General features: G+C 37.6%; 1 protein-coding gene across 1 annotated transcript; it reads left to right on the forward strand.

Moving 5' to 3' along the window:
* Positions 1 to 59,421: 59,421 nt before the first annotated feature.
* On the forward strand, positions 59,422 to 121,637 carry LOC128647234 (protein FAM166B-like). The gene is made up of 5 exons (XM_053700022.1): positions 59,422 to 59,495; positions 79,126 to 79,233; positions 86,121 to 86,358; positions 106,511 to 106,694; positions 120,928 to 121,637. Exons 1-5 carry the CDS (start codon positions 59,428 to 59,430, stop codon positions 121,023 to 121,025), a joined length of 696 nt encoding a protein of 231 aa, XP_053555997.1. The 5' UTR covers positions 59,422 to 59,427; the 3' UTR covers positions 121,026 to 121,637.
* The last annotated feature ends 9,569 nt before the right edge of the window (positions 121,638 to 131,206 follow it).

Here is a 131,206-nt window from a genome sequence, read left to right on the forward strand (position 1 = left end):
CCATGTTTGTCCCACTGTGCTTATCAAGGGTTAACTGGTAAATCACTTACCCCAATCACACAACCTAAGGTGCTAAGACAGTTGATGATTTTAACCAATCACGCAGTTTTACATCCTATTTAGGATTGAAACAGATGTTTTAATTTTAGTCTATGATTACGGTCTTTTGACCGAAACCGGTCAGACTTTGTGCTGGCTTTGCATCTTTGCACTGTTATTCTATGCCTGTTTTTTAACTAATACCAAATAAAAAGGAACTTTTAATTAAATCCGGAGAATGGACTTCCTTGCTCTTTTCATATATTATTTATTGTGGATTGTCAGGAGTCCGCTACTATAGGATTACATTTTCCAGGATTTTGTTTTGGGGCAGTCCTGTCTATACACTTCCACTCTCGATACTAATACCAACACGGAGCTGCAAATAGGCACATATGGAGCCGCCTCCCACTTCCGGTCTGCTGACTTAGTGTTCCAACGTGTGAGAGAATCTGGCGCCAGCCAAGGAGCTGCTTCGAGACGCCGGACACGGGAAGGAACAGAAGAGTTGTGAGTAAATATCGCAGCTAGTTCCACAGAGGCTGGAAACTGAAGCCGGACTCTCTACAGGGGTGAGTGAAGCCATAAACTAACTGTTTGAAGTGAAATTTGATGTTTCTGAGACGCCATTTGGAAGGTGCTGCTGTTATCTTATCCACACTGGTCTGCGCAAGGTGCAGCAGTGTGTAGAAATAAAGAGTGTAATTGCTGCAGTATCTTTTCTCTAAGAGTTTTTCTTACTCTAAAGAGGGCGAATTATAAAACTACATAAGTCTCACCCTAGTAAAGTGAATCTGGCTGATAATTGATACGGAGAGCTGGGTGTTCCTGTTTGCCTTATACCAAGTTGAGAAGAATTGGTTTACCTCTTTGCTCTTACACTATTCTTAAAGGTTCATCTTTTATCTAAATTTACATAGTTGTATTTAATATGTTCAGCAAGCACTCTGTATTGTATATCTGCTCCGACAAGCAAGAATATTGATAATATAATATCCAAGAATATTAAGCATTTCATATAAATCATGTGTCATTGTCCTTAAAGGGACACTGTACCCAAATTTATTATTTTGAGAATCAGATGCAGCATGCAATTTTAAGCAACTTTCTAATTTACTACTATAATCAATTTCTCTTCGTTCTCTTGCTATCTTTATATGAAAAAGAAGGCATCTAAGCTTTTTTCTAAGTTCAGAACTCTGGTTTTTGATTGGTGGATGCATTTATCCACCAATCAGCAAGGACAACCTAGGTTGTTCACCAAAAATGGGCCACCATCTAAACTTACATTCTTGCATTTCAAATAAAGATACCAAGAGAATAAAGAACATTTGAAAATAGGAGTAAATCCGAAAGTTGATTAAAATTGCATGCTCTATCTGAAGCACAAAAGAAAATATTTGGGTACAGTGTCCCTTTAACAATGTTCCTTTAAGACACAGTCTATAAAGATTCCTCAGTTATGGTCATATATGCTTGGATTTTATCCCAAACACACTGTGTATGTGTGTGTGTGTGTGTGTGTGTATGTGTGTGTGTGTGTGTGTGTGTGTGTATGTGTGTGTATGTGTGTGTGTGTGTGTGTATGTGTGTGTGTGTGTGTGTGTGTGTGTGTGTATGTGTGTGTGTGTGTGTGTGTGTGTATGTGTGTGTGTGTGTGTATGTGTGTGTGTACATATATACACATAAATATGGAATATAATAGTCTGTATTGTTATGCTACAAAGTAATATATTCTATTAGATAGATAATGTAAACATACCGTATATTTATTTGTAGGTTCCGAACAGGAGGAGTATGAAGCTGCACCAACACCACAGCAGGATGTTCCTACATTCACTGAGGAGGATGAGGATATATATGGTGACACTACCTCCTATATCAGCCTCTTAGAAGATGATATGCAGCAGCCTAGGGCATATGAGGTGGAGGATGTATCATGCCCTTCTCCATCTACTTCAGAGACAACATTTCATGTTTTGGGTTCTGAACCACAGCAGACTCATCCTCCTCAACAATGGCAGTTCATGCATACTTCGCAGCAACAAATGTCACAGCCCCCACAGCTGCACCCACCGCAGCAGATGATGCACCCCCCACAACATCCTCCTCAGCAGCAGATGATGCACCCACCACAACATCCTCCTCAGCAGCAGATGATGCACCCACCACAACATCCTCCTCAGCAGCAGATGATGCACCCACCACAACATCCTCCTCAGCAGCAGATGATGCACCCACCACAACATCCTCCTCAGCAACAGATGATGCACCCACCACGACATCATTATCCTCAGCAGCAGATGATGCACCCACCACAGCAGCATACAGATCTGCATCATCTGTACTATATGCCTCCCACTCCTATGGCACAACAGCAATCCACACCACCACCCACTGCACCCACCAATGTATTGCCAACAGTGCCATCACAGACAACCTCACAGTCACCAATACGGAGAGACAGCCCTGGAACCAGCCAATTATTAGTTCCTGAGACACCAAATGTACAACAGGGTCCGGCACAGTCCCAGCAGGATGATCTACTGAGGCTCATACATAGAGAGCTTAGGCTGTCCAGGCTCCAGCAGCAGCAGGATTTGAGAAGGATACAGAGCCAAATGGACATCCATAATGCCTCACTCGTCCGCCTGGCAGAGGCAGTGGAGAGGCTCGCGGATAGGCCCCAAACTCCATCCTCCCTTGCATCCTCTGTCATCTCCCTGCAGGACCCTGAATCCCGGTTATTAGCCTCACATTCAGCTGGTGGGCGTCGCACAAGACGCCACACTGCCCCCCTAAGTACCTCTCCTCCAAAGTCTAAATCCCGCCGCAAGAATTAATTAATATTCTTTTTTTTCAACCCAAGATATATCATATCTAATTTTTGCACTAAAGCACTTTTTTAAGTGCGATTTTCATCTCATAAATATGCATCCATTTTTCTAATCCAAATTTGAACATATATCTTAATATTATTCTAATAGCTGTTTATCTGCTAAAAATTAACAGCTTTATTCATTTTTATTTCACATGATGTCAATTAATATGCAGGTGTACATTGTTGATAAATTTATGTGTCCTTTTATTGAGGATATCATATTATGCCGTTTAAGAATACTTGGGGATACGTGTCTGAAATTTATACAGTATATGCTATCTAACATTAGTCAACGTGACATGTGTAAATGTTATGATTTATATTCCACAAGCATATGTTGTTTGCTCCTTCAGATGAAGCTAATAAGGGTTATACAGTTATAGAAGAGTTGAAAAGTAAACACTCCTTCCTGTTGATATGGCCAAATACCTTGCATTCATTCTTATAGTCCTATGTGGAATGTAATATCTGAAATATATACCTATCATGACTAATGCACTCCTTTTTGTCAAGATTATTATTCAATATTTAGAATAATTAGATAAATGTATCTTTATGATATTTAAGCACTGGTGTATACACAACATATATGTGATTACCATGATATAGAGGTGATTAATACATTTTAATTGACATCATATGAACAGACACAGACTCTCCCTGGGACCAATGCACAATGCACTTTTAAATTGTTTCAATAACTCCATGTTAAAGACAATACTTCATATCTCTTGAAGTATGTAATATTAAGCACTTATGTATTTTGGTTAATAGTCTAAATATTGCAAATGTATTATCTGCTTTAGCAGACATGACATTACATATATTTTATAAATATTAGTACTATGACACATAACTTTAATGTGTCATCGTTTTGTATTGAATAAATATGATTTTCACATTGAAAATTACATTTGAATGAGGGTAAATCTGTAATAATAAAACTCATCTTCATGATAAACAACTTATTTCCTTTGAATTATTTTTCTATGTGTATTGAGATTATATATAGCATCCCTGGGCAAAGGTTTCATTTTGAATAGGTAGATATTTTATTTATTTTTATAATATTTTACCAGGAAAGATACATTGAGATTTCTATAGTTTTCAAGTATGTCCTGGGTCCACAAAACATTGCATTGATACAATGGGTACAATAAAATAAAAAACAATAATAATACACGATATATGCACAAAAATTTAACATAGAACCGGTAGGAAATATATAATCAACAATGACAGGTGCATTCTGTTTTGAGATATGTAGAGAGGGATCTCTTAAAGGATATTAGGCATGGGGAAGGTTTAAAAGTGTGCGGGAGGTCGTTCCATAATTGTGGTGCTTGCATATATTTTTATATGCACATACATATTGAAATTTCTATGACAACATGGGTGCAAATATTCCTATACATAGGACCAATAAATGTAGCATATATAATGTTATTTGTACATTGAAACACTCATAATTTTTTTGTGATTTGCAATTTCAATGAGAAACAGGCCTCAAAAAGCTCTTTTTTCCTCCTTTACACCTAGTTGAGCTGGGGGTAATATTTCTCAATGTATCGACAGCCTCCGACAGTGTATTAACGGTTAGCGCTTTCAATGGAAACCTGGTATAATTTATCGATTAACGGCTTCTATTACTTTCTATGGGACGCGAAAATCTTTTCGGCAGCCGAAGTCCGGCAGCCGATATTGAGGTATAAAGCGCCATTGGAAACAGTCGTTAAACGCTATTGCTTTCGACAGCATATTTAACGGTTTGCGAGTGCACGCAAACTGAATAACGACTCAATGGAAGCGAGGCCTAAGAGGGATATTTATCAAGCCGTCAACCGCAAATACGCTGGAATTCTGCAGCATAATTGTGGCGAGCCTGATTCGACCCATTTATCAAAGCCTACAGACCGGCAAAAGTTTAAATCTGTGACGTAACATACGATCCACCGGTCTCAATCCGGCACAGATCGATGCTTACGTCATTACAGATGTTCAGAATAGACATACGGCACTATCTGACAACTTTTGCAAGTTATCAAACTTCTAACAGGTACGCTCGCCACTATTCCAGCCCAGCATACCTGGTTTTTAATCCGCCACCCTGGAGGCCGCGGATGCCATAGGAATCAATGGGAGTCTGAAAGCAGCGAAAGCTTATGTTCGATGCTGCCAGATATCCCATTGATTTCTATGCTAGAATAAAAGTTACGTTTACACTTAACACCCTAACATAAGCCCCGAGTCTAAACACCCCTAATCTGCCGCCCCCAACATTGCTGCCACCTACATAATGTTATTAAACCCTATCCCACCACTCCCCGACACCGCAGCAACTAAATAAATGTATTAACCCCTATCCCGCCGCTCCTGGAGCCAGCCGCAACTAAATAAATGTATTAACCCCTAAACCCTTGGCCTCCCACATCACTACCACTTACTAAACCTATTAACCCCAAAACGCCAGACCCCACATCACCACAAACTAAATTAAGCTATTAACCCCTAAACCTAACAACCCACTACTTTTACATTAAATATTAACTCATCCCTATCTTATAATAAATTTAAACTTACCTTTAGAATTAAAATAAACTATATTAAACTACTAATTAACCTACCCTAACTATTATACTAAAATTACATTAAACTAACAATTAAATTAACTATATTACATATTTAAAAACCTAAACCTACTCAAGTTATTTAAATCTACTATAAAGAATTACTAAGTTACAAAAAAATAACAACTAAGTTACACAAAATATAAAACACTAAGTTACACAAAATAAAAAAACACTAAGTTACACAAAATAAAAAATAAATGATCAAATATTTAAACTAATCACATATTTAAACTAGTAGTTTAATATAGTTTATTTTAATTCTAAAGGTAAGTTTAAATTTTTTATAAGATAGGGATGAGTTAATATTTAATGTGGGTTACAGGGCCACCTTTTGAAGTCTTGTACTACAAGGCTGGGAAACGCTCACACCTAAGGTCCTGTCGGGGGCAGACCTTGGGTGGTTTGTCCTTGTCCACGGAACCGCTTAAGGAGAAACCTTTGGTCACGGTTGTCCTTTCCTAGGTGGACTCCTCCATAGTCACCCAGGCTCTTGTTGACTCCGGTGCTGCGGGCTATTTCATTGACAGTGCTTTTGCATCAAAGCACTCCATTCCTGTTTTGCCTCGGTCTGTTCCACTTGCTATTGAGGCCATTGATGGCAGGCCCCTTCAGCCCGCACTTGTTACTCACGAAAATGCTCCGTTATCCATGGCTGTTAGTGCTTTCCATTTTGAAACCCTCCAGTTCCAGGTGATAAACTCTCTGCATTTTCCGGTTGTTCTGGGTTATCCCCGGTTCCAAAAGCACAATCCCAGTCTCGACTGGCGCAGGTTCAAAATTTTGTCGTGGTCTCCGTAATGTATTTCCACTTGTCTTCGGAAAACAGTTAAAGTCTTGTGCACTTCTTCGGTATCTCAATTGCCAGAGGAGTACCGAGAGTTCCTAGACGTTTTTGACAAGGTGAGTGCCGGTATGTTGCTTCCTCACCGGTCTTACGATTGTGCCATAGACCTGCAACCCGGAGCCATTCCTCCTCGGGCCGGGTTTACCCTCTGTCTGTTGCGGATAATGGTGCTATGGAGGAGTATGTTGCCAATGCTCTGTTGTGGGGGATCATCCGCAAATCCTGCTCTCCTGCAGGGGCTGGCTTCTTCTTTGTGAAGAAAAAGGGTGGTGAGTTAAGACCATGCATCGATTATAGGGGTCTTAATCGTCTTACCATTAAGAATGCTTACCCTATTCCGCTCATTACGGAACTCTTTGACCGCCTCAAGGGAGCTATGGTCTTTGCTAAACTTGTTTTGAGAGGAGCGTACAATCTCGTTAGGATCAAGGAGGGCCACGAATGGAAAACAGCATTTAACACCAGGAGCGGGCATTATGAGTATCTTGTAATGCCCTTTGGCCTATGTAATGCTCCTGCTGTTTTCCAGGAAATTATTAATGATGTCCTACGAGATATGTTGCAACAGTGTGTTGTAGTGTACTTAGACGAAATCCTCATACACTCACCCACACTTATGGCTTATCATTCTGATGTTACATGGGTTCTTCAGAGACTACGTGAGAACGGCCTGTTTTGTAAATTAGAGAAATGTGAGTTCCATCAGACTCAAGTAACCTTCCTAGGTTATGTTATCTCCGTTGCAGGGTTCTCCATGGATACTGACAAGTTATCTGCAGTTCTGCAGTGGCCTCGCCCAGTTGGTCTTCGGTCTATTCAACGTTTTTTGGGGTTCGCCAATTACTATAGAAAGTTTATTAAAAACTTTTCTTCCTTGGTCAAACCTATCACTGACATGACCCGTAAAGAGAATGATCCACTCCATTGGTCACCTACTGCCATTAAGGCTTTGATAGTCTTAAGACTGCCTTTGCTGCTGCTCCAGTTCTGGCACATCCTAACCCTGTCCTGCCTTTTGTTCTTGAGGTCGATGCGTCTGGGACTGGAGTAGGTGCCCTCTTGTCTCAACGTCCTACTCCTGACGGTTCCTTGCATCCGTGTGGTTTCTTCTCTAAGAAATTGTCTCCAGCGGAGTGCAATTATGAAATTGGCGACAGGGAATTACTGGCCATAATTTTGGGACTCAAGGAATGGAGGCATCTTCTCGAGGGTACTAGCGTGCCAGTGCTCATTCTTACTGACCACAAGAATTTAACTTATCTATCTGAAGCAAAAAGTTTGTCGCCCTGACAGGCCAGATGGGCGCTATTTTTGTCTCGGTTTAATTTTGTGGTCTCCTACCTGCCTGGTAGTAAGAATGTTAGGGCTGATGCCCTCTCTCAACAATTTTCGCCTCTGTCCAAGGAGGAGTCTGTACCTACTCCAGTTATACCTCCTGACCATATTTTGGCTACCATACATACTAATTTGACTTCTCCCTTGGGGGAGGAGATCCTGACTGCACAAACCAATGCACCTTCTGAGAAACCTAGTGGTAAGTGTTTTTTTCTTGAGAATCTTCAAACTAAACTTTTGCACACTTACCACTATCCTAAAGCCGCAGGTCACCCAGGCAAGAACCAAATGTTTTGGTCTGTCACTCGACAATTCTGGTGGCCAGGTCTTCGTTCTGATGTTGCTGCGTATGTTGCCTCCTGCTCAGTTTGTGCACAGAATAAGACTCCTCGACGTCTTTCTGTGGGTCTTCTTCAACTTATTGCTAATGGTGAGCGTCCTTGGACACATCTTTCCATGGACTTCATTGTCGAGCTCCCTGTTTACAATGGCAATACTGTTATCCTTTTGGTGGTTGACCGTTTTTCTAAAATATCACATTGCATTCCCTTGATGAAGATGCCTACCGCTCAGGAGCTTGCTTCGATTTTTGCCCGGGAGGTCTTCCGTTTACATGGGTTACCCAAGGAGATAGTGTCGGACCGGGGTAGCCAGTTTGTCTCCAGATTTTGGCGTTCCTTTTTTTTCTCAAATGGGGATCCAGCTTTCCTTCTCCTTGGCATATCACCCTCAATCCAATGGGGCTGCGGAACGGTCTAATCAAGCTCTGGAACAGTTCCTCCGTTGCTATGTCTCAGATCACCACAATAATTGGTCTGAACTGTTACCTTGGGCAGAGTTTGCTCGTAATAGTGCTATTAATGCTTCCTCCAAGTTATCCCCGTTCATTGCGAATTATGGGTTTCAACCATCCTTGTTCCCCGATTCATTCATGTTTCAGGGTATTCCGGCTTTGGAGGAGCATCTCCGGCAACTCCGTTCCACGTGGGTGCAGATTCAGGATTGCCTTCATCGTTCTATGCAACGCCAAAAGTTCCAGGCTGATCGTAGGCGTCTGCCCGCGCCTTCCTACCAGGTTGGGGAGAGAGTTTGTCTGTCCTCCCACAACTTGAACCTTTGTGTGCCTTCCAATAAACTGGCTTCCCGTTATGTTGGTCCTTTTTGAATACTCCGACGGCTCAATCCTGTGGCCTACGCTCTTGACCTTCCTCCTGCAATGCGCATCTCCAATGTTTTTCATGTCTCCCTCTTGAAACCATTGGTTTATAATTGGTTTACCACTGTGTTGCCTTGTCCCCATCCTATCTTTGTTGACAACCATGAGGAGTATGAGGTCAGCAGCATTATTGACTCTCGTATGTCCAGGGGCCGCGTACAGTATTTGGTTCACTGGATTAGCTATGGTCCGGAGGAGCGTTCATGGGTTCCCTCCTCTGATGTTCATGCTCCAGCCCTCCTCTGTGCCTTCCATGCCCGTTTCCCCAATAAGCCTTTTGTCCTCCCACGGGGGAGGGGTCGTTGAGGGGAGGGAACTGTCAGGGTTTTTTCCCTGCTTTGTTTGCCATGTGCTGCTGGCAGCCATTTTACTCACCTCTCTTGCTGACTCTGGTGCATACTGTGTGATGCTGCTCATTTCTTGCACTTCCTTTTATGACCAGACTGGTGTACATCATCAGTGTGAGACAGGATGCAGTCTCAGAATTGTGATGTCATCACTTATTATTTAAAGGGCTCCTGACTCGGCTCGTCTGACTACCAGCTCTGGTTTTGATTCCTGGCTTGTTATTTGTCTTGTGGACTTTTTATAATTTTTTTGCTAATGATAAAGGTGTGATTATTTTTGCACTTCTCGTTTCAGTCTGATTCCTGGCACCCTGACACTGCTCTCATCTACCCTTCCTCTAGTCTGTTAGTTACGCAGCAATGCGGCCGCAGCAAATAGTGACGATCTCCTCATATCTTCACACCGAGGTTTCAGGAAGCGGCTAATGAAAATACCTTATTGGGATCACGGAGGTACATGTCTGCTGAACCATCTAAGAAGCTGTTGACCCCCTCTGAGAACACCCATTCCGCTAAGGAACTGCCGGCCACCTTTGAAAACTGGTGTGGGGTAATATCGGTTACGGAAAGTTATTTATCGCTCCATCCTACTCTGTTTGGTTATGATAGGAAGTGTCTAGCAAGAACATTATAACTTGACACATGCTGGACTTATATGCTAGGCTTAGCAGGAACATTAAATTTTTGTCCATGCTGGACTTCTTAGCTGTGCCCTAGGTCATTTATTGATATCTATGAAGGCAAAAAGCCAGATTCAGCTTAGTGGCTTTACAAGGGGCGAGTCATACAGCTTTGGAAAAAGCATTTTGCTATAAAAACCCATACCAATGGAGATACTGTCCCACAATGATTTTTAGGGAACACAAAGCAGTGTGAAATAATTATTAATGTCGGAGTAGGTTAGGTGTGGAAGCACTAATGATCCTATGCCTTAGGACTCCCAAACACCTCAGGCAAATCTGGAAACTTTGCTGAGCCCTAATTATAATAATACTGACTGATTTGAAGCTGGATGAGGGTCAAGACAGCATATTGGCAAATGTTTTTTTCAAGTTGTATTCTAATTTTTCTATTTATGCCACTGACAGAATGAATCTAACACTGCCTCAACATTACTGTTATTGTTCTATGTTAAGCATTGTCTGATTAGTTACACTGGTTTATTGAACAATTGTCTGCTATATATTCATGATCTTGTGCTCTTCTAGGACTATGTACATATAGAGCCTATTCTGTTTCACTTTTATTGGCCATATAAGATAAGTAATAGGTTGTTTGTTCTTTGCAAGAATACTTTTTAGGCTGAGGTATGGTATAGATTTATATACTCTATGATATATGATAGCTATGAGCTTGAGAGTTGTTTTAGAGCTTTTGTATATCTGCATATACATTGTCCACTTTATATTCAATAAGCACTCTCAATGCTTTAGAACATGACTAGTATTCCTGGAGCATTTTAAACTATTTTATATTATATGGTACATTGTTCATTCTACCCAGTTTTACTAGACTACACTTGCCATAGGAATTCCTACAAGGTATCTTGTGCTTAAATAGATTGCTCCCATTTCCATCATAAAGCAACTTATCTCTAAAGCTGGTATTTTATGGTAAATACCGTTACATACAATGTATAAATATCTAATGTACACTTAGCCTGATCCTATATTTAGACAACAGGGACCACTAAACCTTATTGGTCAACTACAATTTAATATGACAGCTATAGGTTAATTTTGGCTAAAGGTGAGAACTTTGTCTTTTGTCGGGGGGGTATAGGGCCCGTACCCATATGACAGAATTATAAGACACAAGATTACCTCAAGTATATACTATCATACATGAAACCCACATAGTTTTATTATTATTTAGTTGATTCTACATATGTGGGTTAGCACATGTTCATCTTGATAAATGGACATGTATTTAATTCCAACATATACCTATTTTAGAGGTCCAAATAATACAACACCCCTTTCCGAGTCCATTACATATAGACCCACATAGATATAGATATTACTATATTAAAAACAGACCCCCCCCCCCCCCCGAGTTTACTAAATAAAGGAAAATGCATCCTATGGTTCATATTCCCAAATTATTATTAGAAAAGAATTCTCAATTATAGAAGTATTGTCCAGATAGTTTATTATTACTAGCTACATTATATTCTAAATTACTTCTATTTAACTAAATATATCCCTTACACCCTTGATATTAATAATACTATTCCCAATTTTGTCTATTCTTAATGTTCATGGTCAAAGAGTGGCCCTATATTAAAATGGGAAATAGTCAGAAACAACAATAAAAGAGGTTTGTTATAGAGTGTCTAGGTTATTTATCACTAGCTGTACTTATGTCTAATAAAGCTATACCCTATAACTATATGTCACTAAACAAGAGGTATACTGTTGAAATTATGTACCATTATACTGATCAATTCTAAAAACAGTGTACCACACACTACAACTTTGGGATATGTGTTGGATTTTGTTTATGCTATTATGTAGACATATGTTTATGTTCATGACTATATTGTAACCTTACCTATGTTTATAAGTTTTGTAACCTCAATAAAAATATAAATAAAATAAAAAATAAATAATAAAATGATATAATATTATTACCAAGCTCTGCAATGCATGCTGTGGATGAAAAAAATATTTATGCCATAAAATCATTAGCTTTTAAGTTATATATATATTTGCACCCTGCAAATTAACTTAAAATATAAAAACACATAAACAAAAAGGCCTAGAGACCTACAAGAGGAGCACAAACATATTCAGCGCTAACACCTCACAAGCTAAATCAATAGCATTAATATTCTTGCACTCCTATTACAACTTGAAAGTAAAATGTTTGCACGCAAGTTAAAGTCTCAGGCACACTAACATCTGGAGGTCACACTAACTCCCTTTCCCCATAGATTTCTATTGGTCGTGCCCACTTCTAGCTTTCACCCGTGAGCTAACCTGAAGTGTGCGCTAGGCCAGCTATGCTAAAGCCAAAGCTGTGTTAAGAAATGCTTTAAATATTTTTGTTCTTCACTTATAAGAAAATTTTATTTTTAATTTAAAAAAAAAAAGAAATATATATATTTTAAAAGGTCATTATAGTCTAAAATTGACATGTTCTAATTTTAAGACTACCGACCCTGCAGTACAGTGTGTTTAACCCTCACAATGGTGTCATGGTGCAGTCTGTCTGTGCAACTGTGCACTCTTGGTAGATTGTCCTCCTGGTAATACTTCCCTTATTCTCCAAGTAGCAAGTGGTGTAGAAATCCATGGAACATTGCTTCTATTTACTATTACAGTTTAGTCTATATGGTTATATTGTAAGCCTCAGAGAAAATGTTCTTAGACTGTAAGGTGCAAAACAACATAAAAAAAAAATAATCCTGTAAAGTGTGGGGTGCTTGGAGAATGCTGTTAGTGAGTTCCCCACTGTTCATTGTTCTTCTAAGTTTTCATACCTAACATCAGTTGAGTGAGCAATGTGAATGTGCCCAAGGACAGCAGCAAATCAACCGTTACATGTATGCACTGCTTTAGACTGTGCAAAGTTTAATGATGTTCAGTTGGGCAAGGAATGAGTGGTTATAGTGTACGTCAGCATATTTCTATTTGTGATCTGGAGTATACCAGCCAAATGGATGTGTAGACTAGCAACCTTATCATATTATATTTTTCTTGCTCAACCCCCTCACATATTTCAAAAGATATTTACTAGCAATGAGTCTTATGGTTTCTAACTGTTGTCTTTAAGCTCACTGTTGCTATGCCCCTTCTAATCTTAAATCACTAAATTGCTCAAAAAGTTTGCCATTACATTTATTTTTTAAACAACTTTTTACACATAAATTTATTGTTTTGGCATTGAGCATTGTCCTGCTGGAAAAGCACAATCCTCAGAGTTGGTGAACATTGTCAGAGCAGAAGGAAGCAAGTTTTCTTAAAGGATAACCTTGTACGTGGCTTGATTTATCTGTCCTTCACAAAGATAAATCTTATCTGATGAGTTTAATTTTCAGCTTTGCCCAACCTCTGGTCATCTAATGGTTAGAAGGAGACCTGAAGAGACCTACAAGCCACAATGTCTTGCACCCAGAAATTTGGTGGAGGATCAGTGATTATCTGGGTGTGCTTTAGCAAGGCTAGAATTGGGCAGATTTATCTTAGTGAAGGAAACATGAATCAAGCCATGTACAAGGTTATCCTGGAAGAAAACAATGCTCCAAGCCACACAGCCAGGTCAATCAATGTGTTAAATGAGGACCACCATATCAAGACCCTGCTATGGCCAGCTTAATCTCCAGACCTGAACTCTATTGAAAACCTCTAAAATGTGATCAAGACTAAGATGGATGGTCACAAATATTTGCACATAAAGTCACCCAACAGCAATGGGAAAGACTGGTAGAGAGCATGCCAAGATGCATGAAAGCTGTGATTGATAATCAGTGTTATTCCACCAAATATTGATTTCTGAACTCTTGCTAAGTTAAACCATTAGTATTGTGTTGTTTAAAAATAAATATGAACTTGTTTTCTTTGCCTTATTCCAGGTCTGAAAACCCTGCATCTTTTTTGTAATTTTGACAAGTTGTCATTTTCTGCAAATATACAGCTAGATTACGAGTTTTGCGTTACGGTGTGGTACAGCTTTTAACGCTGAAAAGATGGCCATTACGCTGGAATGGCTAGGAACGCATATTACAAGTCGCGGCAGTATAGCTATACTGCAAGCATTTTAGCCTGTAATGCAACGTCCATTCCTCACTCAAAAAAAATTATGTTTGAGTGTGGGATTTCCATAGCGCCGGTATTAGAGGTATTAGATAACATAGTAGATAAGGTTGAAAAAAGACTGAAGTCCATCGAGTTCAACCTATACAAATCTAAAATACTTTCAAAAAGCTTCAGTTAAGCTTAAGTAACCCCATTAAAATGTGACCCATTTAATACTAGCAATCATAGCCATGAATTTTGTTTATATACAGAAATGTATCCAGACTATTTTTAAATGTATCTATGGTATTGGCATTCACTACCTCCTTTGGTAATGAGTTCCACAATTTTATTGCTCTTACAGTGAAAAAACGTTTCCGTTGCAGGAGATTAAATCTCCTTTCCTCCAACCTTAAATTATGACCTCTTGTCAGAAACAATTTTCTTGGAATAAACAGAGCTTCTGCCATCTCTGTATATGGGCCTTGAATATATTTATATAAAGTAATCATGTCACGTCTCAAGCACCTTTTTTCTAAAGAAAACAGACCCAGTTTGGCTAGCCTCTCCTCATAGGTTAATTTCTCCAATCCCCTTATTAGCTTTGTGGCCCTTCTCTATTAAATGCGTTATGCTCTATACCTACACAATCCATACCACCATCTGAGAGCAGTAGTTATGAATTTTGCGAAACAAAAATGTTTCACAAAACTCATAACTAAAATGTTACAAAGTACACTAACACCCATAAACTACCTATTAACCCCTAAACCGCCGGCCTCCCACAACACAAACACTATATTAAACATATTAAACCCTAATCTGCCGCCCACCCACATTGCGACTATTAAATACATTTATTAACCCCTAATCTGCCGCCCACCCACATCGCCAACACTATTTAAATATATTAACCCCTAAACCGCCACTCCCCGACATCGCTGCCACTATAATCAGGGCCGGCTCAACCATAGGACCAAGTGGGTCCAATTGACCCAGGCAGCACTTGATAAGGGGCAGAAAATCAGTGAATGAGTCAATCACTGTCAGATCAAGACCACTCCTGTCCTCTGTCTCCATGGGGGGAGTCACAGGCTCCCAGCAGCATAACCTCATCATGCACAAAGACACAGTACTGGTCAGAGGCAACATTTAAAGTGGGACAAGTGCATCCCTTACCTAACTTCCTGACCACTTTGTAATTTTGAATTTGTTGCATGCAGATAAACAGGCAGGCTTAGTAAAGTTAGCTTCCATGCCTAGTAGGTTGATTTGCTAATCAGTAATGTTACTACTGGGGAGGGGGCGTCATTACAGTCTCGGACCCAGGCAGCACAATATCTTGAGCCGGCCCTGACTATAATAAAGTTATTAAACCCTAAACTGCCGCTCCCCGACATCGCCGCCACTAAATAAATCTATTAACCCCTAAACCTCCGGCCTCTCACATTACCGCCACTAAATAAAACTATTAACCCCTAAACCTCCGGCCTCCCACATTGCAAAACACTAAATTAAACTATTAACCCCTAAGCCTAACACCCCCCTAACTTTAAATTAAAATTGCAATAAAACTGTATTTAAATAAATAAAACTTACCTGTGATTAGGCGATTTTGGGGCTGTGTGCAATACTGGCTTAGGACTGTCCTATGTATAGAGGTATCTTTCAATCTCCCCAATATATATCTATTTAACTGGACCACTATTAGTGCCAGAGTGAGGCCCTTTTTAACGCTCAGCACATTACTAGCAAGACACTGTATTCTGACCCTGTGGTGCTCAAACCGTGCCCCTACGGTGGCACAATTCAAGAAAACCCTTTTTAAGTACTTATTCATAGAACAACAAGATACATGCTGGGATACCAGACACAGACTGCCACATTTCCTGAGGAAATGGAAATGCCTTTTGGAAAAACTGCCTACAGGCCAGCAAATCCAAATCCTTAAACCCTTTGCACATCATGAGATAATGCAGGAAGCAACCCTTAGGGGGGAATGGACGGCCCTTTCGGGGGAAATCCAACCCCAAACCAGAGCCAGCGATTCGGAGATAATCCTTATTGAATCCTTTTTTTAGTTACCTTCCCTCCTCCCCCACCCCTTTTTTTTTTCTCCTTCTTCTTCTCTCTTCTCCCTGCTCCCCTCCCCCGTGCACTCACACAGGCCTATGTGGTTTCCCACCTTTGGGGTTTATAGGGACCTAATCAGGGCGTAGTCACCTGAATCTCTGGGTTCATTTAAGGTTGGTAAGGGTTTATTGTTAGAGTTAGAAATGTTGTTAGTTAAAAAAAGATAAAATATTGAGGGATACGTGCAAACTTTCAGAGCAAAGTCTTAGCTTCTAATAAATGTCTAACAAGTCTACGATGCATTTGTATAATAAGATAACTTTATCCTGATGTTTGTTTGCAAGATGTATACTGTATTATCGCATATACAACCGAACTGACTGTACTATCAATCTTTGTACCATTGTTTCTCACACGGATGTACCTGTGGATTATGTGTTATTTTGTTGTATCCTCAATAATAAAAACGAATTAAAAAAAAAATAAACTTACCTGTGAAAAAAAATAAACCTAACATTAAACTATAAATTAACCTAACTTTACTATTCTAATAAAATAAAAAAACGACCAATTAAAATCCTAAAGTACAAATTAAAAAAAAACTAAGCCTACGAAAAAATTAAAAAATTCTAACATTACAAAAAAATTACAAAAAAAAAATTAACACTAAGATAAAAAAATAAATAAACAAAATTATTAAAAATAAAAAACAATTACACCTAATCTAATAGCCCTAAAAGAAATAAAAAAGCCCCCCAAAATAAAAACACCCCCTAACCTACAATAAGCTACCAATAGCCCTTAAAAAGGCCTTTTGTATGGCATTGCCCTAAGTTAAACAGCTCTTTTACCTGTAAAAGAAAATAGATTTATTTAGTGGCGGCAATATGGGAGGCCGGAGGTTTAGGGGTTAAGTTTATTTAGTGGCGGCGATGTGGGAGGCCAGAGGTTTAGGGGTTAATAGGTTTATTTAGTGGCGGCGATGTCGGGAAGTGACGGTTTAGGGGTTATTAACTTTGTTACAGTGTCGGCGAGTGGCGGATTAGGGGTTAATGATTTTTATTAGTGTTGGCGATGTCGGGGAGCAGCGGATTAGGGGTTAATAACTTTTATTAGTGTTGGCGATGTCGGGGGCGGCAGATAAGGGGTCTTTAGACTTGGGGTTTATGTTAGGGTGTTAGGTTTAAACATATTTTTCCTTTCCCCAAAGACACCAATGGGGTTGTGTTATGGCTATCTCCATTCCGCTCTTCAGGTGTTAGTTTTTTTCTAACACTATTTCCCCATTGGTGTGTATGGGGGAAAGCGCACACGAGCACGTCAAATCAGCCCTTGGCTTTTGTGCGGTATGGAGCTTAATGCACCATAACGCACAGCAGAAGGAGGCTTTTCAGTAACTCGTAATGGCAGCACTATGGAGAGTGAAATAACGCAACTTTTTTGGCCGTTATTTTTGCATCCTGTTTAGCGCAAAACTCGTAATCTAGACAAATAGTTCTAAATGACAATATTTTAATTTGGAGTTTGAAAGAAATATTGTCAGTAGTTTGAGTAAAATAAACATTTTTGTTTTATTTTACAAACACATACGATCTTAGTTTATTTAGGCAATATTTGCATGTCATAACACAGCTTATTCATGCAACTTAAAGTCAGTTATATATCGTTTTTAATATTTTGATATATACAGTACCATGAGAAAGATAGTACACTACTATAATCATAAAGACAATATCCTGTAGTTATTTTAAATCAGTGGCCTCAAAGTACAGGTCCCAGGGCCAAATGCGGCCCTCAAGATAGTTTAATCTGGCCCTCCCTTGTTTAATAGGTAAACCATTACTTTGAGCAGTCAATTTTTTTTAGGGTTCTAAGAGGTGTAACTAGTTGATATTCTATATAGGCACTCACAAGACAAATATAAAGACAAAGCATCCAGTGTAGACTCCACACTGCGTTGGGTAAATGTCACTTTTTACTTTTCTATACAGTTCCAAGATGATCACTTTACTTGGTACTTACAAGATAAATATACAACTTTGTACGTCTATTATGGGCTACAATCACTATTCACTACTACTTGGATAAATGTCACTTCCATTTCCTAGTATATCCAGTTTCGGAGCACTTACTCAGTTCAAGCGGCCCCCATAGGAGAACACTTGGACAGTGGCCCCCAGATACTTTGCGTTTGATACTCCTGTTTTAAATAAATATAGAATAGCATTTGCATTATAGAACACAAAAAAAGACTCAGTCAGAGAACAATGTGACTTATTGGTGTGGAAAAATAATTTAATTAAAAAAATAAATATAATAATGAAAAAGATTGGATTTCAGAATAATTATGGATTTTGGAATTTGTACCTATATCTATCTATCTATCTATCTATCTATCTATCTATCTATCTATCTATCTATCTATCTATCTATATATCTATCTATATATACACAGTATATATATATATATATATATATATATATATATATATATATATATATATATATATATATATACAGTAAGTATATATATATATATATATATATATATATATTTACACATACACAGTAGTTTAATACTCTGTATTATAAGTGTTTCCTGTGCTCTTTCTTGGTTGTTTCCTGACGGTATATGGAATCTGGTTATTATCTATCTTATTACTATTTTACGGATAAGATTTGCTCATCTGTGCTGGAGTTAATTATATAACACCATGGGAACAATGTGCTAGAGATTATTATTATATCCATATTTCTCTGTGTGGCATTATTTGACTGAGTTGGGACTATTTTGATACAATTTATGAATGCGTACTCGTTCAGGAATAACATATATTAACTAGCATTGCTCTTGGTAAGACTTTATGATTGCAGAGCACTCCCACTAATTGAGTTGCATGGTTTATAGCATGAATATCCTTCATGATCTTGTGATAAATAATTTCACAAAGGAATAATAATTTAGCAGTAAAGTAAGTATTCTTTTAATTTAAGAGTCTCCAAAATAGCAGGACATTCCAATTCAATTTTCAGTCTTCGATGCACTTATGTTATTATTTAGCATATTAATAGCTGTGCTCATGATATAGTAGCAATTTAAACTATGAATCAGCAAGTTAGTTATTTTGGACTTCCTATGAGTAAGATAATTACAGTCATATATATTTTATAACCTCGTGTTCTCAGGTTGACTGTCTCAATAAGCTGAATTGTATATTTATGAAAACTTTTACTGGTTTAATTTACCTCCGGTATGCTAATTTGATGACATATCTACTGCATTACACCCAGCAGACTACATTCCACAAATCTGTATCATAGTCTATTTTATATGGTTCATATGCTGCAAGTTGTCATTTAATGCTAACATAGATATGATTTGATAGTTAATTAGGTTTTGGATTAGAATAAATATATTTGGTTGTCATAGCGCCCAGACTTGTATACAGATCTTTTCATTCTAAATAGGCAATAGATGAGCATGGCACTGTTGCAGATGGAACATACCTTGCTGGTTTGTTTGAAGAAAGGGATTCATCCCTAAGAGATAAACTAATATATAGTTGGTTAAAGGAGCAATAAATAAATAAAAGAAAAAGAAAAGGTTTTATAATAGATATGAAAGAGCAAAATTGGAACATGTTTAAAGGGATAGTATACAGTAAAATAGTTTTTCCCTTAATGTGTTTACATTTGCTTTTTTACCAACTACAGAGTAAAAAAATGTACGAACATTAGCTTTTTAAGGTTTATTTGTGTATATTAAAGCTCTGATTTTGTGTTTTGAAGCCACAACCTAATAAAATGGGTTGAGCTTGTAGGTATAATAAGATCTCATTACTTTATCACATTGTGTACAAAAACCTGCTTCTTTATCTTATATCTGTCTGTAAACCAATCGCAAATACTTGGAGAGAACAATGGAAAATCAACATTTTATTACCTTATCTCTGCTATATCCCACTGGGAGTGTAATTTCTTCTGCTGGTTGTGTTTACAAAGCTTATCTATAGCTTGGACCTGGCGGCCACAAACTTTCAGCATAGGTGGGGATACCACATGCTAAATCAACTATTTAAAATGCCAATATAAGGGTAAAGGAGCTACTTGTAAACACTTTAATACACTCCAGCAGGTAAAGTGGATCATTGGGAACAAATTAAAGGGGAGAACATTTTTGAGTAAACTGTCCCTTTAATTTTGTTTTATATAAAAAAAGATTTTACATTGATTTTAAAACAAATAGGAGGTATATGTTTTGTGCATAACTCATCCCATGGGATACATTTCTCAGTTAGGAGGTATATGTTTTGTGCATAACTCATCCCATGGGATACATTTCTCAGTAGCTAATAATGGTAAGGGCTCGATTTATCAAGCAGAGGTGGACAGGGGTGTACATATTAGCCCCTTTCCTCCCCAGCTCTTCGCTGCCGGAATTTAACATTGCACACACAGCCAATCATGTGTGTGCAGGAGCTGTCAATCTCGCTGGTCGGACGAGACCGGGGAGATTGAAATTTTCCAACTAAGAGGTGGAGAAGCGGGTAGGAAGCAGTGGTCTGATGAAGGCTGCTTGATAAATACGGACTGCAAGTTCTCTTGTGAGAACCTACTTTCATAGAGAGGCAAAGGGCTTGATAAATTGAGCCCTAATTATTGGTAGTCAAGCACAAACATAGCATAAAAATCAACAATTAGTAGATCATCTAACATATATATATATATATATATATATATATATATATATATATATATATATATATATATATATACTATAATTGCGTTTGTAATATCCGTCGCTGTCGGCAGTTGCGCACACATCCTCAATGGAATGTTGGCAGCGGGAGGACAACAGAATTCAAATTCCAAAAATGGCAGGGTGGTGAAAGAATCCACCGAAAGTGGATTCTTTCACCAACATGCTATTTTCGGAATCCACCGGGAACAGTGAAGGCAAACGAAGCATTACAAAAGCAAAACCTAATTGCCCACATTAAAGTATTTTTTTTAAAAACTAACCGCCCGCATCAAGTATTAAAAAAAAAAACACTGCCTGCAAGAAATATAACAAAAAAAATCCTACACAAAGTATTAACTCCTAAAACGCAAACCCCCCACATCGCAATAAACCTATTTACCTTATTAACCCCTAAACCGCAACCCCCCACATTGCAATAAACCTATTTACACTATTAACCCCTAATCCGCAAAACCCCTACATCACAACAAACCAATTTACCCTATTAACCCCTAAACCGCAAAACCCCTACATCGCAATAAACCTGTTTAACTTATTAACCATTTAAACCACCAAAACCCACAACGCAAATAAATATTTAAATAACTAAGTACAGTAGACTAACCTAACACCCCCTAACCTAACAACCCCTAACCTAACACCCCATTAAATAAACCCAAATTACCTAAACTAATATATTCTAAAGTTACAAAAAATAAAAAAGGCTAACATTACAGAAAATAAAAAATCTAATTACTAAATTTAACAAAATTAAACCTAATACCTATGAAAATAAAAAAGACCCCCCAAAATAAAACCTCCCCTACTCTAAGAATAAACTACCAGTAGCCCTTAAAAGGGCTTTTTGCAGGGTATTGCCCCCAGATAATCAGCTCTTTTTCAAGAAAATACACAAAGCCCCCTAACCGTAAACCCCCCCCACCCACCAACCCCCCCCAAATAAAAAAACCTAGCACTAAAAAAACCTAAACTACCCATTGCCCTGAAAAGGGTATTTGTTTCTGCATTGCCCTTAAAAGGGCATTTAGCTCTTTTTCTGCCCATCCCTAATCTAAATAAAACAAATCCCCCCCAAAAAAACGTAAAAAATCCTAAGTCTAACCCCCAGGTTGGTACTCTCGGTTCCTAAAGTCCGGTGGAAAAGGTCCTGTTCCAGGCGGTGAAGTCTTCTCCCAAGCGCAACCTCTTCTTCTTCCAGGAACATCCTCCGCGGAGCAGAGCTGAAGACCATGGAGCTGAAGACCGGCGACTCTGGAACTGAAGACCAACGACTGCGGAGCCATGGAGCATGGAGGATCCTCTTCGTACGATCTCCACCTTACACTGAATAGTGAATTGAAGGTAGACGATTAAGGATGGCGTCCCTTGAATTCCTATTGGCTGATTTGATTTTTCCAATTCAAATCAGCCAATAGGATGAAAGCTACTCAAATCCTATTGGCTATTTAAATTAGCTAAAAGCATGAGAACAAGTGAAATTCTATTGGCTGATTTGAATAGCCAATAAAATTTCACTTGCTCTCATCCTATTGGCTAATTTAAGCAGCCAATAGGATTTGAGTAGCTTTCATCCTATTGGCTGATTTGAATTGGAAGAATCAAATCCGCCAATAGGAATTCAAGGGACGCCATCTTTAATTGCGTATCTTGAATTCACTATTCAGTGTATGGCGGAGATCGTACAAAGAGGATCCTCCACGCTCTATGGCTCCACGGTCGCCGGTCTTCAGTTCCAGAGTCGCCAGTCTTCAGCTCCACGATATTCAGCTCCGCACCTGGAAGAAGAAGAGGTTGCGCTTGGAAGAAGACTTCACTGCCTGGAACAGGACCTTCTCCGCCGGACTTCAGGAACCGTGAGTACCAACCTGGGGGTTAGACTTAGGATTTTTTAAGGGTTTTTTGGGGGGATTTGTTTTATTTAGATTAGGGATGGGCAGAAAAAGAGCTAAATGCCCTTTTAAGGGCACTGCCCAAACAAATGCAATTTTCAGGTCAATGGGTAGTTTAGGTTTTTTAGTGTGAGGTTCTTTTATTTTGGGGGGTGGGGGGTTTAATGTTAGGTGGGACTTTGAATATTTTTTGTAAAAGAGCTGATTATCTTGGGGAAATGCCTTGCAAAAAACCCTTTAAAGGGCTACTGGTAGTTTATTATTAGAGTAGGGGGTGTTTTTATTTTGGGGGTCTTTTTATTTTCATTGGCCTAGATTTAGAGTTGGGCAGTAGCCGTCAAAACCAGCGTTAGAGGCTCCTAACGCTGGTTTTTACCGCCCTCTGGTATTTGGAGCCAGTCATTAAAGGGTCTAACGCTCACTTTTCAGCCGCAACTTTTCCATACCGCAGATCCCCTTACGTCAATTGCGTATCCTATATTTTCAATGGGATCTTTCTAACGACGGTATTTAGAGTCGTGGCTGAAGTGAGCGTTAGAAATCTAACGACAAAAATCCAGCCGCAGAAAAAAGTCAGTAGTTAAGAGCTTTCTGGGCTAACGCCGGTTTATAAAGCTCTTAACTACTGTGCTCTAAGGTACACTAACACCCATAAACTACCTATGTACCCCTAAACCGAGGTCTCCCCACATCGCCGCCACTGTATTAAAATTTTTTAACCCCTAATCTGCCGACCGCACGCCGCTGCCACCTACGTTATCCCTATGAACCCCTAATCTGCTGCCCCTAACACCGCCGACCCCTATATTAAATTTATTAACCCCTAATCTGCCCCCCTCACCGTCGCCTCCACCTGCTTACACTTATTAACCCCTAATCTGCCGAGCGGACCGCACCGCTACTATAATAAAGTTATTAACCCCTAATCCGCCTCACTTCCGCCTCAATAACCCTATAATAAATAGTATTAACCCCTAATCTGCCCTCCCTAACATCGCAGACACCTAACTTCAAGTATTAACCCCTAATCTGCCGATCGGAGCTCACCACTACTCTAATAAATTTTTTAACCCCTTAATGACCGAGGACGTGCAGGGTACGTCCTCAAAAAAAAGGCAGTTAACGCCTGAGGACGTACCCTGCACGTCCTCGTTGTGGAAAGCAGCTGGAAGCGATCCTGCTCGCTTCCAGCTGCTTTCCGGTTATTGCAGTGATGCCTCACGATAGGGAGGGGGCGGGCGCGTGCACGGGGAGGGAGCGGGTGGGAACGCTGCACTACAGAAAATATTATTGGTAATAGGATAGGTAATCAAGTTTATACCGCTGAAATTTTTTTTAAAAAAAAGCTAAATCAGGGGGTGTTGGGTTAGTATGTGGGAGGGAAGCTACACTACAGAAAAAAAACTGTGAAAAAAAACCCCAGAAAACATTTTTTCTGCAAACTGGGTACTGGCAGATAGCTGCCAGTACCCAAGATGGCCCCCAAAAAGTCAGAGGGGGACGTTTAGAGAGGTGTTTGGGGGGTATCAGGGAGGTTGGGGGATACTACACAGCAGCATATGTAAATATGCTATACAATTTAAAAAAAACAACAACAAAGATTCCCTTTATTTTTGTACTGGCAGACTTTCTGCCAGTACTTAAGATGGCGGGGACAATTGTGGGGTGGAGGAGGGAAGGGAGCTGTTTGGGAGGGATCAGGGGGTGTGATGTGTCAGATGGGAGGCTGATCTCTACACTAAAGCTAAAATTAACCCTGCAAGCTCCCTACAAGCTACCTAATTAACCCCTTCACTGCTAGCCATAATACACGTGTGATGCGCAGCGGCATTTAGCGGCCTTCTAATTACCAAAAAGCAATGCCAAAGACATATATGTCTGCTATTTCTGAACAAAGGGGATCCCAGAGAAGCATTTACAGCCATTTGTGCCATAATTGCACAAGCTGCTTGTAAATGATTTCAGTGAGAAACCTAAAATTGTGAAAAATATTACGTTTTTTTTAATTTGATCGCATCTGGCGGTGAAATGGTGGCATGAAATATACCAAAATGGGCCTAGATCAATACTTTGGGTTGTCTACTACACTAAATTAAAGCTAAAATTAACCCTAGAAGCTCCCTACATGCTCCCTAATTAACCCCTTCACTGCTGGGCATAATACACGTGTGGTGCGCAGTGGCATTTAGCGCCCTTCTAATTACCAAAAAGCAACAACAAAAGCCATACATGTCTGCTATTTCTGAACAAAGGGGATCCCAGAGAAGAATTTACAACCATTTATGCCATAATTGCACAAGTTGTTTGTAAATAATTTCAGTGAGAAACCTAAAGTTTGTGAACAAAATTGTGAAAAAGTGAACATTTTTTTTTATTTGATTGCATTTGGCGGTGAAATGGTGGCATGAAATATACCAAAATGGGCCTAGATCAATACTTTGGGGTGTCTTCTAAAAAAAAATATATACATGTCAAGGGATATTCAGGGATTCCTGAAAGATATCAGTGTTCCAATGTAACTAGCGCTAATTTTTAAAAAAAGGGGTTTGGAAATAGCAAACTGCTACTTGTATTTATGGCCCTATAACTTGCAAAAAAAGCAAAGAACATGTAAACATTGGGTATTTCTAAACTCAGGACAAAATTTAGAAACTATTTAGCATGGGTGTTTTTTGGTGGTTGTAGATGTGTTACAGATTTTGGGGGTCAAAGTTAGAAAAAGTGTGTTTTTTTCCATTTTTTTCTCATATTATATAATTTTTTTTATAGTTAATTATAAGATACTAGTCCTAAAGCCCGTTCACACGGGCCGTGTTGTGTTATATATTCTCTCTCTCTCTCTCTCTCTCTCTCTCTCTCTCTCTCTCTCTCTCTCTCTCTCTCTTTCTCTTTCTCTTTCTCTTTCTCTTTCTCTTTCTCTTTCTCTTTCTCTTTCTCTTTCTCTTTCTCTTTCTCTCTTTCTCTTTCTCTCTTTCTCTTTCTCTTTCTCTCTCTCTTTCTCTCTTTCTCTTTCTCTCTCTCTTTCTCTTTCTCTCTTTCTCTTTCTCTCTTTCTCTTTCTCTCTTTCTCTTTCTCTCTCTCTTTCTCTCTTTCTCTTTCTCTCTCTCTTTCTCTTTTTCTCTTTCTCTCTCTCTTTCTCTCTTTCTCTTTCTCTCTCTCTTTCTCTCTCTCTTTCTCTCTCTCTTTCTCTCTCTCTTTCTCTCTCCTTTTTGCCCCAACCTCTTTACCATGCGATCAGAATAATGCCCCCCCCATACTCCTCCTATATAAGCCTCACATCCTGCTGCTTTAATTCCACAACCTATTAGCATGCTGCCCCTAGTGCTCCCCTTACTGCCCGGCTAGGGCTAGTTGCGTGCGCATTGTGTGATAGGCTAGTAGGCTAAGTGGGTTGTCAACGGCTAGGGCTAGTTGCGTGCGCATAAGGCTAGTAGGCTAAGTGGGTTGTCAACGGCTAGGGTTCGCGTGCGCGTTGGCTCAAATCAGTTTTGTGAGTGTGCGTGCGCAGCAAGGGGGGTCAAAGTGCTAACAAACATGCTAAGTGGGTTGCGCGTGCGATCAACAGCTGGCCAAGGGTGCGCGTGCGATCAGCGGCAAGAGTTTGTCTGAACTGCGCATGACGGCTTCAGACAAACTCTTGTCTTTTATAATATAGGATGATGAATATAATGGTATCTTTAGAAAGTCCACTTAATGGCGAGAAAAACGGTATATAATATGTGTGGGTACAGTAAATGAGTAAGAGGAGAATTACAGCTAAACACAAACACCGCAGAAATGTAAAAATAGCCTTGGTCCCAAACGGACAGAAAATGGAAAAGTGCTGCGGTCATTAAGGGGTTAACCCCTAAAGCTAATTCTAACCCTAACCCTAACCCCTAAGTTAAATATAATTTTATTCTAACAAAATAAATTAACTCTTATTAAATAACTTATTCCTATTTAAATCTAAATACTTACCTGTAAAATAAATCCTAATATAGCTACAATATAAATTATAATTATATTGTAGCTATTTTAGGATTAATATTTATTTTACCAGGTACAATAGCTATTAAATAGTTAATAACTATTTAATAGTTACCTAGCTAAAATAATTACAAAATTACCTGTAAAATAAATCCTAACCTAAGTTACAATTAAACCTAACACTACACTAGCAATAAATAACTTAAATAAACTACCTACAATTATCTACAATTAAACCTAACACTACACTATCAATAAATAAATTAAATACAATTCCTACAAATAAATACACTAACTAAAGTACAAAAAATAAAAAAGAACTAAGTTACAAAAAATAAAAAAATATTTACAAACATTAGAAAAAAATTACAACAATTTTAAACTAATTACACCTACTCTAAGCCCCCTAATAAAATAACAAAGACCCCCAAAATAAAAAAATGCCCTACCCTATTCTAAATTACAAAAGTTCAAAGCTCTTTTACCTTACCAGCCCTTAAAAGGACCTTTTGTGGGGCATGCCCCAAAGAATTCAGCTCTTTTGCCTGTAAAAAAAAACATACAATACCCCCCCCCAACATTACAACCCACCACCCACATACCCCTAATCTAACCCAAACCCCCCTTAAATAAACCTAACACTAAGCCCCTGAAGATCTTCCTACCTTGTCTTCACCATGCCAGGTATCACCGATCGTTCCAGGCTCCGAAATCTTCATCCAAGCCCAAGGTCCCAACGCTGCTTTTTAATGCCGCTGGTATTACGAGTCTTGCAGGTACAGGTGTACCGCTCACTTTTTGGGCCAGACTCGGAAATACCGCAAATCCACTTACATCAATTGCGTATCCTATTTTTTCAATGGGACTTGCATACGAGTCTGACAAAAAGTGAGAGGTAGACCCTCTCCTGTCAAGCCTGTTACCGCATTTAAAAGTCAGTAGTTAAGAGTTTTACACTACAACGCCGTAGCATAAAACTCTTAACTAAAGTGCTAAAAAGTACACTAACACCCATAAACTATCTATTGACCCCTAAACCGAGGCCCCCCACATCGCAAACACTTAGAAAAATGTTTTAACCCCATAATCTGCCGAACCGGACATTGCTGCCACTATAATAAATATATTAACCCCTAAACTGCCGCACTCCCGCCTCGCAAACACTAGTTACATTTTATTAACCTCTAATCTGCCATCCCTAACATCGCTGACACCTACCTACATTTATTAACCCCTAATCTGCCGCCCCCAACGTCGCCGCCACTATATTTAAGTTATTAACCCCTAAATCTAAGTCTAACCCAACCCCCTGCTAACTTAAAGGGACACTAAAACGAAACATTTTCTTTCATGATTCAGGTAGAGAATACAATTTTAAATAACATTCCAATTGAATTCTATTATCTCATTTGCTTCATTCTTTAGATATCCTTTGTTGAAGAAAAAGCAATGCACATAAGTGAGCCAATCACACGAGGCATCTATGTGCATCTACCAATCAGCAGCTACTGAGCATATCTAGATATGCTTTTCAGCAAAGAATATCAAGAGAATGAAGCTAATTAGATAATAGAAGTAAATTAGAAAGTTGTTTAAAATCACATGCTCTTTCTAAATCATGAAAGAAAAAATGTGGGTTTCATGTCCCTTTAAATATAATTTAAATAAATATAAATAAAATTCCTATCATTAACTAAATTATTCCTTTTTTTTGTACTTTAGATTTTATTTAATTTAGGGAAATAATTTAATTATAGTGGTAGTGTTAGGTGTAATTGTAAATTAGGTTAGATTTTATTTTACAGGTTACTTTTGTCTTTATTTTAGCTAGGTAGTTATTAAATAGTTAATAACTATTTAATAACTATTCTACCTAGTTAAAATAAATACAAACTTGCCGGTAAAATAAAAATAAACCCTAAGCTAGATACAATGTAACTATAAGTTATATTGTAGCTAGCTTAGGGTTTATTTTATAGGTAAGTACTGTATTTAGTTTTAAATAGGAATAATTTAGTTAATGATAGGAATTTTATTTAGATTTATTTCAATTATATTTAAGTTAGGGGGTGTTAGGGTAGGTTAATAAGTGTAGGGGTGGCAGATTAGGGGTTAATAAATATAATGTAGGTGTCGGCGATGTTGGGGGCAGCAGATTAGTGGTTCATAAGTATAATGTAGGTGGCGGCGGTGTACGGAGCAGCAGATTAGGGGTTAATAATATAATGTATGTGTCAGCGATGTTGGAGGCGGCAGATTAGGGGTTAATAAGTGTAAGATTAGGGGTGTTTAAACTCGGGGTTCATGTTAGGGTGTTAGGTGTAGACATAAATGTATTTTCCCCATAGGAATCAATGGGGCTTTACGCTGCTTTTTTGCAGGTGTTTTTTTTTCAGCCGGCTCTGCCCCATTGATTCCTATGGGGAAATCGTGCACGAGCAGCTAACGTAAGCAGTGCTGGTATTGAGGTGAGATGTTGAGCTAAATTTTGCTCTACGATCACTTTTTTGCGGTTAACACCGGGTTTATAAAAACCCATAATTCCAGCACTGTCTGTAAGTGAGCGGTGAGCATAAACTGCTCGTTAGCGCCACGCAGCTTCTAACGCAAAACTCGTAATCTAGCCGTTAGTTTTTTTTTATTTTTTGTAACTTTAGAATGTATTAGTTTAGGTAATTTGGGTTTATTTAATGGGGTGTTAGGTTAGGGGGTGTTAGGTTAGGGTACTTAGTTATATAAAATAGGTTGTTTCTACATTTGTAGTTTAAAAAATAATTAGACTTCCCTCTGGGCAGGCTTATCGACTAGTATATATATATATATATATATATATATATATATATATACTATATATATATATATATATATATATATATATATATATATATATATATATATATACTGTATATATATATATATATATATATACTGTATATATATATATATATATATATATATATATATATATATATATATATATATACATACTGTATAACCTATGTCACCTAAAAATATATTATAAACTGACCACTGGTAATAAGTTCAGACGCAAAAGAAAGACTTCAATGAGCAGGGCATAAGTATATGACTACCATTATCCAGCAATAAAGTTTATCTATGGCTCATGCAAAGTCTTAACAGCCAATATAGCAGTGAAGAAGGGGTTAATATGTTATCCAGAGTGAATGGATAACACATGTACACAAGCAAATGCATAGGTAAAACTGCAAAGCGTCAATGTAGCAATGTTGAAGAAGTGAATGCTTTATCAACAGTTGTTTAATGGCCATCACAGATGCACAGTACTTTCCATAAGGCTATAGACACATAGCCCTCTCCCAGGGGTGCAATCTGCTGAGAGGTTATCCCAAGGGACCCCACTGAGTGACAGGCTGCAAACAGATTGATATCACAAAATTGATGCCTTCTCTCATCCACATTTAACAGTCTAACTGCCAGAAAATCCCCCACTGTCAAAGGTTCCTTCCTATAGTGTGTTCCAAATGCCGCTTGCTTGGATAGTGAGTTAGCCATACTAAATTTCAACGCCTGAGGTGACAATTGATAATGTGGATACAATTTTAACCATTTCTCAGAAAAAAATTGCAGAAATGGATAAACCATTTGATAATTGTAAAAGTTATACCACAGGCAATTGTAGTGCTACCCTTTCTAAAATTAGAAATAAGAAGCTGTATTTTAGAAAATGATCCTTTGTTACAGATTACAAATGATACATACTCACATATTGTCAAATAATATATTTATTGGAATCTAATTTGCTTTGAGAGTATTTTTAAAGCAATCATAAGATATTTCTGATTAGATTAAAAAAAAAACAAAGCAAAAAAAAAAACCTGAATAAAAATATCAATAAATCCTGGTAGAAAAACATTTTTTTGAAGGGTGAAGAAGATCTTAAAAATTGGTCAGCCAGTCTGTACTCTGGCTACCCATAAACTCTAGAATACAATTCAAAGTATTTACCATAACCTATAAAGCACTCAACAGCCTCACTCCCAACTATGGACTAGATTACGAGTGGCACACTAACTGTTGCGCGCAAGTGAAAAAGGGTTTATTGCGGCTTTTGCATGCGTCGAAAGTAGCATGTGTATTACGAGTTGAAAGTAAACGTGTTCGCTTGAGCGCAATTGAATTTAATGTGCATCGGGATAGCGCAACGCCAGTATATTCCATACTGTAGGATGTTATGAAAATTGGAGATGTTAGATGTTTGTCCCTCCTTGCTTCCTGTCTGTATTTTAGAAGTTCAGTTCTAGGTATCTTAGCCACATTATCTTTAACTTGTCTTAAAACCTCCTTTGGATAACCTCGCAGTTTAACTCTAATGAGTTGACTTTTCGGAATCGATTTTATGAGATGAGGAGGATGACAGGAATTGTATTTCAAAATTAGCCCAATGTAGGTTTACGATATAATTCTACTTCAATAGTACAGTCATGTGGTTTAATAGTTACATCCAAGAAGTTCAGATGTTCCGTGCTGTATTCAATGGTAAAACAAAGATTCAGATTGTTACTTTGTGAATACTGATGAAAATTATTGATGGACTCACTCTCTCCTTCCCAAATAAGGACCAAATCATCAATATAACGTCCATAATAAATAATATTTTTACAAAAAGGATTACTATCTCCAAAGATGTGGAAGAGCTCCCACCAACCCAAAAATAGGTTGGCATAGGGTGACGCAAATTTAGTGCTCATTGCTGTTCCACATCTCTGGAGATAGAATTGATTCTCAAACAAAAAATAATTGTGAGTAAGTAAATATTCAGTGGCCATAAGCAAAAAGACTTTGGTGGCTTCATCATAATTAGACCTATTTCTGAGGAAAAATTCCAATGCTCATAATCCCTTATCATGAGGGATGGATGTATGTTAAGAGGATACATCTAAAGACACAAGAGTGTAATTGGATTTCCATGGTATACCCTGAATTTGCTGCATAAAGGACGGACGTAGTCTCCTGTATATAGCTAGGGAGAGACAAAACAAGAGATTGCAAATACATATCAACCTGAAAGAGTTTCATTAAGAGACCCAATGCCAGTCATGATAGGGCGGCCAGGGGGATTCAAAGGATTCTTGTGGATTTTTGGTAAATAGTGAAAAATGGCAACTATCTTGTTGGATAAATGGAATATCAACCTCTATGGTGATTTGATTAAATAATATAATGTAGTTAAAATAACAAAAATAAATAATTGCAACTTAAGTAACATTTGTATTATGACTGTATATATGTTGATTCATGAAGTAACAACGTATTGTGCCTTTAAGATGATTATTTCACTCACTCTAATGGGCAGAGAAGTGCAGCGCTTAAAAGCCAAGCACAGACAAGGAAGAGTTAGCCCTGTCTAGCACAGTGATGTGTGGGTGAAATGCACATTGGCTGATCCGTTCACATGACATGTGACATGTTTTCAGCTCGGAACTCAGGCTGAGTACAGGCTGATGGTTTGTTTGAAGAGACTATGTTAAGAGCCTATGGACTTTTGCATATTTTGTGGAAAACCACAGATGGAAATGTACTTATAACAAGTTAAAATCCTCTTTCTTGTGGCTGAGGTACGGTACCCCAAGTGGTAGGAAAATGAATAATGGAAAGCTTCAAGGATGGAAAAATGTTAGAAGGTATACAACAACTCAGGTTGGGTTAATCATAACATCGATTGGCTAACAAAGGATGTTTAATATGCGAGGGGAGATGAAGTAAATTACCCTTGCAAAAAATAACCGCTTTTACATATAAAGTACTCTGTAGGCAACATTAATAGTATCAAAAAACAAAAGAACAAGATCTATAAGTTGGGTGAACCAGATGGACTCAAGGGTATAATCTATGCTGTTCCTTTCTGAATAGTGTGTAAGGCAAAGTGTACTAGATGTGCTGTTAGTGTTCATCTTCTAACAAGTTCAGAGCTAGTAAGATTGCTAACACATGTAAGTAGTAAATTACTGAAACAGCATGAAAACATTGAAACATTGAACAAACTATGAAAACATCTTTAACCATGAAACAAGTTGGGATATTCTGTGGGATCATGTGTTGACAAACCTGGGAACATTAAAATACCAAGTACTTAAGACCATCGGAGATGGAAAGTATACATTACATAAGAATGGAAGATATTCAATTAGGTTGGAGCTGGTGGTCTCCTTTTCTCTTCGGAGTAGGCGTAACAGACTGGGCTTATAAGAGATATTTAAGGAGTCAACTATGAGCCCTCTGATAGATGCGAAGACTAGATTCCAGTGGGAGACCCCTGTTTCTTATACCTTCTAACAAGTTCAAAGCTAGTGAGATCTCTGACATATGTAAGTTGTGAATTACTGAAACAGCATTTAAAACATTTATACATTAAACAAGCTATGAGAACATCTTAACTATGAAAAAGTTTGGGGTACTCGGTGGGATCCTGTGTGGACAAACCTGGAACCATTGTAAAATACCAAGTACTTTAGACCATCAGAGATGGAAAATATACATTACATAAGGATGGAAGACATTCAGTCGGGTTGGAGCTGCTGGTCTCCTTTTCTCTTCCACATATTCCAGGTTCCATTGTTCTTCACATAGAAGAATATGTTCTACTTATTCTTAAATAGATATTTCTATTCCTATAGGTATAGATATGTATTTAACATGAACAGTATCACACACACACACACACACACACACATATATATATATATATATATATATATATATATATATTTAATAATAAAAAGCACAATCATTTTCTATGTGAAGAACATAGGAATATAAAATATGCGTTCTGTGCATCAGGATTTGCGTTTTAGATTTTAACATGGTCGGGTTAGCGAACCTGAAAACTTAGTCATCTTAAAACATGTTATTGATATATTACATATAAAACATTAAAATAATTAATAAACATTATTAAACATACTGTAAAATCTAAATATTCCATAGAATATATCTATATATTTAACAGTATGTTCAATCATTTTTAATATATATATATATTTAATATTTTATATGTAATATTTCAGTAACACACCTTAAGAGTACTACATTTTCATGTGCGCTAACCCTAACCTGACCGTGTTAAAATCAAAATTGCAAAGAGTGTAGCGCAAAACGCATATTTTACATTCCTATGTTCTTTACATAGAAAATAATGTACTTTGTATTATTAAATATATATTTCTATATATATATATATGATACTGTTTATGTAAAATACATATTTATACCTATATATCTATAGGAATAGATATACAGGTATAGGTATGTACAGATATATATATAGATATACATTATCCTGTGAAGTGAAGGACATTGAAATGTGAAATATGTACATTAAATATACAGTAAAACACATAAATACATATGTACACGCATATAAACATATATTTATATATTATATATATATATATATATATATATATATATATATATATATATATATATATATATAGTATCCAAAACAGCAGGCACTCACTGGACTTTATTGTAAAATATAAATACTTTTACAATAAAGTCCAGTGAGTGCCTGCTGTTTTGGATACTATTTGGAGGAATTTTTGCAGCGCACCGTGGCTCTTACTAACAGTATGATGATGCAATCCCTTCTTTGACTTTGTATATATATATATATATATATATATATACCTTTATATACATACATATTTAGACATGTATATGTATGCAGGGGTCAAGTCCTACAAAAAAAAGTGTGGGAACTCATTAAGACTTCCACCCCCCTCACAATTAATACTGTTTTATACATACATGCATACATACACAAACACATACACACACACACACTGTATTTATATGTATATAATCTATACACTTTGGTTAATGAAAGCAAATTAAAACCAATGAAGGGTTGAATGGTTGCCTTTGGGCCTGAGACTCTTCCTCTGTCACAGTGTCTCACCCACTTAAGGTGCAACAGTCCGATTTCTGCTGAGGGGAGCTAAATAACCCCAGAGCAAGCCACACAGAAATGTAAGTACCATATGACAGTGCAGGGTGATCACACAGCAGGACTACTGACAGGCTTACATTTAGTGTATTGTAGGAAGTGTTACTGCCCATTACTAGAGGATCGCACTATCCCTCTAACCAGACTGTGCTCCATGGGAGGATTTTTAATTGGAACAAGCCATAGTGGGGTAATTAAGGGAGTGAAATTTTAAAATCTAGCATATTACACTCGTAAAACTATAGGTATATTGGCTAAACTGGAAAAGTAAGATTTTTTTTAAATGTAATTATAAACTACGAAATCTAAAACGTATTTTGTTTTTTCCTAAAAGTTAAAAAGTATTAGGATAGGGTTGTATATTGTTTAAATAAAACATGTATACATATTAAATAAATATTTACTGTAAATATTTCCCATTCCAATGTTCTGCATATAGCAGAATATGTTCTATGTATTTTTAATATATATTCCAATGTATATCTGTACCTATATATAATCATATATAAATATATGTATAGAAATATATTGTATAAAAAACATCATATATAAGTAGAAATATTTATTTACGAATAAATAGAAGATATTCTTGTATGTAAAATACATTGGAATGTGAAATATTCATATTTTCATGTCGGGTTAGCGCACTTGAAAAAAGGCAATCAGGTTAATTTGCGAGCAAGTAGGGTGTTAGTTTTTTTCCACTTTTGCTCTCCATTGAAGTCTATTGGGGAATACGTTAACACTGTCACAATATTGTAACTTTAGCTTTTTGCACACGTTGGGTTAGCGCGAGAACGAAAACTTGTTACTTTCAACTTGTAATATGTGCGCTACTCGGACACATGCAAAAATCTTACTTCTAGCGCAATTAATGCCTGAGCGGGAGCGATTAATAGCCCATGGTGAAAAAACTAAAATTAGTTAAAACAAGCTGTAACTATTAAAATCTAGAAGCTTCAAACTACACACAACTAAACAAGTACAGTATTGTTTAATTTTAATTTTATAAAGTGTTCTACATTTTAATTATTACTTGAAACCCTTAGTTAGTATGTTTATCTTATCTTTTTTGGCCAGTTAAGTCCACCTGTAAATCAATGTGTTTACTGCTCTAAGCAATAACTATTTAGCATGTAGCTGGTTCACACAAATTGACTTTTAGGAGCCGATTCATCAAGCTCCGAATGGAGCTTGATGCAGCTGTTTCCACGCGAGACTTCAGGCTCACCGGAAACAGGAGTTAAGAAGCATCAATCTAAAGACCGCTGCTCCTTAAATCGTCCGCCGCCTCTGAGGTGGCGGACAGCAATCCGCCCAATCACATATGATCGGGTTGATTGACACCCCCTGCTAGTGGCCGATTGGTCACGAATGTGCAGGGGGCGGCATTGCAAAAGCAGTTCACCAGCATATGCTGTCGACATTTATCAATGTTCAGCGAACATGATCGCTACAGCGAATCATGTCTGTCTGCACTTTCATAAATCGGCCCCCTAGCCTCTCTTAGGGTCAAAGGATAAGATTATTTTTTGTCAGCAAACAAGCAAACTATATAATAAATATATATTACAATGTTGTTTTATTTTTCATTTAATTAATTATTGGGGCATAACATTTTTAGTTTAATGGCCCTATAAAAAAATTAAAAAGAAATTGGGTAACGGGCCTCAAAAATTTCCAGAGAATATTTTAAAGGATGTATTTGAATCGCTGATCTATCAGAGCACAATGTAAGAGGGTTTATTGATATATAATGTCAGCCAGTAAATTATGAGAGATGAAAATGAGTTTATTAGGCCACAGTAGAATACTAGAAGCCCATTGGCAGGATTGGAGCGACGTGATGTTGCATAAAGCAGTATCACAGTAAAGGAGAAGCATACAAGCTGTGCCGCAGGGTTATTTTTACATGCGACCTGGCAGCATTTTATTGAACCTAATGTTGTGGTTTATGTTGTCGACCACAAGAATATGTAGCTGTACATTCTTAATAAACATAATGCATGCAGCAATGCTTTTAAACACTGTATGTTCAGATATTGACTTTTATTTAAAAGGCATAATGTGTAGGTGTGGTATTTAAATTGATTTTTAATCTTTGCTTAAAAGGAAAATTAATGTAAAATTGAACTTTCTTGATTTAGATCTGTGATTTAATACTTTTCAGTTGATATCTATTATCAAGTTTAATTTGTTCTTTTCATATTCTTTGGTGAAAAACATATATACATAGGCTTAAGAGCTGCAGTGCACTACTGGGAGCTAGCTTGTGATTGGTGGCTATTTACATATGCTTCTTACAATATGTGTTCAGCTAACTCCCAGTAGTGCATTGCTGCTCTGGAGTTTACTTTAACTGTGTGTTTAATAATTTTGCAGGCGCACCAAACACTGTAGCTCCTGAGCAAGACATAGCCTGTGAGACAATTAGGAGAAGAATATCTATGTCCCCACCAATCTCCATTTGTTGCCAGCTGAGGTCCTTTTAAAATGTCAGATGTATAAGAAATAAGATTGTTTTCAGGTTTATCTCATTATCCTGGCTCAAATTTTTTAAAGTGATCAATTTATAAAATTGCTGAAAAATGTTTAACATATTTTCCCAACATTTGAAATGTTTATGAAAATCATAAACTTCACCTAAGTCACTAGGTAAAGTATAAGTCCTCTGTAAGACAAATGTAAAGTGATATGGACGTAGTCTGCCCTCTAGTGTAAAAATTCAATTTGAATCATTCAGTACAGTAGTAATCAATATTGCTATTTTAAAAACAGTCCATGAACAACAAATTTGTTTCTTTCATTTGGGAGATTTTTTTTTTTTATACATTTTCTGAAACTATTGATACTCCCCAAATGTTTCTTTGTCTATTGGTTTAGCAATAAATATTAATAGAATCTTTTTTAAAAAGTGTCTCTCTCAAACAGGCTGGTCCAACCGAAAACCTGGGGCTAAAATGTGAACTTTCAATTATCCCAGCTGGAAACTGTATGTGTCCAAATCATGCAAAGATATTTGAATACTTTATGGCTATGATAGCAATATATATATATATTTTAAAACATCAAATACTTCCTGAGACAGATGTAGGAGAACATTACAGGACATCTTATATGTGTAGCAGAGGCACAGCACATATGATATACTTAGCTTAAAAGGACACAAAACCCCATTTTTTTTTTCATGATTCAGATAGAACATACAACTTTAAACAACTTTCCTTCCAGTTTACTTCTGTAATCACATGTTCTTTATTCTCTTGGAATCCTTTGTTGAAAAGCAGAACGGTAAGCTTAGGAGTGTGTATATGTCTGCAGCATTATATGGCAGCAGTTTTGCTAGAATGTTATACATTAGCAAGAGCACTAGATGCCAGCACTTTTTCCTGTCATGTAGTGATCCAGAGAGAGCAAAACAAATTTGATCTTAGAAGTCAATTGAAAACTTTTTTTAAAACTATATGCTCTGAATGAATCACATTATAAAAAATGTGGGTTTCTTATCCATTTAAAGTGAAGGTAAACTTTGATGAATGAAAGCTGGGTTTTTAAAAATACTATTAAAAACAGGGAACAGGGGCACTTTCATTCATCAAAGTTTAGAAAGCAGCCATTTTGTTTAAAAACTTACCTCTCTTCATTTCACAGCCAGAGCAGCTTCCCCCGCACGGAGATCCTCTCTTCACACGTCATCAATGACTATTACAGCTTCCTCCAATCACAGCATGACATGGCTTCAGGCAATGACTCCCCTGGGGGGAAAGCCGTGATTAGAGGAAGCCGGATTAGTCATTGCTGACGTGTGAAGAGAGGATCTCCAGGTGGGGGAAGCTGCTCTGGCTGTGAAAAGAAGAAAGGTAAGTTTTTAAACAAAACGGCTTTTGCGCCGCAGCTCCTGCTGTAGTTAGCACAGCAATGACGAATCTGGCTTCCTCGAATCAATGCGTTCTCCCCAAGGCGTCCTGCTCGTGAGGCCACGCAATGATTGGAGGAAGTCGGTAAGTATTTGAAAAAAGACGATTACATGTAAAGTTTAATGAATGAAAGTGCCCCTGTTTATAAGAGAATTTTTTAAAAACCAGGTGCTCTTTCTCACTAAACTTGACATTCACTTTAAATAGAAAAAATTTGCACCATCCACTCTCCGGCATTGAAGCAGAAGCTGGAGAACAAATTTACAACCATCAAACACATATATCACAATCAAATCTAATATAAATCTTCCATTGACAATTAAATATTATACCATTATAGAAATTAAAGCACACTTTTGCAAAAGTTAAAACATTTACGGCTAGATTTGGAGTTTTGTCGGTAACGACCCGAAAAACTAACGCCGGCTTTTTTCTGGCCGCACCATAAAAATAACTCTGGTATTGAGAGTCCACAAAAAGGCTGCGTTAGGCTCCAAAAAAGGAGCGTAGAGCATTTTTAACGCAGCTTCAACTCTCGATACCAGAGTTGCTTACGCAAGCGGCCAGCCTCAAAAATGTGCTCGTGCACGATTCCCCCATAGGAAACAATGGGGCTGTTTGAGCTGAAAAAAAACCTAACACCTGCAAAAAAGCCGCGTTCAGCTCTTAACGCAGCCCCATTGTTTGCTATGGGGAAACACTTCTACGTCTGCACCTAACACCCTAACATGTACCCCGAGTCTAAACACCCCTAGCCTTACACTTATTAACCCCTAATCTGCTGCCCCAGCTATCGCTGACCCCTGCATATTATTATTAACCCCTAATCTGCCGCTCCGTAAACCGCCGCTACTTACATTATCCCTATGTACCCCTAATCTGCTGCCCTAACATCGCCGACCCCTATATTATATTTATTAACCCCTAATCTGCCCCCCACAACGTCGCCTCCACCTGCCTACACTTATTAACCCCTAATCTGCCGACCGGACCGCACCGCTACTATAATAAAGTTATTAACCCCTAATCCGCCTCACTAACCCTATAATAAATAGTATTAACCCCTAATCTGCCCTCCCTAACATCGCCGACACCTAACTTCAATTATTAACCCCTAATCTGCCGACCCAATCTCGCCGCTATTCTAATAAATGTATTAACCCCTAAAGCTAAGTCTAACCCTAACACCCCCCTAAATTAAATATAATTTAAATCTAACGAAATTAATTATCTCTTATTAAATAAATTATTCCTATTTAAAGCTAAATACTTACCTGTAAAATAAATCCTAATATAGCTACAATATAAATTATAATTATATTATAGCTATTTTAGGATTAATATTTATTTTACAGGTAACTTTGTATTTATTTTAACCAGGTACAATAGCTATTAAATCGTTAAGAACTATTTAATAGCTAAAATAGTTAAAATAATTACAAATTTACCTGTAAAAGAAATCCTAACCTAAGTTACAATTAAACCTAACACTATGCTATCAATAAATTAATTAAATAAACTACCTACAATTAACCTAACACTACACTATCAATAAATTAATTAAATACAATTCCTACAAATAAATACAATTAAATAAACTTGCTAAAGTACAAAAAATAAAAAAGAACTAAGTTACAAAAAATAAAAAAATATTTACAAACAAGAAAAATATTACAACAATTTTAAACTAATTACACCTACTCTAAGCCCCCTAATAAAATAACAAAGCCCCCCAAAATAAAAAAAATGCCCTACCCTATTCTAAATAACTAAAGTTCAAAGCTCTTTTACCTTACCAGCCCTGAACAGGGCCCTTTGCGGGGCATGCCCCAAGAAGTTCAGCTCTTTTGCCTGTAAAAGAAAAAATACAATACCCAAGCCCCCAACATTACAACCCACCACCCACATACCCCTAATCTAACCCAAACCCCCCTTAAATAAACCTAACACTAAGACCCTGAAGATCTTCCTACCTTATCTTCACCTCACCGGGTTCAACGATCTGTCCAGAAGAGCTCCTCCGATGTCCTGATCCAAGCCCAAGCGGGGGGCTGAAGAGGTCCATGATCCGGATGAAGTCTTCATCCAAGCGGGAGCTGAAGAGGTCCATGATCCGGATGAAGTCTTCTATCAACGGCATCTTCAATCTTCTTTCTTCCGGATCCATCTTGCAGACCTCCGACGCGGAACATCCTGCTGGCCCGATGGACTAACGACGAATGACGGTTCCTTTAAGGGACGTCATCCAAGATGGCGTCCCTCGAATTCCGATTGGCTGACAGGATTCTATCAGCCAATCGGAATTAAGGTAGGAATATTCTGATTGGCTGATGGAATCAGCCAATCAGATTCAAGTTCAATCCGATTGGCTGATTCAATCAGCCAATCAGATTGAGCTCGCAATCTATTGGCTGTTCCGATCAGCCAATAGAATGCGAGCTCAATCTGATTGGCCCCCTCTTCAGCCCCCCGCTTGGGCTTGGATCAGGACATCGGAGGAGCTCTTCTGGACAGATCGTTGAACCCGGTGAGGTGAAGATAAGGTAGGAAGATCTTCAGGGGCTTAGTGTTAGGCTTATTTAAGGGGGGTTTGGGTTAGATTAGGGGTATGTGGGTGGTGGGTTGTAATGTTGGGGGGCTTGGGTATTGTATTTTTTCTTTTACAGGCAAAAGAGCTGAACTTCTTGGGGCATGCCCCGCAAAGGGCCCTGTTCAGGGCTGGTAAGGTAAAAGAGCTTTGAACTTTAGTTATTTAGAATAGGGTAGGGCATTTTTTTTATTTTGGGGGGCTTTGTTATTTTATTAGGGGGCTTAGAGTAGGTGTAATTAGTTTAAAATTGTTGTAATATTTTTCTTATGTTTGTAAATATTTTTTTATTTTTTGTAACTTAGTTCTTTTTTATTTTTTGTACTTTAGCAAGTTTATTTAATTGTATTTATTTGTAGGAATTGTATTTAATTAATTTATTAATAGTGTAGTGTTAGGTTAATTGTAGGTAATTGTAGGTAGTTTATTTAATTAATTTATTGATAGTATAGTGTTAGGTTTAATTGCAATTTAGGTTAGGATTTCTTTTACAGGTAAATTTGTAATTATTTTAACTATTTTAGCTATTAAATAGTTCTTAACTATTTAAAAGCTATTGTACCTGGTTAAAATAAATACAAAGTTACCTGTAAAATAAATATTAATCCTAAAATAGCTATAATATAATTATAATTTATATTGTAGCTATATTAGAATTTATTTTACAGGTAAGTATTTAGCTTTAAATAGGAATAATTTATTTAATAAGAGATAATTAATGTCGTTAGATTTAAATTATATTTAACTTAGGGGGTGTTAGTGTTAGGGTTAGACTTAGCTTTAGGGGTTAATACATTTATTAGAATAGCGGTGAGCTCCGGTCGGCAGATTAGGGGTTAATAATTGAAGTTAGGTGTCGGCGATGTTAGGGAGGGCAGATTAGGGGTTAATACTATTTATTATAGGGTTAGTGAGGCGGATTAGGGGTTAATAACTTTATTATAGTAGCGCTCAGGTCCGCTCGGCAGATTAGGGGTTAATAAGTGTAGGCAGGTGGAGGCGACGTTGAGGGGGGCAGATTAGGGGTTAATAAATATAATACAGGGGTCGGCGGTGTTAGGGGCAGCAGATTAGGGGTACATAAGGATAATGTAGGTGGCGGCGCTTTGCGGTCGGCAGATTAGGGGTTAATAAGTGTAGGCAGGTGGAGGCGACGTTGAGGGGGCAGATTAGGGGTTAATAAATATAATACAGGGGTCGGCGGTGTTAGGGGCAGCAGATTAGGGGTACAGAAGGATAACGTAGGTGGCGGTCGGCAGATTAGGGGTTAAAAATTTTTATTTGAGTGTCGGTGATGTGGGGGGGTCTCGGTTTAGGGGTACATAGGTAGTTTATGGGTGTTAGTGTACTTTAGAGTACAGTAGTTAAGAGCTTTATAAACCGGCGTTAGCCCAGAAAGCTCTTAACTACTGACTTTTTTCCTGCGGCTGGAGTTTTGTCGTTAGATGTTTAACGCTCACTTCAGAAACGACTCGAAATACCGTAGTTAGAAAGATCCCATTGAAAAGATAGGATACGCAATTTACGTAAGGGGATCTGCGGTATGGAAAAGTCGCGGCTGAAAAGTGAGCGTTAGACCCTATTTTGAGTGACTCCAAATACCGGCGGTAGCCTAAAACCAGCGTTAGGAGCCTCTAATGCTGGTTTTCACGGCTAACGCCAAACTCCAAATCTACGTCTTAATCTTTTAATCAATAAAAAAATAAAAACATTTTTAAAAACAATTTTTTATTGAAGTTTCAAGGTAACATAACATACAGGATTCGCCCCTTAAGATCAGGTACAACAGGGCATGGCAGACATTACTTTGAAGGGTAACCTATTAAGACATAACAAATGCTGTAGCATCACATACTAAGTCTGTGTTCTGTTATTTAAGAATACATAAGTATTAACAAAAGTATTTGTCTCTATAGAAAAAAGAGCTGCACTTTATAGATAAAAACGGAAACACAAAATCGTAATATATCGTTATGAGGTTATACATCATGTCCTGATTAGATGGGATAGTAATGTTGGAGCTATAGAAAGTGGAACTTCGTTTTTTATGATATTAAATGAGAAATGATCCCCACGTCTATAAGAAGGGTGCTCAATGGCTTTCTATTCTAGTAGTAACTAGGAGTGGGGAGTTAGATACTGTATTGGCCATACCTAAGCCATAGTATATAAGGAAGAGAGAGAAAAAGCAGCGGGCAAGAGCCGCTCGGAGTATAGTGGAAAGAAGAAGAAAGGAGAAACAATAGAGAGAAAGGGTGAGAAGAAGGGGGGGAGGGAGCCGTGCAAACAGGGACATCATAGTAGGGTAATCAGGGGAGGAGAGAGATAGGCAAATGACATGAATATGGGGGGCGGTTATTTCTAATGTCAGATATCTACGGCCAGGGGAGAAAGAAATGAAGCCATTCAGTATTTATTATTTAGCTCAGCACTATTCAATGAAGCACCAAAGTTAAATGTCTAACAAAAAATTATTTCACTGCACAGTTAATCTTAGGAGTAGATAGTTGTATGTGAATCCAATATGACTCTTATATCCCTCTTAGTTAGCTAAATGAAATCCTACTTTTTTAATAGGGGAGCGTATGGGGGCATTGTAAAACATTGACATGAAGGACATATCTTTTTTGGGGTTCTAGTTGGGATCTACCTTCAGGTAAATTACCATAATGTGTCATGATATATGGTCTAAGAGGTAAGACAAACATAGAAGAATGAAATGTACCCAAGATAGACTGGATGAAAGAAAACAGTATATGTAAACATTCATAATCCTACTATAATCCTGTGTAGCGACATTGGTGTAAACTGAATAGGTACCTTCCTTCCTCTTGACAAGACCTTTACCTAAAACAGTATCTAAGGAGCAGCTTACATATACCTTTGTAGCCTAACCTGAGATAAATCTAACGAAGTAGTGTCATGTAGCAATGATCCACAATCTCCAAACTTCACCACTAAGTTCGGGAAAGTTTTAGGGTCCCTGTAAGAATCAAATCAACTGAGCTGGACAGCTAAATATGTATTTATATGTGATATGTAGCCGGAGCTATAGCATTGTGCAGCTGTCCAGACTCAGAGCTAGCTCCGCCCCCCCTCAAAAATTATTTTAATATTCAAAAAGGCCAATCATAAAGATGTATACAGTCCTCAATCAAGCTCTTTGCAGATATTGCTCTTTGTACAAATGTAAGATTTATGGCAACCCTGTGTTGAGCAAGTCTGGGCCAGATTACAAGTGGAGGATTATTTAATGCTGCTGCTCGAGCGTTAACTGTGCTAAAAGTAAGTTTTGCTTGCACCGAGTTGTGCTCATATTACAAGTTGAAAGTAAAGTATTAACTAACTATTAACTAACCCGATGCGTGGAAAAAGCCAAACTCACTATATGGCACGTGCAATAATGTATTCCCCCATAGAAGTCAATGGAGCAAAAAAAGTGGAAAAAAAACCCTACTTACTCACAAACCCGATGGCAAACCAAATCATATATTCTCAAGTGCGCTAACCCGACATGAAAATATGAATATTTTACATTCCAATGTTCTTCACATAACTTTTAATAATTCTTATTAGATGGTGTTATTATGAATGTAAGTGTTCTTGCAATGTATTTTTGATGTGTTTTATGATACTTTTTTTGTGCCACAAAACAGTTAACCAAAGCTCTGATGTTGCACTAACCCGACGCACGTTAACTTCAGTTACGCTCAAGCAATCACGTTTACTTTTAACTTGTAATCCGAGCGAAAATGAAATTTGCCATAAAATATTGTACAGCACATTTCAACTTCAATGTAAGTGATATTGCATTGTCTTTTTATTGTGTATGTGTCAATTAGTCAATTCTACTGTATTGAGTGGCCCTTTAAAATTTGCCTTTCTAAAATTCTTTAAAGGCTCTGGCAGCACTGATGAAATTTCTTAGATAATTTTGTCAGATCAGGGAGCTTTACAGAGTCAGGCCTTGATCCTAAAATTGATCATTTAAATCACTGGGCATTGTGCTGAACATGCACCATAATTTACAGATTCAGACAATTTTGGACTCTACTATTTTGTACATTTTGTACAAGGGCAATAATAGTTAAAAAATGACATGGTCTTCATCCTTAGAGCATTGATTTTTTTTTATTTTTTTTATTTATTATGTTTTCATTTTACATAAGATAAAGTATACAATTTCAGGCAATCATTGTACATTATACATATCTGTATTTATGCCTATTTGCAGCAATATTTCAAAACAAACCAAACTAATAACCAACTAACTAACTTAGCAGTCCCTAACTATTCCATGCCGCGTCTAAATATTGTTACTTTAAACAACAAGGTCAATCCACGTTATCTATAGGTCTAAGCAAACCAACTCACCTAATGTCGCTGAACACTGTCTGGTTCCTCCCGGACCCCTCCAGCTAGGGGGAGAGCAGCCTCTATCCTCACCGATGAATATTGCACCCCCAGGAGATATGTGTTTATATTTGTGTGTTAAGGCTGTAGATGTATGTTTTCCCATAAGAATTTAGCATCCAGAAAAAAAGGGAGCTTGTTCCTTTTCAAAAACCCATACTCCTCCAAACCAATGAGCTCTGTCGTCCTTTCAATCCACATCTCCACAGTTGGAGATGATGAAGTTTTCCATGCCCGAGCTATTAAGGAGCGAGCCCCATTAAGCCCAATTTGTACTATGAGGGATCTTAGCTTGCATGTGATGTGGGTGGTGTCGTTTAATAATGCTATTCTGGGGGTAAGCCTAAATGTATCTCCCGCTAATCTCTGCAGGTAAGTTTCTACCGCTTTCCACAAGTCTTTTATCAAGGGGCAGTCCCACCACATATGTATTAGACTACCCTGCTCGCCACAGCCCCCCCAGCACATTTGCGAAGAGTCGGGGTATATAGTATTCAATCTAGTCAGTGTTAAATACCAACGAGATAGTATTTTGTAGTTCATCTCCAATATCTGTGGAGAAGTAGAAGATTGTTTTGATCTTTGGAATATGTTGCGCCAAGCGTCATTGTCAATGTCAATGTGAAGGTCATGTGCCCATTTCGTGGTGTAGCTTGGTAAAATAGTGTTTTGGGGGTCTATTAAAAGTCGCCGGGATAACGAGAGGGGACTCTGGACTGCTGTCTCTCTGTCGCATAGTCGTTCAAAGGGAGTCATTGAGCGAAGAAACTCCTTTCTATGGAAAGAGGTTTGTAAAAAATGTTGGAGTTGTGCATATTTAAGCCAATGTGTATAACGTCCATCTGCAATAGTCTCCAGTCTATTTCTATCTTTTAATTTCCCGTCCTCTAAAAATCTACAGAGTGGGATAGTGTATCCCCACTCCTTGAGTCTTCTGAATCCTTTGTCCAAGCCCCCCACCAGCTCGGTATTAAGAACTATTGGGAACAATGGAGATCTAATAGATGAGATATGGGGATATAAAGTCTTTATCTTGTCCCATTCCCTAAAAAAGTGTTTATGTATGTCTAAATGTCCACATTGCGATGGCCTCAGGTCCGAGGGGACCCAACATAGTGCTCTCACGAACGGAACTTGTAGAATATGAGAATCTATAGATACCCAAGCTTTGTGAGCTGTTGAACTGTGCCAGTCTAAAATTCTCTGAAGAGTCACTGCACTATAATATTCCTCTATCTTTGGTAACCCTATGCCACCTGTGACAGTGGACCTGTAGAGAGTGTTTCTATTTACTCTGGGCTTGCCCCTACCCCACACGTAGGCATTCAAATGTAAGCGCGTTAGATACCAGGAAGGAAGGTGGATTGGTAGGGCCTGAAGATATATAGAATTCTGGGTAATATAGTCATTTTGATGGAGTGTACCGTACCCAACCACGAAAGTGTTTTATTTCCCCAAGTATTGAGGTCTTTTAATATGGTGTGAAGCAGTGATTCGTAGTTTTTCTTAAAAAGGGTGGGAGAGTATGGGGAGAGGTGAATACCCAAGTATTTGATTGAGTCTGTCTGCAACCGTAGTGGACATATCCGTGAAAGGTTGTGGAACTCCATAGCACTAAGTGATATGTTCAAAACTTCTGATTTAGTTTGGTTTACTGAGAAGTTCGAGAATGTACCGAATCTCCCGATCTCACGTAAAATCTATGGAATGGTACTTTTAGGGGAGGATACCGAGAAAAGGACATCGTCCGCGTACATAGCTATCTTAAATTCATTGGGGCCTATAATAATGCTTTTTATCTCCTCATTAGCGCGTATGTGTGAAGCGAATACCTCCATTGTCAAGATAAATAAGATAGGGGAGAGAGGGTATCCCTGCCGCGTACCGTTTCGAATAGGAAAAGGATCTGAAAGCATGCCGTTTACTCTAACTCTGGCGCTCGGGCGTGTGTAGAGGCTACCTACTCTATCTATCATTTTGGTTCCGAATCCAAAAGTCTCTAATGTTTTATTGAGAAAGTGCCAATTTGTTCTATCGAACGCTTTTTCTGCATCCGTCGTCATTATAACCGCTGGGATATTGTGAAATTTTGCATATGCTGATAGTGTCAATGCTCTTATTGTATTGTCCCGTGCTTCACGACGTGGAGTAAAGCCTACCTGATCTAAATGTATAATTTCATTTAATACTGTATTTATACGATTGGCTATAATTTTGTTAAATATCTTAATGTCCGAATTGAGCAGGGAGATAGGTCTGTAGCTGCCCGGTTGTTCTTGTGGTTTGTCCGCTTGTAATATAACGGAAATGTGCGCGGTCAGCATGTCAGGTGAAAATTTTAAATTATTGTCTATGGCCTGGAACAAAGTCAAAAGGTGGGGGGCCAACAAATGTTTGAAAGACTTGTAATATGAATTTGTAAACCCGTCCGGGCCCGGACTTTTGCCTATTGGAAGTTGGGAAATCACAGTCAGAATTTCTTTTAAAGAGATTGGCAAGTCCAGGGCCTCTCTCTGGGCTGGTGTTAAGGGGTTTAAACTGGCTGCCTGAATATAATGCTGCATCTCCTCAAGATGAGCCCGAGAGTCTACCTGTTCCAAGTTGTAGAGGTGGGCATAAAAGTCTCTAAAACTGTCCGCAATCTCTTTACTATCATGCGTGTCTGCCCCACCCGGCTTTTGTAATTTATGTATATGGGTCTGTCTGGTTCTATTCTTTAACGCCCTAGCTAACAAAGATCCCACTCTGTTACCCTCATAGAAGTAGGTTTTTCTCAATTTTAAGGCGACCCTTTGAGCCTCCTTCGTGAGTATATTGTTAAGATCCGTTCTAGTGTTAGTTATTAAGGATAAGAGATTTGGGTCCTTCGGCCTTTGCTTATGTTCTAATTCTAATTTATGCAATTTGGTGAGCAGAGCGTCCTTTGCAACATTATGTGTTTTTTTGAGGTATGCTGTGTGTTTAATGCATTCTCCACGTATGACCGCCTTATGTGCTTCCCATAAAGTGAGTGGTGATGTGTCTGCATTCATGTTAAGTTTAAAGTAGTCAGTTATTGAGGTAGTCAAAGAATTATAGGTTGGTGGGTGGCGAAGGAGGTATTCATCTAATCTCCATATAAATGGATTGATTGGGGCTTCTGGCCATCCTAAGGAGATAGAGACTGCCGAATGGTCAGTCCATGTCGTTGGTTGAATGTCTGAGTCTACTATAAGGGATAAACTCGATTGATCAATGTAGAGATAATCTAACCTTGAGTATGAAGCCCAAGGGTGGGAATAGAATGTATAATTCCTTTGTAAGGGGTGTTGTATTCTCCAAACGTCTATTAAGCCTAACTGTCTAAAACATTTATAGACTGAGTCTGGGGGTCTATGGGCTGTGTTAGTGTTTGGGGAGGTCGTATCTAACCGTGGGTCCATAGTTACATTAAGATCGCCACCCAAAATTAGTATGCCTTTCCTGTGTTCCGCAACCAGTGCAAGCAGTCTCTTGAAAAAGGGTGTCCTACTAGAGTTAGGTGCATATATATTTACAAAGGTCACAGGTCTATTAAACAGCAAGCCCGTTACTATAAGTATTCTGCCCTCTTTATCCCCCACCGTTTTAAGTAGCTGGAAAGGTGTGTTGCAGTGTATTAAGATGCCCACCCCGTTTTTCTTTTTGTCATTAGAGTTGAAGTACCCTGTCGGGAAGTCCCTTGAGGAAAACCTGGGTTCTGATTTTTTAGAGAAGTGGGTTTCCTGAATGAATATGACAGAACTTTTTTGTCTTGCGAACCATCGCAATGCAATGGATCTCTTGGAAGGGGAGTTAAGTCCCTTAGTATTCTGGGTTGCTATACGTAAGGTTCTATGCATAGTGTCTAAACAAGTGTGTGTATGTAGTCTTACCTTGAAGTGTTGAGTGGCTTCCCAGAGGCATCTGTGCTCCCCCCCAGCCCAGAGGACCAGGAAAGACCCCCAGTGATAATAAGAAGTGGCTTCTGCTACTGCGGAGTTGCTTCTGTGAATGAACCAATAGGGATGCGTGAACACATATTAACTTATTAACAATGAATATAACAATAAACTTATCTTTAAATATCAATGCTAACTCTAACTTAGGCCATAATATGGCCAATCTCATTCGACTATGAATGGGGGGAGGCAGCAATCTAACTGCTGCTGCTATCCCTGCCGAGTTCAAAATACTTATACACACATATGTCCAGAGTTTGTGAGATAGATGTTGCTTTCTTAGCTATGTACCTGTTTGAGGGAAAAGAAAAAATAACAATATGCTTATCTTTAGATATCAATTCTAACTTTAAATTTTAAATTAGGCCCCATCACAACCAATCACATTCAACTATGGATGGGGGGAGGTAGCAATCTAACTGCCGCTGCTGTCCCCACCAAGTTCAATATACTTATACCCACATATGTCCAGAGTTTGTGAGATAGATGTTGCTTTCTTAGCTAAGTACCTGTTTGGGGTAAAAGAAAAGAACAACAAAGAGAGAGAAACAACAAAAGGAAGTCTGTAGTACAAATCAAGTATTCTCTTTCTCCTTTAGCAAGCTCAAGGGACCCTGCGTTCTGGTTTCAAGCCTACCATTAATACAGAGTCTAGGTTAAACAAAGGGAAGTCTCACTATGATAACCTTTTGTTTCTTCATGGTGGTGTTGCGCTGTTGGGTTCTTTTTGTATAGGCCTCCTCGCTGGCAGCTTAGATTTCCTCTGTACTGTGACCCATTTCTGCCTTTGTGTTTTTGGTTGTTGACGTGGTGCCAATTCTTCTTCATGATCCTTGTCCGACTCCGTAGGAATCTTTGGTATTGGGATATTTAGTAGTGTATAGAAGGTGTCTAAGTCCTCCAGGTCCTTGTAGATAGCTTCTTTATTATCTTTTAATGCCCTCAGGGAAAAGGGGAAGCCCAGCGATAAGGTATTCCTAGACCTCTCAAGTGTGTTGTCAAAAATCCCACTTCTCAACGTTTTGTTAAGGTGAGAGGGCTTAGATCTGCATAAACTTGTAGGGGGGTGTCCAAATATCGAACTGGGGACTTCTTCCTTGCCGCCGATAAGATGTTCTCTTTGTCTTGGAAGTAATGGCATTTCAGGATGATATCTCTGGGTGGTGCAGAGGGTTGTGGTTTCGGCCTCAATGCTCTGTGAGCTCTGTCTAGCCTTATGTCTGTGTCCGGATCAGTGTCCAGAAAAAAAACGGAATAGATTCTGCAGGTATTGTTGCAGGGCCGCAGGCAAAATGGTTTCCGGAACTCCCCTAATTCTTAGGTTCTGTCTACGGCCCCGGTTGTCTAGGTCCTCTATTTGATTTTGCAACTGAATGATCTCCGTGGTCTGGTGTTGGAGCTGTAAAATTGTTAGATTTGTGGTTTCCGACAGTTCTTCAGCGTGGTCTTCAAGTTGCACCACTCTGTTACCTAAATCTGTAATGTCCTTTCTAACTTCAGCCAAGCCATCTCTTATCAGCTGACTGACCTGCTGCATAAAGGTTGAGAAATCCTCTTTAGAGGGCAATGCCTTCAAATCTGCTCTGGTAAGTGGAAACTCTTCCTCCTGAGGCATATCCGCAGAACAGACCCCCTTTTCCTCCATGTCTGAAGAGGGTGAGCTTGGTGTTACAACGCTGGGCACGGACACAGCTTTAAAAAAAGAGTTCATTTTAGAGCCTGAGGAGTTCGAAGCCTTTTGCGTTTTCTCTGGCCTCTGCTGTCTTCTAGATGCCATATTGCAAAAGGTATGTGAGATAAACTTTGGCCCTGGGCCTAACAGCAGGCTGTCTTAAGTTATATTAATTGTTTATCAGGCTCACTATATGTGTTCAACAGGCCTGCCCTCCTGGAGGAGAATTATTGGTAGGTGAAGGGCTATACACCCTATATAACATCTGTGGGCAGACGTGGATTATGTCTCTGCTGTGAATAGAAAACCTCCTCTCTTTTCAGTGTAAGACTGCAGAGTTATGCCTATTGTGACGCAGCAGGCCTTCTATGCTGAGAAGAGTGAGCAGCAGCCTGTCTCATGTTGTTTCAATAAAGATATGCAGTTGCTGCGCCTCTGTGTCTGTCTCCTCTATTTCCCCCAAAACTTCTTAGAGAATGCCTTTATGGTGATCCCATTCCTCCGGTTTCCCCATCACCTAGCCCTCTTATATGTTTAGGTGCTGCGTGGCTTATGTAGCCTTTAATGGTTAACAGAAGGGGCCCACTTCTCTCACCTCACTTCGCCCCCGTGATTTTGTGTGTCGGCTAGGTTGCCGGTTCCTCTATTGAACCGCTGGGCTGATTCAGCTGAGGGGCCAACTGTAGAGTAAGCGGACTTGTGTCTTTTCCTCTCCGCTCCCTTCTGCCTCTGCAAATGGCGGTTTGCGCCGCCGGGTTTATGTCCGCATGTCTCAGTAGTGCCGGGGTAAAAGCGATGTCCATGAAAGGCTCCTCTTATGGTTGGGTGATGTGCCTCAGGGGTTCATAAAGTAGTTCCCCCAGAAGACATGCCGTTTTGACCCTCTGGACAGTTGCTAAGGGTATCGGCAGGGATTAGCTTCACGGAGCACTAATCTTTTGCGGCCATGCTGGTCCTTGGCCGGCTCCGCCCCCTCAGAGCATTGATTTTAACACTCTTGTTCCGCAAAGGAGTTAAATACATAGTAGAAGTATAGCCCGTGACCCTCAGAGCACTGTTGGTCCCGAAGGGAAACTGCCGTTGATCCACTCAGCAGTTACTAGAGCTGCTGATTTGATTAGCGTCCATTTCCGTACAGAACCAGCTATGCTCTTCGGGTCCCGAGTGACTCCTGTGTCCGGAGGTCACACACACAGGAGTGCAGGATCAATAGTCTTAATATTGCATACTAAAATAGAGCATGTCATGTTTCATCTATTATGGCCCTTTAACATACACACGTTTTTAAAGTGTGATACAAATATTATTACAATAGGAAGAGTGAACGTTTTTGTGTTGTCATATTAACAATGCAGAAGAGAAATATCCCTTCTTAGAGCATTAAATATATCTCATAATAAGCTGATGTTAGATAATGTGAGCAGAATTGTCTCACTACTTATTTGATTCCTTGTAAACTTTAAACCAGAACATACTGCACTAGGAAGAAATCTCTTGTTTCTACAGAAAATCTTCAGCTATATCAGGCCAAGAGGAGCAGAAATATCAGCCTTCTGCTTAGTAATAATTAAACATGCTTTTCACCTTCATTCATCAAGGACATGAGCATGGGGATTGGATCTCCATCACAAGTGCTACAAAACCCTCAAAATACTACAGCAAATTCAGTTGAGGGGTTATTATTTGGACAATTATCACTTCATATTGGATAAAAGAAACTCATCTGAATAAATAAATATAGAAACGTGTTATTGTGTTGTCCTGGTTATGTGCTGTTCTGCATCTTTTGTTGGTATTGATATTGTACATACTCACACTCACAGCTCAAAACCATCAATTTGTTCTTGCAACCCTTTGCAGTCCCCTGAGCAATAAGAATGTTGCATTGCTAGTGGAATTCAGATGTGTTGTTCTCCTTAGGGTTCACTGCAAACTAAACCTAATCTATCAAACCTGCCCAGGCAGCTTAAAGAATGTTGTTTAGTGGCCACTTTAATAGAGTTAATGAACTGAGTACAAAGCAAGTATATTTATAATGCAAGGACTGCATCTCTCTTTAGAGAAGTTAACCTATGTCATGAAGGAATTGAATAAAGCACTGATGGGCAATCCCTGTAATTTATGTAAATGGTAAGGACAATTGGCTTTTTGTTAGTAACCATTCCAAATGTTTTTCTTGGTCCTTTAAATGATCCAGCCATGCAATCTTTAATAACACAACATACATCTTCCTATTTTCAGTCTGTTTTCTTAACCAGTGAGATCATTTTTTTTGCTGTAAATGGCCAGTAACCCTAGTACTACTAGACTGAATCCTCAAGTCAAATTCCAGGCTGTTAGGGTGGGAAGTGACATGTGAGCAGATCCATAGATGGCACATTGACAAATTTTGAATCTTTTTTACATTTCTGCTATCCGCTGGGATTAAGATTGCCTTGCAGTCAGTTACCCACAGATGACATATTATCTGATCCTGCATCTCCTTTACACATGAAGTGTTTTAGTTTAATCATTGGTTCCCTGTGAGTTTGAAGTTTGGAGGCAGTTTACTACTAGACATCAATCAGTTAGAGGGTCCCAGGTCAAAAGCATATTATGATTAGATTTGTGCGTGGCGGAAAAATTTGTTTCGGTTCGTTTCAGATCTATTCGGATGTTTTCGAATTTCGTTTTCGGATCGATTCGAATTCGGATACATTTGAATGCATTTGTTTCATATTCATTCGTATTCATTCGGATTCGAATCAATTTGGATGTACTCGGATGTATTCGGTTTGGATTCAATTCGTAAATTCGGAAGTTTGGTATGTGTTAGGTGGTATGTGCTGTGTATTAAGACTAGTATTATGTACTGTAATATTAGGTGTAACCCATAGCAGAGTGATATAACCTAATATACTTTACAATACTAGTGTAATTGTGATTAGTCCATGGCTATCCGAATGTAATGAATAAATCCAAACTAATTCAGATTTATTTGTTAGTTTCGGTGCTATGGTAATTCGGAAATTTGGAAATTCGAATCGATCCAAAGCTCTGAATTTGACAAATTCGTCTGAATTTCGAAATGAAACGCTCATGTCTAATTATGATTTTACCAATGATTTTTATCAATATAGTTTAGGAAATAATGCTTCTGTCAGATCAGAGAACAAGTTCTCTATATCAATTTCAGCCTTGGGCCTCTATTTAAGAAAGTCTGGCGGACCTGATCTGACAGTGCGGATCAGGTCCACCAGACCTCGCTGAATGCGGAGAGCAATGGGCCACCAGCAGGGAAGTGTCAATCAACCCGATCGTACTCGATCGGGTTGATATCCGGCGATGTCTGTCCGCCTGCTCAGAATGTATAGAGGTAGTCTCTTTAGGATTTATCATATTAGATTCTGTTCCTCCCCACTTGATATATGGAACACTATCAAATGGTTCATGCTATTTGGGGTTTTCTGTTTATGGTACGATCATTATGCACAATATATATAACTCTGTTTACTTCTTGTAGTCCATGTCCGGCATGAGTTCTTTTCCATTGGACATTTTGTCAGTCTAGTATAAGCCACTCCTGTATTTGCTGCAGTTTACTGCTTTTTGCTATGTCCTTGTTGACTGTGTTTTTTCCTTTAATACATTTACTCTTATGTGTTTTATGTTGGCTAATAACAGATTGGCTCCTATACTGTGTCTAGGATGATTATCTATTTATCACATCTCAGCTCCCTCACATATGCATTGCCAGTTCGATTAACTATCGTTCTATCGTTAACGATATATATTTTGTCCATATAATTCCCACATCATGGTTTATGACCAAACCCTCACATCGACTTTTCACTATTTATATATTATATATTTATGAAGTTGTCAATATACGTGCACACAACCTTCTGTATCTTTGTACTTATAAGCGTCACTTTAGCACGTCCTATCCCAAGTTTACCAACTGTCGGTGATAGTGCTGTCTCTGACCGCTCGTTATCCATGCCTTCTCTCCTTTTATTGGCCCTTATCCGTCCAATACACATCGCCCTATTCCCAGTACCCATCTCTACACGTTAGTATAGTATAGTGACGTGCTTTACGTCACCCTTTACGCCCATATTTTTTAGGCTACATGATGCTTACAGATAATATGTCACTATCTGTGCTTTCAAACTTCTATTCATATTTATGTCTTATAGCAGTTTTCAATCCTATGCCACACTTTGATCATGCTTTATAGCCCCCTTTTAATTATGAGGCCGCATCACGCAACTATTTCACGCCCCCTTCACCATTCTAATTATGATTATGGTTAGTCCTTATACGATCCTAGTACACGTATCCCTCTCAAGTTACCCCTTATAGACGACCCACGACACAATTCTTTGATCGCTATATGTGCCAGTTAATGTTTTCAAAGATGTTTTTATATGCTTTATATTATGTCTATTTTTATTTCTCCTTGTGATTATTTTATCAATAGTATGATGATTTTGATGGCTCTGACCACGCCCCCTTCACGTCACTAGCGTTGCTTGTCGGATTATAGATATGTTTTGTACACTTCTCAGATCCTTGGTTGTTATATGTGCTAGTTGATGCTTCCAGGGGTGTTTGCATATGATGTCTATTTCAATTTCTTTTTGCTTCCACTATATTAACAATATGACGAATCTGATGTTTTTGACCACGCCCCCTCCACGCTATTAGCGTTGTCGGTTGTATTATAGATGTTTCTTATACATCACATTATTACTTTTATTATTCTGTTATCGCTGAGATTATGGATATTAAGTCTGCAGGGATTTTTCCTCATTTACAATACTCAGTTATATGTGCTGTTATATTATGATATTTTGTATCTAGTGGGTGTGTATTCATTCTGATTGCTGATTGGATGGCATTAGGTATAAGTGTAGCAGCTGTGAGATTGTTTGCATAGCCTGAGGAAACAGTGCTGTGCCACTGAGAAACGCGTTGCTGTTGTTTTAATCCTTTTATTAAACTTTTAACCACTAGTTATCTAGCTGCTGCATCTTCTTTACCCTGGATATCAACATACTGCTTGCCATTTGCCAACATTTGAGTGCTGGTCATCACTGCTGACCTTCGTCTGGCTCTCAGTGCGGCTTCCAGTGATTATCTCTGGACTACCTCTGGTGAGATGAGGATATTCCCTGTTCCAGGTGTGCCTTAGAGTCTGCCGGACGACTTATTGGTTTCGGCCTGCCTGTATAGAACAATTGTGCTGACCATCACGTGAGTAGGATTTACTTCACCTTTATCTACCATTGGCTCACCAGTTTGATTTGCACTATGTGGCGCCCTCTATCTTTTGTATTCTAGAATATCTGGTATTATGCTGTAATCTAAACTGGTAAGTTCAATAAATTATTTTCAGAGTGGGGGTTGCTGCTGTTCCTTCCACTGCTTGGCTGGTGCAGCATGTGTTACTGTCTGTGTGTTAGATAAGGGGGTGTTTTTTATTTTTATAGAGGTATTAGATTAGGTTTACATTTTTTATTTTGGACAATTTCGTTTATTTTTTTCTGTAATTTTAGACATTTTTATTTTTGTAACATTAGTTTTTTTTTAATTTAATTTAATCTTAGTTTTTTTTAATGTAATGTTAGGATTTTTTATTTTAATTTAAAGGGATACTGAACCCAATTTTTTTTTCATGATTCAGATAGAGCATGCAATTTTAAGCAACTTTCTAATTTACTCCTATTATCAATTTTTCTTCATTCTCTTGCTATCTTTATTTGAAAAAGAAGGCATCTAAGCTTTTTTTTGGTTCTAAACTGTGGACAGCACTTTTTTATTGGTGGATGAATTTATCCACCAATCAGCAAGAACAACCCAGGTTATCCACCAAAAATGGGCCGGCATCTAAACTTACATTCTTGCATTTCAAATAAAGATACCAAGAGAATGAAGAAAATTTGATAATAGGAGTAAATTAGAAAGTTGCTTAAAATTGCATGCTCTATCTGAATCACAAAAGAAAAAATTTGAGTTCAGTGTCCCTTTAAGTAAGGATATTATTATTTTGTTAAATTTTAATTAATTTATTAGTAAGGTAGTCTTTTTTATTTTATATAATTGGGGTTAACATAAGGGGTGTTAGGTTAGGGGGCTTAGTGATTAGATTAGTTATTTGCGTTGTGGGGGATGGTGGTTTAGGGGTTAATAGGTTATTTAGGTATATTGCGTTAGGGGTTAATACATTTATTAGGTAGTTTGCGATGTGGGGAGATGGCGGATTAGGGGTTAATACATGTATTAGGTATATTGCGTTGTGGGAGATGGCGGTTTAGGGGTTAATCACTTTTATTATTAGTTGCAATGTGTGGGGATGGCAAATATAGGGGTTTTGACGTGTCAGGTTTATTTTTGGGAGGCGGTAAAACCTTTATGGGCGATTTGAAATATTTTTGTTTTTTACTTATGCGCCGGCAGATCTTAAACTTCCGTAACTCACTGGCGACTCCAGAAATGTCTATTTCCGCACATTTCTGAACATTGTCAGTATAACCGAGTTACTTCAGTATCTGATCTTTTGCCGCTGCTGTATATGTGATTCACCTGATGTGCGAGGTGAATTTACGGGCTACGCATGTTTCAGCAGTTGCGCTGAAACCTACGCCTCATATGTGATCTCGCCCATTTTCTCCAGGATTTTGTCACAGTTTTAGTGTTACTTTTCATTTTGTAGGGTTACTATTAATGAGCTTTTAATGTTAAAGAAATTTCTGGTAAACCTTGTCCTTGGCTTCCCTTTATAAACGGTTAAAGGGACACTGAACCCAATTTTTTTCTTTCGTGATTCAGATAGAGCATGCAATTTTAAGCAGCTTTTTATTTTACTCCTATTATCAATTTTTCTTCGTTCTCTTGCTATCTTTATTTGAAAACGAAGGCATCTAAGCTTTTTTTGGGGTTCAGACTCTGGACAGCACTTTTTTTATTGGTGGATGAATTTATCCACCAATCAGCAAGGACAACCCAGGTTGTTCACCAAAAATGGTCCGGCATCTAAACTTACATTCTTGCATTTCAAATAAAGATATCAAGAGAATGAAGAAAATTTGATAATAGGAGTAAATTAGAAAGTTTCTTAAAATTGCATGCTCTATCTGAATCACGAAAGAAAGAAAGTGGGTTCAGTGTCCATTTAAATGGAGAGTCTGCTATTACCTGAACAGAGAGTGATTAGTTTTTCTTTTTTTCTTCTTGCTAAAGGGACATAATACTCTAAATATGCTAAATCACTTTAAATTGATGCAGAATAACTGTAAAAGGCTGACAGGAAAATATTGCCTGAACATCTCTATGTAAAAAAATTTACTTCAGAATTTCTTCAGCTCACCAGAGTACGTGCTCTGGTAACAGTTATAATTCAGATACTGTCCTGCTGCAGGTTGGAAAAAAAAATCAGCATGAGCAGTGCTGATGTCATGCTTTGCATCGCTATGATCTCATGATGTTTCACTGAAATGGATAACTGCTGCCATATAGTGATCCAGACACGGGCATGCCCCTGAGCTTACATCCCAGATTTTCAACAAAAGATACAAAGCAAACTAAGAATGATGGATAATAGAAATAAATTAGAAACTTGTTTGAAATTCCATGTCCTTTTAAATAAATAATGCTAATTTGTCTACTGAATTTAGAATAATATAAATTGGTTAGTGTCTAATAAAGATGTAATTTGCATGCAATCAGAATAACACGCCACTAGAGGGCGGTGTTTGTGCATGTTTGTTGCAGTAGTTTCTATAGAAACTGTAAACAGAAGACTTAATCAGATCTGTAACTTTCAATCCTGCGAAAACCTGCAAAAGGAATTTTTAGACAGCAATGTCAAATTCACTATACCCTTTCTTTAATAAGATTTTTTTTATGTTTAAAATAAATGTTTCTATTGTGTTATATAAAAGTATATTTGAATAGAAAAAAGAAAGACAATTTGATGTCATAAAGTGAAAATACATTTATGAAGCATCATTATATAGTAAAACTATTGCATTTCACAATTCTTATAGTGTTTTTTTTCTACAAGCAAACAAATGATCTGCCTTGACTTATTTAACAAGCTCACGCGTTTCCCTAGTTACAGAAACCAAACAAAGGGAAGAGAGATCCGTGCTAAATTGTTATTGTTGATATTGCTGTAACAGAAAATGCCTATTATTGTTCCACAGCAACATGAATCAATATATTCTACTTATGAGCCACATTATGTACCAGGGTAAGTTTGCTTTATTTGCCTCCTATTTAAAATGTTGAATTATTTATAAACTGGGAAGCACTTTTCATTGTAATGATGCATTTATTTTGTCTTCAATATTTCCTATGTTCTATTGATTTGCAAACATATAACAAAGTGGTTTATAGAAATTGCAAACTGTGTTTTCTCAGAGAAGTTAAATATTTATCAGCATTTTCTGCTGCTCTCAGGGGGATAATAGCTCTGCATATATAGCCAGTTGTAGAAATATAATGTATTCCTCTTTGCCAAAGTTAAAGGGACAGGAAGCCCTATTTTTTTTCTTCAAGAGTCACACCATTTTAAACAACTTTCAAATGTACTTCTATTATACAATTTGCTTTGTTCTCTTTGTGTCCTTTGTTTAAAAGTAGACCTAGGTAGGCGCAGGAGCAGCAATGGCCTACTGGGTGTTAGCTGCTGATTAGTGGCCCCTTGTAACTGGCTTAACTGATGTGTTCAGCTAGCTCCTAACAGTGCAGTGCAGCTGCTTCAACAAAAGATACTAAGAGAATGAAGCAAAATTGATAATAGAAGTAAATTGTAAATGTGTGTAAAATTGTATGAATCATGAAAGAAAAAAAATGTGGGTTTCATGCCCCTTTAATGTCTTAGAAAATCTACCCACTTTATAATCTACCATGATCGTTCCAAAAGCATGACATGAAGAAGACACCTGTTTTTTTCACATCTAATATTTCAAAACAATCGTATTCTTGTGCATCACTCAAATCCATCTGATGTAACTAATGTTAATTTGTTATGTGTATTGTGCAAAGTTCTCTTTGTTAGTAATAAAATGACAGAAGTTTAGGCTCATGGAAGTCAACATTTCCTTTATCAAATGCACCTCCTCCTCTTGGTATCCTTCATGAAATCTTAGCCTCTTTCATGACAGCCTATGGCTGAGAGCCATGCATGTGTCTTGATCACTATAACATTATTAAAACCATTGTTTCAAACACTACTGCTATGTAGTAGGTGCCCCTGAGGTTTTGTGTAAAAAAGTGTGCTTTGTGCTACACTCCCTTAGAGTTTTTTTTCCCTCCAGTCATTTGATTTGCACCATTTAAAGGTTGTACAATTTGCTTTCTGGCCTCCCAGGGAGTGTGGGACAATCTCAATATTTACACAAAATCAAGGGCAAGATTACATATGCAGCGTTGGGCGCTGCATACAAGTTACGCTTACGAGAATGGAGACATTTTACTCCATTTTCACTTTGTCACACATAGGCAGGCGCTGCAAGCCTTCAGATGAGTATATAAGTACCGTAACTCCCTAGAAGCCTTAACAAACACCTAACGCATGCGCAATATCCACCTCTAATCCGCCATCCCCCCACATTGCAATAACTAATAAAAGTATTAACCCCTAATACGCCAACCCCCACATCGCAAAGTACCTAATGAAGTTATGAACCCCTAATCTGCCATCCACCCACAAAGCAAAGTACCTAATTACAATATTAACCCCTAATCCGCCAACCCCCATATGGAGCTTGATGCCCCTGTTTCCGAGCGAGCCTTCAGGCTCGCCGGAACCAGAGGTTATGAAGCAGCGGTCTAAAGACTGCTACTCCATAACTTGTCCGCCTGAGATTACATAAAAAGAAAAAACCCTAAAATTAAATTAAAATAAAAAAAATCTAAGATTACAAAAAATAAAAAAATCTAAGATTACAGAAAAAAACAAACTCCATTAACCAAAATAAAAAAGTTATTCCTAATCTAATACCCCTTAAAAACAAAAAAGCCACCCCAAAATAAAAACACCCCCTAATCTAACAATAAACTACCAATAGCCCTTAAAAGGGCCTTTTGTAGTGCATTGCCCTAATGAAATCAGCTCTTTAAAAAAAAAAAAAAAATCCCCCCTAACAGTACAACCCCTCACCCACCCAACCCCCCAAAATAGAAAAGACCTAACTAAAAAAACTAATCTACCCTTTACCTCACTCCTATCAACTGTAAAGCCACAAAACTGCCTAGTGCAGTTTTTTTAATTAAAAAAAAAACAAAACAAAAAAACTAGATTTTTTTTATAATTAAAACCTACAACTCCTTCTATTTTGAGGGCATTTGGGGCACTTTTAGAAAATTAACCAGAGATCTAATCTCTGGTTAATTTTCAGAGCGCTAATTGCTACCGTGAGCTAGCGGTAGCAATAACCAGCCACTTGTAATGGCTGGTTATTTATTGTGCACCCGCAAAATTTATCTTTCCACTTGTAATCTAGCCCTGTATTGTTAAAAAATGTAAAATTTGTATGTAAACTACTCAGGAATGAAATCGTATTAAATATACACAGCGTAAATTGTAATTTAAGTTTGCTGGATGTTAAAAATGTAAGTACGTTTAAGTACAAAATACAAAATACAAAGCATAATTGTTGCTTATTTGTGAAATGGGCTGAACATGAGGTGTAAATGAAATTGTCTCTCTAATCCCAACGTAATTCTGTAAAGATTTTTACACTACAGAGCTCACAGTTTTTTTTATCGCCAACTAAAATTTGGTGAGCTTTTCTCAAAAAACTGAAAATACTTATGACCCTAATGGACACATGCATACGAAAATATAGCCGTTTGTAAAAGGCTATACGCAGAAAGCAACGTAATGCGATTTATATTGGCTGTAAGATTTAATGTTTTAAGTGCAACAAGTTCCATTACTTTCAATAGGATACATCTCGCCTTTTTTTGCGCTAATTCCACAAGGGCAGCCCCAGTGAGGGTTCGTGAGGGTTAGATCATCGGCCCTATATTTTTGTACCTCTGTTGAACTTGTTGGAGCTCTACAAATAAATTATAATAATGAATAATAATACAAGTTCTAAGGAATAGTCTAGTCAAAATTAAACCTTCATGATTCAGAGAGAACGTGCAACTTTCTAATTTACTCCTATTATCAATTTGTCTCCGTTCTCTTGCTATCTTTATTTGAATGTAAGCTTAGTAGCCTTCCCATTTTTGGTTCAGAACCTGGGTAAAACTTGCTGATTGGTGGCTACATTTAGCCACCAATAAGAAAGCGCTACCCAGGTCCTGAACAAAAAATGGGCCTATGCTTACATTTCTGCTTTTTCATATAGTAAAATAGAAAGTTGCTTAAAATTGCACATTCTATCTGAATCATGAAAGTTTAATTTTGACTAGACTATTTCTTTAATTTTGCTTTAATCAAGCTCAGTTATTTTGTTTAAGCTACATAAAGACTTCTGGCTTATCTGTCACTCTCATGGTAAAGGCCCATAAAATAGTGTCTATTGAAGAATGATTTTATCTGCTTTGTGCAAACTTCCAAAGTTTCAACTTCATAAATGTTTTAGCAATAATTGGTCCATGAGAAAAGTGGCACAAAAACTGTCACTGTAATCTTTCTTCATACTTAAAGAAATAAGTATGAATTGAATCATAGATTTCAGCTGCTTTTACACTGCAATTATACCAATTTAACTAAAGATTTAAATTTGACTAATTATCTTTTTTCTTTGCATGAAATTGGATACCATATTTAAGTTTACACTGGGCACTCAGTGTATACTGCAGCTGATCCCTATGGTAACAAGGCAGCAATAATACTAAATGGGTCTGATTTGTAGTGCTGGTTTTCAGCATTTTGATGAGAAATGCGTCAAGCCTGATGCAGCTGTAGTAAAAGGTCACCATGGTAACAAAAGATCTCTTATGGCCTCCTGGGTATCTAATGAGAACTGAAGTGGCTTCTGACGTCAACTGAGATGTAGGATCCACAAAAATGACATCTTAGTATGACTCCAGTTATTTAGCTACATAGGCTTCACCAAAGTTTAGCAATCTGAATTTATGTAAAGCTCTCAGTTTAGTATTTTGCCTGATGATGTATGGTGAAAGAACAAAAGCAAATAAACATAGTATATAGTAAATTAACCTCCTGTGCTTTACAGACATGTTTTACTTGCTCAGAGAAAAACACTGTTACATTTTCTTATTCAAAATACCGGTAATTGCTGAACTATTTCTTCTGTGGCCTTAAATGAACATTAAACCCATTGGGCATAGTGATCAAACTACTGTCAGACAGGGGCAGACATCCTTGCCTTGTCTGCCAGTCATCGCCTCTGGTGGGCAGCTATCCACAGCTCGCATGTATCAATGCACACGTGCGCTCGTGTGCAACCACGCCCTCTGCCTGCATAGAGTCAATCACGCGTGGGCAGGGGCTGTCAATCCCCCCAGTCAGAAAAGTCTGGGGGATTGATATCCGCCACATAACAGATGGAGGATAGGGTTGAACCTGCAGTCTATGGGGATGAGACCCCTTGAAAAATCTTGGCATTTGAGATTATAATTTAAGAATGTTTAATTATGTCTAGTAAAAAAAACAACCCTTTATTATGGATGGAGCATGCAATATAAAACAACTTTTGTTCACTTGGTATCCTTTGTTGAAAAAAGTATGAAGGTAAGTACAGGATGTGTCTGCAGCACTTTATGTCAGCAGTTTTGCAAGGAGGTTATAGATTTTCAAGAGCACTAGATGGTATCACTTTTTATTGCAATGTAGTGCTCCAGGCAGGTGCACATTACCTACCTAGGTATCTCCTCAACAAAATACGAGATCAACATGTTCCTGACCAACAGTCAGAAAACAATTATTAACCCACTTAAAGGGACAGTGTTTACCAATTTTCATATAACTGCATTTTATAGACACTGTTATAAAGAAGAATATGCACAGATAGTGATCTAAAAATGCAGTATAAAACCTTTTAAAAACTTACTTAGAAGCTCCCAGTTTAGCATTGTTGATGAGGATAGGCTGGGACACTCAGTGAAAAGGGCTGGGAAAACAAGAAGAGCAGATACTCTCCCCCCCTTCCCTGCATATGAAAAGACAGATTAGACAAACAGGAGCCAGCAGGAATCTATAAACGTAGGTATACATCTGACACTGTTGGGCTTGGTTAGGAGTCTTAAAATCAGCACAATGTTATTAAAAAATAAGCAAAACTATACATTGTTACAAAAACACTCCCAGATGAGATATATAAATGGTTCATCTACAAAACATTTATGCAATGAAAAATCTAGTGTACAATGTCCCTTTAACATCAGCACAGATTTCTTTCTAGAATTACACTACTTTTCATAACGTAATCTGTAAGGGACAGGATAAACTTAAAGTGAAAGAAAGGTCAAAACTGAAATGTGCATGGCTGCATTTCAATTTTAAACAAAAGCATTTTTGCCTAATACTTCCATTAGCAACAATGCTTCCAGTAAATGTTATTGCTGTTTTTCAGTGGAATATGCACATATGCTGTAAAGGCCTGTGCACCAGTATTCCAACACCCCACCTTCTCAGAGAGTCAGCATAGCTTGTATGACACTGACACAATACACACCACCGCCTGCTGTCTGAGCTTGAATACATTTGTTTTAAAAAGGCTTTGTTTTAAAGCACATTAAAAAATGTAATATTAATACAATTTTTAATATGGTGTATTTATCTTTTGGCCCACATTTCAAATTTGACCTTTCTATCCCTTTAAGGTGTTTCATTAAAAAAATAATTTTCTTAAAAATGATCATTGAAGGGACATCTAAAATTCCAAATGTCGTTTTTGCATTACTGACCCAAGCCTACTATGGGCTAGATTACAAGTGGAGATAGGGGCAAACCTGCCATTGGTGCAGCAGGTACAGTGGCACGGGGGCCCAGGTGCTGTAGGGGCCCATAACAGCCAATGTATGCATAGACATGCAGGATGTGTAAAATCCTAATGCAGGGGAGCCTTTTATTAGTGTAGAAAAACAAAGCAGAGAAAAAGGGCGCCTCCTAGTGTAGCCAGTATGTAACAAATGAGGAGTATATAACAATATACATACTCACAATATAGAAAGGCAGAGGTAATGCCTAGGAGAACGGTCTGGGAACTTCACAGTGTCCCAGCAAACTGTGCACGTTACTGTGGCTGCTCCTCCCAAATCAGAATAGTTATCTGTAGAAGTGGAAATAAAGAGCACAAGAGGGCGACCCCTAGTGCAAATCAGTTATGAAGATAAAGTGGATGTTGAATTGTGGTCACAAGGGAATACTCACAGACTGTGTTGCACACTGTAGTGCAAATGAGGCGTACTAGGTATATTTCAGTGACCTAGTGCACATATATATCCAGGCTGTGCTGCTGCAGTAAGATGAATGCCCCAGAACCACTGCTGGTAAACGACGGATGAAGTATAAAGAAGGACTCCAGTATAAGATAGTAAAAAGTTTTAATAAAATATGTAAAAACAAACACAGGTCAAACAATAGATCTGTGTAAATAATGCTACGCGTTTCTAAGCGCTGACCGCGCTTTTTCCTCAGGCTGACTATTAGTGTAGGTTGCAGATCTATCTATCTATCTATCTATCTATATTATTACTATTGCTTACTAATGAGTTACCTTTGGTGGGGGGCAAAAAAAATTGCACCAGGGCAAGTGTAAAGCACTACATACCTACATATATAAATACACATACCTCTTTGCTCCCTTCCCAGCCATCCCCAGCATATCCCTTTAATTCTGCCACAAAACATTTTTTAATAGTAAACCATTATTTCATAAATGTTAAGTCTAAATATCACTTAAAACCTTTATGTCCATAGCATTGTAATGTGTTTTATTATGCAAACCAGAGCTACATTTTACAGCACTATCCATGTTAAGATGCTATGGTTAAAATATTTAACTACTCTCTTGTAATAGCAGATTATGCATTATTATTTGTGCAAGGTCAGACAAAAGATAATGCACCCTGTGTTATTGATTGTACTTCACATGTAATCTAGGCCTATGTATTGAACTGGCACAAAGGGGTTAAACACATAGGTAAAATCAGGAATAGCAGTCACACATAGCCAGTCACCGGTGGTTTCCTGTTTAGGAGTTGAAATGCTTGTGGCTCTTGAGTTGAACTTCACCTCAGTGTTTAATAAAAAGATGTATACAGGTGTGTATTTTCTCCAGCATATATTATAGGATGGTTACACAGAGATTTTACAGATCAACATGATATTATGATGACAAATACGGATGACTAATGTTTGCAGTATCTAGAGAGAGAATATAGGGTGAGCAAGGTCAGATAAGTACTATTCTAGTTTGTTTCTATTGATAACTTTTTTTTTTTACATAGATAAAGCACCTATCATCTTGTCTCCCAGATTCCACTTTGTCCTAATAATAAATATTTTAGATCAGATCAAGGAAGTTCAGTGAAAGTTATCTGATATTCTGGAGTATGCATCTACTAAACGTCTTATGACAAGGGAGTGGGGCCTTTGTTTTTAAGAAACTGCAGTACAGGCACCGGCACAAATCTAAAGGGATGGGACATTTTTGATTCACTACTATATTAATTTATTTCCAGGAATGCATCCAGATGAGAATCCTGCCACCTGTTCCTGATGTGCAATTAGCTTTAGTATAGATCTTTCTCACTCCCAAAATGAAATTTCTGTGACTATAGAGCAAGTCTCTATGCAAGAACAATTTACCCTGTTATCTGATCGCCTATATTTTTGAATACTTGTAGATAGTTTTACTAAGGAAGCAGTCAGGTCTCAGAGGTTCTTTCTGAATGACCACAGAAGATCTTTAGTCTTGATACAATTTTTCAAGATGCAGTCAATCCTGCGCAACTACAGTAGTTGAAGTTTCAGTAAACCTTTGGTCTGAAGCTACATTAAGGTGGTTCTGCACCAGGGCTATACTGCAAGATGATGTGAGTTGCAAATGGAATGTGGACTTTAGGAGCTGGACATCTGTGTGTCTTTTATAGTGCTGGACTGAGGTTTATGTAGCCTCATGGTGATGCTGGCCCACACCACATACTTGAACCCCGCCACCCTTGCAATGCTCATGGCTTATAAAACCTGGGAAGCATCAGTTCCCTGCACAGTATTAAGATGGTTTATGGTTGCACTTGCACTAATCACTTCCTCCCCTTTCTTGCTTATTCATTCTCCCATACTTCATCTTGAATTTCTCTATAATATCATCCCAGTTGACTGGAATCTCTTACCATTTTAAATTAATTTTGATCAGGACCAGGAAACACTTCTAAATCCTGGTTGCTAGATGTCAGAGAGGCTTCAGTGTGTGACTGACCCCTGAAGTGTCAAGCCCTGCTGCTACAGAACTCAACAACCATGTAGCTTTCAGGTTCACTGTCTCTATACAAAATGGACAGCAGTCTGACATCATGGACATTGTAACTATATATACCACACAATGCTTGTATCTGATTTCTGTTAACAATGACTAAAACATCTTTATGTTTGAAGAGTTTCCATTCTATTTATTTGTACATGTTTTTATTATGTATTGTACAATGTATTCATTGTGTATAATACGATGTACAAGGATATAAATCAAAATGTAGATCAGTAAACTGAATAATGCATGTCATTCCAAACCCCAGCTTGTATAATAGTATAACAAATAACTTTAATAGATTAGTAAATGACACTTAGATCAATATTTTTAGCATTATAATGAGAAGAAATATGTGAATTGCCAGTGTTATGTGTGATCCTGATAGATAAAGCTAATGAACACATCCGTGCTTTCTGTCCTACACAACTGATAACAACTAAAATGAATTTGATTTGTTAGTACTCTCCTGTACCAAATTGGTTAGTACTGAATACTTCTAATCAAAGTGCTTTTGAACAATTTTTTTATGTTTTTTTTTTTTTATATTTATAATGAATACGATATATACAGTCATGGCAAAAAATATTGGCACCCCTGCATTTCTGTCAGATAATGCATCACTTCGCCCAGAAAATTGTTGCAATTACAAATGTATAGGCACTCACTGTTTATTTATTTTGTTTGTATTGGTATGACACAAAAAAGTGGAGGAAAAAAAAGCCAAATCTGACACATTCCACGTAAAACTCCAAAAATGAACTGGACAAAATTATTGGCACCTTCTCAAAATTGTGAGAAATAATTGCATTCCAAGCTTGTGATGCTCCTATAATTTGTAATTAAACTCACCTGTATCAATTAACAGGTGCTGACAATATAGAAATCAAACCGGCAACCAGTTAATATGGTGAAAAATGTACTCAAAATTTCTGTTGTGTGTCTCTGTGTGCCTCACTGAGCATGGAGAAGAGAAAGAGCCGCAAATAATTGTCTAAGATTTGAGAACAAAAACTATGGAAAAGCATAAACAATCTCAAGGTTACAAGTCCATCTCAAGTGATCTTAATGTTCCTGTGTCCACTGTGTGAAACTTTGTCAAGAAGTTTACAGACCATGGCACTGTAACTAATCTCCCTGGACGTAGACGAAAGAGAAAAAGTTATCAAAGATAGCAACAAAGGATTGTTCAAATGGTGGATAAAGAACCTTCATCAACTTCCAGACAAATTCAAGCTGACCTTCAGGCACAGGCTACAAATGCGTCAGCTAGCACTATACGTCGCCATCTGAATGAAAAGGGACGCTATGGTAGGAGACCCAGGAGGACCCCACTGCTGACACAGAAACATAAAAAAGCCAGATTGTAGTTTGCCAAAACTTACCTGAAGAAGCCAAAATCCTTTTGGGGGAATATGCTGTGGACAGACAAAACTAAATTACATCTTTTTGGTAAAGCCCATCATTCTACTGTTTTCAGAAAAAGAAATGAGGCTTTTAAAGAAAAGAATACAGTCCCTACAGTCAAACATGATGGAGTTTCACTGATGTTTTGGGGTTGCTTTGCTGCTATAGGGAATGGATGTCTTGACTGAAGACTACCAAAGAATGATGTGGTGCAATGTAGGGCCCAGTGTCAGTGTAACTGATGTTTTGGGGTTGCTTTGCTGCTTCAAGCACTGGATGTCTTGATTGAAGACTACCAAAGAATTCTGTGGTGCAATGTAGGGCCCAGTGTCAGAAAGTTGGGTCTCCGTTAGAAGTCATGGGTCTTACAGCAGGACAATGACCCAAGGAACACGTCAAAAAGCACTCAGAAATATTTTAAAACAAAGCGCTAGAGAGTGCTGAACTGGCCAGCAATGAGTCCAGATCTCAAAACAGCAGTTGGGAAAAGGAACCCTTCCAATCTGAGAGACCTGGAGCAGTTTTCAAAAGAAGAGTGGTCCAAAATTCTAGTAGAGAGGTGTTAAATACTCATTGATGGTTACAGGAAGCGATAGAGTTCAGTTATTTTTTCCAATGGGTGTGCTACCAAATATTAAATTGAGGGTGCCAATAATTTTGTCCAGTCCATTTTTGGAGTGTTACGTGGAATGTGTCAGATTTGGCTTTTTTTGTCCACGTTTTTGCGTCATACCAATACAAACAAAATAAATAAACATGAGAATGCCTAAACATTTGTAATTGCAACAATTTTCTGGGCGAAGTGGTGCATTATCTGACAGAAATGCAGGGGTACCAATATTTTTGGCCATGACTGTATATATAGTATTCATTATAAGTATAAAAATATATGTATATATTAGGATTGGTTTTTATGGCACAATGCCTCATTTTCATATCCCCAGCTGCTAAGGGACATGATTTACTATTTTACTATATATATATATATATATATATATATATATATATATATATATATATATATATATATATATATATATATATATATATATATATATATATACATACAGTATATATATATATATATATATATATATATATATACATATACAGATAGATATATAGACAGTAGGGTTGCAAAGTCTGATTCCACCACAACCAACTGGTTTTATCTGATAATTTATTAAAATGCAGTAAAATATTGTAATCAGTTAGGACGTAATATTTAATAATACATTATTTAACAATGATACAAGTATTTTTTTAATTTCTTTGTGAAATGTTTTTGTGATATTGCCATTTATATGAATATTCTCTTCACACATAATTTGCATATTTATTTTCAAATATGTTGTAATACTGTATATTTTATTCAGTTGGTAACATCTTAGCACACATATGTGGTATTTGTTTTATTAACCCCTGCCATAAATTCTATTACTATGGTCCAGCTAGTGGGAGCCCAGGGTTCAGTATCCTTTTAAGAAGTTCTAGTCAACTGGAAATATTACGAATCAACCTGGAAGAGGACATGTGTCTATATTGTCTCAACACACTGTGAAGACGATATTTCGAGTGACCAAAATATCTCCAAGGGTCACAGCTAGAGAATTGCAGAAGTTAGTTGCATCTTGGGGTCAGAAAGCCTCCAAAACTACAATCTGATGTCACCTACATCACCACAAGTTGTTTGGAAGGGATTTAAGAAAAAAGCCTCTACTTTAATCCAAAAACCACTCAAGCTTCTTCAGTTTGCCAGACACTACTGGAACTTTAAATGGGGTCAGGTTTTATGGTCAAATGAAACAAAAAAAAAGCTTTTTGGCAATAGACACCAGAGATGGGTTTGGAGCACACAGAAAGGTAGCTATATGGAAAAGTACCTCATGCCCATGGTTAAATATGGTGGTGGCTCTTTAATGTTTTGGGGCTGGTTTTCTGCCAGAGGACATGCACATTTTGTTAGGATTCATGGCATCATGGACACTATAAAATATCAACAGATATTAAATGAACTGACTACCTCTGCCAGTAAGCTTAAAATGGGCCGTGGTTGGAACTTCCAGCAGGACAATAATCCAAAACATACATCAAAATCAACACAAAAATTGTTTACTGACCACAAAATCAAGGTCCTTCCATGGCCATTACAGTCCCCTGACATGAACCCCATAAAAAATCTTGAGGTGAACTGAAGAGGAGAGTCTACCAACATCGGCCCCGGAATTTGAATTATCTGGAGAGATTCTGTACAGAGGAATGGTCTCAGATGCCTTGTGTTCTCCAACCTCATCAGGCATTACAGCAGGAGACTAAGAGCTGTTATATTGGCAAAAGGAGATATTATTATTATGATCAGGTATTTGTAAAGCACAAACAGATTCCACAGATTCCGCAGCACGGAAGTACAAAGTATTAACTAAAAGGGTGTTAAAGGGACACTGTACCCAAAATTTTTCTTTCGTGATTCAGATTGAGCATGAAATTTTAAGCAACTTTCTAATTTACTCCTATTATCAAATTTTCTTCATTATCTTGGTATCTTTATTTGAAATGCAAGAATGTAAGTTTGGATGCCGGCCCATTTTTGGTGAACAACCTGGGTTGTCCTTGCTGATTGGTGGATAAATTCTTCCACCAATAAAAAAGTGCTTTCCAGAGTACTCAAACCAAAAAAAAGCTTAGATGCCTTCTTTTTCAAATAATGATAGCAAGAGAACAAAGAAAAATTGATAATAGGAGTAAATTAGAAAGTTGCTTAAAATTGCATGCTCTTTCTGAATTACAAAAGAAAAAATTTGGGTACAGTGTCCCTTTAATAGTTTTGCCACATATATTTAACAAAGATTTTTTTGGGATAAACCTGTGTTGTGTTTGCAATTGTTTCAAATCCTTGAGAGCAGAGTATTTTTGTGTACTTTTTGATTAAAAGATCAAAAGGTTAAGGGGATGTGGGTGGGAGCAAAACCAAACATGGCACTGTTTCTGTTTTCATGTTGAATACACATTTTATTTCAGTTTTAGAGCTCCTTCAATGAAGTGTTTTATACTCATCTCAAATAGTATTTACCTGCACTTCTAAACATCAGGCACATGAGTTATAGGCCTCTATTTATCAAGCTGTCAACCGCAAAAACGCTGGAATTCCACAGCGTATTTGTGGCGAGCCTAATTCGCCTTAGTTATCCAACCCTACAGACCAGCAAAAGTAGAATTCAGTGACGTAACATACGATCCGCCGGACTCAGTCCAACACAGATCGATGGTTACGTCACTCCAGATGTTCCGAACACAAGTTTGGCACAACCTGACTACTTTTGCTAGTTATCAAGAGACTAGCAGGTACGCTCGCCACTTTTCCTGCCCAGCGTACCTGGTTTTCAATCCGCCCCCCTGGAGGCGGCAGATGCCATAGGAATTAATGGGAGTCTGACAGCAGCGAAAGCTCATGTTCGCTGCTGCCCGATATCCCATTGATTCCTATGGGAACGTCTACACCTAAAACCTTAACATGTACCCCGAGTCTAAACACCCCTAATCTGCCCCCCCACACTGCGTCCACCTACATTATACTTATTAACCCCTAAACCACCGCTCCCGGAGCCCACCACCACTCTAATAAACTGATTAACCCCTAAACCACCGCTCACGGACCCCGCCGCAACGAAATAAATTGTTTAACCCCTAAACCGCCATTCACGGAGCCCACCGCCACCTACATTATATATATTAACCCCTAATCTGCCCGCCCCTACACCGCCACCACTATATTAAAGTTATTAACCCCTAAACCTAAGTCTAACCCTAACACCCACTAACTTAAATATAATTTAAATAAATCTAAATAAATATTCCTATCATTAACTAAATTATTCCTATTTAAAACTAAATACTTACCTATAAAATAAACCCTAAGATAGCTACAATATAAATAATAGTTACATTGTAGCTAGCTTAGGTTTTATTTTTATTTTACAGGCAAGTTTGTATTTATTTTAACTAGGTACAATAGTTATTAAATAGTTATTAACTATTTAATAGCTACCTAGTTAAAATAAAGACAAATTTACCTGTAAAATAAAACCTAACCTAAGTTACAATTACACCTAACACTACACTACAATTAAATTAATTAAATACATTAACTACAATGAAATACAATACAATAAAATAAAATTAACTAAAGTACAAAAACAAACAAACACTAAATTACAGAAAAATAATAAAATAATTACAAGAATTTTAAACTAATTACACCTAATCTAAACCCCTTAATAAAATAAAAAAGCCCCCCAAAATAAGCCCCCCGCAAGACATCGCTGAATGCGGAGAGCAATACGCTCTCCGTATTCAGCATTGCACCAGCAGCTCACAAGAGCTGCTGGTGCAACGCCGCCCACTGCAGACTCACAGCCAAGGGGCCGCCAGCAGGGGTGTCAATCAACCCGATCGTATTCGATCGGGTTGAATTTCGGTGATTCCTGTCCGCCTGCTCAGAGCTAATAATCCATTATGCTAATATGAGATTTATAAAATTAGTCTCAGATAAAATGGCAGGGGTTATTTCAGTGTAATTGGCCTATGTATAAAACCAATGTTACATGTGCAAAGTTTTTTTGGTCAAATGAAACAAAAAAAAAGCTTTTTGGCAATAGACACCAGAGATGGGTTTGGAGCACACAGAAAGGTAGCCATATGGAAAAGTACCTCATGCCCATGGTTAAATATGGTGGTGGCTCTTTAATGTTTTGGGGCTGGTTTTCTGCCAGAGGACATGCACATTTTGTTAGGATTCATGGCATCATGGACACTATAAAATATCAACAGATATTAAATGAACTGACTACCTCTGCCAGTAAGCTTAAAATGGGCCGTGGTTGGAACTTCCAGCAGGACAATAATCCAAAACATACATCAAAATCAACACAAAAATTGTTTACTGACCACAAAATCAAGGTCCTTCCATGGCCATTACAGTCCCCTGACATGAACCCCATAAAAAATCTTGAGGTGAACTGAAGAGGAGAGTCTACCAACATCGGCCCCGGAATTTGAATTATCTGGAGAGATTCTGTACAGAGGAATGGTCTCAGATGCCTTGTGTTCTCCAACCTCATCAGGCATTACAGCAGGAGACTAAGAGCTGTTATATTGGCAAAAGGAGATATTATTATTATGATCAGGTATTTGTAAAGCACAAACAGATTCCACAGATTCCGGAGCACGGAAGTACAAAGTATTAACTAAAAGGGTGTTAAAGGGACACTGTACCCAAAATTTTTCTTTCGTGATTCAGATTGAGCATGAAATTTTAAGCAACTTTCTAATTTACTCCTATTATCAAATTTTCTTCATTATCTTGGTATCTTTATTTGAAATGCAAGAATGTAAGTTTGGATGCCGGCCCATTTTTGGTGAACAACCTGGGTTGTCCTTGCTGATTGGTGGATAAATTCTTCCACCAATAAAAAAGTGCTTTCCAGAGTACTCAAACCAAAAAAAAGCTTAGATGCCTTCTTTTTCAAATAATGATAGCAAGAGAACAAAGAAAAATTGATAATAGGAGTAAATTAGAAAGTTGCTTAAAATTGCATGCTCTTTCTGAATTACAAAAGAAAAAATTTGGGTACAGTGTCCCTTTAATAGTTTTGCCACATATATTTAACAAAGATTTTTTTGGGATAAACCTGTGTTGTGTTTGCAATTGTTTCAAATCCTTGAGAGCAGAGTATTTTTGTGTACTTTTTGATTAAAAGATCAAAAGGTTAAGGGGATGTGGGTGGGAGCAAAACCAAACATGGCACTGTTTCTGTTTTCATGTTGAATACACATTTTATTTCAGTTTTAGAGCTCCTTCAATGAAGTGTTTTATACTCATCTCAAATAGTATTTACCTGCACTTCTAAACATCAGGCACATGAGTTATAGGCCTCTATTTATCAAGCTGTCAACCGCAAAAACGCTGGAATTCCGCAGCGTATTTGTGGCGAGCCTAATTCGCCTTAGTTATCAAACCCTACAGACCAGCAAAAGTAGAATTCAGTGACGTAACATACGATCCGCCGGACTCAGTCCAACACAGATCGATGGTTACGTCACTCCAGATGTTCCGAACACAAGTTTGGCACAACCTGACTACTTTTGCTAGTTATCAAGAAACTAGCAGGTACGCTCGCCACTTTTCCTGCCCAGCGTACCTGGTTTTCAATCCGCCCCCCTGGAGGCGGCAGATGCCATAGGAATTAATGGGAGTCTGACAGCAGCGAAAGCTCATGTTCGCTGCTGCCCGATATCCCATTGATTCCTATGGGAACGTCTACACCTAAAACCTTAACATGTACCCCGAGTCTAAACACCCCTAATCTGCCCCCCACACCGCGTCCACCTACATTATACTTATTAACCCCTAAACCACCGCTCCCGGAGCCCACCACCACTCTAATAAACTGATTAACCCCTAAACCACCGCTCACGGACCCCGCCGCAACTAAATAAATTGTTTAACCCCTAAACCGCCATTCACGGAGCCCACCGCCACCTACATTATATATATTAACCCCTAATCTGCCCGCCCCTACACCGCCACCACTATATTAAAGTTATTAACCCCTAAACCTAAGTCTAACCCTAACACCCACTAACTTAAATATAATTTAAATAAATCTAAATAAATATTCCTATCATTAACTAAATTATTCCTATTTAAAACTAAATACTTACCTATAAAATAAACCCTAAGATAGCTACAATATAAATAATAGTTACATTGTAGCTAGCTTAGGTTTTATTTTTATTTTACAGGCAAGTTTGTATTTATTTTAACTAGGTACAATAGTTATTAAATAGTTATTAACTATTTAATAGCTACCTAGTTAAAATAAAGACAAATTTACCTGTAAAATAAAACCTAACCTAAGTTACAATTACACCTAACACTACACTACAATTAAATTAATTAAATACATTAACTACAATGAAATACAATACAATAAAATAAAATTAACTAAAGTACAAAAACAAACAAACACTAAATTACAGAAAAATAATAAAATAATTACAAGAATTTTAAACTAATTACACCTAATCTAAACCCCTTAATAAAATAAAAAAGCCCCCCAAAATAAGCCCCCCGCAAGACATCGCTGAATGCGGAGAGCAATACGCTCTCCGTATTCAGCATTGCACCAGCAGCTCACAAGAGCTGCTGGTGCAACGCCGCCCACTGCAGACTCACAGCCAAGGGGCCGCCAGCAGGGGTGTCAATCAACCCGATCGTATTCGATCGGGTTGAATTTCGGTGATTCCTGTCCGCCTGCTCAGAGCTAATAATCCATTATGCTAATATGAGATTTATAAAATTAGTCTCAGATAAAATGGCAGGGGTTATTTCAGTGTAATTGGCCTATGTATAAAACCAATGTTACATGTGCAAAGTTTTTTTGGGTATTTGGGGAATTTGAAGTGATGTCTTAAGCTAATTAAGTCCTTTCAGCTGTGGAATTGGATAAGTGAAAAATGGTCTATTAAATTGGTCATTAACTGTTCAGTATTTGAATTTTGATCAGCCAAACAGGACTGGCACATGTTTAAAAAGCGTTAACATGCTGATCATTATCAAAAGATTGTGTTAAATCCCTGCAAAGGGGTTAAATATGTAGTCAAAATATGCTCCAGAACAGAAATGCACTTCTGTAAGTTAGCTACATCTTGCAAGCCAATAACAAGAGACATATGTGTGTAACCACCAATCACCAGCTAGCTCCCAGTGGTGCATTGCTGCTCTTGAGCCTACCTGATCAACAATGGAAGTAATATGAAAAGTTTCTTAAAATTACATACTTTCTGAATCAGACGTTATATTCAAAATATAAGTAAAACTAGAAACTAAAGTGTATCCTCTAATTCAGAACTCAATCTCCAACCCTGCAACATTCTACACAATTCTTATTTAGATCAGTGCAGGAGCTCGTTAGTATATATCTCTAGTTGGCTTCAGGATAGGAAATAAGATAAACATGATCAAAGTGGAAATCTTGCAAACACATTTGATGTTAAAATGCTTTTAAAACATTTATTTTTGGAGAGAACTTCTGAACAGGAGCCATGTTTGGTCACAATATACTAAGCTCCACTTGACTCTCTAAATATCTCGAAAACATCTTTGGATCTATGAGACGTTATTGTACTATATTTATACATATTGCTTCTGCTGATGTGCCTGTACTGAAGAAGATGAGTATTGTGATGATCCTTGCTGCCTTGATATTCTAGAGCACTGGTTTTCAAACCTGTACTCAGGCCTCCCCAACAGGACAGGTTTTTAGGATTACCTTGGATGAGAGCAGGTAAAATAACCAGGTTTACTAATCAGCTGATTATTTCACCTGTGCTTCAGTTTAGATATCTTCAAAATGTGGCCTGTTAGGAAGGTCTGAGAAAAGGTTTGAAAACCAGTGGTCTAGAGCATCTACTTAGGAGATCTCAGCCTTCTACCATACCTTGGTCCCCCCATCCTTGAGGCTTGTAATGTTAGAGTAATGGATATAGCTGCAACTCCAGATTCTCTAATGTATTACATTGTGAACTTTTAGACCTACATTGGCAACATTTAAAATATTCTTATATCCTAGAGAGTTATGAAGTTTGGAGGACAAATCAAGTTTTAGTGAATCTCTTCTCCTTTCTCTTTTTTCCTTTTCTTCAGTTCTTGGTTGTCTTTTATTTTAAAATAAATGATCCAATTCATGCTAAAAATGTATTGTCAGAGGCGTAACTAGAAAACACAGGGCCCAGGTGCAAGAATCTAAGAAGGGCCTCCCACCAAAAAAAAGTGAATTTGATACATACCTTTTTTTTTTTTTTTTTTACTTTTAACACAGAAAAAAAATGTGAATCAAATTACATGTCTGCAAAAGGCGGTACCCTGTGCCCAGTCTGTGAGATGGTCTGACCCCCTATTACTGTATATAGTGACACTGTTTAACCCACCAGTACTGTATATAGTGAGTCAGTGACACAGTCTGTAATCTGTAGGTGAGATGGCTGGCCTGACCCTACCCGCCCCAGTACTTTATAAAGTGACCACAGTAGTCTGTGACATGGTCCAGCCGCCCCGTACTTTTTTTTTTTTTAAGCTGGGCCCCCACCCCCTTGGGGGCCCAGTCGCAATTGCGACCTCTGCACCCCCTGTAGTTTCGCCCCTGTGTATTGTCATTTGTTTAATGATAAGCAATGTGAACTTTTTGTTTAATTGAGATTGTATTTTGCCTTTTGGAATATTCTGTAATATTGCGATTTTGACAAAATGTATTAAAAATATTTTGTTATGTATTCCTCTATTTACTGCTTTGTCATTTAATTATACCTTGACTTGGATTATAAATAAATATATATAACAAAAAAGTTTTAGTGAATCAGTTGTATAATAACAGGAGTTGGAGATATTTTTCCTTCTGGCAAATTGTTTGCTTAGTGAATCTAGCAGGCCCATTTATCAAGCTCCGTACGGAGCTTGAAGGGCCGTGTTTCTGGCGAGTCTTCAGACTCGCCAGAAACACAACTTATGAAGCAGCGGTGTAAAGACCGCTGCTCCATAACCCTGTCCGCCTGCTCTGAACAGGCGGACAGGAATCGCCGGACATCAACCCGATCGAATACGATCGGGTTGATTGACAGCTCCCTGCTGGCGGCCGATTGGCCGCGAGTCAGCAGGGGGCGGCGTTGCACCAGCAGCTCTTGTGAGCTGCTGGTGCAATGTTAAATGCGGAGAGCGTATTGCTCTCCGCATTTAGCGAGGTCTTGCGGACCTGATCCGCAGTGTCGGATCAGGTCCGCAAGCCCTTTGATAAATGGGCCTGCTGGACTCTGTATGGTGATGTATGTAGTTATGTAATGATTAATCTTTTTAATGAAATATTGTTACAGTGTTTAATTTAATTAAGCATTGTGTTTCAAAATAATGTTTTGCAAATTAAAAATAATTTATTTGCTGTTTTTTTTTAAATTTATTTTCCTTTTCAGTTACACGGGATACATTACAAAGCTCAGGAGTGACATTGGCAATGTCTATGGCAATGCTACATTAAAGTTAGTAGACTATGAACCAGGCGCACAAAAATCTCTAAGCAGGTCTATGTCAGGATCTGGCGATAATTACAGCTCTGCTCATTCTCTGCATTTTCCTAAACAAACGTTTAGAGATAAAAAAAGGAACAACTCGAAATTGCAGCCATACGACGGTAACACAAGCATTACTAATGGTAAGGATGAAGAACTATACATCTTAAAAAACTCTCTGTTTCAGTTACTTGAGGGGCAAAATTTCCTTATACTCTCTTCAAACCATCTGTGGATTTAATGCTTTGCAGTTGGTTCAATAAGCATTCAAAATAATATGCTGATATTTGAAGTAAAGTTAGTTGTCCAATAGTATTCTTATTATTATTATCGGTTATTTGTAGAGCGCCAACAGATTCCGCAGCGCTAATAGTACTATCAATACTACTGCTTATATGAAACTACAGGAAGTATGGAAATTATTGAAAGATCATAAGAATTTAAAGATATGTTATATGAACATTAAAAAAGTTTGTTGCACATTATTGTTGTCTATGGGGTAGATTTATTCGAAGTTTCAGGTCCGCCTGAAACTTAAGGAGCAGCAATCTTATGACCGCTGCTTTTTAACTTAACTCATCCGCCACCTCTGAGGTGGAGGACAGTAATCATCCTGATCGGATATGATCGGGATGATTGACACCGCGAATGTGCAGGAGGCGGCATATATCTGTATATACTGTATCTATACCTATACATAATCAGGTATATATATATATATATATATATATATATATATATATATATATATATATGTATATATAGGTATAAATATATATTGTACCAAAAAAACTATCAGATATATGTAGAAATATGTATTTATGAATAAAACAGGGGTCAAGTCCTACAAAAGAAAGTGTGGGAACTCACTAAGACTTCCACCCTCCTCACACACACACACACACTGTATTTATATGTATATTATCTATACATTTTCATTAATGAAAGCCAGTTAAAACCAATTAAGGGTTGAATGCTTGTCTTTGGGCCTGAGACTCCTCCTCTGTCACAGACAGAGTCTCACCCACTTAAGGTGCAATAGTCCTATTTCTGCTGAGGGGAGCTTAATAACCCCAGAGCAAGCCTCACAGAAATGTAAACACCATGTGTTCCACACAGTGTGTGGTTATCACACAGGCTGTCAGGCTTGCATTTATTGTATTGTAGGAAGTGTTACTGTACATTACTAGAGGATCTCACTATCTCTCTAACCAGACTGTGTTCCAGCTCCTCCCACCATCAGTAGCAGTTTTTACTGAACCATTTCGGTTCTCTGTCCAGGGGAAACTTTTTTTTTTTTTTTTTTTTTTTTTTTTTTTTAAGGTTTTTATTTTTCAAGACTTTATAGATACAGAAAAGAAAAATATTACATTCATTTGAAGCACATAGATATGAAAAATATCCACATCATGTCTAAACAGGATCCAACTAAAATAACAAAAAGAAAAGTAAAAAAATACAAATATCAGATATCAAGCATCTATCACGTAGGGAAAATGAAATAACATGTCCAGGGGAAACTTAATTCCTCCTGCAAAAATAGTGCAAGAACTCCGTTCTCATGCGTTCCCGCTGGACTTGATCCCTGGAATAAAAACAACATATTCTTCTATGTGAAGAACATTGTAATGTGAAATATTCATATTTTCATGTCGGGTTAGCACACTTGAGAATATGCAATCGGGTTTCTGTGCGAGTAGGTCTGTTAGGTTTTTATTTACTTTCTTTTTGCTCCATTGACTTCTATGGGGTAATATGTTAATTGCACGCGCAATATCCTAAATTTGGCATTTTGCACATCTGGTTAGCACGTGAGAGAAAACTCTTTACTTTCAACTTATAATACGAGCGTTACCTGTCGTGTGCAAAAACCTTACTTCTAGCGGAGTTAGCGCAAAAGCAGGAGTGTTAATACCGTTTCACTTATAATCTGGACCTTTATTGTTTTTTAATTAGCAGAATGATTTTAATGAGCTCCTGTATTAATCAAGCAATACATGTATAGCATGTTGTAAAATTAAAGATCTGACTTATAGCCCCCCTCCCCAGTATGATTAAAAGAGAATAGGGGCTAAATAAGGCCTAAATGGTATAAACCTATGTTTATTTGAGCAGATGATAGAATATCCATATTTGTTTTGTGCCATAACCTTTTCAAACAGGAGATGAAGCACATCTTAGGCTAAATGTGGTAAAGTATTAGGTGTATGTTATCCCAAAAATAAAAGCCCATCCTTAAATGGATATTAAGCTCAAAATGTAATTAACGCTCAATGCATGCTAAATTATACATAAGGAAACAAATAAAAATGCATTTTGATTTTGATTTTTCCTTATTTCCCTGAAATTTAGTCTAATGTGTGTAGTTTTTTTTCCACTGCCCCAAGGAGGTTGGAGGGAATTTGATATGATTTAGAACGCTATGCTGTAGTGTGGTTGGTTCATATGTGCAGAAACTTATTGATATAATTGGCCACAAAGAGATGAGAAACTACAATGAATAGTCTTTCAAGGGGGTGTGCAAACCAATGCAAATTTGGCAAACAAAATACTTTTTCAAATTGCCGCCATTTTAATAGTGTAACATTTCAGGGCTATATTTTTCGCTTTTACTATAAACAAATTAGATGCTGCTCCTCTCTCACTTCCCAAAAAGATGTAATTGATCCTAGGTATATAAAACAGAGGGTGCTTCAAGTGCATTAGTAGTGAAATAACAGTCAGGTGTAGGAAAAACACAGGGTACTCACAATGTGTGGCAGCACTCTATTGTGTTGTTGGGCACGTGCTGAAGACTCACAGAGCTCCCGCTCACTGGGTCCTGGCAAGCGGCTTCCTCCAAAGGGATCAAGAAGGCATAATAATAAAGCTAATCACAGCGCTGCTCAGACCAGGATCATCATTTTCTCCTTTTGGGATAAGATCCATAAACTATTAAAAAAAGGTTCTTGATGACCCTATCGCAATGGACCTGTGGTTGTTCTTGCTATCTCTCACCTATAGAATTACTTCAAAACCCAGACCAATCTTTCAAACAGACAAGCCATAGCCCGCAATTTGGCTCCAGATTGCCCCGCCCTCTTTGACAGAAGTAATTAATAATATTAACGAAAAGCCAACTCGTGGATGAACTAAGGGCGAACCCAAAATACCTATACCTCAAAATTTGTTATGATCCGTTTCTCCCACAAATTCTCCCTATAATTGGTCCCTTCTGACATACCATGCCCACCCCCACGATTATCGAGCTAACATTCAACCACTGACTACCCTCTCCATTCAGAACCACCCTCCCTATTTATCACCTTACTTCTTTTTTAGAAGACGCACCTCTATCCATTCACTGTGCTCCGATCAGCTGTTACAGTAACAGCTTATTACCAGAGCTTATCAGAGCAGCGCTCAGAGCCAAAGTAAGCAGTATTAGCTTTATCTAGAAGCGTTCGGGTAATCCTAGGATGTGTGAATTTACATTGTGCTATACCCACAACCGCTGGGTAATGTCTGTTTTACCTGGAAATCCTAGGATTACCGGGATGACAGACTTTACCTGTGACATATATATATATATATATATATATATATATATATATATTCAGGTAGCCCTCAGTTTACGCCGGGGTTAGGTTCCAGAAGGAATGGTTGTAAATAGAAATTGTTGTAAATTGAAACCTAGTTTATAATGTAAGTCAGTGGGAAGTGAGGGAGATAGGTTCCAGGCCCCTCAAAACTGTCATAAGTAACACCTAATACATTATTTTTAAAGCTTTGAAATGAAGACTTTAAATGCTAAACAGCATTATAAACCTAATAAAATAATCACACAACACAGAATATATAATTAAACTAAGTTAAATGAACAAAAACATTTGCTAAACAGCATTATAAACCTAACAAAATAATCACACAACACATAATATATAATTAAACTAAGTTCAATGAGCAAAAACATTTGCTAAACAGCATTATAAACCTAATAAAATAATCACATAACACAGACTTCACTTGCATTTTTCTGCAAACAGTTCTTTCTATGTATTCCAATCTGGACTGATTTATAGACAGGAAGATCTTGTTCCTTTGAAATCTGCTCGATAGCTCAGGTCTGGTTAAACTGAATAATTTCAGCTTGCTTGGCTTTGCTGCAACACAAGCGGAGAGCTCCACCTACTGGCTATTTTAATAAATGCACTGCTTCTCAATGCTTTTAAATAGCAGTCACATGACTGGAAAAAAAGGTTGTTATTCTGAAACGGTGTAAATTGAACCGTTGTAAAACGAGGGCCACCTGTATGAATATATATATATGCAAACAAACAGCTCGGGCTGTGCAATTCAAAATAAGGATAAAAAAAAATGACTGTTAGACTAAAAGAGAGAGGTTATGATGAACAAAGTTTGTTGAAGATATCGGAACAAGTGAGTAACTTTGATAGAAATAGTTTATTGAAAGATAAGGTTAAAGATATCGGAATAAAAGATGGTGTGAATTTTATTACATCTTACAGTAGACAATTTGATAACATCAGTAGTATTATTAGGAATAGATTACCTATTTTAGATAGGGATTCAGATCTAAAACACATCTCTAGCAAATGTAATTTTATCTCTCGTAAAGCTAAAACCATAGGTGATATGGTTAGAAAGGATTTTAGCAAGAAGAGCTCACATACTATACAGTCGACAAGTTGGTTAACATCGAAACCAGGTTTCTATAAATGCAATGTTAGACCTTGTAAGAGTTGCGGTTATGTCACATGTGGGGATACCTTTACCTCTACTTGTACAGGTCAAACATTCAAGATTAAAGAGCATATTTCTTGCACTTCCACTTTTGTCATATATCTTTTGACCTGCAGGTCCTGTAATTATCAATATACAGGGTTAACATCAAGAATGCTCAAAGATCGTATAAGAGAGCACTTACTTTCTCTGGAGGCAGAAATTCCTAAAACCCCTGTGGCTAAGCATTTTGCTTCACATGGAATTAGTTCAGCTGGTTTTACATTTCAAGGGATTGAGGTAGTTAAACTAGGACCCAGAGGTGGGAACAGATATGCAGCACTCAGTAAACGGGAAGTCTACTGGATTCATACCTTGAAAACTGGTGCTCCTTTTGGTATTAATAAAATAAGTGACATCAAATTGTTTATTGATAATACGTAGATCATGGAATTATGTATCTTTATTATTATATCTTCTTGTTTTTTAATGCCCCCATTTTTTCAATATTCATTTATTTTTCTATATATATACCTAGGATCTGGATTTTACAATAGATCTAAATAGCCTAGATCATACAAATGTATAGTGATATACGATTCATGTTTGGTTTCACGGAGAGCAGGCAGTTTTATGTCTTTCTAATGTGTTTATACTCTGTGGCATTTGACTTTTATATAATATAATACACGTTGACACATTTAACTGCTTTTGCTCTCTGTGTATTTCTCAATACATGAATATAAATATATTTTACTTCCTGCTTTAACTAAGGTTTATTAGAATATCAAATCCCTCTTTATATTTATATATTATTTGTTCTCAATATGTGTATACCAACCACAGTAAACTGGGAAATATTTGACAGATATTCATGTATTAAGTTATAGTAAGAATCGTTATCCCCCGCAAGTTGAATTGTACTATCGTTTTTAATGTGCTTACTAAATGATACAATTGTATATGAAAGCATAGTCTTAGTATGTAATAATGTATATACTTTTTTGTTTACGATCGATTTTTTCAAGTTTATTTGTTATGCATAATGTTTATTATTATCTTTCACGTTTGATCGGATGTTTATTGCACAATACATAATTTTTGTTGTTATAATTAATTATGCAGCAGATGTGTAGGGCTCATATCCTGTTTTTAAGGAGTCCTTACACACCTGTTAGGTAGCTCTGATGAAGTGCCCAATAGGGCAGGAAACGCGTCAGCGGTAGTCTAGTCTGTGTGCTGTGCCTTTGTCTTTTTACTCACGGAATTTCAATAAAAGGTGAAGTTTTAACACGTATTTCATCAGCCTTACTGTTTTTTCGACTATTGGGCTTTATTTTTTCACTCAGAGGTGTTGGAAAAATTCTGTTGAATATATATATATATATGTGTATATATGTGTTCATATGTGTATATATGTATACATATTTATATACACATAAATACAAATGTTTATACTATATACATATATAACTTATTTAGACACATATAAATGTGTGTATATATATATATATGTATACATAATAGCCCTTTTCAATCAAGCACCTTGTCATATACCATATACCGTTTAATCCTAATATTATCAGTTTTTTAAATATTTATAGGAATATTTTTTTATCAGATAGTGTTTATATGAGTGTAACACTTTATTTTAATGTATCTATGTTGTTCTTGGTGCAATTTTTTTAACCTCATATACTTTATGCTAGGAGGCCAATTTAACAAAGGTCTTGCGGACCTGATCCGACAGTGCAGATCAGGTCTGCAAGACCTCGCTGAATGCGGAGAGCAATACGATCTCCGTATTCAGCATTGCACCAGCAGCTCACAAGAGCTGCTGGTGCAACCCTGTCCCCTGCAGACTCGCGACCAATCAATCAACCTTATCGTACTCAATCGGGTTGAATTGCGGCGATTCCTGTCTGCCTCATTAGAGCAGGCGGACAGGGTTATGGAGCAGCAGGGTTACGGAAACACGGCCCGAATGGAGCTTGATAGATAGGCCTCTAGGTCTTAACTCACGCTAACCTGATGAGTGCAAATTTTATTTGCGCTTGAGTGCCCTTATTTACTTTCTTGCTTATCGTGACCCGCGCTAACTTTAGCGTGTCACTTGTAACCTAGCCCATAATGTATATCTTCCTCAGCACATTGGTACTTATTATGATGTAAAATAGAATTATTATTTTTTTTTGTAATCAAGGACATTTTTATCCAGTAACTGCAAAATATTATCATACACAAATGAACTACATTCGTGATGGTGATCCTAAGACGTCATCAGCAATACAGACAATTGAAGAAATAAAAAAGGAAACAAATAAACCTACAAGATGGTTGCCATGCGACGCTGACAGATTTGGCTCATTACCAAGTGGGCTGCAGACGACAAACTGCGCGGAGAGATGCGAGCAGGTACAATATTGCTGGAAATTGTTCTCTGTATATTTTGGTCTGATGAAATAATGAATGTGTTTTCTTATCTAAAGTTTAATTTTCTCACACAAATTGCTTGTAAATTCTGTGAAAAAAACATAGCTTTTGTGCACAGATATTACAATTAATCTGTGAGACAAACAATATTAATACATCACATTATTTATTATGGTTATGTTGTTGTATTAATTGCAGATGTCTGTTTCAAAGGAATAAACCGTAATTATGAGTATCCTCTGGAGAAAAATAAAAACTGTTAAAATATAATGCAGACTGAAATACAAATTTTATTTAAAGAAATATATATATATATATATATATATATATATATATATCAGAAATTAATCTCAGCAATAGATATCTGCATGCAAAATAAATATTTTATAGTGATTTAAAGCTACTGTTTTGTAAAATATGCATTGCATTACATGTTTAGGACACACCCCTTACAAAGCATCTTGAATTGTTTACATAACGTATTTGCTGTGTCCAATTAGCGACAGATATAAATTAGCTGCTGCATATATCAACCAATCACTGAGCAGTGTTCTGCCAGCCACAAAAGGCACTCCATCTTTACTGGGTGGAGTAAAAACACTACACTATTCAGAGTTAAATTACAGAAATAATTAATTAAAGTACACTTTTTTTAAATTATGCCTAATTTCATTATGCAAATTTTTGGAGGAATGAAACTGTTTAATGTCTTTCATGATCCAGATAGAGTATGATATTTTAAACAAATTGCATATTTACTTCTATTATCACATCTTTTTTTTCATTATCTTGGTATCTTTTGTTGAAAAGCAGAGATGTAATCTCAGGAGCACACAGCGCATCTAAGAGTAAAATGTTTTAATGACCCAACGAAAAAGCGCAAATGCAATAAAACGTACAAGATGTAAGGTATACAGTAAAAATGCCAATAGATAAAGAATCTCCACTAATCCTTTAGTCTAAAGGAGCGCCAGGAGTGATGGAGCTTGGAGGAAGCCGCGTCCATGGTGTGCGCTTAACCAGGGGGCCGTCAGTACTTCCTGGTGCGTCAGCAGACGTCATAGATGTTGGAGCGTGATGACCTCAACGCGTTTTATCTGATACCGTTCAGACTTTGTCAAGAGGAGTATGAGCAATGTCAAGGAGGTGATATTAAGTAGTCTTAAGAGGCGTCTGATTGGACAAACCCCATTGTCAGTTAGCATGTATGTATAATATTACAAAGGCAAGGCTTAAAACATCTGTGAAATTTAAAGCATCAGTAATTCCTATATTGCCACATAGGTTCATAAAAATTTCTAATTTATTTAACACAGAACATTCTTAAATTCCATATAGAAGTAAAAAATTGATGTTATAAAAAACAAAGTTCATATAAAAGATATAAAATTCATGTGGAGAATGTGGCTGATAAAACTACATAATATTAAAGCTATAATCTTATATTTACTACGGACAACACACCAGAATACACATATTAACCCGAATGTGCATAAAACACATTGTGGATAAAAGAAAATCTTTAACTACGATTACATAATAGCTTGTAAGTCTAGGTCAATGTTTAGACATTTGGGGTTAGGGACTCTAGTTCATGAATCCAAAAGGTTTCCCTTTGGCATAAGGTCCTCAGCCTATTTGTGTATTTATTTGGAGGGATACCTTCAATGATTTTTACTTTGAGACTATCTGGATTCAATCTTTATGTTATTTTTGTGTTCACTAAATCTTTTACGCATAGTTCTCTTAGATCGTCCTATATAGATCATGCTACACTTACAGCTTAGTAGGTAAACTACATAGGTAGAGCTGCATGTAAATCTATTATGTATTCTTTAACATCACTTAAATCTTTAAATTTATCTTTATGGCAAATGTGAGAACACATTCCACAGCGTGGAACACATCTCCATGTGCCTTTGGAGGTGCCCAACCATTGAAAGGAGTTATTAGAAGTAGTAGGATGTTTGACATCCGGTCTGAGTTTCGAAGGGGTCAGGATATTTTTGAGATCTCTGTTCTTTTTAGTAACAATCGGTTTCTCAGGTAATGAACTCCCCAGTACAGGGTCTGCTTTTAATATGCCCCAATGGGAGTTAAGTATCCTTTTGATAGACTTACTTTCCTGACTATATGTAGTAATAAATCTGATGTTCTCATTTTTTTTTTAACTTTATTTATCAAGCAAAGGTTGCCATGGACAATCACATCACAGTTGGTGTTACAGAGTAATCAAATGAACGATAACAATACAATGCAATCTGCATAGTCTATTTCAGATCTACAATGTCCCTGTGTGTATAATCATTTAGTTTAGTTGAGTCCGAGGTTTGTTCCTTGGTGCATCTAGACATTGGCAATGTTCCTGCCACTGAACATTCCATAGCAGTACCTTCTTTTCCTTTTTCTCTCCCCCCCAATCTACCTTCCCAGCCACCCTCTTATTACTCTTCCTCCTCCTAAACAATTCTTTTAAAACAGTAAAACAGAGTTAACAATAACTTAGTAACATGTGACAATGATTCAGCGCAGTACAATTTTTATCTGTTTGATTGCCTCTCTCTCCCCCTACAGCAACACTGACAAGACAGACCTCTAGATGTAGGGTTAAGTAGTGTCGATTTGTCCCTCGCCCCTTTCTGTTTACAACAAGTTCCATTTACCCCGAAGGTTCTCTTCTAGCAGAAACTTGGTGTCTCTCAGGGGTGAATAACAGTTGTTTCTGCATGGAGACCTCCAGACTGAGTATGTAAGGTTCCCATTTTTTCATGAAAGACCTAGTTCTTCCATGTGCATCCCTCAAAGTGTCAGCTAGTTCATATGTTACCTGTTTCTGAATGCTTGATTTAAGTTACGGGAGTGTGGGGGCAGCAGTTTCCAACCACCCTCTAAAAATCAGTTTCCTGGCCTGAAGAATAATGTTGCTGACCCATTTTCCCAAGGCACCAGGTGATGGTGCCGTGGTTTCCATGAACACTATTGATTTGGGAGAAATCTCTGTTTCATTGTGAAATGTGGTTTTTATTCAATGTGTTATCATCGCCCAAAACCTGCCTATCTTAGGGCATCTCCATAACATGTGGATCAAGTCTGCGTATGGTGCTCTACATTTCAGGCATATGCCCTCCATGTTTGGTCTCCACTTTTTAAAGATTTTTGGTGGTATGTATGCATTTTGCAATAGTCTGATGTGCGATTCTCAGCTAACCGCTGATAGGGTTGCCCTTCTTGACAGTTGTATGCTGCGCTGTACCGTGTCTGTTGTGATATCTATATTTAAGATGGCCGTCCAGCTATTACTAATGTGTTTTGTGGTTAGTTCGCTAGTGCGTTTCATGCTTAGTTTGTATACTGGGGATATACTGGGGATATGTTTCTCCCTGTGCTGTCTTGTGAAGGAGCTTATTTATACCTAAATTCTGTCCGTAAGTTCACTCTGCTGGAGTAGACCATTAACATAGTGTCTTGCCTGTAGGTACGCGAAATGGTGTGTACGAGGTAGATTAAACTGTATTTGTAAGTCTTGGAATGTTTTAACTTTCATGTCCAGGTTATTAATAAACTGGGACACCGAGGTCAACCCCAGTTCCCTCCACATAGCAAACACCTTGGAATCAATTCCTGCTGGGAATTCCGGGTTGCCGTTCATTGGGAGGTATCGCGTGTAACTGTGGTTAAATTGCAATTTCTTGCAAATCTTCCACCAAGCCTGTAGGGGTTGGTGTAACATCGGGTAATTTTTGAGGAGTTTGTTTATGTGTGTGGGTGTCATATGTGGAATTGCCTGTAGTGACCAAGGCAGTATCGGCTGCCCTTCGAGTTCCAGCAAAGTAAAGTGTTGTTGTCCAGTCAACCAGTCTTGTACATATTTGATTTGGGCTGCCCCACAGTATGCCTCCAGGTTTTGAAATTGCCAGACCTCCTGAGCCAACCTCCACCATCATTCTAGTGGACTGTATTTTGTGTTTTTTCCCCGACCACACAAAGGAAAACATTGATTTGTTGATTACACTGAGGTCTGATTTGTGAATGTCTTCAGGTATCCTTTGGAATTTGTGGTTAGTTCGCTAGTGCGTTTCATGCTTAGTTTGTATACTGGGGATATAGATGTTTCTCCCTGTGCTGTCTTGTGAAGGAGCTTATTTATACCTAAATTCTGTCCGTAAGTTCACTCTGCTGGAGTAGACCATTAACATAGTGTCTTGCCTGTAGGTACGCGAAATGGTGTGTACGAGGTAGATTAAACTGTATTTGTAAGTCTTGGAATGTTTTAACTTTCATGTCCAGGTTATTTATAAACTGGGACACCGAGGTCAACCCCAGTTCCCTCCACATAGCAAACACCTTGGAATCAATTCCTGCTGGGAATTCCGGGTTGCCGTTCATTGGGAGGTATCGCGTGTAACTGTGGTTAAATTGCAATTTCTTGCAAATCTTCCACCAAGCCTGTAGGGGTTGGTGTAACATCGGGTAATTTTTGAGGAGTTTGTTTATGTGTGTGGGTGTCATATGTGGAATTGCCTGTAGTGACCAAGGCAGTATCGGCTGCCCTTCGAGTTCCAGCAAAGTAAAGTGTTGTTGTCCAGTCAACCAGTCTTGTACATATTTGATTTGGGCTGCCCCACAGTATGCCTCCAGGTTTTGAAATTGCCAGACCTCCTGAGCCAACCTCCACCATCATTCTAGTGGACTGTATTTTGTGTTTTTTCCCCGACCACACAAAGGAAAACATTGATTTGTTAATTACACTGAGGTCTGATTTGTGAATGTCTTCAGGTATCCTTTGGAATAGATATAGAAGTTTCGGAAACATAATCATTTTTATAAGGGCTATCCTTCTGGACATCGTAATAGACAGTTTGGCCCATCTAAGTAGCATATCTTGTAAATCTTTAATAAGGGGACAATAGTTAAGATGGTACCACTCACTTGGGTCCCTGGATAATTTGATATCTAGACATTTAAATGAGTGAGTGATGTGTTTAAAGTTGTATGGTAAGGGTGAGTGCGCCCAGGGGCCCGACTTCTTAAAGGGGCCCCGCCCTATGCATACTTAAGCTGCATTTTTTTTTCTATTAAATTTTTTATTTGCCTTTATTATTATTATTTTTTTGGGGGGAGGGGGGCCTCGGCAGTGTGTCGTGACTCGTGAGTCGTGACTCGTTCTCTGTGATGACAAGTCCTGCTGTGTCTCTAAGTCTGCAGTGCACTCTGCACTTTAGTGTCTGAGAGTGAGACTGTGATCTGTGATTGCGAATGAAAAAAAAAAGACTGGATTCAGTGGACTGGAGCCGTGGAGGAGCCTGACTGTAACTTTAAGCCGCAGTCTGCCCTGCAATTTGTGGACCAGCCGGTAAATCCGGAATCCGGTCCACATATTAATGAACACACTCCCACCTGCCCTGTCTCTGTCTGGCTGCTCAGCTCTGCCTCCACATGCGCATTAGAGGCTCAGGTGGCAGGAGCTGCAGCAGACCGTGTGTGGCCATGTTCAAGCAGGAGCCAAGAGGACAGGACACAACACTGAGTCAGGACTGAGGTTGGTGGCGACATTCGACGACAACAAGTCAACAAGCATGTGCAACGATGAGTCGACTAAGCCAGGTAAGTGAAGAGCCGGCTGCTGCCGGAGAGGGGCCAGGGGCTGTACCTACACAATAAAACAGTATTATATTTATACTATTAATGGCAGGCCGCAGGAGCCAGGACTCATATCAGGTACTCAGCTCAGGCTTAGCCCAGGTCACCAAGTGATAGACTAAGACGGGTGGTCAGTGCAGTGTGTGTCATCACGGTCCGGAATGGATAACAGCTTCAGGGTATTGGGTAATATGTGATGATGCTGAGTGATGGAGCATACGGATTACAGTTTAATATAAGGATTAGTGAGTCAGACAAAGGGTGATAATTATAGACTACTAAGACTAGAGTGACTGTTGAATAAAGACAGGTACTGTAGTGATCATCAGATTCACTGTCCTGATATATAATGGGCTGCCTGCGGGACGGGCATTAAAATGAATTGGGGTAAATGAATCATGTTATGTTATATGGCTGGGTTATGGGCAATACAAGGGTCAGAAGACAAATGGATCAATTCATAGGATGATAGGATTGGACTAGAGTATTATACTCTGATGTATGGGCAAAACAGAGGATGAGTGACAAAGGGGTCTTATAAAGTTAGTGGTAATATAAGGGCAGAGGGTAAGGAGGCCGGGTTTCTTATAAAGTAGTTATATATATGTGGGTAATATAAGGGCAGACTCAGAGCGTGATAGAGGGATATTAGATTTTTATAGATTATAGTATCCCTCTATCACACTCAGAGTCTGCCCTTATATTACCCACATATATATAACTTTATAAGAAACTCCATTACCCTCTGCCCTTATATTACCACTAACTTTATAAGACCCCTTTGTCATCCTCTGTATTGCCCATACATCAGAGTATTAGTATAATATTCTACCAATCCATTATCCATTTGATCTGACATCAGTGGTGTTTGTAGAAGAATTGAAAATTTAAGAATCTTTTGATAGAATGAAGCCCAATCTTTTTGATCTTCTAAAGATTTCATCTTCGTGAAACTGAGTGTCAGAATGTTGATAAATAAGTGGTAATGTGTGCAATGAGATTTGAAAAAGAAAGGGACTAGTGGTGTGTGTTAAAAAAGCAAAAATGTTCCAAGCAAAAACTTGGGTGTAAAGGTGTACAAAAAACAGAATATAGATTTCAAAACCAATGTGATAAAAATTTAAAATGAGCAATATCCGCTATGATACTGAAATCATGAATAATACAAAATGAATCTAATTAGGCAGTTTCTGAGTTTCTAAAATATCTAAATGTGATAAACCCAAATGTGTAAAGTGATTCTTAATATAATGTGCAAAAATAAAAAAGACCAATACTGATAAAATGACAGATTTGTATTATTTTGGAGATCACAATGAAAGTTAAACCCTAGTAGAGCAATTCACCAACCATGCAGTGTGCTCATACTACTAAATAAAACACAGGCAATAGTAAATGTTAGATCTCAATAATTTTGGAAACCACAACGAAGGTTACACCTTAATAGGGCAATTCACCATGCGGTGTACTCAAAAGTTTCCACTACTGAAAAAAACACAAGCAATAGTAATTGTTAAATCTCTGGTAAATGGAATGTATCTAATATATACCTAAATAGAACCATGGATGGTGTCAGCTACCCCAAAAAAACACCCTGAAAATATATATATATTTTAATTATGGTATTTCTTGTATATTCATTATATAGAACACTCAGATTATTACAAGGTGCGCCCCCAATAGGAATCCTTCCCAGGTTTCCATTTTTTTATAACTAAAATCTGTCACAAAAAATCTACTACTGTAACTACTCATATGAAGTTCAGACTAAGTGCTATTGTATTGTCTTATTATCATTCATTTGTTAATTATTCAAATCTGTATTTAGTGGTGGTCCTTTAAGATTTTTATATATTTCTGTGAAAAGTAAACGTTCATGGTTTAGAGAGAACATGCAGCTTTCTAATTTACTCCTGTTATTAATTTTTTTGTTCTTTTGCTATCTTTATTTGAAAAAGCATTGATTTAAGATTAGGAGCTGCCCATTTTTTGTTCACCACCTTGGTAGCGCTTGCTGATTGGTGGATACATTTAGCCACCACCAATCAGTAAGCGCTACCCAGGTACTGAACCAAAACTGAGCTGGCTCTTAAAGGGACAGTTCACACAAAAATTTTCTCCCCTTTAAATTGGTCCCAATGATTCATTTTACCTGCTGGAAAGTTTAAAATGGTTTACAAGTAGCTCCTTTACTCCTAATTTGGCATTTGAAATAGCTGATTTAGCCTGTGGTATCTCAACCTATACTGAAAGTTTCTATACTGGAGTATATTCTATTGAATAGCCTAAGTAAACACAGCCAGCAGAAGAGATTACACTCTCAGTGGGGGACATGATAGTTAAGTAATAAAATGATAATTTTCCATTGTTCTCTCTAAGTATTGAGCTTTGGTTTTCTAGACAAATATAAGATAAGGAAGCAAGTCTGTGTACTTAAAAGGGATAACATAATGAGATCTGATATTACCTGAAGCTCAACCCATTGTAATAGACTGTGTTTTAAAAGCACAGCTACTTCATATACACAAATAAACCAAAAAATGCATATGAGGTGGGAGGAGCACAGGAGATGGAAGAGGCATTAGGGTGGGGGAGGGGAATATGAGATGGGAGGAGCACAATAAGTGGGAGGGGCATTAGGGTGGGGGAGGGGCAGAGGAGGTATGTGGGTGGGGGGCCCTGCCACACTTTTGCCCGGGGGCCCTGGTTGGTCTCAGTCTGCCCCTGAGTGCGCAGCTTGTGATTGTAACCAGATCAGTTCGGATTTGTCAGTGTTTATTTTATATCCAGAGACCAGGCCGAAATGGTTGATAATTTGCATAATTCTGAGGATGTTCTCCTTCGGGTTCTGTACGTAATGTATCATGTCATCAGTGAAAAGAGACAGATGGCACCGGATTCCCCCCACCCACAGCCCCTCCATCTCTGCTTGGATCTTTATGGCCAGGGGTTCAATGGACAATTTGAAGAGAAGAGGGGACAACAGACACCCCTGTCTAGTACCTCTACTGAAAGGAAGGGGAAGGGGCCCCATTAATTAGGATTAATGCTTTTGGGCTGGCGTATAGTGACCCGACTGTGTGCGCGAAGAGGCCTGTTATACCAAATCTGTCCAGTGTAAAAAAGAGATGGTCCCAAAGGACCATGTCAAAGGCGATCTCTGCGTCCACCAACAAGGCACATGATTCAGGGTTTCCCCCTCCCCCCTCCCGTGCTGTGTTCCAAAAATGTGTTAGTATGAATTAGAGCTTCTGAAGGTTCAAAACTGATGACCTTCCTTTAACAAAACCCATTTGGTCTCAATGTATCAGAGTGGGTAGAGCCAGTGCCAACCTGTCCGCTAGAATTTTAGTCAACAGTTTGTAATCCTGATTCATTAGGGATATTGGGCTATAAGACTGAAGGAGGAGCGGATCTTTGTCCACTTTTGGGATCACACTAACATTAGCCTCAGTGAAGCGGTCATTAAGGTCCACTCCACCAGTCATGATTTTATTGTAAACTGAGGCAAACACAGGGGTCACGTCTCCTCTCAGCAATTTGTAGTATTCCCCGAGTAACCCATCAGGGCCCGGGGTCTTGTCTAATGGTAGTGCATTTATAGTCCACAACGTCTCAGTCTCCGTGATAGGTGCATTTAGGAGTCGCAAATGCTCCTCCGAGATTCGGGGAGTGTGTATGGAGCACCCAGAACGAGTCCTGTTGGGACTTATCTATTGTTTTCCCACTATATAATGATTGGTAGTAATCTCTGAAAGCTGTTTGAATAATTGCTGTGATTGTGTGTATGGTATCCCTTACCTTGATTGCTTTTATACATTTGTTTGGTCTAGAGAGTCTGGTGAGTCTGGCTAGGAATTTTCCGGTTTTGTCTCCATACCGGTAAAATTTTGCCTGCACTGTCGTCATTTCTCTGACCGTGTTTTGGTGTAGTGTTGCGTCTCTTGTCGCCTTCGCCTCCACATATTGTAATTTTGTTATAGGATTGGGGTTACGCAAATATTTATTCCTCGCACTTATCACCCTTCTCAGTAGAGCTTCAGTTCTTTGTTTCCTCTGTTTCAGTTTACTCGCTGAATACGAGGTTATGATTCCTCTCATTACCACCTTACTAGCCTCCCAGAACAAAAGAGTGTTATTTCCATGTGAGGTATTTAGTGTTTCATATGCCTTCCATTCACCTGTCAGCAGTCGTTTGAAGTTTATATCTTCGTAGAGATGCATCGGGAAGAACCATCTACGTGGTCCCTCTCTCCTAGGTGTGAGATTAATTTTAAGACTGATGGGTGTGTGGTCCGATATAGTTGCGATGTCTATATTTGCGTCAGTTATGTTTGGTCCCAGTGAGCTGGTGGTTAGGTATAGGTCAATTCTGGAGAGTGTGTCTTTAGCCGGGGTAGTACAGGTATAATCTTTCACCTCCGGGTGTTTGTCTCTCCATATGTCAGTCAATGCCAGAGAGTGAGAGAGTCTCTTTTCGCGTTGTTATGTGTCGTGTTTTGTCGAGTGACTGAATTGGGGTCCCTAAATCTATCAGCTGGTGTTTGGGGTGCTATGTTATAGTCCCCCCCAGTATCACCGGAGAGTCAGCAAATGTCAGCACTGTGTTGCCAAAGTCCCTCCAGAACTCCCTCTTGTTAGTATGAGGGACATAAAGCCCCCAATGATAATGTGCTTATTATTGTGACTTAGTTTGGTGAGTATGTATCTACCCTCTGGGTCCACAATTTGTTTGTCAAGAATGTATTCTAGGTTTCTCCTGAAAAGGATGGCTACCCCCCTGGCCATTTCCCTTTATAAGTAGTGTGAATTACTTCTCCCACCCATCCCTGCTTCAGTTTTTGGTGTAATGCACGTGATGGATGAGTCTCCTCCAGTATAGCAATGTCAGTGTGTTGGTTTCTAAGATATTTGAGTATTGCCTTTCTTTTTATGGGTGATTTTATGCCCCCCCACCACATTCCAGGACACCACCTTCATGATAAGTACTGTGAGGGAACCTGACAAGCCTAGTGATATCTGGCGTGTCTAAAGTGTGTGTGGTCTGTTTTGAGTACTCACTGTTAGATGCTTGAGGGAGAGAGTCCAATCCCACCAGGTCTGTTCAGGGTGGGTTGACTATTGCCCTCCGAAGTCTGAAAAGTAAAGCAACAATTGTTTACAGTCTATATTAAATTATATATTGTTATCTGCCTTGACTTATAGGTGAAATCTGGCAACTGCCCCCCCAACTAGTAACAACACAAACAATTAAGTGTAATAAGGTCCCAACAGCCCCCCCTTTCTCAAAAAAGGATATGTAAACAGTGGTTTATACACTCAAAGTTCCTAGTGGCTCTCCGTCTGGTGAAGTGGACTACATGGTCCAATGTGTGAGTCTCAGCAAAGTGCAAAGTATTTTTCTGGTTCCAGTTACCTCATCTTCCTCTGGTTGGGCTTTCGGCGGATTTTCTGTGTTTCTCCTAGTCTGTTCCAGGAACGCCTGTAGATGGTTTGGTGTCTCAAATATTCTTGGGCCTTGTGAAATTTGTAGTCTCAGTCTGGCTGGGTATAAGAGGGCTATGGATTCTCCCTGGGTTATTAGATCTCTACAATATGGTGAGAATTCTCTCCTCTTTTTTGCGACTTCCGCCGAGTAGTCCTGGAAGATATATATCCTTTTTCCTTCGTAAGTGATGGAAGGCATTTGTCTGTATGCTCGGAGCAATAGCATTTTGTCTTTAAAGTTTAAGTAGCGTACCATGACCTGTCTTGGGGCTTGTTTAAGGCTCCCCTCTTGTTGAGAAACTCCAATTCTGTGAGCCTTCTCTGCAATGCAGGGCACACTGGAGACAGGAAGCTTGAGTAGGCCTGGGAGAGTGGTTTCCACAAAGTCCATTAAGGCCCTTGGTGGGACAGATTCTGGAGCTCCCACTATTCAGATGTTGTTCCTTCTTGACCGGTTCTTCAAGTCATCTAGCTTAGCTTGTAGTACCTTGTTTTGCTTTTGAAGATTAGAGACTGATGCAGAAGTTTCCCTATACCTTTCCTCTCCCTCCGCCACATTTTGCTCGACAGTGGTTAGGTGAGATGAGAAGGCCCTGAAGTTTGTCGACAGGGTTTCCATGCCCGTCTGGAGCTGCTCAATCTTGGGCAAAAAAAGAGCTGAGAGCTGCGACACTATGGGGTGTGTGTCTTGTGTGAAGACTTCAGAGATTTCTGCCTGTGTCTGCACAGCATCATTGGTGTCCACTTGATGTTTTTGGCGTCTGTCTGACTGCTTCTGCTTCCCAGACATTTTGTCTGTCTTTTTATTGTATGGAAAGTAGTACTTTTGCATGCAGGCAGATTTAAAACAAAGACCCCTTTTATGGGTCAGATGGGGCAGGAAGATTCTATGTTCTTGCGCTGATATGTAATGGATCAGGTTATGTGATTTATCCGGAGGGTCTGTGGTGAGGGGGAAGGGTGCCATGTCTCTGTCCAGTTTACAGGAGAAGGGGATTCTGGGGTTCAGCTGTTTGCTGTAGAGATTCAAGGTTCTGTTGTTCACTGCAATCCCTCAGAAGCAAAAATGCGAGTGTAGAGAGGGTCTTTCCCTATCCCCTCAACTGTGTAAAGATGTGTGGAGCGCTATAGCGTGATTGTGATGCTAGTGGCCCACAGCCCAGAGGCTCAGGCATCCGTGTTGGGATCAGTTTGTGTTATAGTGCAGGTTATCCAGGTACTGCATGTAGTAGAACCTGGCTGTGTAGAGTAGATATCTGTTTGAATGTGATCCCTATGGGGGATTTTTGCTTATTAGGATCTCCTTTCCCTAAGTGAAAGGCCGGTCCACCCCTGTCAGTCTTTCTGGTGGATCAGGCTGATAGTTAAGGCCCCAAGATGGAGCTTGGTTTCACGCCTAATGTCTGCCATCTGTCTAAGGCTCTCAGTATGCCTTCCCCCCTGAGTTTTATGCCCCACTCTCCCCTTTTCTACTCACAAGCCACTCTAAATATGTGTGCGCTGGGGAGTATGGTTCTTGTGATGCAGATGGCTGGCGTATCCCGCCGTCTGGTGGATCTTTCCTTGAACCCTCCGGTGGTGGAGCTGAGTGGTGACTACTGTATCCTTCACTTGTTCAAGAAGTACCTTGTCATACCCAGTATCCAAGAACCTATTATTAAGGATAGTGGCTTCCTTGTCAAAATCAGATTGGAGCGTGCAATTTCTCTTGATCCACTGGTATTGTCCCAGTGGTATATTCCTTTTCCACCTAGGGAGATGGCCACTTCTGGCATTTAGTAGCCCGTTCCGATCTGTGGCTTTCCTAAAGTTCTTAACAACCCCAACCTTATTTTTTCAGGCCGTAAATAATGTCAAATCTAAAAAGTTTATTTGTTCTTTATGGATGTTATGTGTGAATTTAACATTCATATTGTTATTATTGATGTGTTGAATAAAATTAGTGATCTTGGACTCATCTCCTTTCCAGATGATGATTACATCATCTATGTAACGGAAGTACTGTATGAGATTATCCCTAAATGGGTTATTGTACCAAATGTAATTACCTTCAAAGGAGCCCATATAAATATTTGCATAAGAGGGTGCAAAGGTAGTACCCATTGCGATCCCCTGGGTCTGTAGAAAAAATGATTTCTCAAAATCAAAATAGTTATGGTTTAGTATCAATTGTATACTTGACAGGAGAAAGTCAAGTTGTTCAGGGGCCATGTCCCTAGTTTGAAGGCTTTCCTTAATGGCAGAGATGCCCAAATGATGTGCAATGCAGGTCTAGTGAGCCACCACATTACAAGTGAACCATGTGTAGTCCCCACCCCATTCTGTACCCTCAAAGATGGTAATAACATGGGTGGTGTCCCTAATATAAGAGGGTATATTCTTAAAAATCAGCTGAAGGAAGAAATCTATGTAGGTGGATAGGTTGCTAGTGAGGGAACTAATGCCCGATAAAATGGGCCTTCCAGGGGGGTTGATAAGGGTCTTATGTACCTTAGGGAGGTGGTAAAAGGTAGGAATGCTAGGATAAGGTTCTAGTAAAAAAATTGAATTAGTCTTTCGTAATGATATTGTTTGATTTGGCTGTTCTGATGATCCCTGATAGTTTCTTTGAAAATTTGTCACTAGGGTTAAAGGTGAGTTTTCTATATGTGGTATTATCACTAAGGATAATTAAGGCTTCTTTGAGGTAATCCAATCTATTTTGAATGACCCCCCCTCTGTGTCTTATGGGGCTTCTCTCTCTATCCCTAAAAAATGATGATTATTATGGTTGGTATGGTTCTTGTCTACATGGTACTGATTGGGATGGAAGTTTAGTCTGGGTCTAGCACCCTGTATATGCCAATCTTGGTCTGGGTAAGAATCTCAATGGTTATATAAAGGACCATATCGGTTGGAAGTGTTAGCTGGTGATTTTAACACATGGTTATGATCAGAGTGATGTTTGTTGGAGTGTTGACCTGATTCTTTATGGGTGTGGTTGTAGTCAAAACGTGTGTATTGTTTTGCTTAATGTGGTGGTCTCAAAGGTGGATTACTATAATTCTGATGTGTGTATCCCCTGTGGGTCTCATACAGATAAGTTTGTGTTTTCTGTTGTTCATTCCTATTATTATGATTGGTATGTACTTGTTGTATATTTCTATGTCCTCTATTATACAAGCTAGTATTGGTAAGGTGAGGTCTGTTCTTTTTATGATCTTTTTTATATACGAATAGACTTTGTCATTTTTGTAGTCATCCATATCTCTACATAGTTTCTTGTATTTGTTTTATTTGTTTTATTCTATTTCTTTATTTAGTTTTTCATTTCTTTTTTGTATGTTCTCGTTAAGTGTTTTCCACTTTTCTTCACTTTTGAATTTCGGAAGCTTTGGTAGTAAGGTGTATATGGCTATATATATAGTTTGTATTCCCTATATTTAATAAGGATTCTGACTGTTCAATAACATCATAATCCTTATTAGATATAGGGAATACAAACTAAATAAGGCATAGCTTATCAATATGAGACCCACAAGGGATACGGATACGGATTGAAATCTGATACAGATATTAATAGGGCTGACAATCACCGTACTGACAAATTTTCAAAGAAACTATCAGGGATCTTTAGAACAGCCAAATCAAACAATATCATTATGAAAGAATTACTAGAACCTCATCCTAGCATTGTTACATTTTACCACCTCCCTAAGCTACACAAGTCCCTTATCAACCCCAGTGGAAGGCCCATTATATCAGGCATTAGTTCCCTCACTAGCAACCTATTCACCTTCATAGATTTCTTCCTTCAGCCGATTGTTAAGAATATCCCCTTTTATATTAGGGACACCACCCATGTTATTAACATCTTTGAGGGTACAGAATTGAGTGGGGACTACACATGGCTCACTTGTGATGTGGCGGCCGTCTACACCTGCATGCCACATCATTTGGGCATCTCTGCAATTAAGCCTTCAAACTAGGGACATGGCCCCAGAACAACTTGAATTTCTCATGTCAAGTATACAATTCATACTAAACCACAACTATTTTGAATTTGAGAAATCATTTTTTCTACAGACCCAGGGGACCGCAATAGGTACTACCTTTGCGCCATCTTACGCAAACATTTATATGGGCTCCTTTGAAGGTAATAACATTTGGTACAATAACCCATTTAGGGATAATCTCATACAGTACTTCCATTACATAGATGATGTAATCATCATCTGGAAAGGAGATGAGTCCAAGATCACTAATTTTATTCAACACATCAATAATAACAATATGAATGTTAAATTCACACATAACATCCATAAAGAACACATAGACTTTTTAGATTTGACATTATTTAAGGCTAATGTTAAAACCCCTGTCCCCCAAAAAGAATAAAACGGATGAGAACATCAGATTTATTACTTCATATAGTCAGGGAAGTAAATCTATCGAAAGGATACATAACTCCCATTGGGGCATATTAGCAGAGAGAACTGATAACTCCTAATATTATCCAAGATAACAAGTGTCCTATTCAGGTGTCTGGTGCTAGTAGATACTAATGTTCACAGTTGAGTTGATTGCCACACCACATGCTTGTAATTGCTGCTCGGCAGCATCCTCCTAAGCTGATGAATCTTATTTTAATTATGTTCCAATACATTTTTGAAGTTTTACTTTTACCTAGGCGAATCTCCTTTCTTTGTTTGCACCCATATTAAAAGCAGACCCTGTACTGGGGAGTTCAATACCTGAGAAACTGATTGTTACTTATAGAAAGAACAGAGATCTCAAAAATACCCTGGCCCCTTCAAAACTCAGACCAGATGTCAAACATCCTACTACTTCTAATAACTCCATTCAATGGTAGGGCACATCCAAAGGCACATGGAGATGTGGTGTTCTACGCTGTGGAATGTGTTCTCAAATTTGCCATAAAGACAAAGATAAAGATTCAAGTGATGTTAAAGAATACACAATCAAAAATAGATTTACATGCAGCCCTACCTATGTAGTTTACCTACTAATCTGTGAGTGCAACATGATCTATATAGGACGCACTAAGAGAACTATGCGTAAAAGATTTAGTGAACACAAAAAAAACATAAAAAAGGAACTAGATGTATCCCTACATTACAAAATGAAACACAGGTCGAATCCAGATAGTCTCAAAGTGAAAATCATTGAAGGTATCCCTCCAAATAAATACACAAATAGGCTGAGGACCTTATGCCAAAGGGAAAACTTTTGGATTCATGAACTAGAGTCCCTAACCCCCAAAGGTCTAAACATTGACCTAGACTTACAAGCTTTTATGTAATCGTAGTTATATATGTTCTTTTATCCACAATGTGTTTTATGCACATTCAGGTTAATATGTGTATTCTGGTGTATTGTCCATAGTAAATATAAGATTATAGCTTTAATATTATGTAGTTTTATCAGCCACATTCACCACATGAATTTTACATCTTTTATATGAACTTCGTTTTTTATAACATAAATTTTAACTTCTATATGGAATTTAAGAATGTTCTGTGTTATATAAATAAGAAATTTTTATGAACCTATGTGATAATATAGGAATTACTGATGCTTTAAATTTCACAGATGTTTTAAACCTTGCCTTTGTAATATTATACATACATGCTAACTGACAATGGGGTTTGTCCAATCAGACGCCTCTTAAAACTACTTAATATCACCTCCCTTGACATTGCTTATACTCCTCTTAACAAAGTCTGAACGGTATCAGACGAAACGCGTTGAGGTCATCACGCTCCATCATCCTTGATGTCTGCTGACACACCAGAAAGCCCTGACAGCCTCCTGGTTAAGTACACACCACGGACACGGCTACCTCCAAGCTCCATCACTCCTGGTGCTCCTTTAGACTAAAAGATTAGCGGAGATTCTTTATCTATTGGCATTTTTATACCTTACATCTTGTAAGTTTTATTGCATTTGCGCTTTTTCGTTGGGTCATTAAAACATTTTACTCTTAGATCGGGATGCGCTGTGTTTTTCTCTCACATACAGCTCTGCACATCTGAGGATACATCTAATGGAAGTTACCTGCAACCATCAGCTGCTTCCAGGACATACTCCCTACTCCAGAGACGGCACAAAAATATTCTTGCACAAAGGTCTTATCTACTTCACTTACCTACCATACTTCAAAGGTGGAAGGAATAACATTTGACCCGCTGGTCCAAGCCACAACTGCCATCACGAAGAGACATCCAACATACCATATGAGACGGTACTAAACTCACTCTACAGGACTATCCTGCTTATTTATGGTAACATTTAGTGTGATTATCTATCAAGGCCGCAGACTGATTGTGCTTGTTTGCTATAGGTACCCTACAGATTTTATATCTTAGTATTAGCTCCACAGGGAGCGCTTAGTATTTTCTAGTTTTTTTAAATTTCAGGAGCACGCATGTGTCTGGAGCACTATATGGCAGCAGTTTTGCAAGAATGCCAATCTTTTGAAGAGCACTAGAGGGCAGCACTAATTTCAAGCCATGTAGTTCTCCAGATGCCTACCTAGGTATATCTTCAACAAAGTATTCCATAGGAACAAAACACATTTTATAAAAGAAGTAAACTGGAAACTTTAATACTCAGTATTTTGTGTATATACGTATGTTTGAATACAATTTCCAAGTTTTGAGTGCCTGCTATGTACAATGGGGCTTGTATTGAGAAGAATGCTGAACATGGTCAGAGTTGGCAATGTCTGGAACTAATTTGCAGCTTTTAGTGTATACAAAATCTGCTTACCTCTGCAAATCCATTTACTTGACTTAGAAATCTTGTGCTTGCAAAGTTGCCTTGAAATGCGAGAAATACTTCTAAAGTGTAAAAACAAATTGTACGTAAGAAACTGGAAGTAATAATAAATGAAACGTTTCAGCTTGATTTGTATTTGATTTGGTATAAAGAGGTTTTAGCAGTGCAGGGTTCTGCTATTTAAATTGTTGGAGTAATTCCATGGTTACTGCTTTTGCAAGGACTTAATGTTGCTATCTGACCTGACATTTTCAAATGCATCCAAACCAATGTTTGTTTGTTTGTTTTTGTTGGTTAGAAACATTCTGAAATAAGTATGAAAGAAAATATTTGCAATAAATGTATTTAGTGAATTTAAATTAACAGCATATTTTAGGAGACATATATATATATATACTGTATATATATATATATATATATTATTAAAAAAGAGAATAATCAGCGCTAGAAGTGTATGAGTTTGCTGTTAGTCTTAATATATATTCCCATCCACTACCTGGAATATATATGTATACACAAGACACTTGCAGGTTATGCAGCAAACAGTCTCATTCATTCAAGTGTGGTAAGTCTATGGATATATAATGTTCATTAGAATCCACAATGCTAGTTCCTGTGTGCTGTGAAAGATTAGGCTGCTCGTCTGTGAGAAAAAGGATGATCCCCCGCAGGGCGAGGTTCCTCTTGAAAATCTGAAAAAGTATAGGACAAGACAAGCGCCAAGAGGCACACTTCGTGTAATACGTTCAGATAATAAGCATATAGTTAACAATGGGAAAGATCCGTGCTCACCTGGTTCAACCTCAAGGTATGAGGTATTGATAAGGCACTTGTGTTAGTGTACTCTCATCCCTTGCAATCCTCCTGTATGTCCACGGGTCTTCAAGGGTCCCTGGATGTCTGCAATGTCCCAAGTTATACCTCTAGCAAGTCGTCTGCTGGCTGCCGTCTTCGTTAGCTTGTGTGATCCTGGTCCTGGAAGCGTGACCTTGTTCCTGCAACTTTCTGCGATAATGAAGTCATTAGCACCTTGACACTACCCATGTGTTTGTAAGATAAAACCCTCCAAAAAACCCATATATATATATATATATATATATATATATACACACAGAAGGTCTTACATTTATGGAGTGCCACCTCCAGAAATAACTAATGGGGGGGGGGGGTGGACTTCCAGGAGTAATTATTACTGCACTCCAGATAATCTATTGGCTTTGAATCTTGCTTTATAAATTGTTGTCTGGTGTTTTGATTGTACTATCATATACTCTTGTAAATATGAAAAAAAGAAGAAAAGTGTGAAGGCAGCAATATTTACGTGAAGTTGTGAGAAACCGAAGTATGATCACAGTTAGCAAGCACATGAGGGCAAACCCCCCCCCCCCCTGTCAAATACCACTACATTTATGTTTATCCATGTTACGTAAAAGATGTAGTATATTATTTATCCATATGCTGATACTCAATTGAAGAGGCAGTCTAGTAAAACACACAGCAAAATACTTCTAGTAAAAGCTATCTCAGTTTTAATGATAAAATTTACTGTGCATGCATCCCATGAAGCAGATGGTCTTAGATGTTTGCTTGTTCTCCCCATGATTGTTCATGTTCTCAGCAATGTGCATGCGCATGACCTACTTGTTTGATCTGCAGGAAGCATGCACAGTTTTAAAGTAGTGATAATATTGAAAATGCAAGTGTATTTCAAAAATTCTTCTAATAGAATGTGTAATGCACTGCTGTGGGGTACTGTGGGGGGAAGGGGATCTGATAGTGGACCAGTGATTTAATTGAGGCCAGGGAAGGATTATGAGCATGTGGCAAGTGTGGTCAGGGTTAATTAAGTTAAGAAGAGCTCAGGGTTTTTTTTTATGCAGCAAACATATATATGCTTTATCCACCTATTTGCTTTGAGACTGTGTAAAGCAGCTATGAAGAAGGGGTTTGTAAGGGCATAACCCCAGTTTCATGAGAAACTGTAAAGAGATTGTGATGCTGAAACTACTTTTGCTCTTTTTTTTCTTGCACAAGTCACAATTTTTTTGCCCGAATTACCAGTAAGTACCAATCGTGTCACAAAAAAATATTTCTGGCTAAATTGATATTCTAGTCCAAAGTTGTTTCTAGTATTTATTACTGTAATGTGATATAAGTTATTAACCCAGTATATTTATATTATTAGTAGTGCACTCTTATTCATATTATTTACCCTTATCCTACACAGATAGCTTCATCCTCCTCTTCTTATGGGGATAAAATAAGAGGGATAATTCAGAAGAAAGAATTGAAAGCAAGTGAGTCATCTAGGAGTATAAACAAAATAAATGAGAATGAACTGAAAAGACAAGGCAAAATAATTTACAGAACTGAAAGTGGTCTTCTGCCAAACTACACAGGATATACACCAGGTATGTAATTCTACTAGGCCAGCTGTGCAGACTGTGGGTTGAACGCTTATTTTACAAGCTTGTTACATTACTATATGTAAAAACATAATTTATGTAAGAACTTACCTGATAAATTCATTTCTTTCATATTAGCAAGAGTCCATGAGCTAGTGACGTATGGGATATACATTCCTACCAGGAGGGGCAAAGTTTCCCAAACCTTAAAATGCCTATAAATACACCCCTCACCACACCCACAAATCAGTTTAACGAATAGCCAAGAAGTGGGGTGATAATAAAAGAGTGAAAGCATCAAAAAAATAAGGAATTGGAATAATTGTGCTTTATACAAAAAAATCATAACCACCACAAAAAAGGGTGGGCCTCATGGACTCTTGCTAATATGAAAGAAATGAATTTATCAGGTAAGTTCTTACATAAATTATGTTTTCTTTCATGTAATTAGCAAGAGTCCATGAGCTAGTGACGTATGGGATATAAATTCCCAAAATGTGGAACTTCCACGCAAGAGTCACTAGAGAGGGAGGGATAAAATAAAGACAGCCAATTCCGCTGAAAAAATAATCCACTACCCAAATCAAAAGTTTCAATTTTAATAATGAAAAAAACTGAAATTATAAGCAGAAGAATCAAACTGAAACAGCTGCCTGAAGTACTATTCTACCAAAAACTGCTTCTAAAGAAGAGAAAACATCAAAATGGTAGAATTTAGTAAAAGTATGCAAAGAAGACCAAGTCATTGCTTTGCAAATTTGATCAACAGAAGCTTCATTATTAAAAAGCCCAGGAAGTAGAAACTGACCTAGTAGAATGAGCCGTAATCCTCTGAGACAGGGAATAATCCGACTCCAAATAAGCATGATGAATCAAAAGCTTAACCAAGATGCCAAAGAAATGGCAGAAGCCTTCTGACCTTCCTAAAACCAGAAAAGATAACAAATAGACTAGAAGTCTGACTGAAATCTGAGTAGCTTCAACATAATATTTCAAAACTCTTACCACATCCTAAAGAATGTAAGAATCTTACCAAAGAATTCATAGGATTAGGACACAAGGAAAAGACAATAATTCCTCCACTAATGTTGTTAGAATGCACAACTTAGGTGAAAATTGAAATGAGGACAGCAAAAAAACACCTTATCCTGATGAAAAATCAGAACAAGGAGATTCACAAGAAAGAACAGATAATTCAAAAACTGTTCTAGCTGAAGAGATGTCCAAAAAGAACAATACTTTCCATGAAAGTAATGAATGTCCAGAGCAAGCATATGCTCAAAATAGAAGAGCCTGAAAAACCTTCAGAACCCAATTAAGACTCCAAGGAGGAGAAATTGGCTTAATGACAGGTTTGATACGAATCAAAACCTGAACAAAAATGATGAATATCAGGAAGTAACACTGCCTTATCCTGATGAAAAATCAGAAAAGGATATTCACAAAAAAGAGCAGATAACTCAAAAACTCTTCTAGTAGAAGAAATATCCAAAAGGAACAATACTTTTCCAAGAAAGTAATTTAACATTCAGAAAATGCATAGTTTCAAACGGAGGAGCCTGTAAAGCCCTCAGCACCAAATTGAGACTCCAAAGAGGAGAGATTGAATTAATGACAGGCTTGATATGGACCAAAGCCTGTACAACACATTGAATATCAGGATGATTAGCAATCTTTCTGTGAAAAAAGAACAGAAAGAGTAGAGATTTGTCCTAACAAAGAATTGAAGACAAAACCTTATCCAAACCAACCTGAAAAAATAATAAAATTCTATGAATTTTAAAAGAATGCCAAGAAAAGTAGGTCTTCCAGACTCAATATAAATCTTTCTAGAGACAGATTTATGAGCCTGAAACATAGTATTAATCAATGAGACAGAAAAACCTCTATGACTAAAAACCAAGCGTTCAATCTCCATCCCTTCAAATGTAATGATTTGAGAACCTGATGGAAAAAATGGCCTTGAGAAAGAAAAGGTCTGGTTTAAACGGAGGTGTCCAACGTTGGCAACTGGCCATCCGAATGAGATTCGTATACCAAAACCTGAGAGGCCATGCTGGAGCTACCAGCATAACAAACAAATACTCCATAAGAATTTTGGAAGAAGAACTAGAGGCGGAAAGAAATAGGCAAAAAGATAATTCCAAAGAAATGTCAATGCATACACTACTTCCGCCTGAAGATTCCTGGACCTTAATAGGCCCCTGGGAAGTTCTTTATTCAGATGAGATGAAAAACATATCTGGGTAAGAGAGACCATTCTCCCGGAAGAAAAGCTTGATTAACAGAGATAATCCGCTTCCCAAATATCTATACCTGGGAAAAAAACCACAGAATTTAGATAGGAGCTGGATTTAGCCCAAGCTAATATCCGAGACACTTCTGTCACAGCCTAAGGACTGATAGTCCTACTCTGATGATTGACATACACCATAGTAGTGATATTGTCTGAAAAGCATTAAACGTCTCTTCTTCAAAAAGAAACTAACTGAAAAACTCTGAGAAAACACGGAGTTCTAAAATATCAAATGGTAATCTCGCCTCCTGAGATTTCCAAACCCCTTGTGCTGACAGAGATCCACAGACAGCCGCCCAACCAAAAAGACTCACATCTGTAGAGATCATGGTCCAGGTTGAAAGAAACGAAGAGACCTGTAGAACTAAATGATGGTGATCTTAACCACCAAATCAAGAGAGATAAATATTAGGATTCGAAGATTTAAAATGCGAAATCCTAGAAACCCTGCACCATAATTCAGCATAAAAGACTGGAAAGGTTCTTTCTATTGAAAATGAGCAAAGGGAATTAAATCCAATGCTGTGGCCATAAGACCTAAAACTTCTATGCATGTATAGCAACTGAAGGAAATAATAGAGACTAAAGGTACCGACAAACGGAACACAATAAAATTGTCCCTTGTCTGATAGAGACAAAGACAGTGACACAAACTATCTGGAAACCTAAAAAAGGTGACCCTTGTGTGAGGAATCAAGAACTTTTGAAAAAAAGATCCTCTAACTATGTCCTGAAGAGCAAAGTGAATCATATGAGATTCCGCATCCTCAGAAAATAATCTGAATGAAAACAGAAAAATGAAAATATGCATTTATTGTATCTAATGAAAACAAATAATGCTATCACTGACCAAAAAAAGGCAGAATAGTTTGAATAAAACTCCAAAACCCAGTTCCTAAAAATGGAACTGGAATAAATACCCCAGAAGATTCCAGGTCTGAGCAGCGCTTGAACCCCATGGGTGCCCAGCCATGCTTCAACAGTACCCAAAATATATAGGACCGAAACACACTTAAAGAAAGTGTTAGCCTTACTGGAATAAAATCAAAGAAATTTGGACCGAATAGAAATAAATTTCAAAGAAGTCTTAACCTGCCCCTTGCCAGCCAAGCTGGAATACGGCACGTACATCGCAATTTTAGGGAGCTGATTTCGAACTGAAAAATTTCCAATTTAAAAACATGTTACTTGGGAAAGAATTCAGGAATTTGTTCCTTAATAAGAACAACCAAACTAGTATAAGCTTAAAGTTTTAGTCTTAGAACTCAATCTTGAAGCCCAGAGTAACAGTTTAAGAATTGAATCCAATTATAAAACAAATAATTGATTATCTTAGAACAAAAGAAATATGGATTTTTAAAAATCACAAAATTCTTCTAGCTAAAAATAGCTAAAGACATAGATTAACCCTCATTTGCGAAAATATTCAATAAAATGAAGACACAAATGAAATTATTAGCATGATAGTCCAGTTAAAGGACCAGTCAATACAGTGGACTTGCATAATCAAAAAATGCAAAACAACAAGACAAATGCAACAGCACCTAGTCTAGTAAATATTGTCCCTTAACAATGCTAAAATAAATCATAATCTGATACTTGATCTTAAAGTAAACAGAACAAAATGAAGCAATTGCAACATCCAAATAAATCACAGGACCAAGAAAAGTACCTGAAACTAAATAATTTTCCATAAATAAGATACAACCATCTAAAGGAAAATAAATACTATTTTGCTATAGAAACAATAGCATAATTAGTAGGAATAGAGATAGCCCCAATAAATTGGAGAACCCTCCAAATTGAATTTAACTGCTGGCAAAGAAAAATCTCAGCCTATTCCATTCCCTAGTATGAGGAATTGGAAAGAAAACCTCTGAAAACACAGAAGAATAAATAAGCAGAAATAATGTTAGCTAGTCTTGAAAAAGAACTAGTTACCTTAATATCCAAAATAAACAACACCTTTTCAACAAAGAACAAATGTACTTTAATAAAAAAATAATAAAAAAGTAGATTTGTTAGTTTCAATATCTGATGAAGAAAATTCTGAATGAGAAAAAAACATCATCAGAGAAGGATAAATAAGTATGTTGTTGGTCATTTGAAACTTCAATAATTAAAAAAGAAGTGAAAAAGACCTAAAAATTTTTATTAGAAGGCACGATGTCAGACAAAGCCTTTAAAATAGAATCAGAAAAATATTTCTTATAAATCTTCTAAATATTTCTTGTACATAAGATGTAAAAAGAATGGCAATACATAAAACATAAATACTAATGGATTCTGCATGTAAAAGTTTATCATAATAACTTATTACAAACCATAGCTAAAGATAAACATTCATAACATTTAAAATAAATGAACTTAGCTTTGGTAGGACTGAACTCAGTCAAGCGTTTTTCCAGAAGTAGCTTTTGATCCAGGGTCAATCTGAGACATCTTGCAATATGTAATAGAAAAAACAACATATAAAGCAAAATCTATCAAAATTCCTTAAATGACAGTTTCAGGAATGGGAAAAAATGCCAATGAACAAGCTTCTAGCAACCAGAAGCAAATAAACAATGAGACTTAAATAATGTGGAGACAATAGTGACGCCCATATTTTTTAGCGCCAAAAAAGACGCCCACACTATTTGGCGCCTAAATGCTTTGGTGCCAAAAATGACGCCACATCCGGTAACGCCGACATCTTTGGTGCAAAAAAACGTCAAAAAAATGACGCACATACAAACAACTTCCGGTGACAAGTATGACTCCGGAAATGACTAAGACATTTTTTGCGCCAAAAAAATCCGCGCCAAGAATGACGCAATAAAATGAAGCATTTTCAGCCCCCGCGAGCCTAACAGCCCACAGGAAAAAAAGTCAAATTTTAAAGGTAAGAAAAATTTAATATTCAAATGCATTATCCCAAATAATGAAACTGACTGTCTGAAATAAGGAATATTGAACATCCTGAATCAAGGCAAATACATGTTTAAACACATATATTTAGAACTTTATATAAAAGTGCCCAACCATAGCTTAGAGTGTCACAGAAAATAAGACTTACTTACCCCAGGACACTCATCTACATATAGTAGAAAGCCAAACCAGTACTGAAACGAGAATCAGTAGAGGTAATGGTATATATAAGAGTATATCGTCGATCTGAAAAGGGAGGTAAGAGATGAATCTCTACGACCGATAACAGAGAACCTATGAAATAGACCCCGTAGAAGGAGATCATTGAATTCAAATAGGCAATACACTCTTCACATCCCTCTGACATTCACTGCACACTGAGAGGAAAACCGGGCTCCAGCCTGCTGCGGAGCGCATATCAACGTAGAATCTAGCACAAACTTACTTCACCACCTCCACGGGAGGCAAAGTTTGTAAAACTGAATTGTGGGTGTGGTGAGGGGTGTATTTATAGGCATTTTAAGGTTTGGGAAACTTTGCCCCTCCTGGTAGGAATGTATATCCCATACGTCACTAGCTCATGGACTCTTGCTAATTACATGAAAGAAATCTGTACGAAAAGGAGGAGAGAAGCGCGGACAAGATTCAAATGCAGAGTACCAATTTAATTGTTGACACACACATATATAACAAACTCACAAGATGATCTTGCTGGTATTTACGGATGGAGGATTAAACGGACAGTGGACGCTTTGTACCAACTCATCTTCTCGTTGTGGAGTTTAAGACGGCATTTGCAGTCGAAGTGCTAATTTTTACTATTCATCTTGTGAGTTTGTTATATATGTGTGTGTCAACAATTAAATTGGTACTCTGCATTTGAATCTTGTCCACGCTTCTCTCCTCCTTTTTGTACAGATTTTCTTGTTGTGGACATCTTGGATTAACCCTTTACAAGAGGAGCTGCAGGACTGTTTTAGATCTCCTTCCATTTGATCGCATTGGAGTGAGTATTGGATACACACCAATATTTGGCCACCCATGCTATTGCCATACTGACGGACTTTATATACGGAGCTCTGTTAAAGTGGTAGATTATTATATGAAACATTAATTTGTTATTTTAGTATACAGTATATTGTATTCATATTTCTCAATTTATATATATATATTTTGTACTATAATCTAGCACCTGCAGTGCTACTTGTTGTATTTTCTAATACAAATCTATATACATCTTTTACATTACTATATGTGGTTTCACATATTGGGTTGATCACAATCCTTTAGAAATGATTATCAAATGATTTAGCTACAAACATCACCATGGACGTTAATAGTAAAATTGGTAGGAAAATGATTAGATAAACTTTTTTTTAAAAGATTATGATGGGCCTCGTTGTAGGTTAGATCATAATCCTTTGTTTAGGATAGTTTGTGGGGTTACTTTTTCTAAGGTACTTTAGTTTTAGGACAGGGCTTTTTAATTTTGTGTAATTTTTATTAAACTGGTAGTGTGTTTTTTTTGGTGCTTGTTTTATTACTAGTAGAGTTTTTTTATTTTTTGTAACTTAGGGGGTCTTAGGTTAGGGGTCTTGATTAGTTGTTAGGGGGTTATTAGAGTAGGGGGTTTATTGCCATCATTTTTTGTGGGGATTTATGGGTTTATAGAGTAAGGGGTTGTTGCGGATTAAGGGTTAATAGTGTAGGTTTTTGTTTGCAATGGGGTATGGCGAAAAAGTTTGAGAGTAAAATGTGATTGTGTTTGAGTGATCGCATTTACGTTTAATACGTAATATTGTAATATCGTAAATGTGTTAACATAACTGCTCCACTTGTAATCTAGCAATAAGTGAGCTAGGTGCATAAATACATTGTGAAAATATATAGCTACATGTATCCATACTAATTTTCTACATAATTTGCAAGATGGTGCAAGGTAAATACAAGCAAACCATCAAAAACTTTGGCAATTTGGAAAGGTGAAATGTATCTAAGTTATTGGCATGTATTACCTCCTTAGGTAATGAATTCTGCAATTGTATTGCTCTTACAGTGAAAACGTTTACATTGCAGAAGATTAAATCTCCTTTCCTCTAGCATTAAATTGTGATCTCTTGTCACAAACAATCTTCTTGGAATAAACAGAGCTTCTTCCATCTCTGTACATGGGCCTTGAATATATTTATATAAAGTAATCATGTCACCTCTCAAGCGCCTTTTTTTCCTAGAGAAAACAGACCCAGTTTGGCTAGCCTCTCCTCACAGCTTAAATTCTCCATTCCCCTTAATAATTTTGTGGTCCTTCTATGAACTTTTTCTAATTCTGAAATGTCTTTTTTGAGATCAGTTTCCAAAACTGCACTCCATACTCAAGGATAGGTCTTACCAGGGATTTATATAGTGACAGAATTATGATTTCTTCCCTTGCATCAATGCCTCTATTAATACATGCTAATATCTTATTAGCCTTAGAAGTGTGATTGAAATTTTTAGAAAATAATGAATGTTTGGTCTACTGAAAAAAACAAGGTATATTTTTTTACTGTAAAAAGCACTAACGTTAATATTTAGACATTAGGTGCAAACAAAGGGCTGTGAAATGGCTTAGCAGTAAATACCAACAAAGACATTCAGAGTTGTGTTCCTTTAATTGTCAAAGAGGACTACATGTTTACATTGGCGGTAACCTGTATGATAGCCAATAGGATCACTTTGTGCATGTGCTGGGGTCAGAACCAGCATGACAAGCACAACTCACAGTTTCATGCAGGCGCTGCATACTCAGCATTTCCATTAGTCCAATACCAGTAAGTTAATAGTGACCCAAGTGCTAAAAAGGATGGGTGGTTTGCAGCACACTGAACATAAGAAAGTATTTAAAAAAGAATAAGATATTCAGTTTTTAAATCAATCAAGCTCCTGGTTTATTTTGTTTCTTTCATTGGGTGCAGTGTATTAGTGACCTTGCAATGAAGTGTTTTATGTCCTTTAATGGGAAACAGAAGAATGATATCTAGATAAGCAGCATTTTAAAAAGAAATAATGCCATCAGATTAGTATAGCTGCAGGCTAGGGCAATAGTAGTTTAAAGGGATATAAAACCAATTTTTTTTCTTTCATCATTAGGATACAGCATGCAATTTTAAACAACTTTCTAATTTACTCTTATTATCAATTTTTTTTGCTCTTGGTATTTTTATTTGAAAAGCAGAAATAGGAATGTAAGCTTAGGAGCTGGCCTAATTTTGGTTCAGAACCTGGGTAGTGCTTGCTGATTGGTGGCTAAATAGCCTGCTTTTTCAAATAAAGATACCAAGAGAACGAAGAAAAATTAAAAATAGGAGTAAATTAGAAAATTGCTTAAAATTGCATGCTCTATCTTTACTATTTAATCATTGAATGCGTAAATTAATTTGCCTGATATTTGTCAGCAATCACTAGGAACAATGAACATGTAAAGTATGCCATTAATTAAATATTAATATGGTCATATGAGGATGTTGATAAAAGGCTACAGCCAAAACTGTTGGATTAATTTTCATGATCTGAACTATTATATATAGAAGTGGATCTGCCCCCCTCAGACTTTTGAAATAGGGCAGCAATATTGCCTCCTGAAAAGTGGATATCAGGTTTCTTATAACATATGGGGTTTTTTTTTAGAAGTGAGGCATAGAATAACGGTACTCAGTAAAGTCTGAACCCCATATAATTTTGAGGAGCCTTGGTAGATTAAAACTTTAATTCTTTATGAATGAATACAAACTACTTTTAAACTCCTTCTGAAGTGCTGTTTGCCCATTGACCGGAAATAACATATCAGAGCAACCGGCCTATCAGCATTTTGCAGTTTTTAAATTGTTAACCAATCAGGTCACAAGTTGTAAATGCTCTATATTATCAATTAACCTAGCCGGTACTTCCGTTGTTAGCCAATCTGGTCACAGATTGCGTATACTCTGCTCTGTGTTACCAATTAACCTACAATTATAATCATCTTCCACTATGTATTTACACAAACAGAGAATACCTTACTTTATTAGTTCTGAACTATACCACTAGTAAATAATATATATGTTAGCAAGGCCCAACAATATGGAATATGGACAACATCACCTAAGGGGTTCATACTATCCCCAACTGATAAAGAATATTTTAATACAAGTTTAAAACAAAATATATATATATATATATATATATATATATATATATATATATATATATATATATACAAAAATGTCCCAAGGGCTCTGCACACACTTTACAAGGAAGTATCCTGCCCGGGGTGCATATCAAGATATCTCAAATATAACGCAATAAAGGAAGCACTCGCCGGCGAGTGCTTCCTTTATTGCGTTATATATATATATACAGTATATCGTAATGACAACTGTTGGTGTTAAACTTTGTTAAGCTTAGCGTATAATCTTGCATATCGGTACATACTTTGTAAAGTATGTAAATTCAATCCATTCGGTACAAGATACATATAACCGCACAGTAATAGGAATTAACCTTGAAATAAATCAATATCCCACCAAACATGTATTCCAAGAGGCTCTTTTGTTCTTAGAAAGAATATACAATTTGCCTCTCTGTATAACATTTTTGCAAATCTATTTCCTATTTTGTTAGCTTGTCTATAGCCTGTACCTGAAAAGCATTAGCATCAATCCCACACTGAACAAAATGTGCAAAATATTTCACTATAGGTGTTTTTGGTTGGACATAAAGGTATTTCAACCTTCACATATTCACAAACTTTGCAGGACTTCCTGCCACATTTGAACATACCTTTTCTGTTTAGCCAACATTCTTTAGGTCTATCTGTTTTTAGCCATACACATAGGTGACCAATATATCCCCTAATGTGGGGTGCCCTTCTTGCCACATATAAGCAGCCTTCGGGGATAACCTGTTCCGACTTTGGATCAGCTTTTAGAATAACTATGTTACTTTTTATGATTTTAACAACTTTATTATATTGGTTACTGTAACTTGTAATAAATTTAATCTTAGTATCCTTCAGTCTACTTTTACCATTATCTTCATTCTTTCTTTTGTTTTTCAATAACTTGTTTTTATTGATCGTTCTAACCTTATTTCTAGTTCTAAATATATTCTCTTTGTAATATCTTCTTTTAACTAACCTATAAATCAGTTCCAGTGAATGTTTATCTTAGTATTTTGATGAAGGGCAGTTTCTACAAATGCGTATTAGTTGTCCAAGAGGAAACAATTTTCTTAAATGACATGGATGACAGGAATCATATCTAGGGATTATATTTCCTGGTATTCCTTTCTTATATAATGCAACTTCAATCTTTTGTTGTTTAAAGTTACCTTTCAGCAGTACATCCATATATTTTATATTAGAAGCCTGATGTTCCCAAGTGAATCTAAGATTACAATTATTAACATTAAGCTATTCCACAAACAATTTGGCCTCCAATACTGATACCTGCCAAACAAATGAAAGATCATCTATAAATAGGACATATAGTCTAATATGACTTCCATATGGGTTTCCATCTCAATAGATGCGGGACACCTCATACCAACCCAAAAACAGGTTGACATATGAGAGGGCAAATTTTGCCCCCATGGCTGTTATATTAAGCTTTACATTTGTTTTGTTTATGTATTCCCAAGAGCTCCATATGAGTGAGTGGAGGACTGTGACTGTTGGATTAAAGATGTGAAATTTGATTTATTTCAGATCTATGTTCACATCATTGGTACATATTAATTACTAGTTCTGTGGAAGAATCTGCTTGCAATTTCTTTTTAGAAGTGTCTATCTACTTCATTGATTAGAGAACTAGTACAAATATGGTACTATAAGAGGGAGAAATATACCACTACCATAAATCCTAACTGCTAGCTGACCCAGCTTCCTAGACCACTGATAATACTACACATGACTTGTTCCTCCACCTAACATAGACACAAAAAGGGATCCATTCTCTGCAATTACCTCCAACAACCAGTGGGGCCCCTTGCAACTGGTACCTCTCCATCTACTATGGAATCCCCACAGATAATTCCAATTACCACTATCACCACCATTCACTCTAACCACACTTTACATGATCCAGATACATCTACTACTCAAGCCCCTTATCTACTAATAAAGCCCCTTATCTGTAAACTCCTCATGGAAATCCCCTCTTTAGTGACTCCCCACTTACATCTAACCCACCCATTGTGATCAACCATCAAATATACTTTTCATTTTCTGATCTTTTTCCAAAATGTAACCCCCCAATTACTTTAATGACAAAAATAGAAGAAAAAAAAAACCTACAACCTACCTGAAGGCTTACTTTAAGTCTATCTTTTTATGTCATCAGTAGGTTCCCCTTCATCTGTTCCTCACACAGTATATAACCACCTTCATTAATCAGAATTTCAGATGGGCAATTTAGTACACCCATCATGTAGAGGGAGTTAACTGATAAAGGAGATTAAGTAGAAGGGATATGAAATGGGGAAAGTTAATGTTAAAGGGGGGGGGGGGGATTGCAGCTATGGTGAAGGCAGGCCAGTGGTGATGGGGTCCTTTTATTGGTTGGGGTATTGCAATGTGGGGCATTGCTTAAAGGGCTTGAGTCAGACTTGCAGGCATCATGTTAGAGTTATCTGTGGTTAGCAATCAATGTTGGTTAAGGTTATTTGAGATTCTGGGGCTTATTGTTGTTTGGGTTTATAGTGGTCTAAGAGGCTGGGTAGGATACACTTGGGGCCAGGAACTGGGTCAAGACTAGTCTTTATTTAAGTGGTAGGAATAAAAGAAAGAGGGCGCCAATAGTGTAATATTGTTAGTTTCAAAACGGAATTAAACACAAATATTGCGCTTACCAAAAAAGATGCACTGAACTCTGACCAGTGCAATATCGCCTGCTGGCACTTTATTCAGCGGCCAGTATACTGTGTATAGGCATATATTCTCCAGATGACCTTTGTATTTCTATGGATTCGACTCCAGGATATGTGAACCTTAGAAAATATTGAGGGAACTCCACATAGTGTAATGTGTCTTTTCAAAGGGATGGAGGAAACATATAGTATGCTTACCAAAGGAAAAGGCACTGTACTGTGACCAGTGCAGTCTCGCCTGCTAGCACCTTAAACAACGGCTAGTGTTTAAGGTGCTAGCAGGCGAGACTGCAGTGGTCACAGTACAGTGCCTTTTCCTTTGGTAAGCATACTATATGTTTCCTCCATCCCTTTGAAAAGACATATTACACTATGTGGAGTTCCCTCTATATTTTCTACGGTTCACATATCCTGGAGTCGAATCCATAAAAATACAAAGGTCATCTGGAGAATATATGCCTATACACAGTATACTGGCCGCTGAATAAAGTGCCAGCAGGCGATATTGCACTGGTCAGAGTTCAGTGCATCTTTTTTGGTAAGCGCAATATTTGTGTTTAATTCCGTTTTGAAACTAACAATATTACACTATTGGCGCCCTCTTTCTTTTATTCCTACCACAGTGTTACCCCCGCTCTCTGGGACCAAGAGGAGCTGCCCCGCCAGAAAACGTCCGGCGGTAATTTGTTCTATGGACAAAAACATTGTTTAATAACACTTTTGGGACATGATATTTTATCTTTGATAACCATTACATTGTTGTGGAAAACACATTGTTTTTAGTCTCGTTGTATCTTTTGTTTGGGTGCATTTTTTTGTTACTCCCACTTTTTCCCGCCCCTATCTTTTTAAATCTGACAGCGCGCCTTTTTGTATCCCCTTCTGGGATATCACAGACTTTATTTAAGTGGTGTCAACTTAACACACCTGTGCTTCAGAAATGGCCTTGCTGCAGAAAGTGCCCCAAAAGATTAAGTATAAAAAGTAGATCTAATTTTATACCTATAGTTAATTTAAATATTTGACCATAGCTGTTCCATCATTATACCTGATTAAAAATGAAATGTTATTGTTTAAAAGGACTTTGTATTCTTTTTTTCCTGGTTCCACCCAAAAGAATCCATTTAAAATGTATTAGTGTTAGGGCTTTTTTGAGCTAAGCTTTCACTTGTCAGATTTATCAAGGTTTGGCCTTCTTCAGCAATAAAACTATATGAGATTTCCCTTGTCAACCAATGAGCCTCCAACAGCTGTAATAGCAGTGCATACTGGGACACTAAAGTCAAAATTACATTTTCATGATTCAGAAAGATCAGCAGTTTTTAGAGACTTTCCAATTTAGTTCCATTATCAAATTGTACATAATCCTTTTATATGAACACCTTCTAAAGGAATCAGCTCATACTGAGCATGTGCACAGTGTATATGCATATTAGTCTTGATTGGCTGATAGCTGTCATGTGATACAGCGGGCCGGTAAGTGAAAAAATAATTAATTGTCTGCTGCTTATTTTATTATTAGCTAAGTGCTATTGCATTGTCTTTTTATTATGCACTTGATAGCTATGACATTCTACTGTATTTAATGGTCCTTTAAACTAGTTTCAGTTTAAATCTACACAGCTCTTACTTAAAGGGATACTAAACCCACTTTTTAATGATTCAGGTAGACCATGCAATTTTAAGCAACTTATTATCAATTTGTCTTCGTTCTCTTGCTATCTTTATTAAAAAACAGGAATGTAAAGCTTAGGAGCCGGCTCATTTTTGTTTCAGAACCTGGGTTACGCTTGCTTATTGGTGGCTAAATGTAGTCACCAATAAGCAAGCACTATCCAGGGTGCTGAACCTAAAATGCTTAAAAAGATTTCAAATGCTTAAATAAAGATAGCAAGAGAACAAAGAAACATTGATAATAGGAGTAAATTAGAAAGTTGCTTAAAATTGCATTCTCTATCTGAATCTTAAAAGAAAAAATTTGGGTTTATTGTCCCTTTAACAAGCTTCCATGGGAAAAAAATCTTCTGAGTATGTATGTTTTTGCATAAATTAAATGTTTTTTTTAGAATGTTAGAAAGTATGATTACTTTGTTTAGCCTGCTATGCTTCAACAAAAATACTTAATGATTAACAAATTACCTTTTTTTACAGGACAAATGTTTGTTATTGGGAAAACCTGGGGTAAAAGCACCATAGATGCTAAAGGAAAACATCAAGAACAGCCTTTCGTTTGGACTTCTCTGTTTTAAACCTACTATGGTTTCCAGTGACCCAATCATGTGATAAGCATCTGAAATATGTTTAACCTAATTAATCAGACATTGACACAAAACTACAAATATAGAGAACATTGTATAAACTTTTCCTTTCTCATAGTAAAAGTACATTAAAAAGAAATTATAAGCTATCTTCATATCTGAGATATTTATATTAATTTCTAATCTCCAACTAATAACTCAATATGAATATATATTTATATATACACAATAATATTTACAATAAGTATGCCCACTGGTATTACAAAGAATGTTTTTTCCTATCATGATTTTTGGTGCAAATCCAGTATAAGAATAAATGACTAGAGATACAAGGTGACGGAGGAAACACTAGTTCACAGAATAATAGATTATAGTACTAACCCAAACCTCCCTGGGAGAAAACAGAACAAGCACCATTTTCAGATGTGTTTTACAGCAAAACACAGCAAAATAAATTATTAATATATATTACAAAAATGTTATATTGCAGTTATGAAACATTTTAGGAGTTTTTAAACTGTGACTTTAATGGCAATTTAATTTAATTTTCATGGTTTGGAACAATGATATTTGAAATACAAATAAAAAATCAATTAAACTGAATGAGGGTATTGTGGTATAATTTGTTTTTATTTGTGAGGGGCACAGTTTATAATTTATGATTAGCTATTGCTGAACTTTTATATTAAAGTGTTTACAAATAGTTCTACAAAAACAAACTGCCAGCTGGTATTTCTTCCATCTTCTGTGCTGCTGTTCAATTTTAAAAAACATTTTTTTTTCACAATTATTTTAGTTTTGTGGAGAGTTATGGACATCAGAAAATAAAAGTGCTTCAGTATTCCACACTTTCCTCTACCGAGCACCACAATTCTGGGAGCGCAGGCTTTTTAGGCTTTATTACGGCAGGTCACATTTTTAATTAGATGTCAAATATTTGAAATGTTTTGTTTGGTTACTAAGGTTTTATTACGGCGGGTCACATTTTTAATTACATGTCAAATATTTTAAATGTTTTGTTTGGTTACAGTAATTTATATTTTTTGGGTTCAGACTTCTTTTTTTTTAGTTTCACACTAATATGTGAGCTATTTAAGTAGTTTGGACCAGTAGTCCATCTATCAATGACAAGTGCAGTTGCATGAATTTGGTCTGATTGGATGACTAGCAGACATGTGCGTTTGCCAAATTCAGAGATTCAAATTTCCGAATTACCCTAGCAATGAAACTAAACTAATCTGAATGCATTTGTAACGAATAAATCCGAATTAGTTCAGATTTATTCGTTACATTCGAATGGCCATGGACTAATCACAATTCAGTATAAAAGTTACATTTAGTGAGATTTAGTGAGATAGAACAGTGAAATAATTCCGTTTGTGTAACTTGGAACCATCTGAATCAACATAACACATACCGAACTTCCGAATTTACGAATCAAATCCAAAACAAATACATCCGTATACAACCAAATTAATTAGAATCTGAATGAATCCGAAACAAATACATTCAAATGTTTCCGAATTCGAATTAATCCGAAATGAAATTAGAAAAAATCTGAATCGGTCCGAATCGAAACAAAACAAATTGTTCCACTGTGCACATGTCTAATGACTAGTGCCCTACTGTGTGGATGTTTCTATGCTTTTACATGTTGAACGACATTAGACAGTTGCACTCATTTCGTTACAAATGCATGTTCCTTAACGAAACATGAATATCAGTCTTGTTTCAATGAGACAAATATCTGAATGAAAGTAGCAGGAAATTTAAAGAAAACAAAGGAATAATGCTAAACTCTGCAGTAATTATTTGCTTCCTTTAAATAGTTAAAAATACTTACCTAAGCACTGGAGAACTGAGCTAACCCACTCCTCTTCTTCACTGAGCCTCGGCCCCACCCCAGGGCCTGCACCTGTTGCAGTAAAACATATACATTTGTTTAAATGGACATTGAACCCAATCTTTTTCTTTTATGATTCAGATAGAGCATGCAATTTTAAGCAACTTTCTAATTTACTCCTATTATCAATTTTTCTTCATTCTCTTGGTATCTTTATTTGAAAAAGCAGGTATGTAAGTTTACGAGCCAGCCCATTTTTGATTTAGCACCCTGGACAGCGCTTGCTAATTGGTGGGTACATTTAGCAACCAATCAGCAAGCACTACCCAGGTGCTAGACCAAAGATGGTCTGGCTCCTAAGCTTACATTTTGGCCTTTTCGAATAAAGATAGCAAGAGAACAAAGAAAAATTGATAATAGGAGTAAATTAGAAAGTTGCTTAAAACTGCATGCTCTATCTGAATCAAGAAAAAAAAAATTGGGTTCAGTGTCCTTTTAACAAAAATGAATGTAAACATTCCACAAATGGTTATTATTTGTTTCATTTAAAACTAGACAAATACAAAACTGCACAGGTGCCGAATATTCGAAATGCTAAGTATTTTGAATATTCTGAATGAAAAAATTGTCAGAACTGAAACCTTCACCCGTGCATGTATAACACATACCTTATTATTTTATTTGCTATAAGCTCTGGTGATACTTTTCCCCCTCTTTATCATTCTGCATAGTGGCATTAGTTCTTTTTAAACAAAATGAAGATGCTTTTCAGCAAACATATTTAATTTGCAATTTTCACCCCTCTATTGAAATGAAATGTAAGTGTAATTTTCCTGTAACAAATCACCCATGTAAAGCCATTATAAGAGTAAATAGTATAAATATCACTTTACGCTTGTAATGCCATTGTAAGGAGAAACAAATATCACTTTGAAACAAGCAAGACAATTGATGGTAACAGTAAAGATTTTTTATAAATAGGCCCAAAATAACTGACAAATGGATCGATTAGAATTCTTTAGAAAAACGTATCAAATGATTTATCTTTAAAAATCCCCATAGACTTTTCTGTAGAAAATCATTAGATATGTTTTTCTAAAGGATTTGACCCCGTATTTTGTCAAGAAAGCAGTTGCAATTTGCTTAAAGAAGAATGGTGTAGTATCTCACAAGGAGATACGAAGGCGCGCTGCTATAAATAATACATAACATGCAAAATGCAAATAATGATGGGAACCCCAAAAAACCAATAAAAAGTCCCACAGATAGTTACTCCGTTCTTGCCGAGTATGTCTTGCTCGGTTGTCGACTCTAAGATGAAATAATGACAGTCCTATATCGGTCTGGTGGTCTTGTTCGTCCAAAAGTTCCTGTGTAGGCAGCTCCTCTTGTTCCCAGAGAGCAGGGATATCACTGTTTTAGAAAGAGAAATGGAGAGGGCGCCACATAGCGTAATATTGTTTCACATAGGATGATACAACAAGCAAAATGGTAATGCGCTTACCGGAGACTGTGGTACTGTGCTGTGACCAGTACTGAATCGCCTGCTAGCACTTAAGTCAGTGGCTAGTACACTGTCGGATATGATTCCTCCTGGGGCTTTTCCCTGGGGCCAAAGAATTGTGCTGTAGGCGTTTTTGTATTCAGCAACTATGGTGTGTTGCTCAATTGGGTTTAAACCATAAAATAGAGTGTACAACTTCCAAAGTTTAAAAGAATTTCAAATCAGCTTTATTATAACGCGTTTCTCAACCGCCAAGGGTCGTTTCTTCGCTTTGATATCTGAAGAAACGACCCTTGGCGGTTGAGAAACGCGTTATAATAAAGCTGATTTGAAATTCTTTTAAACTTTGGAAGTTGTGCACTCTATTTTATGGTTTAAACCCAATTGAGCAACACACCATAGTTGCTGAATACAAAAACGCCTACAGCACAATTCTTTGGCCCCAGGGAAAAGCCCCGGGAGGAATCATATCCGACAGTGTACTAGCCACTGACTTAAGTGCTAGCAGGCGATTCAGTACTGGTCACAGCACAGTACCACAGTCTCCGGTAAGCGCATTACCATTTTGCTTGTTGTATCATCCTATGTGAAACAATATTACGCTATGTGGCGCCCTCTCCATTTCTCTTTCTAAAGCAATTTGCTTAAAACATAAGTATTGGTGGAGCTAAAAAATTAAGGGGCAGATTCCGAGTTGAGCGTTAACAGTTACATGCAAGCCATAAGCGGTTTATTGCGGGAATTTGCACACGTTGGGTTTTTTGCTCCTATTACGAGTTGAAAGTAAAAGCGATCACTTGAGCGCAATCACGATTTACGCTAGAAAGATTACCTCATCTTCAGAGATCTGGTTATGTATATATCTATACCAATAAATATATATTGTACCGGAATACCCTATTTATTTATGAATAAATAGAACATATTTTGCTATGTGAAGAACATTGGAATGGGAAATATTGATATTTTCATGTTGGGTTAGCACCATTGAGAATATGCGATTGGGTTTGCGCACGTGACTAGGGTGTTTTTGCCCCACTTTTTTTGCTCCATTGACTTCTATGGAGTAATACGTTAACCTGCACGCAATATTCTAGCTTCGGCTTTTTGTGCTTGTCGGGTTAACACGTGAGCGAAAACAGTTTAATTTAGCATGAGGGCAACCCGAAGAGAGCAAAAAGCTGAACTTCTAATGCAGTTAACGCTTGAGTGGGAGCATTAATTAGTGCTCCACTTGTAATCTCCTAAAATAAGTAAATAAGAAAATTGATCAGTTAATTAAATAACATATAATATAACATCATATAAAGTACAGAAATTACTATTACACACACAAGCATAATGGTTACAGTTTAGTTTATGCTTCTGAGTCTGGAAGTGTAATGATCATCCATACTCACAAGCTGTACCCATATTCATGCAAACATCTCTGGCTTGTCATTCAGCTTGCAGTAGGTTGTTTTCAGATATGCTACGTATGCCTGAATGAAAACTATATATGTTTTTAAAGTAGACAACCCAAGGTATTGATCTAGGCCCATTTTGGTATATTGATGCCACTATTTAGCCACCAAATATGAGCATATATAAAACTTTGCAAACTATTGACTTCTCACTGAAATTATTTGCACACAACTACTGCAGTCAAATGGTTGTAAAAGCTTCTCTGGGGTCCCCTTTGTTCAGAAACAACAGCCATATATGGCTTTACAATTCGTTTTTGGCAATTAGTAGGTTGCATTGAAGCCAAAATTATAATATCATTATTCATATGTAGTATGCAATTTTATCAAATGTTTTTAGTTTACTTCTATTATCAAATTGGTATCCCCTTTCCATGAGAGAACTTATATTGATATAGATATGTCTTGTGCACTATATGGCAAATTTGTCTGCAATAATGTTACACATTGTGAAAGACACTGTAGCCATGTTGTGCACAAGACATATATAGACTCCTTTGCCTACCAGCCTAACATCTAATGAGCAAGAGAAAAGTACATTTGATAACAGAAGTTAAGGAAGTTTTAATTGAGACTTTCATGATCCTTTTTATAAATGTAAATGAAAGATGTGATTTTGCTGCTAAAATATTGCTTAAAAGGACACGAAACCCAATTATTTTCTTTTATGATTTTATGATAACATTTAAAAAAACTTGCCAATGGCTTCTTTTATCTAATATGATTTATTAAAGGAGCAGCAATGTACTACTGCAAGCTAGTTAAACACATCAGATGAGCCAATGACAAGATGCATATATGTGCAGCCACCTGTCACCAGCTAGCTCCCAGTAGTACATTGCTTATCCTAAGCCTACCTAGGTATACTGTTAAGCAAAGAATACCATGAGAATAAAGCAAATTAGATAATAGAAGTAATTAGGAAAGTTGCTTAAATACTATACAGCTTTAAAGGGACACATATAGGGCTAGATTACGACACGGCATGACAACTAGCGCAGTGAAGGGGGTAAGTAGCGCAGCAAATATATATATGTACATAAACATATATATTTATTGAGAACACACAGTTCCCATAGACCGCAATGTTAAGCCAATTTTCTGTGCCGTTTTTTACTTAAAACCCCACACCCGCCAACTTTAGCCCCCAAAAACTGCTTTGTGCAGTGATTTAAAAAAAAAATGAAAATGCTAGTTTTTTTTTTTATTATTAATAACCACACTACACTTAAATATGTGGGGGCAATTGGGGCACATTTAAAAAATTAACCAGAGATCAAATCTCTGGTAAATTTTCTGATCACTAATTGCTACGGCAAGCTTGTGGTGTCGATAACCAACCACTTGTAATGGCTGGTTATTTATTGTTCGCCTCTAAACAGGCAAATTAATGGGCGCTCGATAAAATAGCGCTCAATTTGTAATCTAGCACATAGTATGTAGATATGTCAAAGCTGTCAAGAGTAATGAATTTATTTAATGAATTGAGAATAAACTTTTAAATCTGTTTGGAAATTCCTACTTAGCCAACATATTTAATACAATTTCCAAACTTGATAAGTGAGGAGTTTCTAAGGAATTAGTCCTAGCAGCAAGTAGTGTAAATGTAATCTTATGATTAACTTTATCAGTTATATAGTATTTCCCCACTGGGTGCAGGTTTTAATCTGGAATTTGACTGTGTTTTTTTTGTGTATTTGACAGAGGCATTAAAGTCAGTTTCATGCAGCCATATTTTACATTAGCAAACCAATTTGCAAAACAAATCTACACGAAAAATAAATGTTTTTAAAATATTTACATCTTTAATTTTGAAACTAAGATTATCAGGGCTTTGGGGGACTTCTGTAGGATGCTATTTTGGTGGTCAAAAGTTGAAAGGAAACGTAGTCAGGATTAATACAAGTCGGGATATCTTGTCCTCAGAGCTCTAGTTAACTGCTGCCCGATACAAAAAAGTGTCACAAAGCACATCAAAAATACATTACAACTTACAATAATAACACTAATAAAGATTATTAAAAACAAAATTGCACAAAAAAGTTATAAGGGCTCAAAGATATGAGGTCTTAGAAAAAAGGCAAGCAAAGGGCTTTACTATAGAAATATATACATATAGATGTCTAAAGATGTATATGTATGTATATTTATGTTTATATGTGTGAAATATGTATTTATATGTATATATATATATATATATATATGTATTTACAGATATATATACACATATAAACATGTAAATACATATGTATACATTTATAGACATATATATTAGTGCATTGGAGCCGTTCGTAGTCAAGTAGATGAAAACATGAAAAAGCATATTTATGCAATATTCATTTATAAATAAAGTGTTATACTGTGTATTTACTGTAAATATTTAATATCCCAATGTTCTGCACATAGCAGAATATGTTCTATGTATTTTTAAATAGATATTCGTATATATATCTGTATATATTTATACCTATATATAATCATCTATATCAGTGACGTGCAGTAATAGGAGGCAGGGGAGGCAGTGCCTACCCTGTCCAATGAGGGAAAAAAGTTTTAAAATAAAATTTATTTTAAAAAAAAGAAAGTGTTTTTTATTTTATAAATTTTTTTGGCCACGCCCACCCCTCGCCCCAAGGGTACCCCCCCACCACCGTGGCGATTACTGTGCTTAGTTACTGTGCGCTCATTCACTGCGCTTGCGCTGCAAAAGTCACCATCCATTGTTGCGCAATTAGGAGGCAGTGAGCCGGTCCGCTGCCCTCCATAATTGCGCAACAATGGATCTAGTAAGTGTGTTGACTGCTTACTTAGAGCAGCGCCACCCACTGGTGACTCGCCGGGCCCTAATACAAGCTCCAATGGAGGCGGTTCTCAAAACCGCCTCCATGATGAGCTAGTTCACTTGAGCCAATCAGCATTTCAGCAGCACTGCAGGGAGGCGTGCCTGCTGGGCTGCTGATTGACAGGTGTGGGCCGTTTGTGACGTCGCGCTGAGAGTGAGACAGACTGGCGGGAAGACTGGACTCAGTAGAGTGTGGAGGGAGCTGCTGAGCTGCTCTGCGTGCCCGACCGTGCTAGTGTCTGCCTATTGCCTAAGTGCCTGTAGAGGAGCCAGGAGGAGATGACGGTCTGTCCTGCCCTGGAGGACAGGACTATGTGTGCTGTGCTGCATGCTGTGGGACTGAGGGACTCAGGGTCTCAGAGGGACAGGAGGAGGAGGACGGTGCGGTGGTGGATGGAGGAGCGGAGCCCCAGTGCCACGTGGGTGGAGTCGGACCCGGTGGACCCGGTGGAATTCTGTGACAGACAGCCACACAGACTGACAACCGGATTGAGGATTCTTTCTCAGGTAAGGAGTAGGACTCTTACTAAGGAGTGTGGACCACCAGTCCAGAGAGCTAGTAGAGCCATCATGCCATGCAGACTCTGACTTTGTAAAATTTGCAGCCCAGGCCCCATACACTTAACGGTATAATAGCATCATGCCATGCACTGCAGACTTTGTAAAATTTGCAGCCCAGGCCCCATACACTTAACGGTATAATAGCATCATGCCATGCACTGCAGACTTTGTAAAATTTGCAGCCCAGGCCCATATACACTTCACAGTATATAATAGCATCATGCCATGCAGACTTTGTAAAATTTGCAGCCCAGGCCCCATACACTTCACGGTATAAGTACTGTGTGAACATTATCTTTTTGCTGCACATAGGCAAAAGTGCACTTCTATATTTATTTACGTATTTATTTAAATACATTGTGCTCCAGGTGTTTATCCAGTCAAAGGACACTCCTCCCTGTCTTCTTTAAATATCAACATGTGCATCAGTATAGAGACAGTTTTTTTTTCCTGTTCATTGCTAGTTATTTTCCACTTAGGTTAATGTATTGTTCATAATCATGTGGGTATACATTTTTAATATGAATACGAATACAACAATACATCTTTTATTTAGTAGATAAAATGAATGAAAAACAAACATAAATTAACACTTCAACAGAAGATAATGAGGGTTATGTATATACAATTTATATACATAACCCTCATTATCTTCTGTTAATTTATGTTTGTTTTTCATTCATTTTATCTACTAAATAAAATAGCTGTACAAAATATGTTACTCAGTGCATTATATCCATCCATGCCTTGAAGAAAGATTCTGGCTGATTAGTTAAGTTTTCTTTCTTGCTACTGTGTGTTGGGCAATGGGTTCTGCAATCTGAATCTGCAGTGCTTAAAACAAAAGTGATATTATACTAAGTATAGACTTAAAGGGACATGAAAGCCAATTTTTTTCTTTCGTGATTTAGAAAGAGCATATCATTTTAAACAACTTTCTAATTTACTTCTATTATCTAATTTGCTTCATTCTCTTGATATCACTTGCTGAAAAGCATATCTAGATATGCTCAGTAGCTGCTGATTGGTTGCTGCACCTAGAGGCCTTGTGTGATTGGCTCACACATGTGCATTGCTATTTCTTCAACAAAGGATATCTAAAGAATTGAGCAAATTAGATGGAAAGTTGTTTAAAATTGCATGCCCTATCTGAATCATGAAAGTTTAATTTTGACTAGATTGTCCCTTTATTTCATAAGATGTCACTGCTGGCCTGGGCTTGCAGTTATTTATCTTTTTTGGCATCCATCATTGCATGGCAATGCCATGCAATGATCTGGATGCCGAAAAAGATAAATAACTGCAAGCCCAGGCCAGCAGTGACATCTTATGCTTTTATAATATGCTTTTAATACTATCCATAACTAATTTCCTATTTTACATTGAATTGTTGCAGAAGACGAAGTGTGTGCCAGTTGCGTTGCCACTGGCGAGTCTCAACTCTGCCAGCAGCTGAGCTGCCGAGGAAGAGGAGCTGCCAACCTGCCCCAATGCCTAGTGCCACTGACTGCTCTGGAGTACGCGGTTAGAATTACAGTAGCTTTAAGTAATTATTTATTTATTTTTGCTTCCAGCCTTCCAACTGTTACTAAAGTGACTGTAAATCTTGATGACAAAGTGCACGTTTTTTTAAAAATTTGATTAAAAGCAGGGACACTTTATCATCAACATTTACATTCACTTTAAGTGCAAACTGAATTGTAAAATGTGTTCTCTCTCCCTTCCCTCTCCCTGTCTCCTCTCTCCCTCTCCCTGTCTCCCTCTCCCTGTTTCCCTCTCCCTGTCTCTCTCTCTCCCCTCTCCCTATCTCCCTCTCTCTCTCTCTCTGTCTCCCTCTCTCTCTCCCTGTCTCCCTCTCTCTCTCCCTGTCTCCCTCTCTCTCTCCCTGTCTCCCTCTCTCTCTCCCTGTCTCTCTCTCTCTCCCCTCTCCCTATCTCCCTCTCTCTCTCCCTGTCTCCC

The sequence above is a fragment of the Bombina bombina genome, chromosome 2 (assembly GCF_027579735.1).
Source record: "Bombina bombina isolate aBomBom1 chromosome 2, aBomBom1.pri, whole genome shotgun sequence".
Classification (NCBI taxonomy): domain Eukaryota; kingdom Metazoa; phylum Chordata; class Amphibia; order Anura; family Bombinatoridae; genus Bombina; species Bombina bombina.

Excerpts from the sequence above, each read along its gene's own strand:
- LOC128647234 (XM_053700022.1), top strand. The coding sequence starts at position 59,428 with ATGCCTATTATTGTTCCACAGCAACATGAATCAATATATTCTACTTAT. Across the intron at positions 59,496-79,125 it reads GAGCCACATTATGTACCAGG|TTACACGGGATACATTACAA; the intron begins GTAAGTTTGCTT and ends TTTCCTTTTCAG. Across the intron at positions 86,359-106,510 it reads GCGCGGAGAGATGCGAGCAG|ATAGCTTCATCCTCCTCTTC; the intron begins GTACAATATTGC and ends TATCCTACACAG.